General features: G+C 34.9%; 37 protein-coding genes across 37 annotated transcripts in view; 17 read left to right on the plus strand and 20 right to left on the minus strand.

Annotated features, from left to right (window-relative positions):
* Positions 1–10831: 10831 nt before the first annotated feature.
* MONOS_7977 (uncharacterized protein) lies at positions 10832–13108 on the minus strand (the record flags this gene model as incomplete). Its single annotated transcript, XM_067878345.1, has 1 exon — positions 10832–13108. The coding sequence occupies one exon, from the start codon at positions 13106–13108 to the stop codon at positions 10832–10834; it is 2277 nt and encodes a 758-aa protein (XP_067726751.1).
* A 2403-nt stretch (positions 13109–15511) lies between these two features.
* Positions 15512–17334, plus strand: MONOS_17607 (uncharacterized protein; the record flags this gene model as incomplete). The annotated part of the gene is made up of 2 exons (XM_067870542.1): positions 15512–16002; positions 16077–17334. 2 exons carry the CDS (start codon positions 15512–15514, stop codon positions 17332–17334), a joined length of 1749 nt encoding a protein of 582 aa, XP_067726752.1.
* Positions 17335–17391: 57 nt separating this feature from the next.
* Positions 17392–18357, plus strand: MONOS_17608 (uncharacterized protein; the record flags this gene model as incomplete). The annotated part of the gene is made up of 1 exon (XM_067870543.1): positions 17392–18357. The coding sequence occupies one exon, from the start codon at positions 17392–17394 to the stop codon at positions 18355–18357; it is 966 nt and encodes a 321-aa protein (XP_067726753.1).
* Positions 18358–20434: 2077 nt separating this feature from the next.
* MONOS_14384 (uncharacterized protein) lies at positions 20435–21430 on the minus strand (the record flags this gene model as incomplete). Its single annotated transcript, XM_067867182.1, has 2 exons — positions 20435–21001; positions 21374–21430. The coding sequence occupies 2 exons, from the start codon at positions 21428–21430 to the stop codon at positions 20435–20437; spliced, it is 624 nt and encodes a 207-aa protein (XP_067726754.1).
* A 146-nt stretch (positions 21431–21576) lies between these two features.
* MONOS_14385 (uncharacterized protein) lies at positions 21577–23722 on the minus strand (the record flags this gene model as incomplete). The annotated part of the gene is made up of 2 exons (XM_067867183.1): positions 21577–22967; positions 23044–23722. 2 exons carry the CDS (start codon positions 23720–23722, stop codon positions 21577–21579), a joined length of 2070 nt encoding a protein of 689 aa, XP_067726755.1.
* A 1105-nt stretch (positions 23723–24827) lies between these two features.
* MONOS_14386 (uncharacterized protein) lies at positions 24828–25643 on the minus strand (the record flags this gene model as incomplete). Its single annotated transcript, XM_067867184.1, has 1 exon — positions 24828–25643. One exon carries the CDS (start codon positions 25641–25643, stop codon positions 24828–24830), a length of 816 nt encoding a protein of 271 aa, XP_067726756.1.
* Positions 25644–30829: 5186 nt separating this feature from the next.
* Positions 30830–32287, plus strand: MONOS_15428 (uncharacterized protein; the record flags this gene model as incomplete). The annotated part of the gene is made up of 4 exons (XM_067868303.1): positions 30830–30899; positions 30963–31459; positions 31520–31727; positions 31950–32287. 4 exons carry the CDS (start codon positions 30830–30832, stop codon positions 32285–32287), a joined length of 1113 nt encoding a protein of 370 aa, XP_067726757.1.
* A 3274-nt stretch (positions 32288–35561) lies between these two features.
* MONOS_15427 (uncharacterized protein) lies at positions 35562–37009 on the plus strand (the record flags this gene model as incomplete). Its single annotated transcript, XM_067868302.1, has 3 exons — positions 35562–35619; positions 35703–36193; positions 36254–37009. 3 exons carry the CDS (start codon positions 35562–35564, stop codon positions 37007–37009), a joined length of 1305 nt encoding a protein of 434 aa, XP_067726758.1.
* Positions 37010–38291: 1282 nt separating this feature from the next.
* Positions 38292–40834, minus strand: MONOS_15426 (uncharacterized protein; the record flags this gene model as incomplete). Its single annotated transcript, XM_067868301.1, has 2 exons — positions 38292–39318; positions 39795–40834. The coding sequence occupies 2 exons, from the start codon at positions 40832–40834 to the stop codon at positions 38292–38294; spliced, it is 2067 nt and encodes a 688-aa protein (XP_067726759.1).
* Positions 40835–44590: 3756 nt separating this feature from the next.
* On the minus strand, positions 44591–46039 carry MONOS_17609 (uncharacterized protein; the record flags this gene model as incomplete). The annotated part of the gene is made up of 6 exons (XM_067870544.1): positions 44591–44831; positions 45144–45272; positions 45387–45409; positions 45467–45713; positions 45897–45957; positions 46030–46039. 6 exons carry the CDS (start codon positions 46037–46039, stop codon positions 44591–44593), a joined length of 711 nt encoding a protein of 236 aa, XP_067726760.1.
* Positions 46040–49606: 3567 nt separating this feature from the next.
* Positions 49607–56531, minus strand: MONOS_14764 (uncharacterized protein; the record flags this gene model as incomplete). The annotated part of the gene is made up of 3 exons (XM_067867594.1): positions 49607–51201; positions 51297–56252; positions 56450–56531. 3 exons carry the CDS (start codon positions 56529–56531, stop codon positions 49607–49609), a joined length of 6633 nt encoding a protein of 2210 aa, XP_067726761.1.
* An 8114-nt stretch (positions 56532–64645) lies between these two features.
* Positions 64646–65441, minus strand: MONOS_14144 (uncharacterized protein). Its single transcript, XM_067866923.1, has 2 exons — positions 65345–65441; positions 64646–65277 (listed from the first exon to the last, which is right to left on the minus strand). Exons 1-2 carry the CDS (start codon positions 65420–65422, stop codon positions 64879–64881), a joined length of 477 nt encoding a protein of 158 aa, XP_067726762.1. The 5' UTR covers positions 65423–65441; the 3' UTR covers positions 64646–64878.
* A 142-nt stretch (positions 65442–65583) lies between these two features.
* Positions 65584–67671, plus strand: MONOS_14145 (Rab2d; the record flags this gene model as incomplete). The annotated part of the gene is made up of 5 exons (XM_067866924.1): positions 65584–65611; positions 65705–65945; positions 66013–66158; positions 66268–66374; positions 66676–67671. 5 exons carry the CDS (start codon positions 65584–65586, stop codon positions 66745–66747), a joined length of 594 nt encoding a protein of 197 aa, XP_067726763.1. The 3' UTR covers positions 66748–67671.
* A 475-nt stretch (positions 67672–68146) lies between these two features.
* On the plus strand, positions 68147–69866 carry MONOS_14146 (putative Bromodomain containing protein; the record flags this gene model as incomplete). Its single annotated transcript, XM_067866925.1, has 2 exons — positions 68147–68190; positions 68264–69866. The coding sequence occupies 2 exons, from the start codon at positions 68147–68149 to the stop codon at positions 69603–69605; spliced, it is 1386 nt and encodes a 461-aa protein (XP_067726764.1). The 3' UTR covers positions 69606–69866.
* Positions 69867–69957: 91 nt separating this feature from the next.
* Positions 69958–71433, plus strand: MONOS_14147 (putative COPI associated protein). Its single transcript, XM_067866926.1, has 4 exons — positions 69958–70442; positions 70516–70620; positions 70767–70948; positions 71034–71433. The coding sequence occupies exons 1-4, from the start codon at positions 69979–69981 to the stop codon at positions 71105–71107; spliced, it is 825 nt and encodes a 274-aa protein (XP_067726765.1). The 5' UTR covers positions 69958–69978; the 3' UTR covers positions 71108–71433.
* A 423-nt stretch (positions 71434–71856) lies between these two features.
* On the plus strand, positions 71857–84025 carry MONOS_14148 (uncharacterized protein; the record flags this gene model as incomplete). Its single annotated transcript, XM_067866927.1, has 4 exons — positions 71857–71934; positions 71986–73062; positions 73327–77394; positions 77791–84025. The coding sequence occupies 4 exons, from the start codon at positions 71857–71859 to the stop codon at positions 83770–83772; spliced, it is 11205 nt and encodes a 3734-aa protein (XP_067726766.1). The 3' UTR covers positions 83773–84025.
* Positions 84026–85123: 1098 nt separating this feature from the next.
* MONOS_14149 (uncharacterized protein) lies at positions 85124–87040 on the plus strand (the record flags this gene model as incomplete). The annotated part of the gene is made up of 3 exons (XM_067866928.1): positions 85124–85413; positions 85559–86014; positions 86278–87040. The coding sequence occupies 3 exons, from the start codon at positions 85124–85126 to the stop codon at positions 87038–87040; spliced, it is 1509 nt and encodes a 502-aa protein (XP_067726767.1).
* Positions 87041–88383: 1343 nt separating this feature from the next.
* On the minus strand, positions 88384–89862 carry MONOS_8522 (uncharacterized protein; the record flags this gene model as incomplete). Its single annotated transcript, XM_067878940.1, has 1 exon — positions 88384–89862. The coding sequence occupies one exon, from the start codon at positions 89860–89862 to the stop codon at positions 88384–88386; it is 1479 nt and encodes a 492-aa protein (XP_067726768.1).
* A 1654-nt stretch (positions 89863–91516) lies between these two features.
* MONOS_8523 (uncharacterized protein) lies at positions 91517–92435 on the plus strand (the record flags this gene model as incomplete). Its single annotated transcript, XM_067878941.1, has 5 exons — positions 91517–91550; positions 91694–91860; positions 91955–92003; positions 92135–92208; positions 92316–92435. The coding sequence occupies 5 exons, from the start codon at positions 91517–91519 to the stop codon at positions 92433–92435; spliced, it is 444 nt and encodes a 147-aa protein (XP_067726769.1).
* Positions 92436–93904: 1469 nt separating this feature from the next.
* MONOS_8524 (uncharacterized protein) lies at positions 93905–94526 on the plus strand (the record flags this gene model as incomplete). Its single annotated transcript, XM_067878942.1, has 2 exons — positions 93905–94266; positions 94373–94526. The coding sequence occupies 2 exons, from the start codon at positions 93905–93907 to the stop codon at positions 94524–94526; spliced, it is 516 nt and encodes a 171-aa protein (XP_067726770.1).
* A 5919-nt stretch (positions 94527–100445) lies between these two features.
* On the plus strand, positions 100446–101067 carry MONOS_8525 (uncharacterized protein; the record flags this gene model as incomplete). Its single annotated transcript, XM_067878943.1, has 2 exons — positions 100446–100473; positions 100541–101067. The coding sequence occupies 2 exons, from the start codon at positions 100446–100448 to the stop codon at positions 101065–101067; spliced, it is 555 nt and encodes a 184-aa protein (XP_067726771.1).
* A 1689-nt stretch (positions 101068–102756) lies between these two features.
* On the minus strand, positions 102757–104283 carry MONOS_8526 (uncharacterized protein; the record flags this gene model as incomplete). Its single annotated transcript, XM_067878944.1, has 3 exons — positions 102757–103618; positions 103693–104189; positions 104256–104283. The coding sequence occupies 3 exons, from the start codon at positions 104281–104283 to the stop codon at positions 102863–102865; spliced, it is 1281 nt and encodes a 426-aa protein (XP_067726772.1). The 3' UTR covers positions 102757–102862.
* A 2024-nt stretch (positions 104284–106307) lies between these two features.
* MONOS_8527 (uncharacterized protein) lies at positions 106308–107126 on the plus strand (the record flags this gene model as incomplete). Its single annotated transcript, XM_067878945.1, has 2 exons — positions 106308–106586; positions 106632–107126. The coding sequence occupies 2 exons, from the start codon at positions 106308–106310 to the stop codon at positions 107124–107126; spliced, it is 774 nt and encodes a 257-aa protein (XP_067726773.1).
* A 1493-nt stretch (positions 107127–108619) lies between these two features.
* On the plus strand, positions 108620–110384 carry MONOS_8528 (putative acyltransferase). The gene has a single exon (XM_067878946.1). It carries the CDS (start codon positions 108637–108639, stop codon positions 109828–109830), a length of 1194 nt encoding a protein of 397 aa, XP_067726774.1. The 5' UTR covers positions 108620–108636; the 3' UTR covers positions 109831–110384.
* A 1104-nt stretch (positions 110385–111488) lies between these two features.
* On the plus strand, positions 111489–111785 carry MONOS_8529 (uncharacterized protein; the record flags this gene model as incomplete). The annotated part of the gene is made up of 1 exon (XM_067878947.1): positions 111489–111785. One exon carries the CDS (start codon positions 111489–111491, stop codon positions 111783–111785), a length of 297 nt encoding a protein of 98 aa, XP_067726775.1.
* A 361-nt stretch (positions 111786–112146) lies between these two features.
* On the plus strand, positions 112147–112542 carry MONOS_8530 (uncharacterized protein; the record flags this gene model as incomplete). The annotated part of the gene is made up of 1 exon (XM_067878949.1): positions 112147–112542. One exon carries the CDS (start codon positions 112147–112149, stop codon positions 112540–112542), a length of 396 nt encoding a protein of 131 aa, XP_067726776.1.
* A 1096-nt stretch (positions 112543–113638) lies between these two features.
* Positions 113639–113953, minus strand: MONOS_8531 (uncharacterized protein; the record flags this gene model as incomplete). Its single annotated transcript, XM_067878950.1, has 1 exon — positions 113639–113953. The coding sequence occupies one exon, from the start codon at positions 113951–113953 to the stop codon at positions 113639–113641; it is 315 nt and encodes a 104-aa protein (XP_067726777.1).
* Positions 113954–115576: 1623 nt separating this feature from the next.
* Positions 115577–117812, minus strand: MONOS_8532 (uncharacterized protein). Its single transcript, XM_067878951.1, has 4 exons — positions 117704–117812; positions 117472–117626; positions 116914–117404; positions 115577–116852 (listed from the first exon to the last, which is right to left on the minus strand). Exons 2-4 carry the CDS (start codon positions 117584–117586, stop codon positions 116088–116090), a joined length of 1371 nt encoding a protein of 456 aa, XP_067726778.1. The 5' UTR covers positions 117587–117626; positions 117704–117812; the 3' UTR covers positions 115577–116087.
* A 2814-nt stretch (positions 117813–120626) lies between these two features.
* Positions 120627–121463, minus strand: MONOS_8533 (uncharacterized protein; the record flags this gene model as incomplete). Its single annotated transcript, XM_067878952.1, has 1 exon — positions 120627–121463. One exon carries the CDS (start codon positions 121461–121463, stop codon positions 121023–121025), a length of 441 nt encoding a protein of 146 aa, XP_067726779.1. The 3' UTR covers positions 120627–121022.
* Positions 121464–122834: 1371 nt separating this feature from the next.
* MONOS_8534 (uncharacterized protein) lies at positions 122835–124237 on the plus strand (the record flags this gene model as incomplete). The annotated part of the gene is made up of 3 exons (XM_067878953.1): positions 122835–122859; positions 122927–123030; positions 123482–124237. 3 exons carry the CDS (start codon positions 122835–122837, stop codon positions 124235–124237), a joined length of 885 nt encoding a protein of 294 aa, XP_067726780.1.
* Positions 124238–125593: 1356 nt separating this feature from the next.
* MONOS_8535 (putative DDE superfamily endonuclease) lies at positions 125594–126361 on the minus strand (the record flags this gene model as incomplete). The annotated part of the gene is made up of 1 exon (XM_067878954.1): positions 125594–126361. The coding sequence occupies one exon, from the start codon at positions 126359–126361 to the stop codon at positions 125594–125596; it is 768 nt and encodes a 255-aa protein (XP_067726781.1).
* Positions 126362–129152: 2791 nt separating this feature from the next.
* Positions 129153–129680, minus strand: MONOS_8536 (uncharacterized protein; the record flags this gene model as incomplete). Its single annotated transcript, XM_067878955.1, has 1 exon — positions 129153–129680. The coding sequence occupies one exon, from the start codon at positions 129678–129680 to the stop codon at positions 129153–129155; it is 528 nt and encodes a 175-aa protein (XP_067726782.1).
* Positions 129681–129898: 218 nt separating this feature from the next.
* On the minus strand, positions 129899–130454 carry MONOS_8537 (uncharacterized protein; the record flags this gene model as incomplete). The annotated part of the gene is made up of 2 exons (XM_067878956.1): positions 129899–130088; positions 130267–130454. The coding sequence occupies 2 exons, from the start codon at positions 130452–130454 to the stop codon at positions 129899–129901; spliced, it is 378 nt and encodes a 125-aa protein (XP_067726783.1).
* A 283-nt stretch (positions 130455–130737) lies between these two features.
* Positions 130738–131253, minus strand: MONOS_8538 (uncharacterized protein; the record flags this gene model as incomplete). Its single annotated transcript, XM_067878957.1, has 1 exon — positions 130738–131253. One exon carries the CDS (start codon positions 131251–131253, stop codon positions 130738–130740), a length of 516 nt encoding a protein of 171 aa, XP_067726784.1.
* Positions 131254–132676: 1423 nt separating this feature from the next.
* MONOS_8539 (putative Reverse transcriptase (RNA-dependent DNA polymerase)) lies at positions 132677–133564 on the minus strand (the record flags this gene model as incomplete). Its single annotated transcript, XM_067878958.1, has 1 exon — positions 132677–133564. One exon carries the CDS (start codon positions 133562–133564, stop codon positions 132677–132679), a length of 888 nt encoding a protein of 295 aa, XP_067726785.1.
* A 156-nt stretch (positions 133565–133720) lies between these two features.
* Positions 133721–134287, minus strand: MONOS_8540 (uncharacterized protein; the record flags this gene model as incomplete). Its single annotated transcript, XM_067878960.1, has 1 exon — positions 133721–134287. One exon carries the CDS (start codon positions 134285–134287, stop codon positions 133721–133723), a length of 567 nt encoding a protein of 188 aa, XP_067726786.1.
* Positions 134288–136832: 2545 nt separating this feature from the next.
* The window catches only part of MONOS_8541 (uncharacterized protein), a gene marked incomplete at both ends in the record, with an annotated part of 8661 nt that continues 6704 nt past the window's right edge, over positions 136833–138789 (minus strand). The window contains one exon of the mRNA XM_067878961.1: positions 136833–138789. This exon is cut by the window's right edge and continues 6704 nt beyond it. Within this exon, the coding sequence (XP_067726787.1) occupies positions 136833–138789 (1957 nt within the window).

A 138789-nucleotide genomic window follows, 5' to 3' on the forward strand; every position in this document is an offset into this window, starting at 1 on the left:
ATTATTTTTGCGGGGCGGGGAGGGCGCGGTGAGTGGTGTGGCCTGCTGTGCAGGCCACAGGAGCCAGGGAGCTATCAACACAAATTTTGTAATTTTATCGAAAAGAAAAACACTCTATTTGGTGTTGAGTGATATTTCGGGTGAGAGGGCCCTTTCAGAGAGAAAAGACCTTCTCAGCCGAAATAAACACAAAACACACTCAAAACACATGCAGAGTGTGTGTGAATGGGGAGAGAGTGATAGGACAGCGTTGCAAGGCGCTTCCACTCTCTCCGAGCCGGAAGGAACGCTGCGCGCTGCCCTAGGCTCTTTTCAGTCATTTCACTGAAATAACCGAATTTTTCATATTATTTTTGCGGGCGGGGAGGGCGCGGTGAGTGGTGTGGCCTGCTGTGCAGGCCACAGGAGCCAGGAGCTATCAACACAAATTTTGTAATTTTTATCGAAAAGAAACACACTCTATTTGGTGTTGAGTGATATTTCGGGTGAGAGGGCCCTTTCAGAGAGAAAGACCTTCTCAGCCGAAATAAACACAAAACTTACACTCAAAACACATGCAGAGTGTGTGTGAATGGGGAGAGAGTGATAGGACAGCGTTGCAAGGCGCTCCCCACTCTCCGAGCCGGAAGGAACGCGCTGCGCGCTGCCCTAGGCTCTTTTCAGTCATTTCACTGAAATAACCGAATTTTCATATTATTTTTTGCGGGGCGGGGAGGGCGCGGTGAGTGGTGTGGCCTGCTGTGCAGGCCACAGGAGCCAGGAGCTATCAACACAAATTTTGTAATTTTTATCGAAAAGAAAAACACACTCTATTTGGTGTTGAGTGATATTTCGGGTGAGAGGGCCCTTTCAGAGAGAAAAGACCTTCTCAGCCGAAATAAACACAAAACTTACACTCAAAACACATGCAGAGTGTGTGTGAATGGGGAGAGAGTGATAGGACAGCGTTGCAAGGCGCTCCCCACTCTCTCCGAGCCGGAAGGAACGCTGCGCGCTGCCCTAGGCTCTTTTCAGTCATTTCACTGAAATAACCGAATTTTCATATTATTTTTTGCGGGGCGGGGAGGGCGCGGTGAGTGGTGTGGCCTGCTGTGCAGGCCACAGGAGCCAAGGAGCTATCAACACAAATTTTGTAATTTTTATCGAAAAGAAAAACACACTCTATTTGGTGTTGAGTGATATTTCAGGTGAGAGGGCCCTTTCAGAGAGAAAGACCTTCTCAGCCGAAATAAACACAAAACTTACACTCCCAAAACACATGCAGAGTGTGTGTGAATGGGGGAGAGAGTGATAGGACAGCGTTGCAAGGCGCTCCCCACTCTCTCCGAGCCGGAAGAACGCTGCGCGCTGCCCTAGGCTCTTTTCAGTCATTTCACTGAAATAACCGAATTTTTCATATTATTTTTTGCGGGGCGGGGAGGGGCGCGGTGGTGTGGCCTGCTGTGCAGGCCACAGGAGCTCAGGGAGCTATCAACACAAATTTTGTAATTTTTATCGAAAAGAAAAACACACTCTATTTGGTGTTGAGTGATATTTCGGGTGAGAGGGCCCTTTCAGAGAGAAAAGACCTTCTCAGCCGAAATAAACACAAAACTTACACTCAAAACACATGCAGAGTGTGTGTGAATGGGGGAGAGAGTGATAGGACAGCGTTGCAAGGCGCTCCCCACTCTCTCCGAGCCGGAAGGAACGCGCTGCGCTGCCCTAGGCTCTTTCAGTCATTTCACTGAAATAACCGAATTTTTCATATTATTTTTTGCGGGGCGGGGAGGGCGCGGTGAGTGGTGTGGCCTGCTGTGCAGGCCACAGGAGCCAGGAGCTATCAACACAAATTTTGTAATTTTTATCGAAAAGAAAAACACACTCTATTTGGTGTTGAGTGATATTTCGGGTGAGAGGGCCCTTTCAGAGAGAAAAGACCTTCTCAGCCGAAATAAACACAAAACTTACACTCAAAACACATGCAGAGTGTGTGTGAATGGGGAGAGAGTGATAGGACAGCGTTGCAAGGCGCTCCACTCTCTCCGAGCCGGAAGGAACGCGCTGCGCGCTGCCCTAGGCTCTTTTCAGTCATTTCACTGAAATAACCGAATTTTTCATATTATTTTTTGCGGGGCGGGAGGGCGCGGTGAGTGGTGTGGCCTGGCTGTGCAGCCACAGGAGCCAGGGAGCTATCAACACAAATTTTGTAATTTTTATCGAAAAGAAAAACACACTATTTGGTGTTGAGTGATATTTCGGGTGAGAGGGCCCTTTCAGAGAAAAAGACCTTCTCAGCCGAAATAAACACAAACTTACACTCAAAACACATGCAGAGTGTGTGAATGGGGGAGAGTGATAGGACAGCGTTGCAAGGCGCTCCCCACTCTCTCCGAGCCGGAAGGAACGCTGCGCGCTGCCCTAGGCTCTTTTCAGTCATTTCACTGAAATAACCGAATTTTTCATATTATTTTTTTTGCGGGGCGGGGAGGGCGCGGTGAGTGGTGTGGCCTGCTGTGCAGGCCACAGGAGCCAGGGAGCTATCAACACAAATTTTGTAATTTTTATCGAAAAAGAAAAACACACTCTATTTGGTGTTGAGTGATATTTCGGGTGAGGGCCCTTTCAGAGAGAAAAGACCTCTCAGCCGAAATAAACACAAAACTTACACTCAAAAACACATGCAGAGTGTGTGTGAATGGGGGAGAGAGTGATAGGACAGCGTTGCAAGGCGCTCCCCACTCTCCGAGCCGGAAGGAACGCGCGCTGCCCTAGGCTCTTTTCAGTCATTTCACTGAAATAACCGAATTTTTCATATTATTTTTTGCGGGGCGGGGAGGGCGCGGAGTGGTGTGGCCTGCTGTGCAGGCCACAGGAGCCAGGAGCTATCAACACAAATTTTGTAATTTTTATCGAAAAGAAAAACACACTCTATTTGGTGTTGAGTGATATTTCGGGTGAGAGGGCCCTTTCAGAGAGAAAAGACCTTCTCAGCCGAAATAAACACAAAACTTACACTCAAAAACACATGCAGAGTGTGTGTGAATGGGGAGAGAGTGATAGGACAGCGTTGCAAGGCGCTCCCCACTCTCTCCGAGCCGAAGAACGCGCTGCGCCCTAGGCTCTTTCAGTCATTTCACTGAAATAACCGAATTTTTCATATTATTTTTTTTGCGGGGCGGGGAGGGCGCGGTGAGTGGTGTGGCCTGCTGTGCAGGCCACAGGAGCCAGGAGCTATCAACACAAATTTTGTAATTTTTATCGAAAAGAAAAACACACTCTATTTGGTGTTGAGTGATATTTCGGGTGAGAGGGCCCTTTCAGAGAAAAGACCTTCTCAGCCGAAATAAACACAAAACTTACACTCAAAACACATGCAGAGTGTGTGTGAATGGGGAGAGAGTGATAGGACAGCGTTGCAAGGCGCTCCCCACTCTCTCCGAGCCGGAAGGAACGCGCTGCGCTGCCGGCTCTTTCAGTCATTTCACTGAAATAACCGAATTTTTCATATTATTTTTTGCGGGGCGGGGAGGGCGCGGTGAGTGTGGTGTGGCCTGCTGTGCAGGCCACAGGAGCCAGGAGCTATCAACACAAATTTTGTAATTTTTATCGAAAAGAAAAACACACTCTATTTGGTGTTGAGTGATATTTCGGGTGAGAGGGCCCTTTCAGAGAGAAAGACCTTCTCAGCCGAAATAAACACAAAACTTACACTCCAAAACACATGCAGAGTGTGTGTGAATGGGGAGAGAGTGATAGGACAGCGTTGCAAGGCGCTCCCCACTCTCTCCGAGCCGGAAGGAACGCGCTGCGCGCTGCCCTAGGCTCTTTTCAGTCATTTCACTGAAATAACCGAATTTTTCATATTATTTTTTTTGCGGGGCGGGAGGGCGCGGTGAGTGGTGTGGCCTGCTGTGCAGGCCACAGGAGCCAGGGAGCTATCAACACAAATTTTGTAATTTTTATCGAAAAAGAAAAACACACTCTATTTGGTGTTGAGTGATATTTCGGGTGAGAGGGCCCTTTCAGAGAGAAAGACCTTCTCAGCCGAAATAAACACAAAACTTACACCCAAAACACATGCAGAGTGTGTGTGAATGGGGAGAGAGTGATAGGACAGCGTTGCAAGGCGCTCCCCACTCTCTCCGAGCCGGAAGGAACGCGCTGCGCGCTGCCCTAGGCTCTTTTCAGTCATTTCACTGAAATAACCGAATTTTTCATATTATTTTTGCGGGGCGGGGAGGGCGCGGTGAGTGGTGTGGCCTGCTGTGCAGGCCACAGGAGCCAGGGAGCTATCAACACAAATTTTGTAATTTTTATCGAAAAGAAAAACACACTCTATTTGGTGTTGAGTGATATTTCGGGTGAGAGGGCCCTTCAGAGAGAAAAGACCTTCTCAGCCGAAATAAACACAAAACTTACACTCAAAACACATGCAGAGTGTGTGTGAATGGGGGAGAGAGTGATAGGACAGCGTTGCAAGGCGCTCCCCACTCTCTCCGAGCCGGAAGGAACGCGCTGCGCGCTGCCCTAGGCTCAGTCATTTCACTGAAATAACCGAATTTTTCATATTATTTTTTGCGGGGCGGGGAGGGCGGGAGTGGTGTGGCCTGCTGTGCAGGCCACAGGAGCCAGGGAGCTATCAACACAAATTTTGTAATTTTTATCGAAAAGAAAAACACACTCTATTTGGTGTTGAGTGATATTTCGGGTGAGAGGGCCCTTTCAGAGAGAAAAGACCTTCTCAGCCGAAATAAACACAAAACTTACACTCAAAACACATGCAGAGTGTGTGTGAATGGGGGAGAGAGTGATAGGACAGCGTTGCAAGGCGCTCCCCACTCTCTCCGAGCCGGAAGGAACGCGCTGCGCGCTGCCCTAGGCTCTTTTCAGTCATTTCACTGAAATAACCGAATTTTTCATATTATTTTTGCGGGGCGGGGAGGGCGCGGTGAGTGGTGTGGCCTGCTGTGCAGGCCACAGGAGCCAGGGAGCTATCAACACAAATTTTGTAATTTTTATCGAAAAAGAAAAACACACTCTATTTGGTGTTGAGTGATATTTCGGGTGAGAGGGCCCTTTCAGAGAGAAAAGACCTTCTCAGCCGAAATAAACACAAAACTTACACTCAAAACACATGCAGAGTGTGTGTGAATGGGGGAGAGAGTGATAGGACAGCGTTGCAAGGCGCTCCCCACTCTCTCCGAGCCGGAAGGAACGCGCTGCGCGCTGCCCTAGGCTCTTTTCAGTCATTTCACTGAAATAACCGAATTTTTCATATTATTTTTGCGGGGCGGGGAGGGCGCGGTGAGTGGTGTGGCCTGCTGTGCAGGCCACAGGAGCCAGGGAGCTATCAACACAAATTTTGTAATTTTTATCGAAAAAGAAAAACACACTCTATTTGGTGTTGAGTGATATTTCGGGTGAGAGGGCCCTTTCAGAGAGAAAAGACCTTCTCAGCCGAAATAAACACAAAACTTACACTCAAAACACATGCAGAGTGTGTGTGAATGGGGAGAGAGTGATAGGACAGCGTTGCAAGGCGCTCCCCACTCTCTCCGAGCCGGAAGGAACGCGCTGCGCGCTGCCCTAGGCTCTTTTCAGTCATTTCACTGAAATAACCGAATTTTTCATTATTTTTTGCGGGGCGGGGAGGGCGCGGTGAGTGGTGTGGCCTGCTGTGCAGGCCACAGGAGCCAGGGAGCTATCAACACAAATTTTGTAATTTTTATCGAAAAAGAAAAACACACTCTATTTGGTGTTGAGTGATATTTCGGGTGAGAGGCCCTTTCAGAGAGAAAAGACCTTCTCAGCCGAAATAAACACAAAACTTACACTCAAAACACATGCAGAGTGTGTGTGAATGGGGAGAGAGTGATAGGACAGCGTTGCAAGGCGCTCCCCACTCTCTCCGAGCCGGAAGGAACGCGCTGCGCGCTGCCCTAGGCTCTTTTCAGTCATTTCACTGAAATAACCGAATTTTTCATATTATTTTTTGCGGGGCGGGGAGGGCGCGGTGAGTGGTGTGGCCTGCTGTGCAGGCCACAGGAGCCAGGGAGCTATCAACACAAATTTTGTAATTTTTATCGAAAAAGAAAAACACACTCTATTTGGTGTTGAGTGATATTTCGGGTGAGAGGGCCCTTTCAGAGAGAAAAGACCTTCTCAGCCGAAATAAACACAAAACTTACACTCAAAACACATGCAGAGTGTGTGTGAATGGGGGAGAGAGTGATAGGACAGCGTTGCAAGGCGCTCCCACTCTCTCCGAGCCCGAAGGAACGCGCTGCGCGCTGCCCTAGGCTCTTTTCAGTCATTTCACTGAAATAACCGAATTTTTCATATTATTTTTGCGGGGCGGGGAGGGCGCGGTGAGTGGTGTGGCCTGCTGTGCAGGCCACAGGAGCCAGGAGCTATCAACACAAATTTTGTAATTTTTATCGAAAAAGAAAAACACACTCTATTTGGTGTTGAGTGATATTTCGGGTGAGAGGGCCCTTTCAGAGAGAAAAGACCTTCTCAGCCGAAATAAACACAAAACTTACACTCAAAACACATGCAGAGTGTGTGTGAATGGGGGGAGAGAGTGATAGGACAGCGTTGCAAGGCGCTCCCCACTCTCTCCGAGAGCCGAAGGAACGCTGCGCGCTGCCCTAGGCTCTTTTCAGTCATTTCACTGAAATAACCGAATTTTTCATATTATTTTTTGCGGGGCGGGGAGGGCGCGGTGAGTGGTGTGGCCTGCTGTGCAGGCCACAGGAGCCAGGGAGCTATCAACACAAATTTTGTAATTTTTATCGAAAAAGAAAAACACACTCTATTTGGTGTTGAGTGATATTTCGGGTGAGAGGGCCCTTTCAGAGAGAAAAGACCTTCTCAGCCGAAATAAACACAAAACTTACACTCAAAACACATGCAGAGTGTGTGTGAATGGGAGAGAGTGATAGGACAGCGTTGCAAGGCGCTCCCCTACCCTCTCCGAGCCGGAACCCGAACGCTGCGCGCTGCCCTAGGCTCTTTTCAGTCATTTCACTGAAATAACCGAATTTTTCATATTATTTTTTTTTGCGGGGCGGGGAGGGCGCGGTGAGTGGTGTGGCCTGCTGTGCAGGCCACAGGAGCCAGGGAGCTATCAACACAAATTTTGTAATTTTTATCGAAAAAGAAAAACACACTCTATTTGGTGTTGAGTGATATTTCGGGTGAGAGGGCCCTTTCAGAGAGAAAAGACCTTCTCAGCCGAAATAAACACAAAACTTACACTCAAAACACATGCAGAGTGTGTGTGAATGGGGGAGAGAGTGATAGGACAGCGTTGCAAGGCGCTCCCCACTCTCTCCGAGCCGAAGTCACGTCGCTTCGCACAAAATGCTCGCTTCGCTCGCATTTCGTGCTCGCTCCTTAGACTTTTGCTCGTCGAGCTTAGGGGAGCGCTATTAGTTTCAATTTTTAATTTTTTGATTTATATTTTTTTAAATTTTTATTTTTAAAATTATATTTTTTTAAAAATATTTTTTCATAAAAATTATCAAAAATCCCTTAATTGTTTTTTATAATATTTATTGATGTTTTTTTCATTCATTCTTTAGCAAACAATCACACTCATGTGAATATTCATTAAACACAGTCACTATCTTTCACTGAACGTTTGCAACGTTGTAAATAATCGTATGCTTTTCTTCTTTCTCTTTGGATGTCATAATTATTCAAAATCTGTTTAGCTGTTCATTCCGAAATTGTTATGACACAACAGATGAATATTAATGTGCACTAATGTTTAACAATAGACAGCAAACATTGTCCTTTCTGTTTCTTCCTTTCTCCGTCTTCCGTAAATGCTTCTTCTTTTATATTTCCTCGAACAAAATGCCTTTGATCTTCAATGTTTGTTTGCTTTAGCAATTATCATTGCATTTCACAGCTGCATAATTCTTTTCCAAATGAATGTACTTTTTCATTTTGCTTTCATAACTGAAAAATGCTTTAAATACAATTCTATTTTTTTCATACGCTTTTCTTAATTACAATTTTGATCATCAAATTAAAATGAATCAACACTTCGAAACAAATGTTGAATGCAAACCATTCCTAGTCATATTGAAACTATCGGTTCGAGTGACATAAAAATAAAATCAATCATAACAATATTTTCAATGAATTGTTTTCCAATTTGTACAAACTTTTAATTCAAAATAATAATTCCTTAAAATATGGCTAACATTCATTTCGCTCATATGTATAAATTTGCTTATTATAATCAAACATTCAGCTCATCTTTCATTAACATTTTCGATATCATTCAAGGTCCCGTATATGACCAAACAAATTCGAATAAATGGTTCAAAACAAAATAAAATGCTCATTCTTTTAATAAAATTTATTTTTTTTCCAAAATGTTTACCAAATAAAGTGAAATCAATTTCCTTCACAACTTTAATATGTTTTCACATAAAAATTGCGTCATGAAAATAATCACATTTGAAATTAAACAAAAAACTTCAAACCTTTCCTTTATTCTTCAACAGTTTTATCATAGACTTCTTTCTGTTCAATTGCTAAATCCTCTTTGCTGCGAAAAGCTAATCTCCTCCATTTTCATCGAACAATTTTTGAAAATTATTCAACTTTTTCATCACTTAACGAAAAGCTGCAACACGTTCTCCATTTCTTAGATATTTCCATCAATAATCCATCAAAAAAATTGATCTGTTCAAAAGTCAATCTCCGTTTATTAGTTTTAAAGTTTCAGTTTTTTCCTCATTGAAATCATTGCAATTTTATTTCTTCCTTTATTCATGCTTCTTCCAATAAATAAGTTTGATTCATATTGTCTAATTCTTCATTTGTTTAATATGTTATTTCATTCCACAATATCGATGCACATTACATCCTTGTAAAGGATTATTATTGTTGTTTAATAATCAAAGCTTATTTCATTATATGGAAGAAAACAAAATAAAAAATCATCATCATTTATGAAACAACAGAAATAAAATCCATTCAAACTCCTGCTAACAATAAATAAATCTTCTTCTGTTCGACAAAAAATGAATTTCTAATAGCTTTCGATTCATAGAGAAGAAATCATCAAATTGATACAAAGTTCAAAAGAATATTTTCGAATTTGAAAACTAATTAATAAGGAAAATTAGAGATATCAGAATAGATGATATTTTGTTGAGATTTTTTCATTCAAAGATAAAATAGACGTTTTTTTTATGATTTATAAGAAATAAAAACAAAACTTCAATTGAAAGAATTAAGCACACTATTCACTTTCATGATTTGAAACAGCAAACAATTTTCAAGAGGAAATTGTTGTTTAGGATAAAACTTTCTTTCTTCAAGCGATCATATCCATTATTCAACGTTGAATTCAATTATTTCTATCTTGTTGGTTGCCAAAATTTTTCGAGTTCAAAAAGGAACCTCTTCCACTCTGATCAAAAATTAGCATCCATTTTCTCTTTTTCTGTGAATGTTATAAGTGGATCATGAACAAATTCAGGATTTTTCAAATTGTTCGTTTATTTACCAAACAAATAGAGTTCTTCTATTTTACAAAGGAAATAAATGATAGTCAATGAGTGCTTCACCAGCATTTAGATGTTTTATTTTTTTCATTTCACGTTTGGCACTACAAATCGCGGTGTTTAATGATTATGAAGAATTCAATCCTTTCACTTTTCCTTTCAATTTCTATTTGTGAGATTCTGATCATCGTAAGAAAATTGCCACAATGTAATAAGAATAAACAAATGAATGAAAACAATTTATGAAATCTTTTCAATTTGTTGAATCTTTCACAGCTAAAGATTGCCATATGTTTCAATGAATGCGTGGATTTATCATTTGCATCATTGAACCCAAGACTTTCCAATCACCTTTTTTTTGCAAGCTTTGATTGAACATGTCAAATTTCCTTGTTTTCAATGTTATTTATTGAAATTTTGATTCACGTTATCCAATTAAGATAAATATCCATTTATTCCTTTTTATTTGTAATTTTCATGTTGAAGTTATTTCTATATTAATAAAAATAAGGAAATTGACTATGAAATACTATTTTTTCCAAATAAAAAACTCCATTCCTTCTTATATGAACTTTTTCCAATTGCAGAAAATTCCTATAAAAGTTCTTGATTAAATCTGAATTTCTGAGTCATACAAATTTTGGTGATGTTAACAAACATTATGCATCATCGGTCATGCAATGTTCATCGTTGTCAAATTCACTTGAAGGCATATGGCACACGTGTTGTTTTCTTTAATCTGAATTTTTTTCTGAGCGCAATGTTCATTCATCTGATCACTTCATTTTTTCTGTTGCACCTCTTTCGTCATTCACAATCAACCCAGTTTTGTTTTCCTCCATTATTCTTTTCATCATACATTATCATTCGCATTTTTTGCTGTTGAAAGAATCAGTTGGGCAGCTCTGAAGATTTTTCTGTTTTGTAAATGTTTCATAATTCGAATGTGCTTTCAAGGAATTTAAATCTTCATTCGTTTCAAAGAAAAGGTTTGAATGATATCATTTGTTAATTATCTCACAAACAAAGCATTTTTAACCTCTTCATTGTCATTATCAAACGTTTTTCAAATTTGAAACTGACATTTTTAATTGCAATCTTCCAGATTAAATTCATGTTTGAAAAGAACAATTCAAATTTTCAAAAACGTGAGCTGATTGTTGAAGTTTGTGAACTGAGCAACGTAGAAAATTTATGGATTTTTTTCAGTTCGAATGAAATGAGAATCAAGAATCATACTGTGAATTTGCTAGATTATTCAAACGTTTCATTTGATCATGATTGTAATCCCTAACAGTTTGCTTTTTTTTCTTTTTCCTTCAACTTGTTTTCAATGACATATTCTTCATATTTTGACATCTTTTTGTGAAATTGTAATTCGCTTGATTCTTCGTTATATTGATGATTCTATCTCTGCAAGAATTCCACGTTCTGTCTGTCAGTTTCTTGCTTATTTCCTGGAACGGTTTATGTTGCAGGAACATTTTCATCAGTATTTTGTCTTCTTGAACAGTCCATCTGCGTCTGCTTTTGGTTCCCATTACGGCATTGACCGGACGATTCTCCCTCAAAAGCACTTTCCTTTTCGGCTTTTTAAAGATAAGCCTTTTATCACCGTTCAGATAATCTTTTATTCCTTCAATATAAATTTTGACAGCTGAAGTCACATTTTTATCAATCAACAAAGTCTTTAAGATCTCTTCTCTTGAAAGTTTCATTACCGACTCTTTCGAAGAATATTGAACATTTCGTTCATGAAGAAACGCTCTCGCTGCCATTCTGTTTAATCTTGTTACACAACTGTAAGGGTAGTGCTGTTCACTGCAGGCTGCCTTTATTATCTCAAGCACATAAAAATCGAACGAAGAAATGATGGAGCTTTCTGTCCAAGATGGTTCTTTCATTTCAATATTGTGGTAAACTTTGGGATGCGTGAGTGATTCATCGAAATACTCATCTGATTCTAACAATTCCTTTGGAAGAACTAATCTATTGGACACGATAGTTGACTTTTCCACTTCCTTGATGTAATCCCATTGTGATGGTGAACCTGTCATCCAATTGCCCACTAATGCTGTTGCTTCAATCACTGATTCTCTTTGTTTTGTATCTTTCCCTCCTTTCATCAGCGCAGAACACATAAAACCGGACCTGAAGGAATGAAATCCGAATAACCTTTCTGGATATCCCGCCATTGATGCTCTCTTTTGCAATCGTACCCTCATTGCTCCTTTTCTGAGATTCCACAGTTTTTGATATTCCAATTCCTTCAGATCCCATTTATTGAATCGAGTCAATGATAAGCCGTACTCTTCTGTTAAGAATTGCTCCAACCACCAGATTACATTCATGTTGTTTTTTTCCGCAATATTCCCTTCAATCGTCACGCAATGGTCGTCTCCGCTTGCGGTCTTGGTGCATTCCAAATTGAACGTAACCTTTACGAAAGTTGTGTTAGGCATTGAAACAACTCTGATTATATCCTTCAGTTTGATTTGACTGCAAGTCTGTGCTCGAGCGCCAGTAGACATAGCGAATAAAAACAGAGAGGCTTCGCGTGGTTTCTCTATGACCCAATCTGGATAGCAGTCTAATATCCACTGCAAATCCGAAACAATTAAAGGATGCTTCTGCCATTTTGTAACATCATTTTCATGAAGAGATGTGGGAAGTCCTTTCTTTCTTCTTTTCTCCTTGTAAATCAGTATCTCGTTCTCTGCTCTTGAGACCTTCAGTTTGACTTTACTGCTAACAGGTTCACCAGTTCGTGTTTCAGAAATAGCATACAAGGCATACTTAATACTTCCACAAACTGTTTCAAATGAATATCCCACGGCAATTCCAAGTAATTTTATAAAACCGTACATTGCATCTGGCTGCAATGGCCAAGCTTGCTTATGGAAGGATTTGCAATAATCTATATACATACGAAAAGCCCACAAATGAGATTTAATTGTTTCTTCCTTAAATGGCAGACCTTCTTCTGTGTATGGAGTCAATTCTTCTTTTGAAAATGTTCTCAGCACATCAGAGAACAACGTTGGAGAGTCATATACGTATCTGGGAGATGAAAGAGCAGAATTTGAATAAGAAGAAGCTTGTGGAAGAGGAGATAAATCTTTTGTGTTCATTTTGCCATATAAATCGTTTAAGCTTTTGACTATCCGAAAGTTTTCATCAAATGTGTCAATATCCTTGATTGATTCTTTTTTTTGCTCCAACTGCTTTAATTTTTGTTCCACAATAACATGATGCTCTTCATCATCCAATACACATTTTTTACGTAACTTCAATATCCTGCATTGATTGGAAGACACGTTCACCATCTTTGCCTTCACCTTCCTTTTTTTCTGAACATTTGAAACATTCAATTCTTCCTTTTGGCGTTCTGTTGCTTTTGAATCATTTTGCTCCTTCTCCAGATCTTTGCAACTGAAAGAACATGTTGTTTCGGTTTCTGAATCGATGTCACTATGATGAATGTCATCGTTTGTTTGTTCATTTTCTTCTTCGAAAGAAAAGCTATCAGTTTCATCTGCATTCCATTCATCAAGCCTTGAAAGCTTTTCCAAGCAAATTGATTTTGCTTTCCTCATAGTCACAGAACTGTCAAATGATTCCAAACAGCAATTTTTTTGAGATGTTTCTTTGTCATTATTTTTTTCACAGTTATCAATGCAATTATGTGAAGATTGTGTGCAGTCATCGAAGTCATTAGAAAAAATCCTTTCTTCAGAAGATGAACTTGAAGAACTTGCTGAACTTGCAGAGACACTTGCACTTTTCAACCCCTGCCAATTGACTGATTCACAATCCGAAATAACAGAACTTGTTGCTGTTGATTTTCTCCTCCATTTTGTTTTTGATCTTAATCCAATCTTTGGCTTTCTTGACTTTGTTCTTTTGTTTGTTGTGATTTCCTCAATTTGCTCCTCCTCAATATTAGTTGATTCCAAGTAACTTAAACAATTCTCAGTAAGGTTTTCTTTTTTTGAAACATGAAGCGGTCTAGGATATGGAGATTTGTGCGCATAAGAAGTCAAATGATCCAATGATTGTTGAACCGGTAATTCCTTCAGTGTTGAAGAATAAAAATCCAGCTTTGGAATTTCTTCTCCATTCGTCAATTCCAAAAGCCATCTTGTTATTGAAGATTCTTTCACTTCTTCCTCTTCCTCAGCTTCTTTTTTCTTTTTCCTTTGCCACTCGAAACTTCGAAAAGAGGTCGCACGGCCTGTAAAGCATTGGAGCTGATATGACTTCTTTGTAGATCTGCTGGGTTGCCGACTCTCTCAAAGGGCTCATAGGAATGTTGATTGATGTTGTGCGAGAAGGAGAAAATGGAGGAGAAAATGGAGGAGAAAGTGGAGGAGAAAGCGGGGTCGAAGGAGGAGGTGTGAAGAATCCAGGCTGAGAGGGAGATAATATTGCTCCATCGAGTTCATCAGTTTCTTTGTTTCTTTCAAGCGCGCCTTGTTTCCTTTGACAGAGAAGCTCTTAAAATATATAAAACGAATAATAAAAATGCAGATCATATGTTAATGATAACAAACTGTTGAATTTTTTCCCTGTTGTGCTATCATAATCAGAAAAGTTATATTGTTTATTTGATGCATATAACATAGATACACAAACAATTTTCTTCTATGTCTGATAAAGCTTTGCATTCAATTTCGTTTCTATCAAAATGAAACAAGTCTTCGTGTTATTTGCAGATCGAATCACATATTATTCCAATTGTTTCTTCAAAACTATTAGCTTTTGTTCTTCAGTTAAGAAAACTAATTGATTCATAGATATTCAAAAGAGATTCTCAGTTTTTTGTGTTTATATGCATTGTTTATCAGAAAAATCAAATAAACAAAATTGCTTTTCATGAAAGTGATTATCAGTGAAACGAAAATAAAAAGTGTTGATAAATGTTAAAACGTATTGAAATGAAGATATTTGCCGAGGTTAATTTCTCGTTTGCCTTCAAATGATTGAGATTATATCAATACCGTTTTATTGTTACAAAATCAAAATGAAAAAGAAATAAAACAATTTCAAACATAAGTGATCATTATTTTTGGATTCAAACAAATGACGAAAAGGATTGTTGGATTCCATTCTGCAGTTACGAAACACAAAAAGACTTTGTCATTTTTGAGCATATTTGGAAAATTAATTATATTTGGGATCATGAATTGTTCAAAGGAAAAAAAATGAAGTTTTTTTTGAAAATTCAAATGAAAATATTAATTAACAAGAATTATTAAAAATTGTACAGCTATTAAAAAACGGTATTTTCTTGTGGCAAATACTCATCTAACCACACCTATAACCCTAACCTAGTTTGATATCATATGATGTTAATTTCATTAAAAATACTTGCAAAAAAGTGCAAAATCGCCTTGCAGTTGTGTTCTGCCTTGGTTACCCCTAACCCTAACCCTAACCCTAACCCTAACCCTAAGCAAGATGATTAGATGCAGCTAAACGAAAGAAGAGAATTCTGTGAATGGAAATGGAATGGAATCTTGAAATGTTTCTTCTTCTTCTTCTTCTTCTTCCTCATCATCATCATCTTCTTCTTCTTCTTCTTCCGAACAGTCAGAAGTGAATTCTACACAAGAAGGAGCCGAAAAAGAGGAAATAGATAAAATCATTGAAGACTTCAAAAGAAAACATGCGCCGCGTCGCTGCTTCCTGTGATCCTTCCGCCACAAGAAGCAACCCTTCAGAATTCATCTTATGTGCCTCAAAGAGAAAGACAGTGAAAAAGCAATCAAAATTCAACACAAACCTTTTTGACTCATTCAATTGCTGGCATCGGCACAGGAAGAGGAACATCTCCTTCTTCATTGCCCAATGAATCTTTTCTTTCTCTTCCTCAGTCATCTTCTTCTCCCTCTCCTTCTTCTTCCTCTTCCTCTTCCTCCTCTTCATCTTCCTCATCTTCTCCAGCAGTAACTGACTCCTCTCCCCACCCCAAACCACATCATCGCTTTGAGATTGCCATGGCTCGCCGCATAAGAGCTATGCACCCTCTCCTCCGCCGAAGCTATCTCAACCGCTGTGCACAAGTGGCTGCTGTTTCTGGTGCTTCACGTTCTTTTTCCTCTTCCTCTTCCTCCTCCTCGTTGCTTCGCTCTTCTAGAAACAGATTTCTGACAGGAGAAGAGCAGCAGATGAGGAGGATGAGGCAGCAGTTCGGAAGAAGAAGGAAAAGACAATATTTTATTCTCCCTCCCGATGTATTTGAGGCGCTTCCGCTGTTTGCAGAGTTTCGGATGGTGGAGCGGTATACGGAGAATCTGGAGAAGAGGAAGAGAGAAAGAGAGAGAGCGAAGGAAAGAGAGAGAGAAGCAAGGAACGAGAGAAGAGAGGAGAGAAGAATAAGAAAACTGATTAAGATGAGGAAGGCATTGAAATCTGCAAATGATGAAAATAACAATGATGATGAAAACGAAAACGAAATTAAAATTGAGAAAACGACAGTTTTTTACAAGTTTGAAGAGATTATTTGCAGAAAACTATATAAAATGAAGAAAGTGAATGCCTTTCCGACAGCTCCATCATCAGTGATGAAGAAGAGCGAAGAGAGAAGAGACACAAACAGAGAGAGAAACAGAGGCTGATGCGAAGGTATTACCAGGCGCTTGAGCTTCAGCGTGATTCTGTTGTGAATGAAGTGCTTTTAATGGTCAGACCAAACCTGCTGCTTTCTCCGACGCCGATTGATGAATCGATTAAAAGACCTGGAATGAGTGTGCATGCAACTAAAAGTGAGGGGGATGGCAAAGAAGATGAGAAAGAAGAGAAAGAAGCAACGAACTTTAGAAATGGAAATGGAAACAAGGAAGAAGTTGAAGGCGATGAAGATAGCACGAAAGATGAGGAAGAAGAAGAAGATGATGATGATTCGAACAACGACGAAAACGAAGAAGTGATTTTGGAGGATTCAATGAACAATCCCAAATCAGTTGTTTCAAAAGGAAAGAAAATAAAACATTTATCAAAATCCAAAAATAATAATAACAAAATGAAGAATAAGAAGAAAGCAAAAGTTTGCAACTTGACGGGAATAGACGAAGACGAAGAAGACGACATTCGAGAGAAGAGGCTGCGGGAGATTCTGACAGCGTTCCGAAGAAGAGAAGAAGAGTTTGACGACGACGATTGGTGGGGCATAAGCTCAGGGGATGGATGGCTGCATGAAGAGGACAATGCAGACGATGAGAGTATTCTGAAGCTGATGAGCTATGAGAATGTGGTGAATGTTGGGGGAATTCTATCAGATGACGAATCAACTGACAGCTTAGAAAGCGATGTCAGTGAAAAAGAAGGAGCATACTACGATGATGAGAATGATACTGAAATAAAACAAAGCATTTCCATGAAAAAGAAAGGAATAGAAAATAACGAAGCTCAAGAAAGTGTTGAAGATCTTCCTAAGAAAGACAATAAAAAAACAGAAAAGAATTCAAAAACAAAAGAATCTTTTCAAAACAACAAAAAAGACGAAATGCATTTTGATGAGCCAAAGCCAGAGCCTCTTTCATCGCAAGCTCAGCAAAAACAGCAGCAACAACCACAACAACAGAACACAACAGCAAATACCTCTCCAACGCCATCGCCTTCTCCACAGCCTAAGCAATATACTTCAGGAAGAGGCGCCTTTGAAACGATACACCTCACGAGAGGGAAGCGAATGGACGGCGGATGGAGAGGTGTTGGAAGGAGGGAGTTGATTGTGAACACCAAAGATATGTGTATAGGGATTGGAGTGAAAGGTGCATTAACGATATCTCTGTCACCTGCTGTTGGATGTGGAGGATAAGGGGTTGCGTTGGGTGTGATGTGGATGAAGAATTTCTAAAGAGAAGTGACAAGGGCGATGCAAGATGAGTTTCAGAACGAGAAAGGGAAAGTTGACGATGTAGAGGCGAAGATCACATTTAATTCATTGGAGTCTGATGATCAGAGAGAAAAACTGCTTCTGTTGATGAAAAAGCAAGAAATACAGAAGAAGAAAAAGGAGAAGAAAGAAGAGCGAGAGCGCAGGAAAATGGAGAAAATGGCGAAGAAGATAGAGGAAAAAGATAAGAATCTGTTTAGCAGCATCCAAGGAATACTACAGCCACACCTTGAGACAGGCACTCCGGCAAACCAGAAGGAGAACAAAATGGCCAACGAGGCGCAGCAAGAGGTGAAAGAAATCCAAACGCAAATTTTTACACGAGTGCGGAAATTGGACTGCATGCTGAATGACCTCGCTAATTCTGACCTGGAAGATTTGAGTGATGAACTGGATGTGTCTTTCCGTTATGTTCGAATCAAAAGTGAGGAAAACGTGCAATTTGTGTGGAAGATGAGGAAAGTGCCTGTGTATGCAGCAGTATTCACGAGGCAGACGAAAGTGAGACTCGATCTGATAAGTGCGCTGAAGAGCGTACTGAGGCAGAGCCGGGTGGAGCTGCAAAGAGGAAGAGGGATGAAGTGGAGGGGCTGGTGGCCGTACAAAGAGGAAGCAGAAGTGACACACAGAAAGGGAAGGAAAGGAGCAGGGAAAGGATCACCTCTGCTGTTTCAGAAGGAGAAATGGATTAGAACATTCAATCAGAGCAGTGTTCCTGGAAGAAGAGATGCTCTGTCGAAGCTGTTTTCTTCGCTTTCGTTCTCAAAGTTGGCATCTTTCTTCACATCGCAGAATTCAATGGAGATGGATCTGATACAGAAATACCCTGCACTCAATTTGGTTGCGCCTTTTGTTTCAGCTGCTTATTTTTCTCAAATACAAAAAATGTTCTTCATCCTCTTTCTCATTGCGCCTCTTCGCTTGTCAATTCGTCCTTATTTATGAGCATCCAACAACAATCTTCTCCTTTGCTCAGAATCTCTTCATCTCCCTTCCTTTTATCTCAAGCTGTTCATTCATCTACTTCTAATCCTGCTGATCCTGGCTCACTTTCTCCACTTTCACTGCCTGCTCTTTCTTCGTCTACTTCTTTTTCATTCAACTCCCCTCGAATTCGGAGTCAGGCCACATCTTTCATTTTCTTTTCGGAAGCACAGATAATCATTTCTTCTAACATAGAATACCAGCTGAAGTTATATGAAAATGAGAGAACTATATCAAACCAAGAAAAGCTGATTTGAAGGCACGAAATCAACAAGAAAATCGATTCTGACTTTTTCATTTTGAGATTGAAAGAATTTCAGGAAACAGAAAGAACAAGGCGGGAAATTTTTTTTTGAACAAACAGTTGCAGGGATAGTTTTCGAGAGATTTCACAATGAGACAGACTTTTAATGAGTCATCGAAGATGAAACAAAGAGGGAAAGCGATTTATTGGAAAATCGATATTTGAAGGACAATTCAATGAGATAAGAGCTTCTACAGCCAACAGGCAAGCTGGAATCAGTGAAACAAAAGAAATTGAATGTTTTGAAGAGATTGTTGTTATTCTTGAAGAAATGCATTTTGAAGAGAAGAAATAGATGATTCCATAAAGCAACAGCAGAATTTGCATTTGATGAAAAGGAGAAATTGGAAGAAATGAAGAAGGAATATGTTTTACGTGATCCGATGTTAGACTTCTGGAAAAATAAATGACGATATGTACTCCTGTTGAAAAGAAGATTAATATTCATGAATATAAAGTGAAATGAAAAGCTATCAGAATTAAAAGAACTTAGCCATGGGTGCTTAACCCGCCCCCTGGTTCCAAACCCGCACCCTATTCATATTTGAATGAGCTTTCAAAACACAATTCGACGCTTAAATATTGAAAACTATTTTATAGTATGGTGGAAAACCCGAACAGTTGCAAAAACCCTCACATATCATCTTGAATAATTTAAAAGATGATGAAAATTGATCAAATGATGTTTATTTTTGTTAAAACTCAATGTCGATTTCAAAAATTCATTTTTATTCTTGAAAATTAACTATTTTGGTACAATTTTCAGTTGAAGAAAATTTTTGATTCTTCTCATTTTTATTTTGATGTTATCTTTCAATGATTTCATTCTTTTTTGTTTGCAACAAATATCACTCAACTTTTAAAGAATTTTTGTCTTTGACATCTTTTTGTAATGCGAAGTGAAAAAATCATAAAAATTGAAATCTTTTCTCAAATAATAAAGTGACAAAGAATTTACCAAAAACATAAACACATTCTTACAGCAAAACATTGAAAATAACTTCTTTAACATGAAAAAATCGGAAAATATTAACATTTATCTGATTTTCTTATTAAAATGAAAAAAAAAATGAAAAAAGTCAGTAGATGAAATAAATGAGATTCAAAAGAACACCATTATTGCATTATTTCTTTAAATGGAAACGAATTTGCAGATTTATCATAATAACGATCATCACATTGTTTTCTATCAAAATAATTGGTTCCAAACACATTATAAAGTTTTTTCAATCCAACAATGTTTCATAAATTATTCAACTTTGAAGAAATAGTTATACAATTCAATAATTATTAAGTGGTTTGTCCACTAGATATATTATTAGAAAAGAAAAACGATATTCAATTCCTTCTCTTTTATTTGAGATCACGATCAATGGGTCATCGCCCAGGATCAATGTGGTAGTGATGTGAGGGTTTATGCATTTGTTTGAAAAATCAAAACTTTGCGTTTTTAAAAACAAATTAACGCTAAGAAAAGGAATTGTGGAACACAAGACAATGTTAATAACTTATATAAAAAAGGGGTTGGGAGTGAAAACGGTGGTGGGAAAAAGAGAAGGAATTGAATATCGTTTTTCTTTTCTAATAAAAGTGCATAAGCACCTTTATTTTCAAGAAAAACATCCATTCAATTCCTTCTCTTTTATTTGAGATCAAATGTTAGTTGGGAATTTCTGATACCATCATGACTACAGCTTTTGACACTTTCCATTCCTTCTGAATTTCTTCTTTCTTTTATTGAGCTCTTGTTCTGATAATAAACCTTTTGTCATATTCTGTATCCTCTTTTTCATCTTCCTTTGGTTCTTCAATCTTCGAAGGCATTATTGTTTGGGAGTCGTCGAAAGCTTGGATTTTTTCGTTTCTTTTACTCATATTGTTCTGCTTCTTCACAATTGCAACCTTCTTTTCATCATTGTTCTGGCTTTCTTTCCTTCCTTTCTGTTCGTCTTTTTCAGCGCGCTGTGCCTGCTTTGTCGATATTTCTGGTGATGAAGCAATCACCTTGCCCATTGCTGAAGCCAAATCCGCCCTGAAGTAATGTTTAACCAATGTGTTTGTTTGTGTAGAAAGACGAGCAAACTTTGCAATCTGCACTGGAGGAATACCTGCCATTGTCAAAGCCGAAATTGAGGCTGCCTTGATTGAATATGTGGTAAATGTGTCTGGTATCCCGGCGTTGGTCAGTGCTTCCTTGGCAAGCTTGCGAATCCCTCCTGCTGTCAATGGGGCAAAAGTGTTTGTATTAAGAAGCAGACTGTTTGTGTTTGGGTTTGCTTGTTTTACTCTCTCCCACAAGGTCTTAATCGCGAAAGCAGGACAAATAAGTGGCAAGTCTGATAAATACAGAACGGCAATCTCTGTGCGTGTCTCCTAAGTCTTCAGTCTCGTGTCAAGATATATTCCTTCTTCTTTAAACCTCGAATTTCTCATTTCTATTCTCTCAAGCTCTGTAAATCTGCAGGCTGAAAATAACATTGTTAACACAATCACCTTTATTGTCAGTTGCTTAAAGCTCAATGTCTCATTCGGTCCCTGATCTGCGAAATATTTCAACAACGTCTGTGGGTTCCAAATTTCTCTGTTTTCTTTTCTCTTTGATCTGTTTGTTCTTCTGAACGCTCTGAATAGCATCTTAATGAGTGGTATATCACCTAAGCACGTACTGCAAACGAGACTGGAATAAAAAGAAACTGCAGCTCTTGTTATTTGCAGGCACGTGAGCGACATTCCGCCATTTCTAAGGGAAAAAAATACATTAGCGCAATTTTATGCACAATCGAATATATTGTCTGGTATTTCTTTGTGGCAACATTTGTTTTATTTCTTTCCATAATGTGCAAGACCGAAGAGGGATCCTTTCCATGTTGTCTCCGCTATTCCCCTGCGGTACTCTTCTGCAAGATTAGTTGAGAAAGCTTTTTGCTCCATAGCGCGTTTCCACCGTTCTTCTCAGTCATGCCGCCTCCGATGCATCTGTTGTCATCACTGCCTGTGGGACAAACACTGGAATTAGCTTGCGTTGAGGGCGTGATTTCAATATCTTCCTCCATTGCAAAATCTGTTGGATAATGGATGCGTTGATTCTCATCTGTCCGCTCCATCCTTGCAACTCCAATCCTTTTTGTAAGAGACGATACATGGAATGCAGCCGTAGGGAAGTGTCTTGCTGAACGAAACGGATTGCGCTGAGTTTTCCAATGAACGAGGCGAAATCTCTTGTTCTCACCTTCTTGGCTTTCACTGCTTTCACTTTCCATTTGTCCACTTCCTTCATCAATGAAAGTCTTCTGTCTTCCTTCAACTGAACCTCCATTATTTCCGAGTTCCATCTGTATCCGAGGTAAACAAACTCTCTGCTGGCAGATAGGTGGCTTTTTTCCTTGTTTACTAGCAGCCCAAGCGACTCCAAAAACTGCACAATCTCTTCCGTTATTCTTCTTAAATGCATTTGATCTTGATGTAATATTAGCAGGTCGTCCAAATACGCAACAACCCGCACCTGCCATCTTCTTCTTATTTCCTTCGTCACTTTCCTCATCACATGTGTGAATATTCTGGGTGCATCTACGAATCCGAAAGGCATTCCTTTGAATACGTAATCTTTTCCGAGAAGTCTGAAAGCGAGATATGGTTTGAGATTCTCTGAAACTGGGAGAAGATAATATGCCTGATGAAGGTCTATCGTCACTGCCCAATCTTCTTTCAGCAATATTCTCTCCACTGTTCTCTCGTTGTCGCATTTGAAATGCGTTCTGAGGACCGCTGCATTCAAACGACGACAGACTAAGATCTGCCTCCATGTTCCGTTCTTTTTCTTGATCAGGAATTCGTTGTTCCTGTGTTTGACATCTTCCTGATTTATCTCCTCCACTATTCCGGTCCTCGTCTGTTCCTCTAACAAATCCTTGAAGGCTCTTCTGTGCTCCCCGCTTGTTCGCTCGGCTCCATCTCTGTACGACATCTTTGAAAGTTTCTCTCTTTCTCTTCTGCTCTTCCACATCGCTTGGATCCCATTTCGGATCAAATCTCCTCCTCCAATCTCTTCCCATGCCCTTAAGAACAGCACCGTCCTTCCTCCAATGTTCTGATCTGGCTGCGACTCTTTCACTGTTTCTTTCGTTAATTCCTTTGAAGACCCCGACTCCGACTGGACCATCCTGCTGCTCTCGTTCGGCTTCCATAGCTTCTCCTTCCTGAGAAAGAGCGGGGTCTGTGAAGAAAAAACTTCTGACCTGCTCCTCCTTTTGACTGCGCCTGAACTGGGCTGGCTGAACGGAAATCCATTTTTTCCCTCGTTGCCTCAATCATTGTTTCAAAACCTCTGTATTTCCTTCGCGCACTAGCCATATCCGTTTCTAGCTCCGATTCTTTCAGGATCTGTTCCTGTCTCGATGTCAACAGCCCAGCCGCCGCTTCCGCTCTCATTTTTTCCGCAGCTTTAAACACGAACCGCCCTTGAATTCTGGTATTTCTGGCCTCCTGGAACGCTTTTGCCGTGAGGACAAGCGCATCTGAAGCTCTCTGTCGTGCGCTCTCCTTGTTGGAATCCATTTCGGCTAAGCAAAACAAAACGGATTTGAAAGTTTGACATAGGCACATCTCCTGTTTATATCCTGCGTTGTCTAGATCATCGTTGAACCAGTTCTTGGATTTTGCAGCTGGCGGAGGCATTGGAGGCAATAAGGGGCTTAAATCGTGTAATGAATATTCCTGTTGAATTCTTTCCACTGAAAAAGTATGAATCTGAATGTCGAGCAAAGATTTAACGGGATCCTGTGCAAATACTTCTTCAAAAACAGATGCTGCAGCTTCGTACATGCCTTCTTCTTCTTCTCGTTTGCTCTTTTCTCTATCTGACGGCTGTGTTGAAGATCCTGTTGGCTGGTTGATAAAAGGCGGAGAAAGGAGCTGCGGCTGCGATTGGATGTTCATCTGGCTTTGCGCCCCACCTGGCAGTCCGGCTGCTTCGGTCGAAGGCGTAAGTCCAGGAAATGTCGCGAACTGCGAAGATTGCAACATTGATCCGATCGTAGCGATGACCCATTGATCGTGAACTCAAATAAAAGAGAAGGAATTGAATGGATATTTTTCTTGAAAATAAAGGTGCTTATGCACTTTTATTTGAAAGATTTTCACGGAGGATGTTCAATTCTTCATTTTGTTCAATTTCAATTAAAATTTTCGATTTCAAATGATTTGAAAACGCAATGTGTTCCAATTTCCATGAAAGACTTTTTATGAATTCAGGAAACGCAGTTTCTAACTTTTTTTCGTCGGAAAGTATTGTTAATAACTGTTCACAAGTTCGCATTCTTTAAAGAATTACCTTTATGTGGTTTGTTCTTTGTGTTTTATTTTTATTTTGATATCAATAAACCAATATTTTGTTCTTTTCATAGACAATAGCACAACCATTGATAGTATATTTATTCCCACAAGTTTTAAAATGAGAAAAGTTTATTTTTATTTTCGCAGGTTTGTTGATCACTTAATTTCTTTGTCTGGAACTTTGGTGCCTTTTCTATTATGCGATTCATTTTTAAATTTGAAAATGAAATAAATTGTTTTTTTCTTTTGTTTATCTGGGGGAAAATATGGACTTTCAAGCTTTTTATGCACAGAGTTTGAAATAACTGTTTCCCTTATAACATTTTTAAACTTTATCAGATTTTGAAATTAATTTCATTTTCATATCCTGTGTCATGTTTCATTGATGAAATAACAAAATGTTTTGTAACCTTACATGTTTTTCAAAAAATAAACCCATCTGTTTCAAATTTTTTGATCACAAAATGTTCAACTGAGATGCAAAAATTTTCAATGAAAATGCCTGAAGAAAAATATTTTGTCCCATCTTTTTTCAAAAATGTTTTTTTTTTTCTTTTTTCTGAAAATTATTGTTTCTTTTCATTAAAAATGCTTATGCTTGTTTTTTAATAAAAATAGAGTCATCCCGATTCTTTATCAAGAATTGTGAAAAATTGTTGTTGGAAAAAACGCCATTAACAAAATGCTTGACAATCAAATTGAATAGTAATTTCTTGAATAATTAATATTTGATATGAATAGATTAAAAAGGTTTGATATGTTTTTCAACTTTTTTCGATTGTTTATTTCTCACAAATCATTTCTTTGGATTGTTCTCACTTTCATCAGAATCCGTGAAAAGAACATAATGCTCAGATAATCTTTTGGGCAAACATTTTTCCGATCTCATGGAATATTTTTTGGACAATTTTTTTTCATCCGAATCTTCTTCTTCGTTGCTTGATGAAAGATCATCTTCTATGTATTCACTGCTGTCAAGATCTCTTTTTCTCTTTTCTTTCGATTTATTTAATCTGTCGGAATGATAATCAGTCTCTGAAGATTCATCTTCAGAATAATTAGAAGAACTCGATAAATCAGTCACTTGTTTTCGACCATCAGGTTCATCCAAATGATCTGACGGGCACAGAATCAGTCTTTTCTGTTTGTTTTTTCTTCCGAAAACACGAACGACCAAAATATTTTCTTCCCCTTCTTGTGAATCAGTTGGATCTGATTCGAAATCTGTTGAACATGAGATATCGTAAGTGTCAGTATTGTCACCAGTATTCTCATTAGTAGTAAGGTTTGAAAGCTTGGAATCAGAAAAAGTTATTTTTGAAGATGAAGGTCTTTCCTTTTTATTTTTTATCGTTTTTTGCTTCATATTTGTATTATGAATATTCTCAACTCTTTCATCATAATAAATAGACTTTTTCTCTTCAAATGCTTGCCATTCCTTTGGAACTGCGTTTGATGTGATTAGTTTACCAGAGATGGACCATCGGTATGTCTGTCCCGCAGGTTTTACACCGAAAGGCAAGGAATCCAAAGTGCTCCTCAGAACGTGAGATATTCGAGAAGACGTTATTCCAGCTTCGTAAAACCCATGCCATATTACTCTTGGTGCCATTGCATAATAAGAGCAATTTGCGATAGCTTTGACAAAAGGAAAAAATTCTGGTTTCATTTTGCTCGCATTTTGTTCGTTTCGAGCATTTTTCAATTGTTTTTAAAGTGCTTAATTAGGTCCGAGATCAATTGGCTGAAGGATATGGGATGTGTGTGCTGGTTGCACAACGACATCCACGTTTTCTTCAGAAAACTTTTGCCACAGCTGGATATTTTGTCTTTAAGAATGGCTGTCAAGAATAATTAAAGCAGAAGGAAATGAATGGCTTGTTTTTTCTTCAGATGTTTTTTCTTATTGAGTTGTTTCTTTTTTCGTAAAGTTTGCTTTTTGCATCTGAGTGTCATTCTTTATCCACCAATCTCTATTATCATCTTCTTCAATTAGAAACATTCTTTCATCAGAAGAACTTAAATTAGTTTCATCACGAAAGTTAGTAATTTCATCAACGTCAACTTTAGGAAATCCATTTGATTGTATTTGAAAACTCTTTTTGTTTCGAAAAGAATTTTCACACTCTGAAGATTCTTTTGAACGTACAGATGCGGATTGGTGCAGTTGCTGCAACGCTTGAATTCGATCTCCTTCTGAAGACATTGTATCTGAAAGTTCAAGTTTGTCAATACAAATGGATTCCTTGTGACTATTTTCATTATCGCACTGATCTTTGGATCGCTGGGATTTTGTCGGTGAATCTGAGTTATCCATTGGAAATTCTTCTGATCCAGCTGATGAATGCAAAACTATTGATTCATGATCGTCCTCATCTTGAAAAATTTGTTGAGTTGTTTTTTCACTTGTTTCATTCTTTTTCATTTTCTGATCGCATTTTTCTAACCTTCTTTCTTTCGTTTTCAATTCACAAGATTTTTTTGGAATATTTCATATTGATATTGTTGAATTCTTTCAACAACTGTTCTTCGCTTTTGAATGAAAGGAAGAACATGTTCTAACATTATTTTTTCAAATAGCTCTTTTGTCGTCCATCCTTTTTGAGTTGAATGCAATACGAACGATTCGTCATTCCATTGTTCGTTTTTTTCTTTTTCATATTTAAAACTTAAAAGAAGATGAGTGGGGAGATGATATCCATCAGCTCTCACAATAAATAAAAGAGTTAAATGACGAAGAGGAGGAGTTTCCAAACATGGCAAGTATTTGCATTTCTCTTGTGCAATTCTTTTATTATGATGACGACCGTTGGACTGACAACTTGTTTCGTCCAATTGTAATATTAACGAAGGATGATATTTTTTCTTCAGTATCAAAGTTCGCAAATGAGAAAGAAAAGACTGTATATATGCTTTTAACGATGCTCTCAAGCGTGCATGATCAAGTCGAACTGGATTAATCATGCGCAATTGTTTTTACCTTGATAAAAAATCGTAGACCCATCTCAGACTTAGTGTTTCGATATATTCAGTCGAGGCCGGAGATCTTTCGATTCGAATTTGTCTTGCCTTGATTGGAAAATAAGTTTCAAATTTCAAAAAAAAAAAATCATACTTAAAAAGGAATGTCATTAATTGATGGCTGCTTCAAAATGTTGTGCCAATTTAAAATAATTTGAACAAGCTTCTCTTCTTCTTCCTTCGTTAAATATCGTGGCCTTTCATTAAAACCAGATATCTCACCGCGAGATTCCATTCGATTTGCTCTGTTTCTTCGAAAATATTCTTTTCTGGAATTATTAATATTTTCTGTCTTCACTTTTTGCATTTGAATAATTTGAATATCAACAATTGACTGATTTCTGCAATATTTTTGGCTTTTTGAAAATTTAATATGGAATAACTCCCATCATAATAAATGTATTTTTATTCAAATTAAAAATTCATTTATGTTTTGAAGTGTTTATTTAAAAAAACTTTTTCTTAACACCAAAATTATATTATGTTTCCAAAAATCCTAAGAGTGCGGGTTTTTGCAAATGTTCGGGTTTTTGCACACATCATTAAAACAGCTAGTAATGATGTCAATAATCCAAGTTCAGCTTTTGCTCAGTCTCCGTTTATTTTTGTTCTTTCAAAATTAAGCCAGTTTCTTCTTTAATCCGAAGGCAATATTAATCGCAACTTTTTCAAAGCAAGTGAAAATAATAAAACAGTTCAATATTATTTTATTTGTATATCAGATAACGAAATTTGTTAACGTCATCTTTGATTCAAAATAACAACAAAAGAAATTTTGATATGCTTGATCACACCCAATAAAGATGACTGAAAAACTTGAATTATCATCAACTCAGTTGCACAGAGTTCTTGCAACTTAGGAATATCGCTAATTCAAATCCCCCTCGAAAAAGCTTTTCGAGATTCGAAAAAGTTTTAAAGTTAAATATTCAACTGCCATAAAAGCAAAAGTTGTGTCAAAAGATGCATGGAAAAGAGGGATAAGAGCGGAAAGAGCTGGCAGAGAGGCTGGAAGGAATGAGCACCCTCAGGCAATAACGAACGATCAATTGGAAGAAATAGAGAACCTAGTGCTAGTCCTTTTATCAAATCAAACAATTATTCGAATTCGTGATGTACAAAACATAGTTTTTAATTTTTGTTATCACAGTTTTTTAACTTTTTTGAATGTTTTAGTGTGTCGATCTGATTGAAAATGATCCAAAATCAAAGAATGAATTGAAAACGATCAACAAAAAAATGTATCCAAATTAATTCAACGAAGCGAAATATTAAAAGCCGCTATTGCAATGCCAATAGAAGTTGCAAAAATCAAAGCACAGTCACCAGAAAGTATTAGCAGATGGTTTTCAGAACTGTCAGCTTTTATTACAGACTATAACATCACATCATCCGACATATTCAATTTTGATGAATCGTCAATCTCATGTGGGGAATCATTGAACAAACTGGTTGTTTGCCTTAAATGTCAAACTCCTCCACAAGTTCCCGTCGCTCCGAAAGTCCCAAATGCAACTATATGCCTCTGTGTCTGCGCTGACGGATCATCGTTGCCTCGTTTTCTTCTTTTCCCAAAGAAAACTCTCCCGAAAGAGTTTCGTTCTCTTTCATCATTTGATATCAGATATATCAACTCTTCTTCGGGGTGGATTTCGAAGGAAATCTTCAGACACATCATGATTAATTACTGGATTCCATTAATCGTAGAGAAAGTGAAACCTTCAAGTTCTCATCGTGCGCTTTTATTAATGGATAATCAATCAACTCACAATGACGAAACTGTAATTGAAGCTGCTAAAAAAAATTACATCATTCTGAAAAAAAATTTCCACCAAATATGACACATTTGCTTCAGCCGTGTGATTCATGTGTTTTTTATCGACTTTAATCCACTTTGAGTCACAAATTTGTTGTTCCTTCTTCATTCTCCCTCTCTTCTTTTAGAGCCCAACTTGCAGATATTCTCCCCGAAGCCTTGGCCGCAGTTTGTATTCCATCAACAGTAAAGGCAGCGTTCATTAAGACAGGAGTCTGGCCTGTTGCTGCAGCTTCCGTTCTCCCTCGTGCATCTGGAGCACCTGTTGAAGCCTCTCCATTGAAAGAACATCTTCCTTCTTCTTCTCAAAATTGGCGTGAAGAACTTTTTGGAAGCTATTCTCCAATAAAAAAGAAAAGAATCCCAGTTTTATTGAATACATAAGTTTATAATTCTGCAGAAAAAACAAACACAGAAAAATCAACTTTATCAAACATATGGGTGATTCTTTTTGAAAAGTCACAAATGCTTAATTTTCAAATAAATCAAAAATTTCATATCTTGATCAAATTTTGGTTCACGCTCATGTTACTTCACCAAAGTGGAGGATATAATTTGACAATGCTATTTAACACATTTCTGTGAAGTAACATGAGCAGGAACCGAAATTTGATCAAGATATGAAATTTTTGATTTATTTGAAAATTAAGCATTTGCGACTTTTCAAAAATAATTACCCATATAATTAAATATGAACTTTAAACTTAATTTGTGGGTACGAGTAAAGCACCAATGTGAAATGAGAATTGGAAAAATAATATCGCATACAGTGAATTTTGTATCAGCCGTGCTGAAGGTGAGTGTCTTTGTTGGAGTGAAAATGGAGAGGAGAAAAGAGAGGGATGAATTACTGAATGGAGCAATTCATCCAAAATAATACTCCACAGTGGCACATGGGCTTTGCTGTGTTTTGCCACAGGCATAAACATCAGTTCGATATCTGAAATCTATTTTATTCAAAGCGATGAGAAGGAGTCTTCTGTTGTTATCGGATTTATCCAATGTTCCACGATTTTGTTTTTCGTTTGATGAAGCTGTTGAAAGGATGAAAGGAATGGAGATTTGTTGGATGTGCTGAGGTGAAGAAAAAAGGAAAAAAAAACTGTTATTACTCGATAGAATACAACAATTTTAATTTCTTTTCATCTTTACTGTTCTTCTTTATAAATTTTTTTTCAAAAATAAGTTCAGCTTTTCATGTTACGTCACTTTTTTTTCATGCTTTTGCTAAGTTTATTTTTTATTCTTTATTTATTTTGGTGGGTTGGGGCAATATGGGTGATTATTTTTGAGATCATATCTTTTTTCGGGGTGTTGACTTTTCAATGATTGTTGGTTTTTTGAAAGAAAGTTTATTTTCAAAAGAGAAAAAGCATGATAATTGTATTTTGAAACAAATGTTTTTTCCGAATTGAAGATAAAAATGTGTTCAATAAGCCTTTTCACTTTTCAAATTATTTTTCATTGATATTCAAGAAATAAATTTGCACCGAATTTTTTGAATGAAGAAATATGATTTCAAAAATAGTCACACATATTTAAGCAATTATGAAAAAAATAACGATTTGTTCCAAACTTTTTCCACTTTCACATCAAAACAAGTCAAACATTCTCATGCAAAAATGTGTAGAAAAATTAAAAAAAGAGAGAAATTTGTTTGGAAACTCTGAATGGAACAAAATTCATAACAAAAAATATTTCGTCCCATATCGATTTCAATGAAATAAACTATTATTGGCTCGATCAGAAAGAAATAAAACTCTTTTCTATTTAGCTTTATACGACCAATATCTTCGATTTATAAGTGATTTCTCTTTTTTAACAAAGATTATTACAAGTCAAAGGAATTGAGTTTGAAAGTTATATTATTATTTCACAATTATCAACAATGTTTGTTGTTTTTGTTATTTTATTTTAAATATGATGTTTCGCGAAAATTGATCATTCATACAACAAACAGAATGGAAATGTATGATGAAGACAAATCCAATGATGATATCCAGGAGCCGTCTCTTGAAGATAAGTTTTCAAGTTTGTTCATTTTCCTATTTTTTAGGTGTTCAGCGCTTTCCATCATAAATAAATTTCTTGAAGAATTGTTTTATGAACTGGAGCATTGCAATGAAGATGTGCAGAGAAAGATAATTGAAGAAACGAACGGAATTGTGGAGGAAATGAATGAAGAAGAATTCGAATTAGTTTTCACAAAAGATTTGTACGACAAAATGAACAAAATGATTGAAGAAAAGAAAGTGTCAATGGAAAATACAATTTTGCTGCTGAAACATGTAGGATATTGCGATGTGCTGAAAAATGTTTGGAATCCATTCGTTGAAGAATCTTCGCTGAGCAAAAGATTCGAACAGATGATTATTGATAAAAATGAGAAGAAAAAAGAAGGGAAAAACAAAAAGCTTCTTGCTAATCTTAGCGAATGCTATCTTTTGTTGAACAGGTGGGCTTCTTCAGAGGTGATTTTGATATGTATGCATTGCGTTCTTAAAGTTGCGATGAACAAGGAGGAAAGCGAAGAAGCACAAAAAGAAGTGGAAATGGCATTGCTGGCGTTGAGCAATATTGCGATGTGGAAGGTCAGATTTATTTTTTGATATGTTTTTGAATTTTTATTTATTTATTTTTTTTTTAACAAGATAATTGAAGAAAAACTGTTTTTGAAGGAAATCAAAGAAATCATCCAATATCATCAGAAATGTGGCAATCTGACGCGACTTGCGTATCAGTCTGCTTGGAGGTTTTTAGTCTCCAGACTTTGGGATGACAATAGCTTGGAAAAAGTGATTGTGGTTGAGCAACATTTTGCAAGAGAGGCAGCAAGAGAATTGGAAGAGCTGTCAAAAAGTGTGGATTGGAAGAAAAATAAAAAGAGGGGAGAGAGAAAAGAAAAGGAAGAAATGATTACCATATTAAGATGGATGCAAACACTCTCTTTTTTCATTGGGAACTGTTATTTGTGGAATGGAGAATTTGTTGAGCTTTTCAGCAGCATTGTTGGGGTGCTTCGTGCATCAAGAGATAATTCCAAAGAAATTCACTATCAATGCATTTTTTCACTTTATGCAGCCACAGGTAACAAAGCTGTCAAAGTTGAAGACTTGTTGAAAGGAAAGGCAATTGATGTTGCTTTGGAAGAGATTCATAAATCAGCAAAGGATGACGAAATTACAGCCAAAATCTTGAAGTTTTTTTTGAATGTTTCAAGAAGATTAGAAAAAACTGATGATGAAGCTGATGAAGTGGAAAGAAAGGAAACAAAAAGGAAGATATCTGAAAAGATGGAAGAAGAAGGATACGAAGATGCCATCATAAGCTTTTGTGAAATTTTTGATTTTCTGAATGATTTATATTTTTTTTCTGGTAAATTATCGTTGAATGCTTCTGATTATTTTGTGAATGTTTAAGGAAATGAAATGTTTGGATTTTTTTGTTTAGGACTCAAAAGTTGTTCTTCTTTCTTTTTCATCATTTTGCAAAAAAAAAAAAAAAAAAAAAAAAAAAAAAAAAAAAGATTGAAGAATTTTTATTAATGTTTTTATCGCTATTTTCAAATTACAAATATTCAAAAAATCCATTATTTTTTTCCCTATCAATAATTGTTATTGAATGAATATCAGTCTTCCATCTTTTTCAAATAGATTCGTTTTTTTCATGGAAAATGAACTGTTCAGTTATTTCCTCTTGAAGCATCTGGTTAACTCTGATTTTTCTCTTTCTCATCGCATCCTCAATGAATTCGAGAAGAAGAAGAAATGAAATGAAAATTCTTGAGAAGAAAACAAGAGTATCAATAAAGAAATGATTGCTGGGGATACAGATACCAACTTTATAAGTACCATAATTAGCAGTAAGCATGGATGAAAAAGAAGCCAATCCGATGCTCCAATTCAGAATGGGAATGGCACAAAAGGTCAATCAGAATTAATTGCTCTTCATATTCTTCTCATTTTTTGCTCGGTTTTTCATATCTCTTTTTTCTTTTCTTTTCAATTTTGTCTTCCTTCGCTTTTCTCTTCATTCCTTTCCTCTCTTCTTCTTGAATAAGAACACTTGTCTCATTCATTTCATCTCAAAATACAATTCTTCAAAAAGTTAATCAAATTCCATTTCTTTCTCTTCCTTTTTCTTTCATCATTCTGTTTTCTTCTGCCTTTTCCTATTGATGGAGAAAGAGAAGACACCTCACTCACATTCTTTTCAGACAATATCATCCAAAAGTTCTGCTCCAATTGAATTTCCTCTTCAGCTTCTTTGTTGCCACATAAATAAATATTTCTTCATTCATCTATCATTTTTCATCGTCATCCTGTTTCTCTCGCTGATCTTCCTCAATCTCTACTCAAAATTGTTCATTTTCCTTTCTTTCTTCTTCAATTCATGAAATAGTCCAAAAATCCACTCTTCCAAATCCGCTTTTTAATCAAGCCCAACACAAATGCAATGAATTCAAAAAAACATAAAACCTTTCATTTTGGCTTGCTGAGAATGAATTGAAAAGACACAGCGAATGAATTCACAGCTTTGATGCAAATTGTTGATGTGTTCAATGGAAAAGTCTTCCTTTGCCTTTTCCCATTTGTTTTCCAATTTTTCCGTTTTCATAGACGTGCAAAAATCAGAAGAAGACGAGATAGAAGAAATTCTGTTTGAAATTCTCATGCTTTTTTTAAGATAATGCTGATGATGATAGAAGAATAAGAAGAACGAAGAAATATCAGATGTTGAGTGTTTTATGTTTGTTGATAGTTTGTTGTGAAGAATTTGAAACAAAATGAGTTTTTGGAAAATGGTGCGAAGAAGATGAATAATGATGATTTTGGTCGAAAGAGATGAGCTTCAAGAGAGATGAACAATGAACGAGAAATCAGCAGAAACATTGACAGATGGATGAAATGTTGAAGAAGAAATTAGTGAGTGAGTTGATTGAATTGTTAATGAAGAAAAAGACGAAGATTTTGAAGATACAAATGCCATTGGATATTCAATGTCTGCCTTCTGCTTCAAATGTCCCACAAATTGAATTGCGAATAAAATAGTTGTTCTGTCAGAACATGATAATAATTCTCCAAAAAAACACTCAATGAAAAGAAAGTGCCAAATCCATTTCTGTGAAAGTGACTTGTCTCTCTTTTCGGTTGGACTGACTTTCTTGTCTTCTCTGCGTAACTATTTTATTCTTTTGTCATCTTCTCCTTGTTTCATTCATCTGTGTTGATGTGAAGGTCAGAAATGATTTCCAAAAAAGAATCTCCAAAAGCGATGTCTAATCAAGCAATGCTCAAAAGGAATGGATTTTGACGGATTCTATCAATTTTCGCTCATTCCATATCCCGAAGAAGGAAGAAGATGAAGACGAAGCAAAAGAAGAAAGTCAAATATAGCTATCAACAACAAAATATGAAGAAGAAGATGAACAGATATTGTGAATAAAACACCTCTTTTTCTCTCTCTGTCGGAGTGGCTTGTGATGAAGTTGAGCCATATGAGAAGAAGTCAGCTGTATTTCCAGCAGAATATTCGGCAAAACAAGAATAACAAAAATTAACAGTGCTATCAGTAAAATCATTTTGTGTGTTGAATGAAACAATCATTGGCCATCAAAATATCTCCACTGTAACTGGCGCACTATCAGATGGAATGATGTTGATGCATGTAAAATCTTCGACTGATGAATTTCCACAACGTTTTCCTGTCGATTCAGCCGAATATGCAATTTTAATTCGCTTTTTTCATCACTTCGACTTCTCATCCGAGTTGATCAGAGTTCAAAAACTAAAAATGAAAGGACTTCTCAAAAAAGCTGCCATTCGAAATGCAGGCTGAAGTTCTTAGAATTGGTGCATCTTTGTTGCTGTTGCTGCAAATAAAGCTTCTTTTCTCTCATTCTTTCAAGAAGTTTTCCTTTCAACCGACTCATAAATATATTGACTCAACATTTCAAAAGTGCTTCCTCTGATCCTCAAGCAGTCTTATGTTGTTTCAGCCTTTTCCACTGATTTTCCTGAGGTTATTGTTATTTCAGAGAACTGATGAAGAAAAATCAAGACCCAGTGAATAGACAGAGTGTTTGTGAGATGAATGTGAATTGCACAACGAAGATGTTTTCTTTTGGTTAATCGAATGTGATTCTTTCAACATTCCTTCATTTGCAATCATCAAGGATATTATATCAACAGTCAATTCCGATAACCAAGAGAAAATAAGGCTTTGGCGCATGAATTCGAAGATATAACTTTTTGTAAATGAGTTGCAATATTCCACAAAATATTTATATTTTTTTGCATAATTTCATTTGCTTCAATGGCTTGGTTTCGATGGAGAAAACTATCGGTTTTAAAAGCATTTAAAACACAAAAATATCCAATCAAAACAATTAAGAAAACAAATCTTAATGAAGCTTTGACAATTTTCTCAATTGTGAAATTTGCTAAGAGAATCAAAAAATGAGCGATTGCTCGAAAAAGAAAATACCCAATTATTCTAAGAAACAAATATTGATCAAATATTTCCTCTAATCAAAAAATTCAAAAAAAATATTTGTTTTTGAGTGGAATTGCTTTTGGAGAACGAATGCACATGGAAGCTCAGGAGGTATTTTGATTTTTTTATTCGAAAGCATTCCAAACTTCTGTTTTTCTTGCAACACCAACAATTTATTGAAAATTTTATGTGCTAAAAATGTTTTGTTGCGGAAAGAAGGCAACGTGCAAAATGAATCGTGCAGAAAAGTATACAGGTTTGCTTTTTCACTAGCTTCATGATTTATTAATTTTTTTGTTATTCTTTTTTGGAAATTCGTTGTAATTTTTTTGTTTTAAGAAATGCTTTTTCAATTGAGGGATTGCTCGGCTGAGGAGCAAACCCAGAGAGTTGGAGAAATGAATTCATTAATGGATCAAATGGGTGAAGATGAAATGGACAACCATGCGTCGAAAGTTTTTGAAGAATTTTGCAGAATGATTGAAGAAAAGAAAGTTTCATTAGAAAATACAATTAGCCTTATGAAGCGTGTTGGATATGCCAACATAATGAGAAGCATATATGCCATATATTTGTGTGATTTTTCGTTGAAGAAAAAGATTGAGAGCTTGATTTTTGAAGAAGGAAAGAAAAATGATGAAAAGAATGAAAAGCTTTTGATTGAAATGTGTGAGTGTTGTGGATTTATTTACAGGAACATTTCGCCGGAAATTATTCCCGTTTATGTGCCTTGCATGCTGAATGCAGCCTTGAAGAAAGAGGAAAGCGAAGAAACAAGAAAAGAAGTGGAGGATGCATTGTTAGCTTTGAATTACATTGAAGAAGCACATGTTTGTACGAATGTTTTTTATCAATTTGCTTGTTTATTTTATTTTATTTTATTTAATCAGTTTGTGCGTATTGAACTATTTCAGAGCAAAATCAAAGAGATAATAATGTATCATCAGGAGCATCGCAATCTTACACACATGGGATATCGATCAGCTTGGCATTTTTATCTCAACCGGTTGCTTGACTATAGCTTTTTGGGAGATGCAATTGTGAATGAACTGCATTTTGTGAGAGAAGCAGCGAGAGAACTGGAAGAGCTTTCAAGAAGTGTGAGAATGAAAAAGAAAGAAGGGAAAGTGATCAGCCCAGAGTTTAAATACACAGTCAATGGATGGCTGGAAACTGTACTGTATTATCGGCAGAGCGGACCAAGGGCAAAGGAAGATTATGTTCCTTTGGTGCAAAGCATGGTTTGTTTAAGGAAAGCAGCCAGAGGAATAGAAAATGAATTGTTTGGAATTAATTCTCAAACGTATGAATTAATGGCGCTGTATATTGCAGGAGGTGTAGAGGACTTGCTGAAAGGCGGGGTTTTTGAAGCTGTTTTGGAGGAAATGCAGAGGGATTTTATTGAAAATCATAAGATGCATGATTGTTATAAGTTCTTTTTGGCAATTCAGGAACTGAAAATGAGAGCAGAACCAACCGCAAACGAAGCACAAAAGAAAGAAATCAAAATGAAATTGCACGAAAAGCTTGAGGAAGAAGGATTCGAAGACATCCTGATTGGAAATTATGAAGTGAATGGACAAATTAGCAATGTTTATTGTCCAAAAATATCTGTAAATGTTGTTGATTATTTGGTGTATATTTAATCAAATGAAATTAATTTTTTATTTCTTTCTTTATATTTTATTATTGTTTATGTTATTATTTATTTTATTCTTGTAACTCAAAATGTGTGTATTTTCATTCATTGCATCACTCCACAATTCATAAACATTATCTTTTTTGTTTTATTGCTATTAATGTTGTTGTTGTTGTTGTTTATTTTATTTAATTTTCTGCATTATGTTTCTGAATTTGTTTTGAGTTTCTGCAAACAATTCAGTCAAACGAATGAGTTCTTAATTTTTTTGTAATGTTTTTGAGTCATTTTCTTTCTTTCTTTATTATTTCATTGATAAACACATAAATTTTCAATTAACTTTTATTCTGAAAAAGTTAAACGCGTAATTTGTGATAATATTCATATTGCATGTTTTTTTCTGAAGATTGGATTTATTTTCCAATCGAAGTTTTTATGGAGATCAGATGGCGAGTGTTTGTTGGTTGAATTACACATCAATGAACTTGTTGAAAGTATTTTGTTGTTATAAACTTTGATGTAATTTATGGAATGATTCTTTTCGTTGGATTATGAAACACATTAAAAGAGTTTTCCTTTATTTGAATTTCGACAAATGGAAATATGTGGTAAAATATGTGCCATTTAAAGAAAAATCACGATTTATTCAATTCTTGTTACGCTTTTATATCATAATAAGTGAAACATTCACATGAAAAAATTAAAAAAAAAAGATTGGAGAAAAAAAAACAGAGAAAATGTTCCATTCAATGGATTGGCTTGGCTTTAAAAAGCAATCAGTGCATTTTTTATTTTTGCAAGAATGAAAAAAAGGTCAAAGGTTTGTGGGAGTTATTCTTTTATAATGTTAAAAAAATTGTTTTTTTTAAACAAAAATTTTTTGATTCTCTTAAAGTTTAAAATAAACTTCTTTGAACTTAAAAAAAAAAGAACTCAAACATTGGGATTGAAAACAAAATTTGCATGAACCCAAATAAAATAGTCATAATCGTTTTTTAACATTTCAAAATTAACTTGACATTCTCAAAATATTCTCAAATTACAGATTCAAAATTCTTGATGATATCTCTTGAACAATTACATGGAACGAAACATTCCAAATCAAAATAATTTCAAAACCAGTCAAAAAATCATGAAAAATGATTTATTAGTTTTTTATAACATTGCATGAATCAAAAACAACTCTTAATTTTTTCCTTATAAATAGACAGATAATGGAAAAATAAAATTAGATTTATTTTTAAAAAAAATAAACGAAAAACAACACAAATACATACATAAATAAATATTTACTCCTCAAGAAAAGGCTCTTGAATATCTGGAGGGATGTCAATGAGTTTTGTAATTGTTCCGTAATTGCTGATGTTACTCGAATGCTTCCAACTCTCATCTCCCTTCTCCATCCTTCTGGAAATTTCTGAATTTATCGAATTCAGCAGCCCCTGCCCTTCCTCATATTCACCAAGAAATCCCTTCTTCTTCCACTTTCTTCGCACACACAGCAACACAACCCCATATCCCAAGCCTGTTGCCACCACAGCCACAACAGCAATCACAATCAATGTCGCCTTCTCCTCTGCCCCTTCTGATCCCTTTCCTCTTCTCACACACAACGGAATAGTCGTTAATCCTTCTTTAAATGCACGTTCAGGTGAAAACTTCAGTGCAACATAGGAATCTGCCCCATTGGCACAATCAACAGCATTTGCAGGGAAATAAGCAGAAATCGCAATTTCATTGAAACAATTCAGTTTATCAGCCGTTGCAGTCTCGACTAACTCGTTTGTTATCCTTTCTCCAGTCGTCTTGTTCGCAAGCATTTGCATCGTCAAATAGCAGTCATAAAGGAATTTCCCCCTCAAAAGCACTTCATATCCCTCTTCTTCATTCACCATCATCATATTCTTCTTCTTCTTCTTCTTCTTCTTCTTCTCTGTTATCGACACGTTCTCAGGTTGCGGCGTAAACAGACTCGACATCGAATCAGCGGGAAACCCAACAAGAGTGCAGTTATTGCTTTCAATCCAGAAATTGTCTGGAAATTCTTCATTGCTTTCTTCTTTCCTTTGATCATTTTGAGAAAGAAGATTCTGTTTTCCTTTTTTATCATCATGCTTTGGATGACTTGTGCAACTATCGCCTTTAACAAGCTCAATAACCCCTTTCCCTTCCTCTTTCCTTCCTTTCTCTCTTTCACACACAATATTATGAGCCACGCCAGGAAACAACCCAAAACCAGCTGAATTCCCTCTCAGCGATGGAACATCAACAGACAAATAGCCGTCTTTTGTGTAAACAGCCCCCGCAATCTTCGTCCTGAACGTTGTATTTCGCACAAAAACAGAGCATTTTGTGAAACTCACAAAGGAACTTGTCCAATGGCAAATAGAATTTTCTGTATTTTTCTGTGTTTTTTCTTCAAAAGAAAAGGCTCCTCAAGATGACTCCATCAGTAGGTCAAAGAACGGCAAGGCAACTCCTTTGCCCCACAGCGCGAGAAATCTGTGCCAAATGTTGAAGAAACAAATATTGTTGGGCTGATATAAACAGAAAGGAATTCCTTAATGCTGATGCCTTCTCTATAATTAGCATTGTCGAAACACCCAATTTTAGTTCCATCGACTGATTCGTCGATAAAGCAGAATATCGTCTGCAGGTTGATGTCTATCAAAGCACTCTCAAGCAAAGCCATGTTTCAAATTGATCGTTCGTTTGTTTCCAAAAATACCGAATCTGCAACAGCAACATAAATCGCTCCTCCATAATCAGCCTTGCAGCCGGAAAAATCACACTCAGAAACAAGAGCCTGATCTTCAACATCTTTCAGATAAAGTCCACCTCCGCTTCTTTGCGAATAGCATCTCAAAAAGGTACATTGCAAACACACTGGCTCGACTTCTTCGAAGAATTTGTCTGGATCGGAATATAACTTTGTTTGCATTTTTTTGTCGTTGCCTTCAAATGGAAAATTGTTTCTTTCACGAATTTGTGAGTGATAACTTTGTTGCAGAATTGTGCTATTTCCATTCAAGTCAGCTTTTCTTTCAGGAATCTTAGTTGCGCGGTGCTCAAATATAACGCATGCATCCGCTTTCGAATTGCAATTAAAAAATAAGCATTGCCTGATTGCTGGGGAACGAATGCTGATCACATGAATAGCTCCAGTAGTTGTCTCAGCATTTTTATTTTCATTTTCACAGTTTATATCTTGGAAAGAAGAATTTTCTATGGTTACAGCCACATTTCCAGTCACAAAGATAGCTCCTCCCGATCCGATATAGCTTGTGCAGTTTTGAAATTTACAATTAATAACATCAACAGTTAAAACGGTCTGATCTTGTGTTCTTGCAAAGATGCGTTGGCCAAATTCATCGCCTTTAATTCCATTCCAAGTGCATGAGTCAATCGCAAATTCCTTATCAACAAAAGGATCGAGGACAACTCTTTCGAGTGTTTCATTTGAATAACGCTTGTTTGCCCACCGTGTGCATGAGACGTGTGTTGAGTTAAAATTAGCAAGTGAGCTAACGCCAAAAGAGATCGAAGGAATTAGCACGCCATTATACACATCGCACACATGATTGAAAGCACAATTTGAAATTGTTGAAGTGAAAGAGTTAGATCCTTGTTCTTGAATGCTCGCATTTGGCTTTGCACTGATATTGAAAAAAGAAGAATCATGAATCTCCAATGTTGATCCAATTATAGATGAAGCAAAAAACGTTGATGACATTAAAACAAACGAAAATGATGAACTTGACACAGTAACTGAAACAGAAGGATTCCAAATAGGAGAATCACTTTTCATGAACACAAACGAATTCATTTCCATCCAATCTATTCGAGATAAAACTGAAATGTTCTTGAGCTGTTAAACGCTTCCTGTTTTGGCAAATGAGCAGCCTAATTGTTGTTTTCTCGAAAAAACAATGCAATTCACAACAGAAACATTTGAAAAGCCATCTTGCCAAATCGTAGCATCATCACAGCTTGAAATAATACACTCTCTTTCAAGAAATATTGTAGAGTTTTTAATTCTCATTTTCGAAAGAAAACAGCTCATTTCATTCATAACTTGTTTTTCGGTAACTCTGAAAAGTCTCCTGCTTGTGTTTGTAACGCTTCTCATTTGCTGAAGGATATGCAATTCATTTTTTCTTGTTCTTGCAAGATATGACGGAAAGTCCTGTTTAACAACTCTTACACGTAAAATGGTATTTTTATCCAAATGGCTCGATTCAGTCTTAAAATCTGCGCAAAAAATTATAGCAGTTGTCAACAGCAACAGGAAATATCGTATGATAATTAGCAATAAATATCTGGTGAACATAAAGAATCTCAAACAAAAAAAAACACTTTTGAATGTTTGAGAATGATATATAGATATCATAATCCCAATTTTTTTCTTTTAACAGAAAACTTGTTGTTTTTAAAAAATCAATAATAAAAAGCTATGTTTTGTTTTTATTGTGTTCTTTTCGAAAATAAATATAATATCAAGAGTGACAAATCTGGTCCTTTTTTCAAAATGACTTTCTTCTTTATATTTCTGCATTTTAAAAAAAAAATAGAATTGAAAAAAAAATAAATAAAATTAACGAAAGCAATTTATTATATTTTTCTAACAATAGGCTTCATTTTTATTTAGAAAAAGTGAAAATGGTTTATTTTTAACATTAAAAACTTTTCTTAACATTTTTCAATATTGTTGACAAATGTGATTATCTGCGTCTTGATTCAAGCACTTAATTGATTATGTGTCACTTTCAAATCTTTTTTGAAATAAATAAAATTATTTCTTTGCACTTTTGAGATGTTCAAATAGTGAACTTTCTTCTTCATTGTGTTTCAGAACAACTTTTTTCCTCATCCCTTTTTTTCCTTAATATGAAGTTACTGCGCTTGATGATTCAATTGAAGCGATTGCAATACAAAGCTTCACTGGATATATATGGTGCGTGAATTCATTCGAATAAACATTTCATATATGGGGAAAAATATGAATTATTCTGCTTTTTTAGCACAATGAACAAAAATATGACTTCGCTCATAACTTTATTTCGCTTTCTCATATTTTGAAATAAATATGATTTTCATAACCGTAAACAGGAATCATTAAAATCAAAACATTAAGTTTTTTCAACATTTCACGAATGTAGAAAAATGGACTAGTTTTTATTGTGTTATTTGATCAAAAAAAGCCTATGAAAAGTGCAAAATTTTTCAACGAAAATACTTGAAGAAAAATATTTTCCCCCATATATTTTTCGAGAAAATGATATATGATAAGAATCAATTATTGAAGCATTATGTTTCGACAGTTACAAGAAAACTGTTTATGAAAAGCACAAAGTTCATAAGATTTGCTTTTCTCATGCTAACAAAATGTTTGTTTTTGTTAAATCACATGTGAATTACATTCTGACTATATTAATCTATATTCCCCAGGAATGAATGTTCATGTTTTTAATTAAATCGATAAATTAATTATTCATTTTTACCATGCAAATAAATGTGATATATGGTTTTATTACATGATGAAAAAAATAATGTGAACATCAAATTTTTTTCTTGACTTCTTTTTACATTTCATTTGTTAGAAAGATTAATAATTGTTATATTTCGTTTCCTGAAAAAACTAATTTTTTATGTGAGAATTGTTTCATCAATATCAACTGACTAATATTTGCGAACAAATTTGAAAATACATGTTGAGGTTCGAACAAACAATTATCACATCATATATTACGCAACTTTTTGTGATAACAAAAAAAAGCAATTTTTCATTGACACAAAACACAATTTCAAATGAAATTTAATTTTGCAATAACTGGTTCTGGGTCTTTTTTTTTCCATTTTTGATAAATTTTTTGAAAAAACTCATTTTGTTAGGAAGAAATATTTTTCTTTTTTAAATGTGACGTTTTCAAAACATTTCAAAATAAACGAAAACCAGATGATATTGATCAAGGCGCAAATAAAAATAAAAAAAAAAAAAAAAAAAAAAAAAAAAAAAAAAAAAAAAAAAAAAAAATTTTGAAGTTAGCATATGCAATTTTCAAAAACATGTTCAAATGTATTTAACACACTGAATTTATTCATCAAAAAAAAGAAGGGAAAATGTTTGAAAAATGTTCGTTCATTGAAAAATATCACTATAACTAAGAATGGATATTAATAATGTTATTAAAGTGGAAACAGATGAATTTCTTTTGATGATGTGGAGGAAAATATGTGACTTCAAGCTTTTTCAATTTAAATCTCTGCACAGCGTTTGAACTTTTAATTATTTTTTACATGATATATACGGGTTCATTTATTGTGATCCATATCATGTTGCAGAATATCATGAAATGATATTATTTATTCTTGTTGACAGATATGATAATCCAATTGATTTTGAAATCTGAGAAAAATTTATTAAGAAATGAGTTTTCATGATTTGTGCAGAAAAAGCTTAAAAGCCAGTATTTTCCCCCATATGCTTCTGGATGTCAAAGAATAATACTGAACAACAAATATTCGACTAATACCATTTGATCAACAAATTTGAAAGAAGTCAATTCCATATTATTGAAAATTTTGAAATTGTATTTGAATTAGTGTTTCCAAATTGATATAAAAATTTATTTCTTTATTCCAAAGTGATGTGTTTGAATTCATTCGTATAAAAACTTCCTTTTCAAAGGCACATTGGAAAATAATCATAATTATTTTCAATTTGTTCAATTGTGAGATTGAAATTTTCGAGCAATATTTGTTTCGCTATTCAATTTGGTTTCTTAAGACAGAAAATTAATCATTGCTGAAAAACTCTCATTCAAAATCAAAAAATCATAAATCTTTAACATTTCAAAAAAGAATTTCAAAATCAACTAAATATAAAAATTTTTGTAAAAATCTTCGTGATTCTTATTATATATCATTTAAGAGCTATTTTATTTCAAGAAAACTCCATCATGCATTGAAGAATGAAAACTGAACACAAAAATTCAAAGAAAATTGAAAAAGTCTGAATATTTTTTGAAGACTTCTTTGATGTTTATTTGTCAAAGAAATAATTATCTCTTAATTCAAGAGGTTGTTCTTATCCAAGAAATTTTTGTTTATCTATTTTTCCGATTATTCAATAAAAAAACAGCATCTTTATTTGTTCTTCCATTCTCCCTTCATTAATCTTTTCGATTATGGTTCAATGTTCACAATCACAAAGTTCTTCTTGCTTCCGTTTTTGAAATCATTTTTTTATTTAACTGTGAAATGTGATACAAATGGCACTGAATTCGAGAATCCAATCCTTTCATTTTTTCAAAAAAACAAAAAGGAAAAAAAACTTCTACAGAATAATTCTCAAATTGTTATATCTGGAACATTATTTAAAAAAAACACTTCCCAAGAGGGTGTTATAAGACACAAAAAAGATCGTATTGAAATAAGTTTGCTTTTGAATGATATGATCCCTTCAATACGAGGAGAAAATGAACGAAGAACTCTTTTTTGAATTAAAAAAAAAGGAAGTGATATTTTTGGGGATATAAAATGAATTGAACAAAAGTGGATATCCATATCATTTCAAATCACACAAAATTCACTTCGAACTGTTCCAATTTGTTGCAATCATCCAATCTTCTTCTCTGCAAAACATTCCATAAAAGCTGAAACAAATATCTTCGATGCCTTCCTCTTCAATCTTTTCCGCCATTTTCTTCTTCAGCACCATCTTTTTCTTTTTTTCTTCCTCTTCTTCATTTTCCGTTTTTGACCCTCCTTTCAGCCAACTCAGTGCTGAAGATAAAAATTTCAAAACAACATTTTTTGACTCCTTTTTCCTGTTCAGCATTTCAAAAAGAGATATAATATATTATTTGCAACTGTATGTTGTTGAATAATTCAATGTTGGTTGACTCAATTCCTCCAAAACAATCTCACCAAAATCGAAAAAATTATATGTTACTCTTATTTTTCTGTCACATATCATGCTTTCAATAAACTTTATGAATTTTCTTGCAATTTCTATCTCAGCATTCTTCGTAACTCTGCATAAAGTAATAATACCAGCGACAATTCTTTCAATATCTGTTCCTGAATAATCGCTTTACGTACCGAACATTTGCACCGTTTTTAACCACCCATTGATACACCAAATGTTTTTCAATTCTCTTTCTCTCTCTTCCCTTTTACTCCAATCGACTCTTTCGGCCAGCTCCTCCAACTCTCTTGTTGCTTCTCTTGCAAAATGCAGATCATCCGCAATAACATCTTCCAAGCTTCTTTCACTCCAAAGTCGGAAAATCAAAAACTTCCAAGCAGATTGAAACGCAAGTCGTGTAAAATTGTGATGCTGTTGATAACAATTGATGATTTCTATCATCTCCTTCAAATACTGATTTTTTCCATTTTTCTTAATCTAAAAGAAAAGAAAAAAAAAGAGATAATATCAAAAAAGAAACAGAAGAGCCCACACTTCATATTCAATGTTGCTCAATGAAAGAAAAGCCATTTCAACTTCATCCCGAGACTCTTTACTTTCAACTTTATTCAGTACAACTTTCAGAAGACAAGGAACACATATTGAAAGGAATTCAAAAGAAAAGCCATTGCAAAGCGTAAAATGGCATTCATCAAGGTCAATTAAGAGTTTTTCATTCTTTCGTTTTTTCTTTTTAGCTTCATCAATAATCATCTTTTCAAATCTTTTGTGCAACAAAGACCTTTCATATCACAAGTTGAATGAACACTTCAATGTATTACAATATCCCATGCACTTCAAATAAAAAATTGCATTTTCCAGCGTCATTTTCTTTTCATCAATCAGTTTGTCCAATCTGTCGAACAGTTCTGTTGTCATAATGGATTTCAGTTCTTCTTTGTTCATTTTCTCCATTATTCCATACATTTTGAGTATTTTAGGTTTCTGTTCATCTCCGTTGCACTGTTTCAACTCCGAAAATATCTCTTTGAATCAAATTCAAAAAATAATAACAAAACACAGAAAATTTCCACGAAGTCAAAACGATATGAACAAACCCGAAACCATTTTCACAAGAGAATTCTTCTGAATCATTGAAATAGCGTTTTGTACGTCAACAGATCCTGCTTTTTGTTTTGTGGAATCATCGAGGATGATTTATGACAAATACTTAAAAAAATTGCAAAGAAAAACAAAATGCAACATACAAAAGAAAACCGCTTTAACAAGCCTCAGTTTCATGGTTCAATTGATTCATTTGAGCTTTCAGTTTGCAAGAACAAAATCGATTGATCAGTCAAAAAAAGCGATTATGAAATACTTGATCTGGATTGTTTCCGTTTTGATCATTCTGTGGAAACAAGAATATCAACACCGAAAGGCAAATAATAAACATGCTTTTCCATTAACTTTTGAGAGCGAGATTCTTTGAAACATTAAAGGAAAATAGAAAAAATAAAAAAATAAAAATTAAATTAATTGAAAATAATACCAGAAAGAGACACATTTATTTCTGAAACACATATTTTTGTGATCATTATGTTTTTCCAAGCAATTATTGAACAATGGACAAAATAAAGAAAGATTGGAATTTTCGATTCAACAATGAAAATAAGAGAGAAACAACAATTATAAACAAATTATGCATTCAACAAAACAAAACAAAATCCAGTGAGTTCTCAGATCGAGAATGACAAACGAGTATCATTTTTTGTGGAAGGAAAGAATTACCACATTTCTTTATTGTTGCAATCAAGATGATGAAACATGAACAGTATGAATAATGAGTTACAAAGGAAGAGAAATAGAAATGGAAAAGGATGAGACAAAAAAGAAAGAGGAAATTAGAAATCAGACTGCAGTTCTTCAAACAAAACGAAGAGGAGAAATATTTAATTGAAGAATATTCATCACTCTTCGTTTGTCAGATAATAACAAAGAAAAATAAAACAAAAAAACCATTGACGAATCAAAAGATCAGAATTTTCTTTTGAAATGACTTTCAAAAGATGAAAGAAACTGATTAAAATTTGTTGCAGTTGTTCTGATTGATATTTTTGTTTTTCTTTTCGAAGTATTTATTCAACCAAACAAAGCCACGAACAAGCTTCTGCAAAGACAGGAATAATTGCTAAGAAATTGTTCACAATTCTTTTTCATTGTTTTGGAAACCAGTTCCTTTCACACAAACAAGTTTGATGACTTCTTTATTGAAAAATCACTCAAACCACATAATCATCGTGGAATTGCAATCTCCATTTATTTGTGGTGAAGTGATGCCATTTTCATTTCCCCATATTTTCTCTTGTTCCGCCTGCAAATGAATTCTCTCCTTTTCCAAAAAGGATCTTATGCGACTTGATTGAAACGATGAAACATATCTCTTGGTTTTTTTCATCTTCTTCTTTCTTTTTAATTTCTTCATGAATATTAAATTCTCTAAAGCATAAATTTGTGCCTTTCCCCCTCTTCAATCAACTGTTCAACACAATTGACAGATTTTGCTCCTCAAAACTTCATTTTTCCGATTTTCTTCCTTTGCTCATATTTGTTCTCGATTTGATTTATACAAATGATTTTTTCTCTATCAACTAATTCTTTCAAAGCATCATATTCGAATTCAAAAAAAAAAAAATGATCTCTATCCTTTCCTCGATTTGTTCCAATTTCAAAATAAAATATGATAATTGACAAAATGATGAGAGAAACAACCCTTTATTTTTTTGAGGTGAAATATAAGCAATTTCGTTAAATTGCATATAATTTTTTCAAGAATAGAAACAACTGAAACATCGAATGCGATTTTGAAGAAGAAAAATCAAAATTGAAAAGGATGATGTTTCATGCTTCCTAAATAAGAATGACTTTAATAAATCGCTCATTCTCATGTTTGAAGCACTTGAAAATGGCTGGAGGTATTTCAAGATGACATTATTAAAAATGAGCATTATATCAAAAATTATTGCATGAGAACAACAAAAATGTGCCTTTATTCACTGAAGACATTCCAATGATTTTATTCTTTATTCTGCCTCCTCTTGGAAATAACAATTTAAATGGAAACAAATATTTTGAGTTTGGTTTTTTCTTCACTTTCTTTATGTTTCATTTTCATTTTGAGTTATTTTTCTCCTGTTTATTTAAAGCCTGAACAGCTTTCCTGAGCCAATAGCATCAGTCAATGTCAGTGAAAGTATCTTATTCAACAGAATCTGAAGAAAAATTCAGAACGAATGTTTCATATGAGACAGCGAAGTGGAAGACGAAGAAGTAATACATGAATTTTTTTCAAAGGGAAAAAAAATTTATGTCCGTCTTTTAAGGCATTTTTTGAAGAATTGGGAGGTTATTTCGATGAACAGAGATCAATCAGTGGTTCCAACATTTAATTGGTGAAAAAGAAGAAATGAAAATGACTTAAATTCTTGGAAGGTTTTGCATTAATGTTTTAATTGAAATTTGGAACATTCATGAATGTTTTTAATTTACGGAAAACCAAAAAAAGAAGAAATGGGTAACTATCTGGTTCAGATGAATTGATAACATCAAACACATTTCGATAATTGAAGAAAATAGGCATTAGAATTTGAGTGTTTTGCGAACATGAGGAATGAGAATTCTTCTTCTTCAGATTTGCAATCATTCTAAAATTCAAAAGGAAAAATGCTCTGTTATTTTCTCAACAAATCTCAAACGGGTTTGAAGGAAGATCATTCTCATCAGAAATACAGTTACCGAAATCCTTTCAATAAAGGAAAATCATTCATTCACAGAATATTCCAAGAAGATTGATATATAAACAGAAGAATTGACAATTACACATTTTTGCCTAAAGTTATGGAACAACAAAGATAGAAACTTCATTCAACATATCATTCCATCTTTGATCTTCTTCTTCGTTGACTTAACTGATGCTGCGGCTTTAACCGATCTATTCTGATGTGTGTGAGAGAAAGCATTGAGCAAAGACAAAAGAAAGAAAAACTCAAAAAGCGGGAATGAAATACAAAGACAATTGAAAAATGTGTTGAAAGATCAAATTTGAGGAAATAAAGGAAAAAAAGAGGAAACATGAAAAAATAGATTTGTGATAGAGAAAGAAAAGAAGAAGAAAACTATTTAAATGATGGACTCAGAACACTTTTTGAAGATAAGCTGAAAGAGGTGAATAACAGAAGATGAAGAAGAAGAAGAAGAAAGAGATTTGTATTTTCTTGAGCCTCTTTGAAGAAAAAAAAAAAAAGAATCTTGATGAAAAATGTTTTTATTTATCAAAGAGATACTCTGAGGAATATTGATGAAAGAGAACATGATGATGATTTTTCACTTTGCTGTTATTTGAAATGTATGTGAATTGTTTCCTTTCACAGAAAGAATAAAATAACCACAAAAAGATAAAAAAAGATGAATTAACGAAAACTCATTGACATTGAAAATGAAGCATTCCAATAAAGAACATCTCCAACAGCAACATAAATAAGACATCTTCAAAAACAGCGTTAATTCACTCGACAGCAAGAATTATTCAATGATATTCATTGATTAATCGCTCTTTTTCTCCTTCTCCTTCATTTTAATCAAAATTCCTGCTTGGTTTCTTCGATTCTACTTTTTTTTTCTGCAAAAAATCCATCTTTATCTTGAAAACAGTGTGCCACCGTCATCCCCGCTCTCAATTGCGCTTCCATTGGCTTCATCTTCACCTGATTCTTCAAGAGCGATGGCATCAGACATCGTTAGCATCACACATCCCTCGGGAATGCGATGGATGAACTCCCTTTTCAGAGCAGTTAGGGACATCCTCTCAGAAAAATTGTCACTCCAACAGGATCTCACAACCAAGCTCAAATGCGATTGCTCAACTATCCCGAGTTTTGGTCTTTCTCCATTCACAATCTTCTGTCCTGCCACCTCTGCCTCATACTCACCAAACGGGATTTGAAGGGACAGGCACTCCCACAACATCATCCCGATCGAGAATGACACTGACTCCTTTGTTGCCCCCATCTTCTTGTTGATCAGCAGCTCAGGCGCCTTCCACCTCAAGCACTCTTTCCTGAAGTCATCCTCATCCTCAAATGCTGATGATGGAAGGGAGTCCTCATCATCACCACTGGCAGATGTCACAACTGTTGATGATGAGATTGAGGATGAATCAGAATCATCATCAGATGAGAAGTCAGAGTGCATCACGATGCAGATCACCATATGTTCCGAAAACAACACAATGTGAGGACTCAAGTTGGTGAGTGATTGAAGAGGATTTTCCATTTCATCAAATGAGTGTTGAGCGAGATTGGCCACCCAAAACAAGACCTGCGCAGCTGTCTGCTCCCTCTCTTGCAGATTCCCAATCACCATCTCTTTCTTCTCATTTCTTCCATGCAGCAGCATGAACAATGAATCCCTCAAGTCCACAATCAGCTTCTCGTGAGGTGATGAGCATGCCATTGCATCCACCAGATTTGACATCGATGAGGTGGTCGGGCACAGATCTTCCCTTCGAACAAAAGTGGATTCTGTGTCTGAAGTGTCTGTTGTTGAAGTGGATGAAATGGATGGTGAAGGTGCTCTCTTTCTTGTCTCTTCATCTTCTTTTTCATCCACCTTTTCTAACATCCATTGAGGAATCTTGTCTGAGTCTCTTCCAAGGATGTATTCAGTGGAGCCACTCTCAGAAAGAAGATGTTCAGAGGACTCTGAATGTGACAAGCTTTTCTCATACACTCTCTTCTTTATCCTTTCTTCGTTCTTCTTCTCTGCCTCCCTCTCTGCTCTCTTCCACTGTTCCTCTGGAGACATCTCCATTGTTACCATTTCAAAAGCCTTCGGATCCTTTTTAACAGTATCTTCCACAATTATTTCCAATTCTTCAGTCCGTCTTTTTTGCTTTCTCCACCGAACAATAAAAGCAATAGCAACAATTAGAACAATAAAGAATAGAACAACAAATAGAACAGCGATTATAAGAGCCCATGATGGTTTTCCTTCTCTTTCTCCTTCAACGAGTTTTTCATCTCCCTTTGGTTCAGTCTCACTTTTATTCTTCAGGATAAATGAATCAGTGGATGATGGTGAAGCTTTTCTTCCAAACAAAATTTTCACTGACACTTCTGTTCTATCGCCTGCTTTTCTTAAAAGCTCTGTATCAATCACTCCAACAACTGCATTTTCTGATTCAAAGTCTGATTCTTCGAAGTTGAATGTTTCAATCAATTCCTCCTCACCTTCTTTGAACGAACAGAGAATGACAAATTGCAAGGCAGAAAAAGCGATCCTTCAAATTTGAGATTTGTATTTGTTCCATTCTCTTCGCTTTTCACACTCTCCAGCACAGGAATGAAGAATGATGATCCCCTTTCAGAAACAATTCCTCCAAAACCGCACACATCATTCAGCATCCACAATGAGGTATTTCTTTCCCATCCATCTCCTCCTTTCAAACTTGTGATGCTCAGTGATCCTGAATCTGAACAGATAATGTTTCTTCTCACAGATGGGTATTTTGAGAATCTTGGATTGTTGTTTGCGAACAACCCCATTTCAATGACAACGGTTCCGCCACACACAGACAACCCTCCATTTGAGGCATTCGATATGATAGTGTCTTTCACTGCTACTGATGAGTCTTTCGGTTCCACCATTGATCCGTTCCATCGGCAGACTTGATCTTGCCAAGCATTCAGCTCATCCCTTTTGTCGCCAACATCCATTGTCCCATCAAACAAACAGGAATCAAGAGAAATGTTTTGACATGAACTCATTGTCAAAGCACTTCCTTTCTTGTTTGCCACGCTTTTGTGAGTCAGCGATATATTTGCACATCTGACACAACTGGCACATTTTCCAACATGAATCACTGTTGATTGTTCACCAGAAATGCTGATATTTTCGAACTTTGAGAGGAGAAAATCGAAAGATTCTCCAGCCACACAGATATTTCCATCTTCCTTCCCTTCAACAAATACCGCATTCTTCTCGACTTGCACAGCATTCACTCTCAGCTTATCGAGAGACAAATCCCCCCAAAACGAGTGAATGTGAATCAGATAAGGATATTCCACAGAAATGTTTTCAATCAAGAGATCAAGGAATCTCAGTTCTGAACTAACTATTTCCACAAGTGCAAATGAAATGTGTGACTCGTCAATGTTTGCTTTCCCTGAGAATTGACAACTTTCAATTGAGAGGGCTGCATGCTCTGAATAAAAAAATGAGGAGTGAGCTGTTGTTATTTCTGTTGGGAAGTGGAAAGAAATCAACTTAAGAGCAACTGAGCCAGAACAATTAACAATGCAACTCTTTTCAATTTCTGTGATTTCCTTTATTTCTATTGAAGCAGCTGTTTTCTTTCGAGACATCAAGGTCGCGTCACAGAGTTCGATTTCACAGTCGATCACACTCTGCAAGTCGACAAGAAGCCTGCTGTCCACTTTATGGGTGAGATGGATGAGAGAGTAGCCAATGGTGGTGCAAGGAAGTGCAAGAGTTCCACACTGCTGCGTGTCTTTCCCTCCTTTGGTTTGCTCCGAGCTAACAACAATCGTATCTGACTGGAATATGAGAATGAAGTCGAGAAGATTGACAGGCTCGGAAGAAAATTCGTTTCGGTCAATCCCATAGATTGCATTCAGACGAACAAAAACACTCGGATCAAAATCCATTTTGAACATTGTTTCATTTATTTGTGTGTTCAGATTGATGCACTCAACAAACATATCTCGCCCCACCTGGGCTGTGTTTGAATCGAACTTCAATGGCTCGATGTGCATGCTGAGCTTTGTTGTGAGTTCTGTTCTCAAATAAAGTCCACCTCCCCTTCCATTTGTTGTGGAACATCCACACATTTCCACGAGGCATTTTTTCAAGTTGAATAAGCCTCCCTCACACAGCTCAATGAGAATGCATCCTCCTTTTCGTGTTTCTGGTGACTGGCATCCAGAAAAGTTTGAGTACACAAAGAATATATTTGTGTTTGTGGAGTCGATGCAACTCAGAACACGGCTCTCATCATTCTTTCCGTTCACTGAAAGAAAAGAGGAAGAGTTGATTTGAATCTGTTTTTTCTCTTCATTTCTTTCACTTGTTGGAATGGATACAACATCTACAAGACTTCCATCAGTCAGATTCACTGATTGGATTTTCATGTCAATAATTCCAACATTCACCTTGTTGGATGTATCAATCATGCTTCGCCCAATGTTTATCGACTCCACTTCCAAATCTTGAATCATCAAACATCCATTGAGAATTTGTACAAATGCAACGGAAAGGGGATTTGTATGTGGAGCAAGTGAGTAGAACTGGCAACTCATTATTGTAATGTTTCCATTTTGGCCGGCAATGAGAGCATCATTCAGACACACAAAATCTGAGCTTGTGGACATTCGAACATGATTAATTGTCACCTTGCGATTAACGTTCAGCAACACTTTTTCATCAGGAGACACATTCTCAAACATCAAAGTGCTCATTTCAGGCTCATCGATTGTGATTGTAGATGATTCAATTTCCAAATCAGAAATATGAAATTCGTCTCTGATTGAGCACTCTCCTTTCAGCATTATTTTCTTTTCATCAGAATCGGACTTGATTTGTTTCATCCCTTTCCAAAAGGATTTGCAAGGATCTTCATTGCTTCCACATCTCAAAACATCAGCACCATCTTCAGACACAAACACTGTTCCACTCTCATATTTGATGAGGAATCGGAAAAGATCAGTATTCAAAAACTTCGTATCACTTCCATCAAAAAGTGTTTCATCACTGGCCATCTGTCCATATAGAAAGGAAAATTTATCGTTTGTGACAGTGGAATTCAGATCGTTGCACTTCAGAAACATGTTTTTTCCATGTTCTGCTTTGTTGTCTGAGAATGTGGGATCTGCAATTGTGAATGAGGGATTCTCTCCAGACAAATCAAGAAAAAGTGCACCCCCTCTTCCATTCTTTGTGACACCTTGCTGAGCCCAAGGTGCATGGCACGAAGTGAAACTGCATTGTTCGACTGCTAATGAGCTTTGATCTTCTGAACAGACATAAATTGCTCCTCCTCCATTTGATTCTGACTCAACACCACAATTCACAAACTCGCAATTCGAAAGATTGACAGGCACAGTTGCAGAGTCTTCATCACTCGAAATGCAGAGGCAAGCACCATTCTGCTTCTGACGTGTTATTGAATGAAAATCAGTGTTTGTGATATTCATATTTTTTCCATTTTTGCTGAACACGACACTGCAATTGTCCAATGTGCAAGATGAAAACTCTGAGTTTTGGATGGAAATGGATCCTCTTTCCTCTGCAGCAACCAGACCCTCCTTTGAATTACTTGTGGCATTCCTCAGAAACGCTGCATCCAGTGTTCCTTCTGCATTCTCTCCGCTCACACAAATAGCTGAAAAGCTCCCAAAACATGTGTCCACAATTTCGAATTGATCAAGGCACATTGTTCCATTGAGAACACAGCAAAAGCTGTATTCAACAACCACATCACTTTTGGATGGAACGATGCAGCAGTTGTGGAGACTCAACGAATGCGAAGTGCAGCAGAGAAATGGCTTGCTCTGAGGCAACGAGGATGGAAGAGAAAACGAGATATTTGAAATGTCTGTGTCTATTCTTGTTTCAACAAACCCGTTCTCAGGCGACGATGAATCCTCAACAACCTCAATCACTGTTCCCTTCCTTTCAACAGAAATATCATATCCCCAGTCATCAAAAACTGATGGACAATCAAACTTGAAAGGAGGGACAAATTTGATTTTTCTTATGGAAGAGCTGAAATGAGTCCTTACAGCATATTGCAATGTTCTGCAAGGAGAAACAGAAAATCCGCATCTCAGATGATCTGAACCAGCTGATCCGCTCACAGTCACAATCAAAGGAAATGACTTCCAAAACAAAACAAAAGGGATTGCAGCACCTATTTCGCTTTCCTCAAATCCCATCAGCTCATCCAACACATTCTCATCAAGAATAAAGCCAAACTTTGAGCGAGAGCACAACTCTTCAAGCTCTGTAGCAACCACAAACACATTCTTTCCATATACAGCTTTGTTCACTGTGAAGTTGATATTTCCGAATTCAAAAGCCTTCCCTCCAGCTGTGCAGTCAATCATGATTCCTCCTCCAACGCCTCTTTCATTTGCTCCTTTCTCTGCCTTGCATTGTTCGAAGCCACTTCCAAAATCATTTGAGCTTTTATTTCCAATTGCCACTTCGCTTCCATTATTCATCTTCACCATCAATGCGCCCCCATTTCCATCAAGACACGAGCAGTCGCGAATCCTGAAATCCACAAGACTCAATTTCTCACCCTCATCCACAATCACTTCAACCAATGAACCGTTTCCTGACTTTCGCACAATGCCATCAAACACTGATCCTGAGAAGGTAATATCGTTCACAGATTCCATTGAAATCAAGGGAATATTTTCCATACAGATATGCTTGAACAAGCAATTGTTGATGATCGTTGTTGATCTTTCTTTTGCTTCAATCAAAGATCGACTGAATGACTGTGCCTGGCTATCAGATTCGCTTCGAATCTCGCATCCATCCAGACGTGCAGCTCCATTTCCATTCACAGACAAAAGACTGCCACTGGCTGAGGTTGCTGAATCGTGGATGAGTGTGAATGCTGAAATGATCAGATCTCCATTTTCCACTGAAATGAGTGACTTTCCGGAAATCACATCTCTGGAGCGAACAACCGAGTTGTCGCATCTGTGTCCGATGAATTCCATTTTGAACGAATTAATTGAAATACTGTTTTCTTCATAATGCCCGCTGAAAACAACCACATTTTGTGTTGAACGCTTGATTAATGCATGTGCAATGGTTTTGAATGGTCTAGCCCGATATCCACAGCCAGGTTCATCTGCTCCCCTCAGCCAGGAAACAAACAACTGATCAAAGCCATTTAAAGATGTGACAGCATCTGGAAGCCAATTATCCTTGTTGTTTATGCCATCTACGACTCGAGGATGGCTGCTTGTTGAATAACATCCAACAACATCTGAATCAGATATTTTTCCAACCCAAGTTCCGATGAATGAAATATCTGTCCCATTGGTTGAGTTACTTGCCTTATTTCCATTGAAAAAGCAGTATTTGATTGATCCTCCATGTTTTTCTCCAAATGACATTGTATACAGCAATGCACCAAATAGACCAGAAACGCAGTTTTTTATGCAACTATCAGTTACAAACCCCTTTCCATTTGAAGACCAGAAACACATTCCTGCATTTCTTGATGCCTTGCATCCAGAGACAACTACTGAATCAATCAATGCACCATTTGTATTCATGATTAAAATGGCTGCATAGTGAATTGAACGACAATTGAAGAAAAGACAGTTTTTTATAACAACTGATTTGTCATCATTTGATGTGATTCCTCCGCAACAATATGTTGAATTGCAATTTGTGCAATTTGAATCAAAAACATCAACTTTTCTACATGAACTTGAGTACATTGATCCACCGTTGAAGTTTGAGCCTTCTGTTCCACAGGAGCACTCATTGAAATGGCATCTCGAAACAAGACAGATGACATTTTCAGATGAGAAATACAAAGCTCCACCAGCATTTTTTGGAGATGAGCATTTGAAGAAACAATCAATAAATGAAATGTTTCCTTCATTGAAAGACTGTCTCTGATCAAATGACTCGTTTGAGACAATGATAGTATTTTGGCATGAATTGAAAGATGAGTTTTTCACTATGAAAGATATGCAAGATGGGGATACAATTGATCCGTAATAGGGCTGAACGCAGTTTATGAAATCTGAAGAAGAAACCTCTATATAATCTGTTGAATGTTTTTTGTGAAGGATATCTGCTGAATGATGAACAATTGAAATGTTCTGAAAATGACAGTTATGCATCACAACATTTGATGCCTTGCCAGAATACAACACTGTTCCATCCAATTCTGCCAATGCAACATTTTTCATCACTGAGTTGCTAATTGTCAATGAACCGTGCTTTGCTATATGAACAATTGATTGTCTGATTGCTTGTAAACGATCATCCAGCACGATTCTTATTTTTGACATTGTGACTTTGCCTGAAGATGTGATGAACGAACTCAAGGATGAAGACGAAATGAAAAAACTGCAACTCGAGATATTCATCAATGAAAGCGAATCTCCGCTAAGGGAGCATGTTTTTGAATTTGACAACAAGTTCATTTGATTCAAATCCACTGAAGAGTTGACGAGATTAAACAACTGTTGGTGATTCGATGAAGTTAGACATGTTTTTTCTTCCTCGCTTTCCTTATAAAAGAACTGATTTATCAATGAACTCTTATTGACTTGACTGGATTCATGAAGAGAAGGGCTTGATAATGGGATATTTGTCTCATAATTCATCAAAGTCTCAAAATGGCGATTGAAGCAATCATTTGATGCACAAACCTTAAATAACAAGCTTAAATAGAATAGAACTATTAACATCTGTATGTTTCCAAAAAAAACTGTGAGAGACGATTTATTTTTGTCGCGAAAAATGAAATTCTTTTGTTTTTTGATTATTCAAAAAATATAATGGGTCTTATAGAAAAAATTATACATGTGTTTTCATGAAAATTAAGTTGTCTTTTTTGACAAACAAAGATATCAAAAAAGTGATAAAATAATTCAATTTAGCTGTTTGCTTGAATGTGGATCTTCACTCATTTGAGATTTGAAAATGCAAAACTGACAAATAATGATTATGTTCATTTTTTCCAAGTCAAAATCTGATGTGTTATTTCATTTCACACTTATTCGCATGTTGCCGCTGAATATTCAACGTATCATGTAATCTGAATATTTGTTATTTGATTCCAATTTTTTTTCTCAATGAAAAAAATTGTTTTTCACAAATAACAATTGTAAACAGTCATTCTCTGAAGCATTTTTTTTATTTGATAAGGAAAAATAAAGTTCACTGACATGTTGAATAAAAGTGATGATAACAAGGTTGGTTTTTTTGATAAGTTTGAGTTTTCTGTATTTATGAAATATGTTTTTTTTAGAATTATATTTTCTTTGTTCATCGAAATTTTGTTCAAACTTTCCAAAAAATTAATAGTCATTTGGTAACAATTAAAATTATCACACATATGTGGCTCATTGTCATTGTCGTTTGTTCTATTTTCAAGTTTTGTGTTTCTTTTTTCTTTTCTCGATTGGATGTTTGGGTTTTTAAAAGGATATTAATATCAATGGATGGATTTTGTTTTAAACAGAAAAGCAATGTTGTAGTGATGTGTTTTATTGGAGAAAAGGACAAATCCAATTCGGATGATGTGCAGTTACCAATAATCTTCATTTTTGTTGATATTTTTTTGTTTTCTATTTTTTTGACGACATTGTGTTTTGTACGAAAGATTCAGATGGAATAGTCGAAACGGTGAATATTGCTCATTGAACAAAATCCTCATATGAATTCAATACTGCTGTCTTGCTACTGCAGTATTGAGATTATTAGTTGTATTATTTTGCAAAGCAGGTGAATTAAATGTTTATTTTCAAATCCGAATCTTTTTTATTAATAATCTGCGTTTTGAGAAGAACGTATATGTTGATGTGAAGATGACAATAATGAAGTGCCGACTTTTGTGTTTTGTTGTTTTTGACTTTTTTTGTGAATTCAAAATATTGTATTGCTTGTATTGCTGACTCTTGGGGAATATAACAAAGAACATCCAGACAAACTTGACATTGGTTTCACTTAACAATTGATGAAGTCAATCTGAACATGTTTTTCTTATCTGTCCAATTTTCAAGAAATTTCGTCAGAATTGTCTGAAACTACATGTTTGAAGTGTGTGGGCTGGATTATCTTCATGGTGCGAATAAAATTCTAAGGAATTAATATCTTATATATTTGCTTTATTCATTTCTCAAAATTTCTTTGAATTAAGGCAACAAATCTCTTCTTTTCTTTCACTTTGAAAACACTGCCACTTTTCCATTAAAAGTCCTCATTTGTATTTATGTGTGTCTGTTCCTCTGAATGAAGGGACATCAAACCAGGCAACATCATCCTGAACAGTCGCTCATCTACCTGTGAGAAATACGCTTCTGTGCATCATATAGAATTTGAGATTTGCCGGACTTTTCGACTAGAGGAAGATTGCTTCAGACAGATGGCGATGAAAAGAATCGTGTTTGAGTGAAAGACACGAATGAGAGATGGTGTTATTGCTTTCACAAGAAAGTGTTAAAAAAAGGAATAAGAAGTCATTTTAATGGAGATGAATGACGAATGAGGGATTATTGTTTGTTTCAAATAAAAACAAACACATTTTTCTGTTCATATTTTTTCAATCTTTCATTTTTTTTGTTGAACTTTTCAAAAGACCCCTTTGAATCAAGAACCTGAGCAGCTGTGTAACTACAAGTCTTTCAACACCTACGCTGTTTATATCTGGTCAGTGGGTGTTGTGTTCTGTTGGTAACTTAGATTAATGCAAGCTGTTTGGTGGAGTAAGTTCTCCAGGCGATATGATTGCAATCATTCAGCAGAGAAATAATCCTTCTTCTGTTAGAGACATCGATTCATGCGCCGAGGATCTGTTTTGAAAAATTCATGTGATCAGACCAGAAGAATGCGTCACAGCAAAAAATGAAGCCCTCCACCTAAGGTTTTTCAAGGAAAACAAAAATTAATATTGGCGCAAAGACCATCTATCTCATTCTTCTTCTTCATTACAAAATTGAGCACTCAACATTCCTCATTCACTTTTTTCTTCTTCAAGGTTTGGGATATTCCTTTGATGCCAGAGGTGGATAACAGTCACGTGCTCTTTATTCAACTGCACTGAAAGCGAAGACAAAAACAACATCAAATATGATATTGTCAAAATGACTGACTTTTCCAGTGAGTATTCAAGTGAACAGAGGAAATTCACTCAGCCAGAATGAACAAAGTGGAATAAGAAACGAGTGAAAGGAGAGAAAAGGTTCCATTTGAAAGTGAGACGATTCTTCTGAAGGCTTAGCTGAACAGCAGAGATGGAAGTGATCGAAGAGAAATATGAGAGAAAGGAAAAACAGAACAGTTCAGAAGTTAAGACACCTGCCTCAAACACAGCTGACGTCTGACATTTTAACCAATAAACTCAATCAAATTGCAAAGAAAGTGCGATCAGAAGAGCTATCTCAATCGCAATCACACGGTTAGGTCTTAACGAGTATCTCAAACAAATCCCAATTCAAATATTCAACGTCTTTTCATTTGCACACTTTTTCATCCTCTTCTTCTCCCCCTCTTTTTTGTCCAATGAGAACACTTCAGCACTTCATTTCATTATTGCATTAACAATCCTCGGTCGCATTCCCTCACCCACTTTCAACATCTTCTCAAGAAAATGTATTAACTTCATCCACTTTCACTAATGAAGATGAAATTGAATCAGAAACGAATGAAGATTCTGTTTTAGTGATTGGAGGAGAACAAGTTTTTGGTATTCATTTTAAAAGCTAAAGAAAATGAAAGGAGGCGGTTTCTGTGTCTGATGGATGTGTTCTTTTGTCTTTGTGCTTCTTTTGTATCTTCCTGAAGAGCGCATTTAGAAATATGCACATCAACAGTCTCTATTTCCTGCTGTATAACCTGTTGTTTCTCAATGCGCTCAATATGAATAACATGTTCATTGTACTCAATCTGGACAATCAAATCAACTGTCTTATTCAACTAACCCACATCAGCAGTCAAGTCTGTTGTTTATTGAGTGTGCGCTGAATGACTTCAGCTGTGATGCAGATGAGAATGAGGATGTCCTGTCAGAGGAGTGGAATGTGGATCAACAGAGGAAAATAAAAAAGCTGAGTGAAGATTGAGAGATGAAAGAAAAAAAGAAATGTCTTGTGGAAAAAATTGGTGTTTGGTTTGGGAAATGGAGTGAGCAGAGGGGAAAGCAAAGGAGGAATGTTGAAATGGGCAGTTGTTGAAAAAGAAAGAACGAAAAAAGAGAAAGAGCTTGAAGGAAGGAATAGAGTGTGTTTGAGAATGTTCAATCACGTTTGAATTAGAATGAATTTTCATCGGGCATGAAGAAAAAGAGTATGATGAAATGTTCCGTGGAAACAAATTGTTTGTTTGCTTCAAAGAAAGAAAAAATGAATTCGAAGTTGTGTTCGAACAAGATTGAATGAAATTCTTGAACAGTTTTGGGGACTTTCTTTTTGAGATTGCATTGAAAATGGAGAGTGAATGAAAATGTTTGCTTTTGGAAAAGAGAATGTCCTCGTACATTCACGTGTTTGCGGCAATGTGTTCTGAGAGATGTGCATGTAATGATGTGTTTTTGGAGATTTTCGTAAAGATTTTAAATTTATATTTATTGTTTTTATTTATTTATTTATTTATTTTTATTTACCGTATAATTTCATCTTGATCTTTTTTCTTTATCCAGACCTTTTTCTTTTTTTCCCTGAGCTCAGCTTTATGTTTCACTGTGATAAATTAAAAATAACCTGAAATGTTTGAAATGTTCAAATTTGCTTTTTCAGAATAATTTTTCTATATTTCAAGTTTTATATAAAGATCAAAATGAATTTTTATTTTTGTTTTGATCATTGACTTACTTCTTTTCCAGTAAATATTTTTTATCGGAAGTTATGAGTCTCAAAAGCTTTTATCAATATAATTTTAATATGCTTTAGTTGTTCTAAACTTTCCCAACTTGTTTTTTAAACATTTTTTCTCATTTCACACATTTTTTCAAAAAACGCGATTTCTGGGATATGTATTCATTTGTTTAAAAATTAACTGAAATGAATTAAAAAGAAATTTGAAATGAAATGATATCTCAAAAAAAAAACAACAAAATATTTGTATATGACGAACAATTTTCAGATCAAAATTTTTATATGTTCTGCCATTTCGCTTCAAATTCTTGTTCAATTCTTTTTCATTTCAAAATTAAACAAAAGTTTACAATAAATAACACCTTGTTTTTATTTTTTATGTGCTAAAAATTTGCACTAATTCATATTTGTTCCGAAAATCGTGTTTTTAGCAAAAACAATGATATGAGAAAAAAGGTCGAGAATTTAATTGAAAAAGTTAAAAACAAGAAAAAATAATAATATAGGAATGTGGAATGATGATGCTGTGGCTTAAAACGATCGGTATAAAATATTCGCATCATGGCCAGCAAGTCTTTGATCTGAGTACTAAAATAACAAAAAAGATGATTGATTTTTTGAACACGAAAACATCGTAAATTCTCAAATCAGAATGCTGAGAAAAATGTCAATAAAACAGTTCATATATTAATTTATTTGAATAAGAGGGAAAGAAAAAGCAATCATCATCTTTTAAGTGCTAAATTTATCATGCAATATTTCATTCTTTTCTCGAAAATTTTAAAAGTGTCGTTGTTTGCAAAACATTAATTATCAGAACAGTCATTTTTAACGAATGAAATTCATTGAATTAGGGTGGTTTTTTTATCCGGACATTTTTTTTATCCGGACAAAAATTAAAAATTTAAATATCTCAACAAATATTCAATATTAATTTCCAGCAATTTGCACAGTTGTATGTTAGCATATATGACATCGATTCATATACAAAATTTTCATAGCAGTGTTGCATTTTTTTTGAAATAAATAATTTTTATTTTTGAAAATCCGACTTTTGATGAATTTTTCTATTGAAACAAAATGTTTCAATTTATCCCATATGTATAAAACTTATTTTTTCCATGATATTAACAATTCTGGTTATTTTTTATTTTCCACAATTTGCTCTTTCTAACGGAATGAAAATCTATCATTTTTGAAAAATCATTGTCAATGGGACAACTTAAAAATATTTTTTCTTAAATGAAGGAGCATCTAACTGAAACCAACACTTGCATTAATTAATATAATAGTTATATAAAATTACCACAAAGTAATAATTAAAAATGATTCAGAAGGTATTTTATAAGCATCATTTGTTTTCATAATTGATGATTTTTAATATGCAATTTCATTGAAATTAGAATAAAATTTATTTTTTGGAATCTTCACTGAATCATTTTTAATTATTACTTTGTGGTAATTTTATATAACTATTATATTAATTAATGCAAGTGTTGGTTTCAGTTAGATGCTCCTTCATTTAAGAAAAAATATTTTTAAGTTGTCCCATTGACAATGATTTTTCAAAAATGATAGATTTTCATTCCGTTAGAAAGAGCAAATTGTGGAAAATAAAAAATAACCAGAATTGTTAATATCATGGAAAAAATAAGTTTTATACATATGGGATAAATTGAAACATTTTGTTTCAATAGAAAAATTCATCAAAAGTCGGATTTTCAAAAATAAAAATTATTTATTTCAAAAAAAATGCAACACTGCTATGAAAATTTTGTATATGAATCGATGTCATATATGCTAACATACAACTGTGCAAATTGCTGGAAATTAATATTGAATATTTGTTGAGATATTTAAATTTTTAATTTTTGTCCGGATAAAAAAACCACCCTACATAATTTCTAATGTCGATTTATTTATTATCCATCTTATGCATTTCAAAAAAAACTTAGGAATTAAACAACTTATATATTCGTTGTTCTTTTTCGTAAGTTACAAGTGTTTGATACTTGGGTTTTGCCTAATGGGTGATTATTTTTGATGTCTCATTTTTCCTTTCAAAATATTCATAAGAAGTGTTTATCAGAAAAACGTGGAAAATAATTTAATTTAAAAAAATAATTATCAAGAAACACTTCACTTCATTGATTTTGATTTTGATGATTGTTGGATCAACAATTTCATAGAAAAAAACTCATTTATGAAAATACTCTTTTAAGAAACTCAAATGATAAAAATATTTCCAATAAATAATTTTTGTGACCTTAAAAATATTTCGATGACAATGAATATCACGAAGAACAAAAATAAAAAAGTCTTTCTGTTGGCTGTAATTGAACAAGATCCTTCAAAAGATGAGATCATGATTTATTAAGCAATTGACAAAGAGAATGAGAAAGATGATGAAATTGATGATGGTTGTTGAGCAAACTGCTAATCAGATTCTGAAATTTCAAAAAATAAAATGAAATTTCCTAAATAAATACATACATTTTTATTTCTTTTATAATAAAAATTTCTTGATTGTTTTTAAAACTTTAATATGGCTGATCCTTTTTGAAATCATTCTTTCGTTCGAGTTTTGATCAAAAATTTTATCCCAACTGGATTTATGATAAAATTTTGTTTCTGCAATAACATCATCATAAACAATAAGTGTTCCCTATTTCAACGCATTTTCTTCAAAATCCCATTGATAACAAAATTTTGATCAAAACTTAAATGAAAGTTTGATTTCAAAAAGGATCAGCCATATTGACTGTTTTAAATCAGTTTTTATAAAAAAATCGCTGATGTGTAACTTTTTTTCATGATGCCTTAAAAGGTTTAACATTTTTACAAAATATCAAACACAATAATGATTGAATAACGAAAAGATTCAAATTTGTTGAAGGAACAAAAAAAAAAAAAAAAAAAAAAAAAAAAAAAAAAATAAATAAATAAATGAAGATTACTTATTAATTTACATATTAAATTCTTCTCTTTTTTTTCGAGAGAAACATTTTAGACACTTTTGCAAACAGCTATAAAAGTTAAATTCGTTTGTGATAAGAATTTGAACTTGAAGAAATTCATTTAGTCAAAAAGACTATCATTTATGTTCTTATTTCATCAATAAAAAAACATAATCAAAAAACGAAGTGTCAACTTTATTTATATAAACTTGAATTGCAAAAACAAAAACAAAAAATAATACAATTCTTAAAAACTATCAAACTTTTCCATTATATTTTGAAAATATTGCTTATAAAATATAAATTAGTTTCTTTCAGTTTGAAAAATTTTTCTTTTGTACGCAATAAATACCATTCCAGTTCATTTTTTAACAGTTTTTGTGCCAAATGCATTTTTCGTTGATGGTTGAACAGCTGGAATAGGGTCAAGAGCTCCTCTATAATTTGCAGAATAAATTTGACGAGATTGAATAAATTCTGATGCTTTTAATGTCGCATGTTCGTTTAATCTCATTGGATTACCAGCAGAATCGAAAAGATCTAATATTTTTATTTCTTCACACTCGCTTTCATTTTTATTTTGAATTTGTAGTTGTGAAGTCGTTATGGAATTCTGATTTGAAGCCTTCACAGATTTTTCTGTTGTTCCTGACTTTGAAACAGGAAGAAGCTTTCTTGTTGATTGCTCTAATTTTTTTTGTCTAGCCTTTTTTGAAGTATTTGCAATCCACGATTCTATTTCCTCCAAAAGGATTGAAACCTGAAAAAAGCATTATTAAAAATAAATAAGCATTTAGAATTACTTTACCAGAAAAACAAAAATAAACTGTACAATCAGAGTTAAACATTTCCTTTATCTCATCTTCTGTTGTGGAATTAGGAGACAAAACATAAAAAAAACTCATCAGTGATAAAAATAATTATGTAAAGTTTTATATTCGTTTTTTTTTTAACTTTTCTCAATACCAAACACACAAAATAATGAAAAATTTTCTGGGAAGGAAATAAATAATTTAATTAACCCATTTATTGTCTCATAAAAGAATAAAACATTATTTGTTTGGATATGGCCCAAATACCAGTTCTAAAATATAGTGTGCACACATTCCATAAGAAATATATAAATTAAACGATATAAATTGATGTTTATAAATTTTTATTTTAAATTCAACAAAATGAAAATGAAGTTGTTGTGGGTGATATGTCTGTTGGAAAGTCATGTCTCCTTTTGCAATTCCTTGAAAATAGATTTAACCCAGCACATGATATGACAATTGGAGTTGAATTTGGAACAAGAACAGTGGAAGTGAATGGTGATGTTGTAAAAGTGCATATATGGGATACAGCCGGACAAGAATCGTTTCGTTCTATAACTAAATCTTATTATCGCGGAGCCATTGGAGCTTTACTTGTTTATGATATTTCGAGGTGTGCTTAATTTTTTTTTGTAATTCATGTTTTCAATTGAAATAAAAACCACAAAAAATTAATTCAGGAGAGTAACATTTGATCATTTAATCAGATGGATGGACGATTTGCAGAAATATTGCACCAATGACCTTGTAATTGCACTAGTTGGAAATAAGTCTGATCTTGAAATACGCGAAGTTCCTCGTGAGGAAGGCGAGCATTTTGCCCAAGGCTTGAAAGTTATCTTTTTCCGGACAATATTTAATTGCTTCTTAAACGGTTATGATATTTTTAAAATTGTCTTTCTTTTTCTTTTTGTTTTGTTTACCTATTTATTCAGATCATGACATGCTTTTTTATGAAACTTCAGCCAAAACTGCGGAAGGTGTGGAAGAGGCATTTCTCGGCTTGGCGCATCATATCATGGAAAGCGTTCTCGGAAGAAAAGTGTGAAATTTTGCATCAACGTCCTTTATTTATTTATTTTTAAATTTCATTCATTTATTTATTTATTCATGCGTTTTTATTTTTATTTTTATTTTATTTTAATTTTGATTTTAATTTTTATTTTTTGTCTTTTTTCGATTTTTTCTTTTTTCTAATTAATAAATATTTATTTCATTTCCTTACAATTTTTTCTTTTTCTTTTTTCTTTTTTCTATATTTTTCACAACAAAACATCTCATTGACATTTTCCTGTTGAATCATCATTTCATTTTCCAATTTTCATTTTCCGATTTTTCTTCAGGCAATTCCAAAAAAGGAAACAGAAATAATAGAAATCGCAGAAGAGCGCACTCCTCCGCGTAAATGCTGCTAGTTCTCTCTCTCTTTCTCTCTCTTTCTCTTTCTCTCTCTTTCTCTCTTTCTCTCTTTCTCTCTTTCTCTCTTTCTCTCTTTCTCTCTTTCTCTCTTTCTCTCTTTCTCTCTTTCTCTCTTTCTCTCTTTCTCTCTTTCTCTCTTTTGCTTTCTCTCTCTCTCAATCAATCTCTATTTCATTCTTTCTCTCCATCTCCTATTTATTTTCTCTCATTCTTCTTTTCTTCCACTTTCATCTGCTTTTTTTTTCTTTTTTGCGCATTTTTCATAGTTTCTATGAAGCCATTCACTTCGCCCTGAAAACAGGAAAAAAGAATTCTCTCTCTCTCTCTCTCTCTCTCTCTCTCTCTCTTTCTTTCTTTCTTTCTTTCTTTCTTTCTTTCTTTCTTTCTTTCTTTCTTTCTTTATTTCTCTCTCTCTCTCTCTCTCTTTCTCTCTTTCTCTCTCTCTCTCTCTTTCTTTTTCTCTATCTCTCTGCCAATTCAAATCAACCATTTCACATTTATTGCCTTGTAAAGTGCTTAATTTATCAATTGTTTTATTTTATTTAAATATTTATCAATTTATATATTATTTCTTTGCTGTAAATTTTCATTCCATTTTTGCGTATTGTTTTAAACTTCTAATACTTTTTTCTATTCTTTCTTTTTCTTTTTCTTTTCTTTATTTTCTCTTTCTTTTATAAATAGAGTTTTTCTATATTATTTCTGTTTTAATAATTATTCACTTTTTTAAAAGAAAGTGTTAAAAATAGCAAACTTTGGAATTTTTTTAAAATGGAACATTCAAAATTTTTAGCTTCTTCTTCTTCTTCTTTTTGAAACTGTAATGTCATTTCACCTGTAATTCTTATTTTCAAAGAGAGTTTTGAATTAGCTCGATGCTTAACTTTTTTGTTCTTGTAAACACAATGACAGGCATTGAATTAATTAGTATATTTCTTTTTAATTTCAATTATTCTCATGTTTTTTTTCTTGATTTGAAGATTAATCATAAATTAAACTCTTTATGAAAAAGCCTGATGAATAAGGTTTCGAGAAAATTGTTTTAATGAAAAATGAATTTTTATGATATTTAAACAATTTTTATTTATTCATATCATTAAATAAGTGTTATATGAAACATATTTGATAATCTTCTGCCTTAATTTATATTACATAAATTGACTCATTTATAATTTTTATTTATGGATTTTCTGGACAATCAGGATTTATCACACGCAAGAAGAGGGGTTTCAATATTTTTGTTTTCATTCATATTTAGGATTATTTTAACAAACTTACTATTTTTGTTTTTGTATTTTGAAAAATAAATATAACATCTTTTTATGAATTGCACATGATTAATATTTTACATTTCAGCGTTCAACATCATTAGATTTATCAGGGAAATATGGAAAAATGTCTGAGATGGGAGGAATTGTCCAACCTCAAGAGATAATGAAGTATAAATGACATTTGACACCTTATTATTACCGATGCAAAAAATTCCAAAATATTTTGATTTTTATCTTATAGATTTCTTCATAAATTAGTGCAAGATCTTATAAAGCACAAGCACGGATGGCCATTTGCTGCTCCAGTTGATGTTGAAGGGTTGAATATACCTCAGTATAGAGTTATTATCGAACGTCCAATGGACCTTGGAACTATAAAGTCAAATCTCGAATCTGGATACTATGGAGATGAATACCAAGAATGTCTTTCTGATATCAATCTTGTTTGGAATAACTGCTATCAATTTAACCCTCCAGAGACCGATGTTTCGCTGATGGGCAAAGCCCTTCAAACGGTTTACATAAAGCGTCTCGAAAACAGCGGGTATTTCTCCGATGAGATTCTCGCGCAGGCGCGAAATCCGCACCCGTACAAGTACTTCAAGCCAGCCAACCCACAACCAAAAGTGCTTCCACAGAAAAAGGCCAACCGAAGTGGTCTGGCGACAACAGAGCAGAAGAAGAAAGCAGCCGCTCTCCAAAAGAGAGCACAGGAGATCCAACGGCAGAAAGCCGGGGCAGAGAACAAAGCGGGGCTGGCTGGTTTTTCTGAGCAGAAAAGGCGGCAGGCGAAGACGACCGCACAATTAGACGAGCTGCTCATCCCGTTTGAAGGGGATCGAAAGCCTATGGACAGCACAGAGATGGAAGAGCTCTTTGAGAACATTCAGGCGCTGCCGGAGGCCTTTTTGGAGAAAGTGGCGCAGTTCATCCAGCAGGTGACGCCGATGAGCGGGGTGGAGGCGGTGGGGGACGATGTGATTGAGTTCAACCTGGACAGTCTGGATGTGCGTGTGCAGAGGCATCTGCAGAGGTATGTGAACAGCTGCATCCAGGTGATTAAGGAGGCACTGGCGAGTCCTGCAGGGATGATGATGATGGGAACGGCAAATTCAACAACAAATACGACAACAAATACGACAATGATGAAGATGGGCGTGGTGAAGGAGGAGGAGGAGGGGGAGAAGGAGAAGGAGAGGGAAAGGGAGGGAGGAGAGAAGGAGAAGGAGGAAAAGAAAGGGGAAATGAATGAGAAGAATGAAGGAGGGAATGGAGAAGGAGAGAAGAAGGAAGAGAAAGGGGTGATGGCAAACGATGAATTGAAAGGTGAACAAAAAATAATCGAAAATAGAAACGAAAAGAAAGAAAATGAAGGATTATCTGCTGTTTTTTCATCTTTGTCTTCATCATCATCATCATCTTCTTCTTCTGAACCATCTGAACAAATTGCTTCATCTCCCTCATCTTCACTCCATTCTCAATCAACCTCTGTCACATCTCAGATATCTTCAACAGAAGAATTAACTGCTCAACCCACTTCTGAACAGTTCAGCTCACAAAACGGAATTTCTTCTTCGCCTTGAAAGCCAATTGGGTTTAAATGATAATTTATTTTATTTAATTTTGTTTTATTTTTTTGAAAAAAGAAATAGCTAGAATTTTGAAGATGTTAGCATATCGTAATATTTTTTGTGAAATTTGGAATTTTTTTTATATTCAAATTGCAATTTTGTAGAAATTCACTTCATATCTACTTTCAATTTCCTCTTCTTTCAAATACAATTTGTGTTTTGACTATTTTGAATCAAAAAATGAAATTACAAACATGAACAATTCTATGAAAATGAAAATTTGAATAAAAAAATTTGCATTATATGCTCTTCTGTTTTGTTTGACTCTTGGAAAAAAAATTTGAATATTTGGAATAATACCCTTAATACAACAAAGGATAAAAAAATGGATTCTTCCCAACAAGATGTGACACCGTTAGAAAGCATGTCAGCAGAAGTTGAAGATCGCAGTACTGCTGGAACTATTCCGCAAACCGGACAGTCAACAGTAGAAGTACATTTGCGCCCTCCTCCAGATGTTCCTGTTCAAAGTTCTCCAGCAAATCCTTCTCAGCCTCCTCCAATTCCAGTTACTCAACCCCCTGCAAATTTATATACACAACAGCAAGTTCAACAAAATCAAATGCAAGTTTCACAGCGACCGCAGCAACAGCAGAAACAAAACAGCAAAGGATGCTATGATAATTGTAAAAGTTGTTGGACTTCCAAAGCCATGAAAATATTGTCGAAAATTGCTTCTTTCTTTATCGGAATTGTTCTTATTGTTGTGTCTGGACTTTTAAGTTTTATTTTAATGATTGTTACAAAAGCGTACATGTTTCCATATGTAATATTTTCTGTTTATTGCATGTATGAATATTTCGAATTTATTAATTTCCATAACCAAATTTGCTCACAATTTTGCGATATCATGCAATTTTAGTGTCTTCGGAGCTGTCTTGATTTTAGTGGAAACAAGAATCAATATATTTGTTAAGACTTTTCTGTTCATATATTCATACTATCACAGAGCATTCTTTATCATTTTGTATGTTTTATTTGTACTTCATGTTTGTAATGATGATTCATTTCTTTTATTATTTATTTGAAAATTTTTAAAATTTTTAATTCCAATTAACCAACTAATTTGATTTTACTTTAAAATTTGAATGTGCAATTTATTATTTCAAATAGCACTGGCACTTTATCAATGATCTGTTTTCGTTCAATGCAGAAGTACCATTGGTGCGGCTATCTTTCAGGAGCTGTAATTATTGTCCTTGGAGTTGTATATCTTGTGGTCGGATGCTGCGATGATGGGTACAGACTCGAACAACAACGATTATACATGGAAAATGTTGGGATTAAAGCAAATAGTTTGAAATTGCGTTTATTTTTAAGTATTATTTATTGCCTAATTTCAATGCAAAAATCTTTTATTTTCTTTTTCTCAAAAAACAGTTCAAAGCAGCACCTCACAGAACAACGCTGTTCCTATGAGTAATGCCCCTCTTGAAAGTCAATCATCAATGTAAGGATGGTTACAATTAATTAGTTATTTATTTTTAGAAGTTCTGATTCGTGATGATAATATTTTTGTTAATATTTTCAGTTGTTTTGTATTTATGTTTCAAAAGTTAAATATGTATTAATAATTGTTTTTTTGCGAATTTTTGTTGTTTAAGCAATTATGTCAAACATTTTTTATAATATCATATCAATGTTTATAATTTTTTTAAATTTGATTTGAGTTTTCTGATCTTTTATCCATTTCAAATTTCTTGGGAATAAATCTCTTGTGTAAATCTTGAGATTTATCGCCAACTTACAGTAAGCTGGGCATTCTTACCAGCTTTTCAAATTAATTAACTTATTTTTCTGTTGTAAAAGTTGCATAAATGGGGGGAGACAGTTCAAAAGCCCTTCAACAGATGATTGTGAATAGTGGATTTCATTTACCGGCACAACCAGTTCAAGGCATCGAAATTTCTCTTCCCCCGCAATTCTTTTGCAAGAAATATTTTCGACGCTTATTTTGCTTATGGAGTGTGGAAGAATCGCCAGAAAAATGGAAACCTGTTTCTCAAGGATGGTATTTCTTTTTTTTATTTGTAAAGAAAGATAATAATTTTATATCTACTTGGACAGCTGCTATATTCCAACTCTTGCTGATCTAGGGAAGAGAATTCGTGTTGAAATTTCACCACAAAAGTATTTTACCAAAGAAAAAGTTTATCCAAAAGATGCCTCTCAATCGAACAAATCTTACCTTTCAGATTTTTCAATGTCCAAGGCATCATTGCGTTCCATCATTCATGGTGAAGATCGAGACTTTATGGATCGCTTGTTGCTTAATAGTCAGGTTTGCATTAGTTTTTGTGTTCAAATAGTTTGCATTATTTCTTCAAAACAGTCAAGGGCCCCTCAAAACCAGTTCACAAATTTGCGATGCGTGCGCAGCAGGTCTCGTGGAATTATGCTTTTTACTTTTACGACCGAATCCGACATCAAAAAGCGCTGGATGAGTGCGATGCTGAAGGAGAAAGAAAGGATGCTTGAGCACACGAACACGATGATGGGGGGCAAGCTGAGACTGAGAGACGATGTGGATGTTCTGCCTGTGACAGACAAAGTGCTCTATGCGGTGCACGGAAAGCCAGTCTTTGTTGAGGAGAGTGTGGGGGGTGTGATATCAAAGGAGGAAGGGATAAAGCTGATGATCAGAGAATGGGTGATGAAGGGAATTTATAACGAAGCAAGGATTTCTTCAAGGAAAACTAGGAATCTTTCAAACAACCCTCAAGTCATATCAAAATCCAGTGTCCCACAATCTTCGTCTTTGCCGGCAATTCAATCGCTTCCATTATTCGACGTGTTTTTCAAATCGACGCTTTTTGCGCTCGATTCGCTTTTTTCCTTTTCGGCAAGCGACCATCTTTCTGTTCTGTCGTTCAATTTCAATCCAAATCAGATCCCGCCCATTTTTCCTTTTCTTCAAAAAAGTTTGTCCGGAAACGCAGGAAAAGTGAATGATGGATGTTTTAAAGGGTCTTATTTTAGAAGCGAAAAATCAAAGGAAAAAGAAAGAGAAAAGAAAGAAAAGAAAGGAGAAAATGCAGAAAACAGAACTGATGAAGAGAATATTCCATCATATTTGTATTCCCCACAAAATTCTCTTCTTTCTTCTTCTCCATTAACCCTATCAAAACCTTCATCATCATCAATACCATCAACATTATCTTCATCTTCCAATTCTTCTTCTTCTCCTTTTTCTTCCACTTCGCCGCATGTCATTCATCCAAACGATCATTTCACTCGAACTCCTCTTTCATCTCACAAAACACTTCAAAATTCTTCTTCTTCCTCCTCTCTCTTTTCTCAAGCTTCTATCAGAATTCATTCACCTTCTTCCTCTTCTTCTTCTATTTCTCCGACATCTTCTATTTCTCCGATTTCTTCTTCTTCTTCTCGTTCCAATTCTCCTCCTTCTGTTCTGTCAATTTCTTCTTCCTATTCAAATTCTAATTATTCAAACAAAAATAACAATATTAACATTTCATCATCTTTTTCTCCTTTATCTTCTTCTTCTCTCTCTTCTTCCTCTTCCTCTTCTTCTTCTTCATTTATTTCTTCTTCTTCTTCTCCTTCTTCTCTTCCCTTCCCTCTCCCTCTCTCCTGTCTCCCTCTCCCTCTCTTCTCCTCTCTTCTTTCTTCCTTCATCCACTCCCTTTCTCCTTCTCTTGTCTCTCTCCAGAATATTCCGGCAGTCGACGCTTATTCCCTCGCCCGCCTCCTTTTTGAGGAATACGAAGGAGTTTTCTTGCTGGACGGAGGGGTTGATAGAGAAGAGATAAGAAATAATTTTAATAATATTAATGTTTATAACAAATATATAGAAAATATTGAAGAAGATAGAGAAAATATTGAAATGGGGAATTTTCAAAGAAAGAGGAAAAGAATTGATAATGAAATGGGGAATATGAAAGGTGCTTATTTAGGAAGTTCGAAACAAGAAAAGCAACAAAAAAATATAAAAAATGACACAACATTTTCATTTTTAAGCAGAAATGTTAGGAAGAAAGCGAAAGATGGCAAAGAAGCAGGAAGAATTAACCAGAAAGAATATAACAACAGTACTTTCATTGAAGAATCAGAATCAGAAGAAGATTCTTATGATGATTATTTTGGAGAACAAGACAAATTTCTTAAAGAAGAAACAGAAGATGATTTAAGTGAAGATGAAGAAGAAGACATCGACCAAATGGAAAGCCTGCCAAGCGAAGAATCTTCTTCTTCTGACTCATTTTACTCTGAAAATTCATTTGCAGGAAAAAATGGTCTTTCACGCCCATACTCCGCATTTCAGTCGCCAGCAATGCGAATGTCCCAAATTAGGAACACTCAAGCACAGAACATCCGCAGGCAAAAAAGAGACATTACCAGCGACCCATTTTATTTTTCTGCAAAGAAAAGACAATACAAATCCTCCTCCTCCTCTTCATCTTCTTCATCTTCTTCATCTTCTTCTATTTCTTCTCCCTCTTCTTCTTCTCCTTCTATTTCTTCTTCTTTTGGCGTCTCACGTGCTCAGAAAGGCCATCTTATTTTCTTCAAGCGCGAGGCATTCCGCCTTGTGGATGAGCCAATTGCACTCGATTTGTCTGAAATGTGGGTGCCGGAAAACAAAACAGCAGAAAAAGAGAGAGAGAAAGGAGAGAAAGGAGAAAAGGAGAAAGAAAAAGAAAAAGAAAAAGAGAAGGAATCAATTGAAGGAGGAATAAATAACAGCAATGTTTCTGATTCACAGACTTCAAATGTCACATCATCTTCTTCCTCTTCAACTTCTGTTAGATTATTTTCTGGACTTCCAAAAATAAAAGCATTGGGATTGTTTTTACAGCCTTTAATTCCAATTTGCAATTCTTCCTCAAATTCTTCATCTTCTTCATCATCTTCTTCTTCCTCCTCCTCCTCTTCATCTTCCAATCAAGATATCCTTCCATTCATTTCTTCTTCTCCACGTCATCCAAACATCTCCTGCTTTCCTTCTTCTTCCAATTCAAATTCAAATTCTTCTTCTTCTTTCTTCCTTCCTCGCAAATCCCCCTCCTTCGACCCTTCCTCTCTCACCCTCCCATTCATTTTTCCGGCAGATTCTTTATCTGCAATGTTTCTTTTGGGTGTGCTCTATGCGAATGACTTATTAACCCCGCCAATTATGATGAGCCTTTTATTCGGAATGAACGCGCAGGAAAAGAAAGAAGAGCAGAAAAGAACAAGAAGATGGCGAAAACGCTATAAAAGAATGATTCAGAGCGAAAAAAGAAAAATTATTCCGAAAGTCGACTTGCGGAATTATGGGCTTGCCGGCAAAAAAGATGTGCCCATATTTGCAAAGAAGGTTAGAAGAAAAGGAATAAACTATGTGAATCCAACCTTCTTGAAGAGTTATAACTCAAATTTGAGTTCTTTTAATTCTCCTGTTTCTTCTTCTTCTTCTTCTTCTGTTTCTTCCTCTTCCTTCTCCTCTTCTTCTTTAAATGCAACAACTTCTTCTTCCATTTTTAATTCTCAATCAAAACAAAATGAACAACAGCAACAACCAATGGACATCAAGTTGTTTTATAGAAATCTCGAAGAAGACACAAATTTCTGGCAAAAAGACGATTCTGAAATATCTTCATCATCATCTTCTTCTTCTTCCTCTTCTTCTTCTTCTTTATCTACCTCTTCAATTTCATCAAAATCATCATCATCTTCTTCTTCTCCTTCTCGTTCTTCATCCTTTTCACGTTCTTTCGCTTCATTTCATTCACTTTCCTCTTCTCCTTCTTCTCATTCTTCATCAGAAGAAGAAGAGAAAGAAGAGGAAGAAAAATTAACAACATCAAAAATTGATAACAATTTCAATGAAATTTCTTCTTCTTCAACTTTTTCTTCTTCCAAACACGAAATTCATAATAACCCCAATAATAATAATATGATTCTACACAAACATCGTCATCACCATCATAAATATAATAATAAAAATACTTCCTTTTCTTCTTCTCTTTCTTCTTCTTCTCTCTCTCCCTCTTTCCTTCTCTATTCTTCTCTCTCTTCTCTTCGCTTCTTCTCTCCCAAACGCATTCTAACCCTTCTTCCCAACATCATCAACCACATCCCCCTTCTTTCTCCTTCAAAAGAACAAAAAAACAATCAAACAGAAAACATCCTCTCATTCGAATTGAGCGAACGAAAAAAGTTTTTCGAGGCAAAAGAAATGGAATTCATTCAGGAAGAGCGCAAAACACACCAAGTCTTACTCGCCGTCTTCTTCACTGCCCACGAACTTCCTTTGGATGCTGATCCGACCCTTTTATTGGACACAAACCAGGAAATTGTCCGGAAACGCCATCTGCCCATAATTCCCCCGCTCGTCGCTGCCGGTAGCAGTTTTTCCGGCGCCGGCAAAAATTCCGGAAAAATTGCCGGTAAAAGTGCAGGAAACAAGCGCCGGAAAAAAAATTCCGTGTTTCGGGAGGCGGAGGAATATCGGGATGGAGAAGAGGAGAAATACGGGGCGAATTCGAAGGAAGTCAGCAAAAGCAACATTTCGCGGCGTGTTCGGGTGGAATTGACGCCTTCTACTGTTGTTGGGATGATCGACAAGTCGATTATGCCGAAGATGCCGAAGCTGGGGCCTATTTGGGAAGCGCGAAACGCGGAAGCGAGCAGAAATTTGTTTGATGTCCAACAACAAGGATCTAATTCATCATCAACTTCTTCTTCTAATTCAACTCCTCCTCTTTCTCCTTATTCCATTTCTTCTTCCTCTTCTTCTTCTTCTTCTTCTTCCTCTTCTCCCTCTATTTCTCCCCTCTCTTCCTGCTCCACTGCCTCTCAACGTGTCCTCACGCGCTCTCAAAGACATGAGCTAATCATGCAATTCATCATGAATTATGGCCCTTTGAGCAGAAAATTCCGCATCTGCCCGTTTTCCCTCGAAAAGCCCATAAATCCGCTTTCTTTGGGATTTGAGATGGGGAAATTGTGGGAGAAGGAGAAAGGAAAAGTGAATGAGGAGTTTGAGAGATGGAAGATGTTGGATAGAAAGAAAGAGAATGAGAAGAAGAAGAGAAGAGAAAAAAGAAGAGAAGAAAAAGTGAATGAAACATCAAAAGATGTGATTCTTCAAGCAAATTCATCATCATCATCATCATGTTCTTCTCTGTCACCAAAATCCACCCAATTATCACTCAAACAACACTCAATCCATCATCATCATCATCATTCTCATCATCTTCACTCACATAAAACTTCTCCTTCTCCTTCTCATTCTTCTTCTCATTCTTCTTCTATTTCATCATCAAAAACAACAAAATCAACTTTTATTTCTTCTTCTTCTTCTTCTCCATCATCTTCTGCACATTCTTCCTCTTCACATTCCTCATCCTCTTCTTCTTCTTCTTCTTCTTCTTCTTCCTTCTCCTCTCTCCTTTCCTCTCCTTTCCTCTCCTTCTCTTCTCGCCACTCTCTTTTCCTCTCTTCTTTTGCTCTCTCAGAAGCAGTCAAACACCACTTCATCTCTCCCAACAGATACAGAGACAGATTCTCTTCGGTTTTCCCCTTTTATTTTTCTTCTCCTTCTTCTCTTTCTTCTTCTTCTTCTCTTTCTTCTTCTCTTTCTTCTCCTTTTATTTATCCTTCTCCTTCCTTTTCTTCCTCTTCTTCTTCCTCTTCTTCTTCTTCTTTTCTCTCTTCTCTTTCTCTCTCTTCCACTCAAAATTCTGCCATTTCCAGTTCTTTCTCTAAACTCCTCATAGGCTCCTCCCTCGCCCATGTATTTGATCCTAAGCCTTCTCATTCATCATCATCTTCTTCCTCTTCTTCTTCTTCTTCTTCCCCTTCTTCTTCTATTTATTCTTCCTCTTATAATTCTTCTTCTCTTTCTTCTTCTTCTTCTTCTTCTTCTCTTCCTCCTCTTCCTCCTCCTCCTCGCCCCATCCCTTCTCTCCTCTCCTTCGCTTACTCCACAAACAATCCTCCTCCTCCTTTCGCTTCTTCTTCTTCTCTCTCTTCTCTCTCTTCTTCTTCTTCTCTCTCTCCTCTCTCTTCTTCTTCTTCTCTCTCTTCATCATCTTCTTCTCCTCTTCTTCTTCCCACTTGCCCATTGTTCCTTGTTTCTGCACTGTTCTGCGGAAATTCCGAAAGCAGCGAAGACTTCCGTGTTTTGCAGGTGCTTAATTTGGCATCACAAATCAAGAAACAAACAGACCGAAGAACAAACACAGAATTTGAGGAATTTGAAGAAGGATTTGGGAGTTCTAATGGATCTATTTCATCATCTTCTTCTTCCTCTTCTTCCTCTTCTTCCTCTTCTCTTTCTTCCTCCTCCTCCTCCTCTTCTTCTTCTGTTTTGTCTGCTCTTCCTCCTTCTTCTTTGACTTTCTCTCAGAAAACGGCCAAACTCATTCAAAATGCTGTTTTGTGCCACGAAAAGCTGAGCCAAAAGGAAGAAACACACAAAACAGATTTTTACTCGCTTTTGTCTCCAAAAAAGAAGAAGGACAATTCTTTGGCTTATTCTCCATTTCGATCATTGACTTCTTCTTCTTCTTCTTCTTCAATTTCTTCTTCCTCTTCTTCCTCTTCTTCTTCTCTTCCTTCTTCTTATGTTCCCTTTTCATCCCAATTGCCCGTCATTATTTGTGGAGACTTAACTTCTCATCGTTTTCCCTCAAAAACATCACAAAAACTGAAAATTTCTCAAAAAATAAGAAAAAACAAAGGAAATCCAAAAAAGCATAATAATAATAATAATAATAATAATAAATTTGCCTTTGAAAAAACCAATTCTCCATCTTCAAATTCTCCTTCTCTTTTCTCTCCTTACAAATTGAATCCTCAACCTTCTCTTCCTTCTCCTTCTCTTTCTCTTTCATCTTCTTCCCTTTCTTCTCCATTCTCTCCTTCTCCTTCTCCTTCTCTTCCTTCTCCTTCAGACACCATCCTCACCCAAACCGGCCTTGTTCTCACAAGCCATCCGTCTCTCTCTCATTCTGCTCTCCTTCATCGCATCCTGTCTTCCTTCTCTTCCACAAAATCCTCCTTTTCAGAAGCTCATATCCCCCTCTTCGCTTTTGCCACTTCTTCTTCTTCCTCTTCCTCTTCCTCCTCTTCTTCATCCTCCTCCTCATCTTCTTCTTCTTTAAATTCTTCCTCCCCATCTTCAATTAGAAATACTTCTGATAACTCATCCTCTTCTTCTTCTCCTTCCTCTCCTTCTCTTAATCCTTCTTCTTCAATCAATTCTTCATTAAATTCCTCCTCTTCCTCCTCCTCCTCTTCTTCTCCATTCACTTCTGCTGGCTTAGATGCCTCTCTCACAATGTCCCCTGAACCTTTCCTCACAGAAACAATTAAACCAGATGAAATATTCAATATAAACACTCAAAATCTTTCTTCTTCTTCTCTTTCTTCTTCTCGCTTTTCTTCATCTTCTTCTCTTCTCTCCAATGAAATGTCTTTTGATCCGTCCAACTTTGGCTCGCCTTCTTCGCTCATTCCGTGGCTGCGCAGTTGGAACACCCCGCCACTCGAAATGAGAGACATGACAAGAAGAATAAGTGCAAGAAGAAGAAGAAGTAGAAGAAGAAGAATAGATGGTGGAAATGGAATAAAGAAGGTGAATGTAACGAAAAAGAAGGAGACACAGGATGAGGAAAAGAAGGAAAAGAAGGAAAAGAAAGAAGGAAAAGAAGAAGATGATGTTGGAATTGCATTTTCTTCGTTTGCTGAATTGGACAAAAACGGATTTTGGCGAAGAAGATGGTATGACGATTGGATGGAAGTTGATGACATGAGAGAAAGAGAAAAGGAAAGAGAAAAAGAGAGAGAAATGTTATTACAGAATTTGAATGAAAACTCTGTTAATTCTGATGTCTCACACACAAAAGAACAGCAAATAGGACTGAAAAGTTGGAGTTCGCTTGATTCATTCAGAGAATCCGAGCAGAAAAACGGGAAAGAGCACATTTTGCGTGTTGTGGAAGAGAAGCTGAAGGAGAAGAGGAAGAAAGAGAGGGAAAACCAGAACGAGTGGGAGATCGTGGAAAATCGGGTGAAAAACAGAGAGATGAGGATCAAACGGAAGCAGAAGGAGCTGAAAAGGCTGGAGAGGTGTTTGGAGAGGGAGATGAGGCGGAAAGAGAAGGAGGAATTTATGCGGATGCTGAGAGACAAAGAGCCAGTGACGGAAGAGATGAAGGAGCAGATGGAGATCAAGAAGAAGCGGAGGAAGGAGAGAAAGAGGAGAAGGAGGAAGGCAAGGAAGGAGGAAGAAAGGAGAAGAAAAGAGGAGGAAGAAAAGAGGAGGAAGGAGGAGGAAGAAAGAAAGAAATGGAAGAGCTTACAAGGGAATACCCTGCAGCCAGTGAGAAATGGAGAGAAGTTGGAACAGAATGAATATGATTCAGATACATATGCAAAGAACACATCGTTTCCGCTTTCGATGGAATCATTGAGGCATTCGAATGAAGCAAATTTGAATACAAGTATTTTGGATGGAGATGTGAGTTTAATAGGAATATGTGATAAGAAATATAATGAGGGATCAGACAATTATTCAGAAAGTGTAGATAATAACAATATTTTGAGAGAAGACGAAAATGAAGATGAAGAGAGAAGAGAAATGAAAAGGAAGAAAAATTATTTCAAAAAATTGAAAAAGAAAGAGATGAAAGAGAAAGATACAGAAAAAAGTGAGATTGACATTGAACTTATTGAAGAAGAAGACGAAGACGAATTAGATCTGGAAATGGAATTAGAGTTGGAAAGAGAGTTGGAATTAGAAGATGAAGAAGAGGAAGAGGAAGAAGAAGAAGAGGAGGAGGAAGAGGAAGAACAATTCAATATGGAAGGAGAGATTGAAGACTCACTCAAAAGAAGAAGAAACAGTGATAGATGCGAAGAGAAAGAGGAAGTGAGCGATTATTCAAAGCAACATTTGTTGAATTGCAGCAAAAGCGACGAGAAAGAATATGGCTACGATGAAGAAGTTGGAAAAGAAGAAATAGATGAAGAAGAGGAAAAGAAAACCGCAAATTCTAAAATGGAAGAGAATGCTGATCAGAGAGATGAAGAGGATAAAATGGGAAAAATGAAATTCAACGAAGATTGCAGGAATGGAGAGGAAGGAATTAAAGCAATGCATCAATTGAAAGAAGAAGATGATGATGAAGGAATAAAAAGAGAATGCAATGAAGAAAACAGTTCAACAATTTCCACATTCCCAATATCACCTTCTCCTTTAAATGAAGCTTTATCACCATCCACATCGTCTCCCCTGGATTCCGGTTTGCCAAGCGAAGTGAAAGTGAACACAGGCACAAAAAGCAAAGAAACAATGGAAAATGAAATTGCAGAGGATGATTCCACATTTACAAAAGTGCAATCACAGGCACAACCGGTTGGAGCAATATTAACTCAGTCCTCTCCCCACACCCCGCTTTCTGTACGCTCTTCTATTTCCTTTTCTTTGAGGCATTCACCTGCTGCTGTTTCTATGCATTCCTTTGGCTCTCAGCCAGAATCAGCTTTTGCCTCTCCCTTGTCATCGCTTTCTTCCTCCTCTGCTTCCCCATTGACTCAGTCGGATACAAATGTACCGTCATCATCATCGAACTCTTCTGCTTTTTCTTCTGATTCCTCTTCCAGTTCTTCTTCACAGCTTACTCCGCCTTCTCGTTCACCTTTATCACTTTTTTCGGCTTCATCATCCTCAATGTCTTCCTCTTCCAGTTCCTCCCGCAAATTATCCTCGTTTTTCTTCCTTTCTCCATATTCTTCTTCTTCATCACCGCATTCAGAGCTTCGCCCTTTGTATTTCCAACCGTCGTTGCGTGAAAGACGGTCCCGCATTCACAACGAATTTGACAGGTTCAATTTTTGCAGACTGCTTTCTAAATTCAACATGCACCAGATTTGCTGTATATCACACCCGAAATACTTCTGTTTTCCAAATGTGGGAGTCAGTGGAACATGGTTTGGGATTGATGACGAAGTGTTTGTGGGGATTGACTCTGCCTTGAAGAAAGAGGAGCTAACAAAGAAATGCCAAATGGACGAGACAAATAATAGATTCAACAAAGGGATGTGCATTGAAAGCGATAATAATAATGATGAAAATAGCATATGTAACATCAAATGTGTCGAATCAGTTGAAGAAACATCAGAAGTACAAAGTGAGGATAAAGACAAAAAACAACAAATAAATTCTGAAAAAACACAAACAAATGAGTCAGATCATCCCATTTTGCCCTCAATTTCTTCCGCTTTATCTCTTTCTTCAAGCGCATCAAAAGATTGTGATTCAAAATCACCAAGCATTCATCCAATATCTCAGTCAAGGCAACACAAATCTCATTCTTCCAATGAATCGCCTTGCCCAGCAGCTATTTCTTTGCCTCTCAATGTATCCCATGACAAGCTGATTTCTTTTTCACCGTTTTATACCTCTCTCTCGTCTTTCAGGATGCTCTTTTGCTTGCACCAGAATAATGAATTACCAGAACCAACATTTTTCGCTGTTGACAAAAAGAACTCCACTTCTCGCTTTTGCAGTCCATTCACAATTATTCCGCACAAGTTGTTTCGATTATATTTCAGTCATTTTCTTCATCCACCATTTACTCAGTCTATTTTTGCAGTGTTTATTCCACTTCTCTTTCCGCCTCCTCTTTCAAATCTTAATATGAAATGTTCCTCTTTTGGTGCACACAAGCCATTCTCAAGCTCACGCAAAAGCAAATCATCAACTCTTGCTCTTTCTCATTCTCCCTCTCTTTTGTCTTCGTCAAACACGCACCCATTCACGTCTGCCACCTCTGGAATTATTTATTCTCCAACTGGTAGTGCACCATTGAATGCATCACAAATGAAACAATCCTCCGCTTTCACTCATTCTCACTCTTTTTCTAATTCCCTTCCTCCAATTTCTTTTTCCTCATTTGTTAAGCCTTTGACCATGAAAAACAGCACAAAACAGCTTTCACCAACTTCATTTTCATTTTCTCCCTTGTCTTCAATTGAAATGTCATCTCCACATTCTTCTCTTAAAACTAATTCGTCCATCTCATCCAAGCAGTTTGATGAATCTCCCCAAATATTGAATGCCTTTTCTCTTTCACCCTCTCTTTCTGGCTTGCTTTCATCAACTGTTTCTGCTTTGGCATCTTCTTCCTCCTCCTCCTCAAAAGCTACAAAGAGAAACAAATCATCCTCAATCCGTGATTCTCGATTTCCGAATAGAAAGAGAGCAAAATTGTTTTTTTATTCGTCGCAGTTGTTCTCATCATCATCTTCTATTTCAGACTCATTTTTGTGTCAGTCTTCTTCAAGGATCTATTTCCCATCCAGCCCATCTATAATCATCCAATCTCCGATGCAGTTTTGGGATGTTTGGGACTATGTGGGTTCTTCAGCTGCATTAACATCTTGCGCAATGCCATCCAATCTGAGAAGCTCTCAATACCCAGAGAAGAAGCATTCATCAGATGATTGTGCGAAATTGCCAACATTCACAACTTATCCCTCTGCCTTGGATGCATCACTTCTCAAAGCACCAACAAGCAACCAGATATTATGCTCCCATCTTCTACATCCAGTTGCTTATATCCATTCTGAACTTAGTTTACTGCCTGCTTCAAGTGCATGTAAACAGATGAAAGCTGATCCATCAAATGAGTTAAGCTTTATCATTCCTCAATCTGATGCTCAGTTGGACTTTCACAATGAAGGTTCAAATTCGTCAATTCAGAATTTTTCTCATTCGTTCAGCAATTTGCAATCACGCTTGCACTTCAACAGCAATTCTTCTAATTTAAAGGAAGTAATGGTTGAAAATGATAATGAATGTGATTCTGAAACATTATTTAATCCTTTAAAGCTTCTCCAACTGGTACTTCCTTCCTCGATGTATGTATCTTCAAGAACAAACAGCTACGTTTCAACCTGTTCTTCAGAAAAACGAACAAACGATAATATTCATTTACTAAGCTTGTCTTCTCCAGCGATTGCTGTCTTCCATCGCTATTGGGACCAACCATCTCATGCAACATCTCTTCTTTGCGAAGCAGCTGCAGCGAAAGTCGGCTCGATTGAAGAGTCTCAAGCAAAGTTAGCAGAGGAATCTAATGGGTGCATTGTCAAAGAATGCTAAAGGAAGATATCTCCTGCTTTGAGAAAAAAAATAAAGATTGAAAAAATAATATGTTTTATTCTTTCATGTTTGTAAATAATCCAAAATAATGGAGATAAAGTCGAACGAAGTGAAAGTGAGTGAGCGCGTGAAGGAGAAAAAGAGTTGAAATTTATAATAATTTTCAATTGTTAAATGATTGTTTGAAATTTAATTTCTTTCTTTTTTTTTTTAATTTTGGACAAATAGAATAATAACAGATAAAAACATGAAACATTGAATCCCGTTATTGTTTTTATCATATTCTAGGGATGAAAGGGCAAGATTAGATGGAATTGGAATAAGAATATTTTATTGAAATAAAAATAATAATTCAAATAATCAGAGTTTATTCCAGATAACACCAGTACATTCGAATGAAAAAAATTTATTCCAGAAAGACCAAGTTTATTCCAATTAATCCCTCAACAAAAATATTTTATGATCTCTTTTCAGTATTTGATTTTCCACAAAATAAGAATACTTGATGATTAATAAAGTATATTAACTTAACGAAGTCCAATTCTGAAAACTGTTCTCCAGCAGTTATGGTCTCAAATAATTTTTAGAAAATCTTGTTTTCTGAACGAAAGAATTAAAGATAGATGAAATAACAGATTCACAACAAATCACAAAGACTGTATTTTTGAAGATTTGAATATGGCATGTTGATATGATAAAAAATGGGTGAATTTTGACTCAATGAAAGAAGAAGCGTTAAGAAAGCGAGGAAATGGAGAACAATCCAATAATTATTCGGAGTATAAACTGGCAGAATTCTTATTAATTTAACACACAAAGCTGATTATGAAAAAGCTTTTCCTCTCGTAAATTTTCAGATTTTTCAATCTGTATTGGAACAGAAAGTGGGAACGGGGAGAGCGCTTGTGTGTTTGAGTGTTTCTTCACTTCATGTACACTTTCGAGTACTGGAGGAGGAGGGATGTATTGTCACAATGTTCCAGCAGCATTCAAAATGAGGAGCCTCCAATTTATTTCTTGTTCGGCATATTCACATGGCGGAGGATTGGATTTCAGGCCAGTTCAATCAATACCTCCCAGCAACAACATTTATTGCTATTTCTTCTTCTTCCATGATTGTAGTTGCAACGCTTCCACTCCATATGGCCACGATGTGTATTTTCAAGACAATAACAATCTCTTTTCGTCATACAACCCGTTCTACGAATCGTTCACAACGAATACAAATGATAAGAGAGTGTGCTATTTATACAATAGTTATCAACATACAGAAAAGAAGGAATGGTTGAAGGAAGGGATGAAGGATCGGTATGTTGGGGTGAATGGGAATGACGCAAACAATCTGTGTGAGATGAGTGAGGCAGCACCTTGCAAGACAGTGGGACATGCGGTGGAGTCGAGCATGGAGCAGCTGAGCTCGACAATCACAGTGCTGAGTGGGAAGCATGTGAGCGAAGGGGCGACGATCAGTGTTGGGGAAAAGAAGATAATAATAACAGGGAAAGGGAAGACAGTGAGTGTGATTGGGACGAGTGCGTTTTCTATCTCTTCTACAACTCTGTTCAGCATATCTTCTGGTCAACTGGAGGCGGGGCATGAGGGGATCTATCACAACGCCATAAGAAGTTCATCGCCAAATATGTTTGCGATATCACTCTGGAAACAGCAGGAAACATGCAGCAATCGAGCTCAGCTTTTTTGTTCATCTCCAATCTACCATTTTTCTCATTTGTGCAGCATTCTCTCATCTTCTGCTATATGTTTAGAATCCAGATTTCGTGGACAGGACAAGACAGACACTCCTTTCAGCAGCCAAAGATGGAAAATCTGGTTTTACTCAGTCTCCACTGATTTCTCTGTTGTTGTCGAAATCGCACTGTTCCTCCCCCGCCTCCCCGCCTTCTTCTTCCTCTCCTTCCTCTCCTCCTCCTCCTTCTTCTTCTTCTTCTTCTATTTCTTCTTCTGTTTCTTCTTCTTCTTCTTCTCCTTCTTCTGATTCATTAAACACTCAAATTTCACATCATTTCATTCCTATTAGTTCAAAACAACATTCATCATCATCATCTTCTTCTTCTTCTTCTCCTCCTCCTCCTTCTTCTTCTTCTTCTTCTTCTTCTTCTTCTTCAACCTCTACCTCTTTTTCTCCTTCTTCTTTTTCTTCTGCTTCTTCTTCATCTTCTTCCAAGTCTTTGATTTCTTCTTCGTCTTATCATTTCCCACCAACTGTGCCGTCTTCAACTTCGTGGCTATTTTCTTCTTCATCAATTCCTTTTCCAACTTTTTCAATGCCATTATCACTTTCTTTGCATTGGATCGGAATATCGACCTTTTGATTCATTAAGGCTGTTCAATCGGAATCACAGACAAATTGAACCAAAAATTATTTCATTCACTTTTTATTCTCTCAACATCATCATAATCGTTATCGATGCCTTTAATAGTTTCACAAAAAATGCATCAGAACTGCTTTCCTCTTCTGCAGTGACGCATTCCGCTCTGCTTCAGATCTTCGTACAGCTTCAGCGCTCTGGCTGTTCTGAATGTGCTGAAGGGAGTGAATGAGGCGAATGTGCATCGAATGAGAAATGGAAGTGGAAGAGGGAAGGTGCTGTTAGGCTCATTGCGTTCATCTGCTCGCTTTATGACACCACCAAGAAGCGAAGAGAGAGGAGTGCAAATTCAAATGGAAGAAGCAAAGAACGCGGAGCGCAGATGCAAATTGAGCGCAGAGCAGAGCAAAGGGAGACAGAAGGAAGATCCAAATACGAAGACGAAACAGAAAGACGAATTTTGCACATTCAAAATTAAAGCTTTCGACCCAAGGCTTGCACATGCAGCAACAGAAAGGAGGAGGAGGGACAGGGGAAGAGAAGAAGGAGGTGTTGATGAAGATGATCATCAGCAGACATTTTTCTCGTTCAATTGCACATCCTCATCTGCCCAGATGCACACTCAAAACATCACAGCCTCCTCGACAATCGCTTCCTCTTCTTTATCTCGCTTGCACCACATCCAGTCATCTGCCTCTTCTGTTCTTGTTGGAACACCTCCAAAGCCACTCACTCCTTCATCTCCTGCAACAGACACCTCTTCACTCACGCAGAAGTCCTTCGACATGACTAGCCCAAGCTCAGCTTCTTTATCGTCCATGCCTTCATTTTCCTCTCTTTCATTTTCCACCGCAAAGCATTCATTCATTGGGTTCAATCGTTCTCTAAATGCTGCAGTCAACAAAATTGCAAGGAATCTTCTAAAGCCAGTGAGATAGCAGATAGCGGATGATGATGAGAAGTCATTCCCTTGGTGCAAATGGAATGACTCAAAAATAACTGGAACATCATTATCTGTAACTGATAGAGTTTCAAGTTGAGGGGCGAATAACATGAATAATCAGGTATCTGTAACAATTTCATTTAAATATTTTTCCTTTTTCAATTGGATATTGTTTTTGGTTTTTTTTTCCTAATTGATCATAAATGTGAAAAATATTCAGAAAAAATTACAAAAAAGAATTAACAAACATTGCGAAATGATAAATTATATTTTGAAGCTCACTGCAGGTCTATTTTGATTGCTGTTATTATTTGCAAATCGAGGAATATTTTATATCATATTTCATTTTTCAAAACAATACAAAAATTTTAAGGATCGTAAATCATTTTAACAAATCTAGTTAATTAAATGATATTTTACAAATGAATAAATAAATATTTTGAATAAATAAATGCTTTTTAAGAATGTGATTCAAGTGAATTTTTTTGAATACCACAATAAATTTTCTTTGAAAAAAGTTATTCCGAAAAGACAGAGTTTATTCCAATTAATTTTTTTATTCCAATAAAAGTTATTTATTCCGAATAAACTTGTGACGATATTTTTTGCTTTATGAATTTTGTTCCATTCAGAGTTTCCGAATAAATTTCTCATTTTTTTTATTTTTCTAAACATTTTTGTATGAGAATGTTTGAGTTGTTATGATATGAAAGTGGAAAAAGATTGGAACAAATCCTTATTTTTTTCATAAAAGCAAGAATTTTGTCCCACTTTGTTTATTTTAATAAGTTATTTTTTTTCTAATAAAACCTTTCCATTCCCATTAGATGAATTGCACAATTTTTGTGTAATTGTGAAATTTTTGAAAAAATTTGAAATTCGTATATGTTATTGAAATAATCGAGTAATTTTGAAATTTTTCGGAAGAATTGAAAATAAGGCTGTTATTTTAAGTTCCACCAACAAATTTCAAGTTTAATAAAATTGTGGGAAAATCTCAAATTTTTCTCAATTTTTTCCCCTTTTTAATACAACTGAAAAAATGAAAAAAAAATAAGTGTTTTATTAATTCAATTAAAAGAAACATTTATAATTGATTATATTCAACAATTTGTGGATGGAATAATTTTGATTCGTTGCAAAAAAAAGTTCGAAAAATTATCTTGGAAGAGTTTGGAAAAACAGGAAATAACAAGTCACAGACATGTGATGAAAATGTTTAATTTGAGTGTATTTAATGATAACAAAGAAAACCTGACATCACTTCTCATGAATTCAGATGACATGTTAAAAAAGCATTCAAATAAAAACTTTCAGAAAAAGAAACAATTGAGATAATTAAATAGTATTTCTAGGCATTGGAAAACTGTCAGTGATTAAAGAATTTGACATTTTTCTTATCAATTTTCTTTCTGAACTAGCTTTTGAGTTGATCTCCTTTATCAATTTTTTTTCCATCTCTTTTCTGATGGAGTATTCTGTCACTTTTCGATAGAACACTCGATCAGCTGGTTCCAAAGTATTACTGTCAATAACAATGTTGGTTAGCCAACATGCTATTTTTGCATCTGCATCAATATTCTGTTTTCCACCTGTATACTTATCCGACAATCTGAGCCATAACTTTTTAAGTCGGCCAAAAAACCATTCCACTGGGATTCTGAACTTTGCTAGACTTTTATTGAAATTTTCGATTGACTTTTCCATTCTGTCTTGAGATTGACTTTTGTTGCAAGTGGAAGAAGTCACAGAATTACTTGCATTTGAAGAAGGAAGAGGAGTGTGTGATGCGCAGGGATGAATTGTATCGTTGTTTGAGCTTGAAGTTATAAAAGACGTGTCCGTGGAATTCTGTGAACATGAATTCGGAACAGGTGAAAAAGCCAAAGAAAAAGAAGAATTGAGAATTGAAGAAGGGGATCGAGGATTTGAATTTGTTAACGAAGCGAGATGAACTGAAGATGAAGGAGATTGATTTTGATTTGTGAAACTTGATTTCGAGAGAGGCAAGAATGCAGACGATGAATTTGATTTGGAAGATAAAGAAAAAGATTGTGGCATTTCTGACACTGAACATGAGACAGCAGCAGACGATGTGGTAATTTCAGAATTCAAAGAGTTGAACGAAGAATCTGATGAATTAATAATCCCAGCAGATTCAAATGAAGTTGAAGATGAAATATCATCAGAGATAGTTGAAGAAGGAGAAGGAGAGCAAGAGGAAGAAGAAGTTTCTAATGAAAATGACGAAGCCAAAGAAGGAGAGGAAGAAGAAGATGTGGATGGAGAAGATGAGCTTAACGATGAGTTGCATGGAAAAGAATTGGGCGATGAACATGAAATGAATGTTGAAGGTGTCAAACATAATTTTCTTTGACACGAAGATAATTTGCTGTTCGTTGAGTGTTTTTTAATTGGTGTTATGACATCGATATCCGTGAAATGACCCTGATAGCCTTTGTCTGCAACAATTGCCCATCTGTCTGTGTGAAGAGTACAGTAATATTTTTCTTTTTCTTTGTCCGTCATCTTCAAATATTGGACATATCTTTCTTTTCCTTCACAAAACAAAGCCACATCATGAACACCTCCCATTACAGCATTTGACACAAATAAAGCTTTATGAGGATACCACGCGGAAACAGCAACTTCAAATTTCATACTGAAAACTTGATGGTGTCCATCGTATAGTAGCTTTGAATCTTCAAATGGAATTGGAGGAGTAGAAACTTTGATAGTTGTCGCATCAACCAAAAGAGCAACTTGTGGATAGTCTTCATTCAAAGGCGATTGAGGTCTTGGAGGATTGATGAACATCTTTTCCAGTGCATTTAATAAATATGGTCTTATGTTCTTGATAGAATTGCAAGCCATTGATTCTGAAATTCCAAGAGAAAAGGCAATTCTTTTTAACGTTGTTTTGCTTGAAAGCCATTCCAAATAAGCAACAATTTCGTCATGTGTTGTCAATCTTTTCTTTTAACCCTGTTTTGGAATTGCGCTTATTTCCGATTGAACTAAGTTGCCTTACTCAATAAGAAAGTCAATTGTTAGCCGAAGATGTTCATCATCTGGATTATTCAATAGAGAATCAAAAAGAACTCCGTAGATTTCATTATCATCCTCATTTTTTTCGGTGTGAAATTCCATTTTTTTATTTCTTCAAGTTGTAAATCTCTTCTCTCTTTCAATGAGTTGAAATCTGGTAATTTATTTCTTTTTGAAGCAATTTTTCCTTTTTTCTTCTTAGGTTTTGTTTCATTGCTTGAAGCGTTCAACTGTTCGGGCTTGCCACTCTTCTCAGATTTTGCCGCCTTCGATAATTCAGTTGGAGAATTGTCAGAATTGTTAGAAGAGGAATATTGATCTCGCACTTCTGATTCTCTTCTGTTGAAGCAAACCGAACCGGTTTTCCGTTTTGATGGAGTGAAGTCAGAAAGTGAGTTTGAATCTGATTGATCTTTGTCTATTGAAGTGTTTTGCATCACTGTTGCTTCGATATCACTTGTTGAGCAGTCTTCATGACTTACAGTTTTATTTTGGGGAAGAGTTTGTCTGCAAATAATTCTTCAAAAAATTTCCAATGGAATGACTTTCAACAAACCTCAAATCTCTTATTTCGTTGCTTTGTTCCGGCAACCCAAAGAATATTGTTCCAAACAAAGATGAGGGAAGAGCTGTCATGTTGTTATTGTTTGATATAATGAAATTAATGGGAATAAATCATGAAACTTGTTCATTCATCCATGACTATAGAGACATTAAAGATATTATGTAAATGATGAATATTGAAATAAATGTTTGAAGAAACAGTTGGTTTTATTCACTTTTTTATCTTTTCTTTCAATCTTTCTTTTTTTTAAATATTGATTTCAGTAGTGAATAAATATTAGAAAATATTTTGTGACTTTCATTGCCTGTGAAACCATGTATGCAATCATTGAAAGCAATCATTAATAAATCGAAGCAGTGCCTTCAATGAAACAAATGACATTTTAAACCTTTTAATGTTTGAAAAATTGACAAAAACCGATGATTGAAAGGAAAAAAGCGGCGTTGTCGTCCGATTCATAAAGTTTGTTTCCATTAAACCACAACAAATATGATCCGAAAATGAACAGATCATATCCATGGAAATGATTTTCCGCTGGATAAAGAAAAAATTAATCAAATATTCACAAGCGATTTACTGATTTTTTATTAGTTTTTGAATAAATGGATTTCTTCTGCTGTTATATCTCTTCACGTAGCAATCGAATCACTGTGTGTGGATCATATAGTCGTTTGAATAATCTGAGCAAAATGTGAAAATTTGTTCAAAGTCATATAGAACAAAATGTTGATTAAAAAGGAAATACAACTAATTTTTGAACGGTTCTATCAGTAATTAGACACAACATACAGGATTTGGAGCTTTTCACAGACTAGATATAAAATCCAACAATATGAAGTTTTGTTTAACAATTTTTCCATGGAGAACGAGCATACAAACATTTTGCCTTATGGTTTTATTGATATCAACTTTATCCATCACGTTACGAATCCTCCAAAATATAACTTGACATTATTTGAAATTTCATATTTTGCAATATGAAAAGATTCTGAAATGTCTTTCACATCTTTTTTGCTCATGCTGCATACAGATTAGCCTTGACATTCCGAAGGCATAGAAGCGAAGATAAGAAAGTAACTGTGGTGTTTGATCAGCGCATTCCGTTGTTTCCATGTGCGCTGCGGAAATTGTGGGGTGTACGTTGCAGCGCTTTCGGCGACAATTTCAGTTTCGCTGGTGAATCTGCATCATCAACTTGCAACGTTTGTGTGAAAGTTGTTTAGGAGAAAGTGGATCTAAGTATCGAACTACGTGAACGCGTTCCATTTGATCTGCATTCTGTTTAATCCTTTTAAGTTACAACCTTCCACAGCTCAACTGGTGTTCCGATCTGCCCAGTCGAGGAGTGTGACTGTGAAGACAGATGACGAAGTGATAAGATGAGGAGTTGTCGAGAATGAAGTGTGGAAGATTGAGGAGATAGTGGTGAAACTGGCAAGGAAGATTCTGGAGCTGAGGGTGAAACACAATGCAAAGGTGAAGGAGCTGATGGAGCAGCTGGTGGAGATGAAGAAGAACATAGAGCTCAGCTAGGAGGAGTGGTGAGTGTGGTTAGCAAACAGATACTAATTGTTTGGCGATGCATGCTGCCATGCTTTTTTCACTGGCCTCTGCATTGTGCGGGATGGTTTTATCTTTGGCTTTGTTGATTCTGCAGTTGGGGCCGTGTGAAAAGAACCAGGAGAAAATTGCAGTAATTATCAAATATGGAAGTGCTGTGGTCCTTGTGGCACACACAAGTGGAAAAGGAGTTGTTGTGAAGTTGGGTGTTGAGTGAGCTTTGCCGGAGAAGGAAACTGCTGTGGAGGAGAAGATAAAAGGAGGGGAGCAAATCCTGGGATCAGAGAATGATCGGAGAAGAACGACGACGGAGTCAATTGTGGAAGCATTGATGATTCTGGTGGTAGTTGTGAAGGAGGAGTGAATACAACTTTGCGGAAGAAGATAAACGAGAAGGAGAAGGAAATGAAGATTCTGAGGGAGCTATCGAAAGTGTATGAGCGGATGATAATTGAGAAGAAGGCACTGTTAAATGAGGTGATTGTGAATGAGCAAATGATTCTTGTAAGATAGATGCAGCAGCAGTTGTAAATAAAAGCGTCGCATGAAGAGAAGGTGGAGCGGCTTGTTGGGGGGAAATGAGCAGGAGGAGAAGGTGTGGGGAGGGGGAGGGCATTGTTGGAGGTAGAGAATGCGGGACAGATAAGAAAGGGGCGAGAGAGTGGTACAGAACAAAGAGGAAATGGATGAACAGAATAGGAGGCGTAGAAGAGGAAGAAGAGGAAGAAGAGGAAGAAGAGGAAGAAGAGGAAGAAGAGGAAGAAGAGGAAGAAGAGGAAGAAGAGGAAGAAGAGGAAGAAGAGGAAGAAGAAGAAGAGGAAGAAGAGGAAGAAGAGGAAGAAAAGTAAAAAGAGGAAGAAGAGGATGAAGAGGAAGAAGAGGAAGAAGAAGAAGAAGAGGAAGAAGAGGAAGAAGAGGATGAAGAGGAAGAAGAGGAAGAAGAGGAAGAAGAGGAAGAAGAGGAAGAAGAGGAAGAAGAGGAAGAAGAAGAAGAAGAGGAAGAAGAGGAAGAAGAGGAAGAAAAGTAAAAAGAGGAAGAAGAGGATGAAGAGGAAGAAGAAGAAGAAGAGGAAGAAGAGGAAGAAGAGGATGAAGAGGAAGAAGAGGAAGAAAAGTAAAAAGAGGAAGAAGAGGATGAAGAGGAAGAAGAAGAAGAAGAGGAAGAAGAGGAAGAAGAGGATGAAGAGGAAGAAGAGGAAGAAAAGTAAAAAGAGGAAGAAGAGGATGAAGAGGAGGAAGAAGAAGAAGAGGAAGAAGAAAAAGAAGAGGAAGAAGAGGAAGAAGAGGATGAAGAGGAAAAGGAAGAGAAGTGTGAAAAGGCAGAAAAAATAGATGTGAGTGAGCTGAATGTGATTCAGCTGTCGCCGCACCACGATGTGAAGAGAAAGTAGAAGAACTGAATGCTTGCTGCAACTCCAACAGTGGAATAGAAAGAGGCAGGGAAGGCGACTGTTGTTCAGTGGCTGGGAAAAAAGCATGCAGAGCAGAAGAAGGGTGAGACTGTGCGATGGGAGAAGATCCACAGGGAAAAAAAATTCCGGAAGTTTTTTGAGGATGTGTGGCTATCCGGGAGGTTCATGTGCTAGAAGTTCACCGTTGATAAGAAATTATGTTTATTGTTTTTTAACATCGAACTGTTGAAGATGCGTTGGAGAAGAAAATCAAGATGTTTTCTGAGGTGTTAAAATGGTTGAAGTTGGAGAAGGTGAGGACAGAGTCATCTGCATTCTCGAATTTTTACTGAACAACAACCAGACAGAAGCAGAGTTGCTGAAGGATGCGATTAATGCTCTGCATGATTTCATGTTTTGTTTCGATGTGATTTCTTCTTCGTGTTCGTTGTCAGGAGAAGCTTGTGGAAAGATCATGTCTGTTCAAAAGGAATCCCTTCTGCGTTTGTGCAATCCACAGATTTCACAGGCGCTGTTGCTTTGGACCTTCCGAGATGTATCCATGCTGTCTGTGTGCTGTCCGCCTTCATTTGCTTCGGTGCTGGAGACATGCCAGTTCAACGACTTCTTCTTGTTGTGTCTTGGGCTAATTGATATGTGTAATGCAACTCACTGGAGAGTTCCTCTAACGAAGAATGAAAACAGAGTTATTGCGAAGAGTGCGAGCAGTAACTGCAATGCACGATAAGTGTGCTTTCTGTAGCATCTGCGTGAAAATGGATAAGAGCATTGGTTCGGCTAAGGATGTGAAAGGAGACTGCACAGAAGGATATCTCAAAGAAAGAAGGGCAGAGGGCGCTGTACCAAATGGTGCGGCTGCCGGTGGTACTGCTGAGGCTGCAGCTGAGGAGGAATGAGGAAGAAGTGTCGTTTTGCTTTGGGATGCTGCTGTGGGACGGACAGTGAGTGATGAGGTTTCACAAGACGATGATATTGAAGATGGAGAAGGAATTATATCTTGCTAAGATTCATCAGTATCTGCTTCTTCAGAACATCGTTAAGATCTCCTAAAGAACAAAGAATTAATGATAAACAAAATGTTGCGGTCCTTTGAGCCATTATTAGATGTGATTGATCATTTGATTTCTCATCAAAAATTTTCGTCAGTATTGTCATCTTCATCGTTGCATTCTTCTTTTCCTTATTCTTTCCCTTTAATCTCTTGTTTCTTATGGCAGTCATTTTCATTCGAAAAATTGTTCGAATGTAATAAATATATCTCGAATCTTGAGAAAGCATTGTTTTCTTTCATTTGATTTCCTTCAAAAAGGCAGGAAATGTTGAAGAAAAAGAATAAAAAATGAGGAAGAAGAAGAAGAAGAAGAAAAGATGATGACGACTAAAAATGTTTGAAAATTGTTTTTCTGTCGGATTGACTGAAATTTGATTAAGCATTCAGTTTTCCCCAAAAGAGATCAGGAGAAGAGATGGAATCATCAGTTATGGAATAGAAATGGAAGTGAAGACAAATGCTAGAGAAAGCTAGCCCAGATGATGTGAAATTATAAGTATGGTCGTCATCCGAAGTGATTCTATCTGCAACAAATCGCACATTGTTGGCGTTTAACTGGAGAACATGAGCAGATGATAACGGAGCTGTAGCTAATGGAACTTTCATGGAGGGTTCGCAGAAAACTGTAGACTTAGTGAAAAAAGAGTTGTGCAGTATCATGTTCCAACATTATAAGTTCCATTCTTCTCAAATACTCTTAAGTCATTAATATTCACATTGTCTGAGCAATTCACAAGAGCAAGTTCCTGTTGAAACTGAAATGAGAAAAACATTAGCTGCTTCAATTTTTTCCTGGACAGTTGCGCTCACACCACTTTGTCCATATATCACATAAGTATTGTCATCGAAGTCATCACTTCTTATTTCTGTTATTGTTCCTGTAAATATGTGAACTTCATTTGCATAACGTGGAAAAAGTTGATTTATACAACGGCTGATAGAATTACACGGATAGCTTTCATTGATCCCACGTGAAAAAGCACATTTGGAATTTGGTTGTGCCGCAGTTGAAAAAAACAAATCTGGTTCTTCCTCCAGCATCATTAAGCCATTCACTTTTGTCAATGTTTGAACCCGAGTTTGCACTTACTCTGTTTCCTATACCATTCGTGCTTAACCCGCACCCTGGTGCCAAACCCGCACCCAGCAAATTTCTTGAAAATAGAAAAATATATTTTTGCTTTTCAAAGAAGTTCATTGATGGTGAATTTTCTAAAAACTTGTTTTAAAAAATAATGTATTATATTTTTTTTATGAAAAAACTTTCAAAAAAATGAATTTTTGAAATTTTTGTTTTGAAGAGAGCTTTTAAGCTATAAACTGAAAAAGCAAAAAAGTTAAACTTCAGAAAAATCTTAAATGTTGTTCATTAATAGATTTTCAAAGATTTCGTCAGTTTTTGATGATTTGAAGCATTCCCTGAAAATTTTCCACCTTTTTTTCATTTGATCGATCCCATTAGGATGAGAAAAACGAATCGAAAGTTCAGCAGTTACTTTGAAAGGGGTTTGTGAGAGTTGTTTCTTATGTTTTTCAATGAAAACTTCTTTTTATTATTATGGAGACTCGAAATTTCTAAGATTTAATTGTTTGTTTTGATGTTCAAATTAGAAAGTCCTTTATTGTTTTACCCACAACAATTGTTGAAAGTATATTTGTGTATTTAGTTTATGTTTAAATCATACGATTGCACATTCATTGTTGTTCCTTTCAATGAATAGATATGTTTTATTTATATGTTTTGACGAAAATTATATTTTTGTCGTTTATGAATGAATAATCCATCAAATGCTAATCATTATTTTTATTTCAGATACGTGTCAAACTATAACTGTGCATGTTTTATTTACTGGTTTCAAATATTTCATTTCAATAAATTTGAAGCTTTTTGTTTTTATTCAAATTTTTTAAATAAGACTGTTATTTTAAGAGTAACAAATTTTTGAAAATAGTTGTGCTGTTAGACATTTGATATTGTATTTGTTGTTTCTGTTTTTTTAAATAATATTTAAAGTGTAATGTCTTATTCAAAGCAATTCCAACAATGCTTAAAATGTGTTTTCAATTTGGAAAAGTTTCGAAAAGACAAAATATAAAACGGAATGTTTTTAAAACTAAACGTTCATCCATATTATATGCTAATATTACAGAATGGCCTAAATATTGCTCTCATTTTTCTTTCAAAGAATCAACAATTAAACACTTCAATAACATGAAATCCTTGGATTTATTCAAGAACTTGAAAATTGGTTATTTTGTACAGTTATTTCCTTTTTTGATTTTTGAAATTTGAATACGTTCATCGTTCAGTTTTTAAATATGAAAGTGGAATTTTTATTTGAAATGAAATGAAAAAGAAATATTTCTTCAGACAAAACGCACGTTAGATAAAAAAAAACAGAAGGACGATTTTTGTGATGTGTCCATATAAATACCACTTTTTAGCAATTAAGCAAATACTGAAGAAAAATAGAAACAAAAATTCGAAAAAACTACAAATTACAAGAAATAATAAAATGATTGCAAACACAGAACGATGAAAAAATATATATATTAAAAATAGTGTCAACAGTTAATAAATGAATGTTATTTCGAAAAATCAACTAAAATTTAAAAAATGTTGTAATTCTCGCAAAGTTTTTCATTTTCAAATTAAACTCAGAAAACACAAATAATTGCAAATGTCATCCAAAATTCAAAATAATGATATGAAGTGAATTTTGTTTTTACGAACGTCACAGAATATACAACAGTAATATAAACGATTAAAAATAAAAAAAAAATAGAAAACGCTTTATACCCAAACAATTAAACGAACGAATAAATCTAAGAAATTTCGAGTCTCCATAATAATAAAAAGAAGTTTTCATTGAAAAACATAAGAAACAACTCTCACAAACCCCTTTCAAAGTAACTGCTGAACTTTCGATTCGTTTTTCTCATCCTAATGGGATCGATCAAATGAAAAAAAGGTGGAAAATTTTCAGGGAATGCTTCAAATCATCAAAAACTGACGAAATCTTTGAAAATCTATTAATGAACAACATTTAAGATTTTTCTGAAGTTTAACTTTTTTGCTTTTTCAGTTTATAGCTTAAAAGCTCTCTTCAAAACAAAAATTTCAAAAATTCATTTTTTTGAAAGTTTTTTCATAAAAAAAATATAATACATTATTTTTTAAAACAAGTTTTTAGAAAATTCACCATCAATGAACTTCTTTGAAAAGCAAAAATATATTTTTCTATTTTCAAGAAATTTGCTGGGTGCGGGTTTGGCACCAGGGTGCGGGTTAAGCACCAATGGTATATCTGTTTGAACAACAGTTTGGATGAATGTTGTTTAGCGTAAAGTCTTGAAAAGAATGCCATGTCCACATTTCACACATGTGTTATAACGGAAAAAACAATAGAAAAATTAAATTCTTTTATTTTCTGCATTGATTTGTGAGCCAATAGCACATATGCTGTCATCGAAAAGCAGTTGCAAAATAGGCAGTCATTCATTAAGACTTTGTCCATTGAAAGCCAATGCTCAGTTGCACTGCCTCCAGAACCAGATGAGTTAAGCGCACTGCAGTTGAATAAAAAACTAATTAATAACACATTTCTTCTGCCTCTCGTTTCTCTTTGCACGCAGATCAATTGCCCCTCCGTCGTTGCAGAAAGTGTAATTTTGAAAGGAGCAATCATAAACCACTGGCTGTGTATTAACATTTTCGATCTTTATCCCTTCTCCACCTCCCAACTCGGTGGTTCTTTTCGCGGAACGTTGAACAAATGTGGTATGGAGTAAAATACATTCTGCTATCTTCAATGCATCTATTCCTCCACATCCTGTAGAAGAAGCATTACATTTAGCAAAAGACGAATTTTCAATCTAAAGAACGGTTTTTTCACAGTCTTGGAAATAAAGTGTACATCCTTGTTGCGATGTATAACCAATTCATTTCCATAATGAAAAGGACTAAATTTCTGTTGTATCCATTTAGTTTTTAATTTTATTTGAAGATTATTCAATTCTCTTTCACCTTGAGATAAGTATTTTTCATTTGAATTGCTCAAACCAAGATAAACAGTTAAAATGAATGCATAAGTTTTTTTTCAAATCTGAAAAATTTTTCACCGTGATAACTTGTGAAACACATTGTCCCTCATATATCTTGTTCAGAAACTTTCGTGATAAAATGCAACGAATCTTATGTCACCAGAAAACAAATATTCAAATTGATCAAACAATAACATTAAAAATTAATATATCGAACAGGTTTTTTTGGATCCTGATGTTTTTCAAGATATTCTTTCTCACTTGTGAATTTTTGAATATTGATGATTAATAATTGCAACGGAGCGTTTCATAACTTTCTCCAATTAACAAATATTTAGATCCTTTGAGACTTTTTAAAAAAATTTTGACATTTATCATTCATCTGAAAAAAAAATTCAATGAAAACTTTCAAACTGTCATTATAATGTATTTGAAAAGAACAAAATAGAATTCAAAAGCTTATTTCGAAAAATCATTCATTATTTCATTAAAATTTTGTTAAAAGATTATTTCTTTAATAAATAATAATAAAAAACAACAGAATATTTATCGAAAATATGATTTGAAAAACTTCATGTTAATGCATAATACAGATATCGCATAAAATACCGGACATCGCACAAAATACCGGACAAGATCGATATCTCAATAACCACAAGAAGAAAAATTCTGACAATTTTCCTCAAAATATACCCCATCAATACAAACTCATGTGATATACAAGACTTTCAAAACAGCTTCATTTGTGCTCAGAAATATCAATTTTCGAAATATTGGAGAAAGACAAAATCTTATTTTCCGAGATTATAGAAATAATTTTCTCTGAGCATAAATGAAGATATTTTGAAAGTCTTGTATATCACATGAGTTTGTATTGAAGGGGTATATTTTGAGGAAAATTGTCAGAATTTTTCTTCTTGTGGTTATTGAGATATCGATCTTGTCCGGTATTTTGTGCGATGTCCGGTATTTTATGCGATATCTGTACATTTTTTCACAGAAAAAACTTGTCTACCTGAGTTATTGCAAAATTCCCCAAAAATTTCAAAATATCCATAGACAATTTCAAAATTATTGGGTAATTTTGAAATAACCCAATAATTTTGAAATTTTTTTTTATTTCACAATTCATCTAATGTGTCAATTTTATTTTGCACGATATGTCAGAATAGAAATTATACGATTGCAGAAAAAGTTTGGAATGAATCATCGAATTTTTCATAAATGCAAAAAATATGCCCCACATCTGGGGCGAAATTTTTACAACTATGAATAAAACTGAGATTTGTTCCATTCTTTTTCTTCAATCATTTCATTATAACTCAACCTAAACTATGCAAATAATTACAGAAAAATTAAAAAATTGAGAAAAATATTTGTCAGAGAAGAATGGAACAAAATTCATAAAGCAAAATATTTTGTCCCATCTCTAAACTTTCATCAACTAATTTGTTGGTTTGATCAAAAAGAAACAAAAGATTTTCATTTTCTGTCTTCATTCAACCAATACCAGGTTTTTTTTCACTCTCTTTTGCAATTCTTTTTATATAACAAAAATAAAACGGATTGAATTGCTATCATTTTAGGACTGCAAGATAATCAATGTTGTTTGTATTTATCTTTTATTTTGTTATTTACAAGGCTTCACCCCTCTTTTTGAATATTTTTTGCAACAAGCAAAATGAGCTTGTCAAATGATAATTCTGAAAACAGAATACAGATGATCACCAAAACAAAGAAGTTTACAAGTTTGCTCTTTTATTTGGATTGAACCATTCTGAACAAAAATTTTGTCTTTTTGAATTCCCTTTGTAGAATTGTTCGATGAACTTGAGCGTTGCAGAGACGGCGAACAAATGCAGAAAATTGAAGAGATGAATGGATTAATTGATGAAATGAATAAAGAAGAATTAAAATCAATTTTCACAATAGAACTGTTCAATACAATCTACAGAATGATTAAAGAAAGGAGGATTTCGATGGAAAATGTACTTGTGCTGTTGAAGCATGTTGAATATTACAAAGCGATGAAAAAAATTTATTTTTATTCTTTTGATGAATCATTATTGGGCAAAAGAATGAGAGAGATGATAATTGATGAAAATAAAAAGAAAAAGGATGAAAATCTTTTGACTGATCTTTGTGAATGTTTTGCTTGGCTGAATGATGATGATGATATCTCAGATGAATTACGTTCAATAATTGTGCCTTGCCTTCTGAAAGCTGCCTCGAAGAAAGATGAAAACGAGGAGACTCAAAAAGAAGAGGAAGTGGCTTTACAGGCGTTGGACAATATTGTGATGTTGGAGGTCAGATTTATTTTTTCATATATTTTTGAATAGTTTTTATTTTTTAAATTAGTTTATCGAACAAAAACTGTATTTGAATGAGATAACAGAAATTATTAAACATCACCAGGAACATCAAAATCTGACACAGCTTGCCTATCAATCAGCTTGGCAGTTTTTAATTGACAGGTTTTTCAGAGATAAAGACTTGGAAATAGTTATTGTGAATGAACTTCATTTTCCGAGAGAGGCTGCAACAGAACTGGAAGAGCTAGTAAAGAGTATGGATTGGAAGAGAAAAGAAGAGGAAGATGGAATAATAGAAGTATTTCTTCTAAGGAGATGGGTCTATAATATTGATTATTACTTTACCTCGTGCAAATTGTGGAACGAAGAACTTGCTGGACTCATTAACAGCGTTGTTCAACTATTTCGAGATTCAAGAGATAATTATCCAGATACAAGCCATCAAAGCCTCTCTTTATTAAGAAGAGCAGCAGAAAAGAGAAATGTGAAAATTGATGCTTTTGAAAAGAAAGGTGTCATAGTTCTGTTTTTTGATGAAATGAAGCAATCAACTTTGGATGATGATATTTTGTGGAATTGCTTGCTTTTCTTTTTGAATATTTCAGAAAGATTGAAAGAAAAGAAGGATAGAGAAACGGACGAAACTAAACGAAAAGAGTTGAAAAGAAAGATATTTGAAAAGATGGAGGAAGATGGATTTGAAGATGTCATAGCTGGCTTTCACAAAGCATTTGATTTTCTTCACAGAATAATTTATCCAAGAATATCGTTAGATGTGTATGATTATTTTGTTAACGTTTAGTCAAATTCTTTTCAATAAAAATTGTGACTCTAAAATTATATTCTCTTTTCTTTTTTATTCATTTCACAAAATTGGAGGAAAACAAGAATTGAATTGTTATTAAAAATATTTTTCTTTCCTTTTACAAAAAAAAAAAAAAAAAAAAAGAAAAATAGAATTTCTTTTCAATAAGTTCCATCAAGAATCTTCATAAAATGGATCATTTCCATCCATCTTCATCAACAAGATTCATTTTGAGCAATGTGTTCAATTGTTCAGTTATTGCCTCTTGAATCCACTGGTCTCCTTTGCTTTTTCTCTTTCGAACTATATTATCAAACAAGAGAAGGCGAAGAAGAAGAACAAAATGTTTATTTTTAAGAAATATAAAAAGACATCAAAGAAGAAATGCTTGTTAAAGAATCCAGTTATCAACACCTTTTGAGTAAAATAAAATAGAAATAAATCAGACGACGAAGAAGAAGAATGAAAATCTTATTCAAAAACTGCTTGGCTGAAACAAGTCAATCTCAATTGAATTTTATCTCTGTTTCTCTTTCTCTTTTGCTCATAAATCTTCATTTGAAATTCATCCAATTTTTGTCTCATTGCACTTCACTTCCATTCCATCCGTCATCTGAAAGTGACTCAATCCCAATTCATCTGAGTTGTGTGTTGCCTTCTTTGTCGAAACGAATGAAGAAGAAGAAGAAGAAGAAAAGGAAGATCACAAATGTTGAAATGAAGACAGATGCTGTGTGAATGTTTGGATGAGTGAAGGAGGGTGTGTGAGTGAAGTCGAAATGGAAGATGAGAATGAGAAGAATGAATGAAATGAATGAAGAACACACAATTTTTGTTGAATATTCTTCGTGTTCAACTGAAAATGTTGCTTCAGAACAAAATCTTTTCTCTCTTCTCTTTTCTTTTCTCTTCTTTTCATATTTGTTTTTTCACATGCTCATTTTCTTTCATCTTTCTTCTTCATATTTTCTTTTCTGAGATGAGATGAAATGAATGGAGATGCGTAGAATATTCCAATTACAGACACGTTAAATATTCAGAAGCGTTTTTTGGTAATTCATCATAACCATTTTCACTTAGAAAAGAAATCACTCCATAAAGGCTTGTTGTGATATCTTCGTGTCCTTCTTCTTCCATCTTTTCAAATATCTTCCTTTTCAACTCTTTTCGTTTTATTTTGGTAGATTCTCCATCGGTCTTTTCTTTCAGTCTTTCCGAAATTGAAAAACAGAATCTCAAACAATGATATACCATATCGTTATTCAATGTTGATGGGTGAATCTCCTCCAGAATAACTTCAACAGCTCTGCTCTTTAATAAGATATCTTCATGCTCAACTCCGATTCTTGCTGCAATTATTAATACACCAACGCATTCATTGCGTATGATTTGATATCTACCCCTTGCTGCTAGAAACACTTGAACAATGCTGCCGATGAGTCCAGCAAGTTCTTCGTTCCACAATTCGCACGAGGTGAAGTAATTATCAATATTATAGAGCCATCTCCTTAAAATATCCACTTTTATTCTTCCATTTTCTTCTTCATTTCTCTTCCAATCCACATTTCTTTTCAGTTCTTCAATTTCTCTTCTTGCTTCTCTTGCGAAATGCAGTTTATTCGTAATCACTTTTTCCAAGCTTTCGCCGCTGTAATATCTGTTCATCAAAAACAGCCAGGCAGACTGATAAGCAAGTCGCGTCAGATTGTGATGTTCCTGGTTATACAGGATAATCTCTTTGATTTCATCCAAGAAAAGATCTCCTTTAAATATCTTATTAAATATAATAATAACATAATAAATGAACCATAAACAATTCAATAAATCAATCAATAAGAAAGTCACACGTTGCGCAACCCAATATTGCTCAAAGCCAACAAAGCCATTTCCACTTCTTTTTGAGTCTCCTCGTTTCCCTCTTTCTTCGAGGCAGCTTTCAGAAGGCAAGGCACAATTATAAAACGTAAATCATCTGAAATGAAGTAGAAATTCAGCAAAGCAAAACATTCACAAAGATCAACCAAAAGCCTTTCGTTCTTTTCTTCTTTTTTCTCTTCTTCTTTAATGATCATTTTCTGAAATCTATCACTCAATAAAGATGTACTAAATTCATAATCATAAAAGTATTTCAGTTTCTTGCAATATCCTGCATTCTTCAACAGCAAGATTGCATTTCCCCATGATAATGTCCTTTCTTCAATCATTTTGTAAATTTTATTGAACAGTTTCCTTGTGAAAACTGTTTTGATATCTTCTTTATTCATTTCATCAATTAATCCATTCATCTCTTCAATTTTCTGCATTTGTTCGCCTTCTCTGCAACGCTCAAGTTCATCGAACAATTCTTCAAAAAACATTCAAAATACAAAAATTTTGTTCAGAATGGTTCAAACCAAATAAAAGAACAAACTTGAAAACCTCTCAGTTCTGGTTGTCATCTGTATTCTGTTTTCAGAATTATCATTTGACAAATTCATTCTGTTTGTTGCAAAAAATATTCAAAAAGAAAGGCAAAGCGTGATTAGAAACAAAATAAAAGATAAATACACACATCGTTTATTATCTCGCAAAATAAAAAAGATTTCAATACAAACTACTTTGTTTTTTGCTTTATAAAAAGAAGTGTTAAAGATATTGCGAAGAAGTCGCAAGGATTGGCTGTATGAAGAAAGATATGGAAATTTTTTGTTGCTTTTTGATCAAACCAAAAGAAATTCAAGATGGTGAAAACGTTATGATTTTTGAATTTTTTTCGGAAATGAAGCAGTTTTTAACAAATTTCGGAGATGTATCAATCAATAACAGCGGAATGGAATCTCTATCATTTTAAAAAAACTAACGGGCAGATAAGTTTATTGTTAAAGAGAAAATGTTATACATATTTCTGGACTTCAATTCTGACAAGAAAAAGGGCAACTGATGTTTGTATGCTCAAAAAATGCTATCTGTTTTTGACATTTACGCATTACACTTTTGTGTAGATGATTCGTGGAACTTTAGAAGATGAAAGAATTCGACAATCAAAAAGTATTGACAATACAAAAGCATTGTGCAGTTGCTTCAAAAGAAAGCGAACTTGAAACGAACCAACAAGTTGAAAGAAAAAGGTGAAAAAGTATCAACCACAAAAGTGGCCAAAATGATTAGATAATGAACAAAAATGAAAATCATTGTGAAGGCAAGCTCCAACGGCAAAGTTTCATCGTTTCACATATTGGTGCTAAAGCAACAAAAGAAGAATCAGACAATGACTTTTATGTTCTAAATCATTGAACACCTTATACAAAAAGAAAGTCATTTTGTGAGATTGAACGGGAAAGAAAGAAAGAGATGCCAGAAGACTCTAATCCTTGAGAGACATCATTGAATACAGCGAGCGTTTTATGATTTTCTATAACTCTAATAAGATTGATCCGACTTCAACAGAAGGAATTTATCTCATCATATGGATTTTCTTTAACCAAAATATGGAGATTGATAAACACATTGATTCTTGTTCTGGAAACATTGTTTGTTCCGATATTATTCCTTTTGAATAATCCAGAGAATCTTTTTAAATTCATTCTTCGATATTTCAACAGAATACAAAAACTTCAACTTTGCCATCTCCTTAATCTTACGTTTTTTTATAGGAAACACTGAATGGAATGAATGATTGTGATGTTGAACATCTTTAGAATTTTCAGTAATGTGTGCATCCAACAAGCAATTAAAGGAGAAAAGAGAAGAGAAATTAGAAAAAAGGAAAAGTATATTTGAAAAACAATTTTATGAAAAAGGAGAAGAGATGTTTGAGAGACCAGTTTGTTGGAGGAAATCGAGGAAATTTACATTTATGGGGAATTGGAAGATCTGCAGAAATGTGAGGATTTGAGAGAGAAAGAAGAGAGATAGAGAGAGAAAGAAGAAGAAGAGGAGGAAGAAGAGAAAGAAGAATGAGAAGAAAGAGGAAAGTGACAAAGAAAAGTATTTGGTAAAAATGAAAGAGAAGAATGCAAAGTTTGTGCTCTCGTGCTCAACTGCTACGAGATCAAAGAGAAGTTTTTTAAAAATTATTTTCAAAAACTGAATAGGGTAATAATTTTATCTCGACCTTTTTTTTTTATCTTGACCTTTTTTTTTAATTAATCATTAACTTTTCCCACAATTTCATATTTTTAAAGATTTTTAAGTATATATATGAATTCAACAGATAAAAATAAATACATTTTGAAACAAACCCAATTTCGCATGGGGGGGAGATGGGGGGGTTTAGCCCCTTCATTGAACTTCTGTGTGGAATTGGAGGGTTACATGGGGCATAAAACCTTTAGTTTGTTTAAAATGTTATTTTTCGATTTTTTTTCATTTCATTTCAATTAAAAAAATAAAAAATTATTATGATCTTAAAAATATTATTAAAAAAATGAAAATATCAACAGAAATAAAATTAAAAGAAGGTCAGAAAAAATTACAGAGAGCAATGTCTTCGCGCAAGTATCGAAAATACAACAGTCGGCTGGAGCGAATGGCTCACATCGTTGTTGATGGAGTTGTTCGTATAACTGATGCTATCAATTCTAAGGAATTTAGTCGCACTGGAATTAAAAATGCAGTTAGAGCGCTGAGAAAAGGAAGGCTGGTTGGAAAAATTGGCAGACCTGCAGCAGTTGTTGGCGAAAAGGAACAAAGAGTGATGGACATTATTCACATTGAAGCAAAGTCTGGAACATGTTTAACGTTAAAAAAAACAAGAGAATTGGTTTGTTTAATTTTTATTAATATATTTTAATCATTTGTTTTTCAGATAGAAAATGTTATAAACGACAACGATGATGAAGACGCACCATTTACTGAAGTTTCAATGTCTGCTACGTACGGCTTTGTCAAGCGTCATCCGGAGCTGAAGACTGGCACGCCGAAGAATCTGGACATTAACAGACTGGCTGTTTCGTGCAGAAGTGTTTTAAAACCCTGGTATAAAACACTCGACGAGCTTCATGAAAAGTTTCATTATAATCCAGCTTTAATTACAAATATCGAAGAATCTTCAACGCGCGTTCCCACAGACTCAAAACGGCTTGTAGTTCATACAGCAGATACAAAAGCAGGTTTTTCGAAGGAACCACAAAGAATGATAAATTCTACATTCGTGGCAGCTGTTGCAGCGGACGGATATGCCTTTCCTTCTGTCATTTTGTGGCCAAGTGCAAAGCTGCCAGAAGAGCTGAAAAGCCTGTTATTACCAACGCTTGAGATATGGGCAAATGAAAGCAGCTGGATGGACAACGTGTGCCTTTAAAGGTATGCTCTCACCGTTCTTCTTCCTTTTGTCATCGAAAGAAGAAAGCGCATGTCACTTGAAAACGAACACATTCTTCTCCTTCTTGATTCTCATGTATCTCGCGCAGATCCATCGATTTGGCGAGAATTCCAAAAACAACAAGTCTACGTTTTAACCTTCGTGCCACACAGCACACACCTCTGTCAACCGCTGGACAGAGGAGTGTTTGCTGTGTTCAAATCTGAACTGACAAACAGATTTGAAGCTTCACATTCCTCTCCATCTTCTTTAAAACGAGCTGCAATAACAGACGTTCTGTCTCACGCTATCCTCACTGTATTCTCTCCTTCTGTAATTCAGAAAGCTTTTGTCTGTAGTGGTGTTCTGTACAATTCTTCTGGGCCAGTTCTTTTGAAACTGCCCGAATCTTCGATTTTCCCTCTTCCATCTCGCAGAAATAGATTCAACTTTTATGGAAAAGTGATAACCGACGAAAATCTATTAGAGAAATGGGAAAATCATTTGAAAATGAATATTGAAAGGATAAATGAAATGGATGAAAAGGAGAATGATGAAGTGAAGACTGTTGTGGATGAAAAGAAAAAAATAAAAAGAAGATTTCTTCATGTCAAAAACGATGATTCTGATGAAGAAAAGAAAGATAATGCATTAAATCGAGCTGAAGGAAAAAGGAAAGTTATCAGAAGAATTAATTCTGATTTTGTTTTCTTTTAATTATGTTGTTTTTTGAATTTTTTTCACTTCATTTTTTTGGGTCAGAATAAAGAAAAAGGGTCAAGATAAAATAGTAACCCTATTGAAGATTATTATATTGTTTTTCGCGTATTTATTGGTTTTTTTCCATTTCCTTGTTAATATTTCCGCTTTTCTCAATTTAAAGTGGAACATTTGTTCTTTTTTTGGATTAAAAATACTTTGCGCTTCCTTATTGAATTTTATAGCTTTTCAGAGTGGAATTATGTGGTAGAAGATTGATTTGATTGATTAATGATTGAATAATGAATTTCTCCTTCTAATTCAGAACTTGAAGAAGCTGCTTTTTATTTTCTTCATCATCCTCTGAAAAAAGTGTAACTTTATTTAAAGCAGCCAAATAATGAAATCCTTCTTCTTTACAACACATTTCAAAAACGAAATATGCTGCCTTTAGCTTATATGGAGCAATATTCTTGCATTTATGAAAAAAACAACTGCTTGTTTCAAACTTTCTCTTCTTTCATATCATAATTAATCAAGCAATCTTCACTAAAAATTTTTGTTTGAATTGAAAATTGAATGCGAAACCATTCTGAAGTAATTGAGTGGAACAAAATTCATAAACAATAAAATATCATCCCATACATAAGCAATAAACTTTATAAATTCAATTTGAACATATTTGTCAATAATACATATCTTTAGTAACAATCATTTAGTTTTTTATTTAATTTTTTTTTTGAAAAACATACCCTTAATTATATTTGTATTGTCAACGCAAATAATAAAATGCTACTGATCAAAAATCGAAATGGAAAAAAAGGTGTCTGACAAGCCGAAAAGCATCGAACAGCGTAAGCAGCTGTACAGCCTGGATGGGATCCGCGGGTTGTGCGGGATGTGCGTTGTGTTCTACCACCTGGTGGGGACTATATACCATTACCAGCCGTACACAAAGATTGTGAATCACGGATACTTGATTGTGGACTTTTTCTATTTGATCACCGGGTTTGTGTTGGGGTATGCGTACGACAAAAAGAAAACGTCACTGTCAGCCTGGAGCTTCGTGAAGAGGCGTTTTGTGCGACTGCAACCACTGGTATTCCTCACTTCGCTGGTGCCAACGTTTTTCTTGCGGTACTTGAATGCACCTTCAATCGGGTGGGTGAATTACGGGGATGTTCCTGTTTTGAACAGGGTGGTACTGCTGATTTTAGCTACACTTAACATTCCAGCACCGAAAAGTCTTGTGTACTCAGCAAACCCGTCGATGTTTCCTCTGAACCCGCCTCAGTGGTTTTTGGTGTTTGCATACATCGGGAACATTCTGTATATAGCGGTGCTGAGGTATTGTCGAACTTCTGTTCTTTGTATGTGTGCTGCGATATCCGCGATGTGCACTGGATACATTACTTTCACATCTGAGTTTGGGTACGTGAACGGAGGATTCCTTCTAAACGATCGGAAGATGGCGCCGTTTGGGATTGTGAGGCTGATGACACCTCTGCTGATCGGGCAGGTGATAAGCAGGGTTTATCAAAAGCAGGAAATGAAGTTGAAAGAAGAGGAAAAGAAGGGAAAGAAGAGCTCAGGGGGAATTAGATTTGCATTCTGGATTGCGAGTGCTTGCCTGATTTTGATGAGCAAAGTTCCGTATCTACGCAAGGAGGGGGAAAGCGCATACAGAAACGCAGCGTTTGACACAGCAGCAGTGACTATTATTGAACCACTGATATTGATGGTGATCATCAACGGATGCCAGCCGAGCCAATGGGAGTGCGACTTGTTCGTGTGGATGGGAAAGATGTCGTATCCGCTTTTCCTGTGCCATCACATTTTTGTAGACTTTATGTTCTGCTGGGTGGCGAACAACAATCTTACGTTTGACTATGTGTGGATCATGTTTGTGGGGATTATTGTGTTGAGTGTTGCTCTTGCGCATTTCTACGAGATTTACTTCAACGAACCTGTGCAGAAGTGGATATCAACACGTCTTCATGTGTAGAGTAAGGCAAAGCATTTTTGAATGAAGTCAACAAAAATCGGGGAAAAAAATGAAATTGACTTGGAAATTATAGCGGCGATACGAATTCATTTCGAATTTTTATGTATTTATATTTTTGTTTTTTGTTTTTTGTTTTTATTAAAACAAACACATTTCCACGTTAAAGCATGAATCAATGCTTTGACTTGAAAGTGAATTGCAAGCAATGACAAATTTAAAACTCATAAAATTTTTTTCACTTTTATTTTTTTCATAATATCTTGAAACTTTTGGATGGTCGTTGGAAAAATAACTCCTTATTGAAAGCGGAAAGGTTTGATTTCGATTCTAAGATAGGAATGTTTTTCGTGCTGCGATATTTCAAGGAAGGAAAACCATTTCTTCAATAAAATATCTGGAAATACAAAAAGGTTTGATTGCAAAAGAGAAATTGAAATGAAAATTACCCTTTTTGTACTTCTTTTTGCGAGACTCACATAATTAGCTTTTTCGAAACATTGCTACTTAAATACTTGTGATATATTTTAAACTCATCTTTCAAAATAATAAGAAAATTATTTCTCTTGCATTTTAATAAATATTCAAAAAAACAAAAAGAATCCAAATATTCAACATAAAAAAATAAGTTCGTAAACACTCCAAAATCAACGAGGAAGATAAATGAAAAAGCTAAAGTCCTAACTGTCATGATTTGTGAATATAATAATCAAAATAATAAAATCCATCAAAATCAAAACTGATTTAATGAATCCAAATCTCTTTGAAACGAAAGAAAACAGGAACAAAACCTATCAAACCAAAAGAGAGACGAAACATTTATCATTTTCACTAATTCACTTGCGGATTCTGGAATGTCTCGAGAAAATGATTGCAAACGAGTGTCATTGGCCAGTTGCAATCCACCAAATGAAAGAAATTTTCTCAAATTGTTCAATTTAAAGCTATCAGTTTCTTTCTCATTTGACGAACAAGCTTCTGCCACTCTATCTATCTCATTCACACTCATGTGAACTTTTCCATTCTTTTTCTTTCTTCTCAGCTTTCTCTTTGCTTCAAAATCCACATGATTCCGTTTTTGCTGCATAAACATGCTGTTCAAACGCATAACCTTTTTTTCTTCCATTTTTAAAGCCTCAAACACTTTTTTCTTTCTTTTTTCTTCATTTTCATTCTTCTGAAAAGATTAAAGCAACACAAACATGAAAAGCTCAGAGAAAGAAGGGAAAAGAAGATGGTGAAAGAAACTGTGCGAAGAAAATGAAGAAAATGAAGATGATGAAGAAAGACGAGATGAAAAAGAATCCTTCAAAGAATTCTGAGTGAAGGTGAAAGGGGAAGGAGAAGGAGGCAGTTGATGAATGCTGAATGGATACAATGCAGACAGCTTCACAGGAAACTTGTTTGTTTGCAACATCCCCAAACACGATTTGTTAGAAGAGAAGGAAGGAGAAGAAGAAGAATTAGCAGAAAATTGATCGAAACAGCATGAAGAGAAATAATCTTTATGTTGAAAAGCAGAAAATTCACCATTCGACTGACAATGGTTAGTTTTATTGCACATCCCTGAAACCAATTTTGAGGCTATTTCTCTTGCTGAAGAGTCAGAAAGAGAGTGGTTGTGATAGCAACAATGATGATATCGGTGACAAGATGTGTTAATGCTTTGCTCATTAACATTAACATTGGCGATCTGCTTGCTGCTGTTTGATGAAGAGGCAGACAAAGGCAATGAAGAAGACAACGATTGCTGTGGAGAACGAATGAACGGTGAAGAATTGCAAGAAGAGTCAGATTGGAAGAAGCTTCGATATTTCGAAGCAGTTGAAGAAGAAGACAGATTTATCAACAGACTTTTTGAGCGAGCAGAAAGAGCTGAAGAAGCAGCAAGGGCTTTTGAAGAAGGAATGAAAGAAGAAACAGCCGGCAGATTTGAAGAAGCCAATGAAACAGAATAGCGCTTCATTGGCGAATCAACAGCTGAAGAGTTGTTCCTCCTCTTGTTCGCATTGCTGGAATTTTCTGCAACGAAAGAGCGTCTCATTGAACTGCACTCGCTGCAATGGCATCTGATTCCAGAAAGAAAGATGGAAAGCGGATGCGAAAGAGAGGAAAGCGAGGAAAGAGAGAAAGAAGAAGGAGAAGGATGAAGAGAAAGAGGGATTGGAGGAAGATGCAGAGCAGAGGATAGAGAATTGTCGTTCGAAAAAGACGGGGAGAGAGAAGATAGAGAAGAAGAAGAAGAAGAAGAAACTTCTTTCTCTGTTAGACAGATCAGATCATCCAAACGCGGGTGTGGAGGAATGATTCCAAGTTCAGATGCACTTTTGTGATAAGAAGAAGAAGAAGAAGAAGAAGAAGAAGAAGAAGAAGAGGAAGAGGAAGAGGAAGAAGAAGAGGAAGAAGAGGAAGAGGAAGAAGAGGAGGAGGAAGGAAGAGAAGAAAAAGGAAGAGATTTTCTTCTTGGACGTTTCGATATCTGAGAAAGAGGCAAAGAAACAGTGGCAGAAGAAGCAGCAGAGTCGAAAGGAGAAGAAATATTTTGAAGGAGAAGAAGAGAAGGAAGAGGAAGAGGAAGAGGAAGAGGAAGAGGAAGAAGGAGTAGAAAAAGAAGAAGGAGAAGAAGAAGACGAAGACGAAGAAGAAGGAAGTGGAGGAGGAAGTGAAGGAAGAATTCTCCACCAGTCTAAAATTCAGTCTGTGCTGAAAAGGTGAGAATTCCAGAGTACACATAATGAAAATTACATCGTCAGTTTCAATCTGTTGCACTATGAAGAAGAATTTATTAAAATGCCTGGGACAAATAAGAAAATCTGACTTCTGAATGAAGATTAAGCGATAAAACGAAGTTGAAAAACTGCTTCTTCATTGTAGATCCGAAGTTTATATTGTTCGAGGGGAATGTTTTTATCGCAGCTCAAGCAATGGATTCAGATCAAAAGGGTTCCGCAACGAATACACAATGTCAAGCAATTGTTTCTGCGATGAGTTTGAGAAGTTTTGAAACAGAGTTTGACCATTTCCAGTCAGGAACCAAATCATAATGGTGTTGAAAAGAAGTGCAAAGGCAATAACTGCTTTTGAAGAATAGGCTGTTCAAAAGCTTATTCACTCTGAAAAAATGTGCATCGGTAACTTTGCTTATGATGAAGGTTTCATCACGTTTCATTTGCTCCAATATTTCTCCTTTCGTTCCCTTTCTCGCTTTTGCACGAGTTCAAATTGTCATCTTCAAACGCAAAAGAATAGCCAATTTTCAATACGCATATTATCTCTCCTCCATTTTGACCTTTAAATGAAACTTTTTTTCAACTGCCTGTTTTAATGATTATCATATTCTTTGCATCTGTTGTGCAGATAAAACAAGATTGAACCATTCCTTCGAAAAGAGCTGTTGGTGGAAAAAATCACAGTCACTCATATGAAGAAAAGTTTTCTCATCCACTTCAAGGAAACCTGATTGATTGTGAGTTCCAATTTCATTAGTGCAAATGCTTCCAAGTCCCGCTTCTGTGTTGCCACCTGATAATGAGATCAATGGATTTCCACTTAAAGTGATTGACGAAACTGAAAACGAATCAATAGTCATGTTTATGAATTTTCCTAATAAGAATAGTTATGCCAGTTCTGAAGAAGGATCCTAAAGAGTTTAAGTTCATTGACACAAAATTAGTGATGACAAAAATGACGAAATTTAAATGGAGTGAAGAGGAAGGGAAGATGGAAGAGAGAACACAAGTTTTGATAATTCTGTTTCAACGCTCACTGTTATCATTGCTGTGTTGGTTTCAGATGCCACGGCAGAAACAGTTCAACCGCTGAGTTCATCATTTCCTCTGATTTTAAGTATCTGTCCAGCAAAGACCAATTCATCGCTCATCATAATCATTCCACTCACAACAACTTTCTTTGTGCCTGTTTGCCTTGTGAGTGAGTGCTTCATTGTCAAACAAGGAAAATGGACAATTTCGCAGAGTGAATGATCAAATGCCTCGTAATTGCTCGCAAAGATTTTTTCAGGGTTGAGGAGATAGATGCAGAGAGGGGTGGCAGTGCTGGTGTTTCCATTGTCGTATCCTCTCACTCTGTCGACTGAGTACAAAGAGGCTGTTACACACGAGATCATTAAAGGATTTTCGATTGCCTGTTGATTGGGAGAAAAGACGAAGATATAGCTCCCCCAATTGGCTGTATTTGAGTCAAAGGAAAAAGAAATCAGATAATTGGGATTATCGTTCATCAATCGAAGGATTCCTCCGCCAAGACCATCCTTTACAGAGTAAAGGTACTCATCGAAATGTTCTCCTTCAACTTAAACTTCATTTTCTTCTTCTGCACATAGCATTTTATATCCTCCATTGCATGAACTTATACTTCCACACATCAAAAATGTGATTGAAATAACTTCCATACTTTCCTTGATCCTTTAAAAAACAAGATATTTGCTGTTTTTTTACCAATTTTTTACTGAACAATACTATAGCTTCATATACACCAAAAATAATTCAAATTCGAAAAAGAATAATTCAATTTCGTAATTAATAATTCGAAATCGAAAATTTATAATTCGATTTCGGAATTAATATTTCAATTTCGAAAATTTATAATTCGATTTCGGAATTAATATTTCAATTTCGAAAATTAATAATTCGATTTCGGAATTAATATTTCAATTTCGAAAATTTATAATTCGATTTCGGAATTAATATTTCAATTTCGAAAATTAATAATTCAAATTCGGAATTAATAATTCGAAATCGAAAAAGAATGATTCGATTTCGTAATTTATTAATTCGATTTCGAAAAAGAATAATTCAATTTCGAAAATGATTATTTCAATTTCGAAATTCATTATAAACTGAAATTTTAAATTTTTCTCGAGAATGGATTACAGAAAAGTTCAAGTTATTTTTTAACCAATCAAATTTTATTACTCATAGAAAACTGTTTTTTTTATTGCAACAATCAATAAATCAATTTTTTGAACTTTTTTTTTCATTTTCGAAAATCATCGCTCAAATAATAATAATTTAATAAAAATTCATTCTATATAATACCCAATCAAAAATTGCAAATAATCAATCACAATTAATTGAAAAATAAAAAACAAGAATTGTTTTTTACCAATAGAAAAAATACTTTTTCTTTGGAAAATACATTAAAATCATCAATTTTTAATATGAAAATGAATTCATTTTAATTTCAAATTAACTTCAATCAATAAATTTTCAATCAAAATGAAAGATAATTTTAAATGAAAATGCGTCATTTTTCAAATATCGATAAACAAAATTTGCTGATGAGATAAAAATAAAAAAAATTTAAAACACCAAACACAACTTATTCATTCCACAAATCAAAAAATTTTACGTTTCGAAATTGAATTATTCTTTTTCGAAATCGAATTAATAAATTACGAAATCGAATCATTCTTTTTCGATTTCGAATTATTAATTCCTATTTTGAATTATTCTTTTTCGATTTTGAATTATTAATTCCGAAATCGAATTATTTTTTTTCGAAATTGAAATATTAATTCCGAATTCGAATTATAAATTTTTGATTTCGAATTATTAATTACGAAATTGAATTATTCTTTTTCGAATTTGAATTATTTTTTTTCGAATTAGAATTATTTTTGGTGTATATGTTAAAAAATTTTTTTCTTAAATATATGCGCATAAATGAAAATTCAAACATGAATTTGTTCATTTTTCATCTCGAGAAAATATTCGGAGCCAGCCTTTGCTTCAATGGAAGTGATGTTATATTCTGAGTATTGCTTAATTCCATTCAAAGAATAAAATTGAAAAAAAAAATCGAGATATAAAGACTTTTAATCATAAAAAACGAGCAACATTCATTTTGATCAAAAAACAATTTTTAAAACTTTTCTATTTCAATTTTTTATTTCTTATAAAGAAGTTCGCAATAAATAAAAACATTTTCATCTTCAACTGATAAAATATCACACAATTCAATAAAATTTTTCATTTTAAAAAAGCTGCAGATTTCAGTTTGTTGATGAAGGAAATTATCCAAAAAGAAAAATTAAAATTGTGAAAAAATAAAATGTGAAACATTTCATTTCTTCAAACATTAACTGAACAGCTAGTAACAGATAATACATAAAAAATATTTTTGTTTTAAAAACAAAAAACGCTCAAAGTTTTGTTGGATCATTTATCAATTCAAAAAAAAAAAGGAAAGGAAAGGAAAAAACGATTTTTGAGTTTAAAAATCAAATCAAAAGAATTTGGTTAAACGTTAACAAAATAATCAGAAAATTTTAATGATAATTCTTCATAATATTTTTCGTTAATAAAAGAAATCACTCCATTGAGGCTTTCAACATTATCTTCATATCCTTCTTCCTCCATCCTTTCAAATATCTTTCTTTTCATTTCTTTTCTTTCCTCCTCTTCCTTTTCATCATCCTTCTTTTCTTTCAATCGCCTTGAAATATTCAAAAAGAAAAGCAAGCAATTCCACAAAATATCATCAACCAAAGTTGATTGCTTCATTTCATCTGAAAACACAACCATTGTGCCTTCCTTATGCAAAACATCAATTTTCACATTTTTATTTCTTGCTGCATCTTTCAAAGAAACAATGCACACATAGTTTGTATCTGGATAATTATCTCTTGATGCTCGAAACACCTGAACAATGCTGCGGATGAGTCCAGCAAGTTCTTCGTTCCACAATGTGGACCAGGCCAAGTAATAATCAACAATATTGATCCATCTCCAGATCACAATCACTTCTTTCGCTTCTGTTTCTCCATTTTCCTCTTCTTTTTTCTTCCAATCCACATTTCTTTTCAGTTCTTCAATTTCTCTTCTTGCTTCTCTTGCGAAATGCAGATCATTCACAATCACTTCTTCCAAGCTTTTGTCATTGTTAAATCTTTTTATCAAAAACTGCCAAGTTGATTGAGAAGAAAGCCTTGTCAGGTTGTAATTTTCTTGATGATACTCGATGATTTCTACTATCTCATTCAAATACAGTTCTTGTTCAATTTCCTTACAAAAATACAAGAAAAACAAATAAATAACTTCAAAAATGAAAAAGAAGTGAACATACGCAATATTGGCTAATGTGACTAAAAGCTATGAAAGCCATTTCCACTTCTTTTTGCGATTCCTCGTTTTCCTCCTTGTTCAATGCAGCTTTCAGAAGGCAAGGCACAATTATTGAAAGCAATTCATCAGGAACGCATTTATAGTGAAGTAAAAGATAACATTCACAAAGATCAGTCAAAAGCTTTTCATCTTTTTTTTTCTCATTTTCATCAATCATCATCTCTCTTATTCTTTTGCTCAATAATGAATCATCAAAAGAATAACATATTAAGCATTTCAATTCCTTGAAACATCCAGCATTCTTCAACAACAAAATTGTGTGTCCCCATGACAATTTCTCTTTTTCAATCATTTGGTGAATTTTGTCGAATAACTCTTTTATAAATATTGATTCAAATTCTTTTTTTTCCATTTCATCAATTAATTCGATCATTTCGTCAATTTTCTGAATTTGTTCAACTTCTCTGCAACGTTCAATCTCATGGAACAATTCTGCAAAGAATATTCAAAAAAACAAAATTTTTGTTCAAAATTGTTCAATCCAAATAAAAGAACAAACTTGAAAACTGCTCGATTCTGGCCGTTTTCACAACATCGTCTTCAGACGTATATTCTTCAGAATAATAATCTTCAGAATAATCATCTTCAGAAATATCCTCATCTGACAAACACATTCTTTTTGTTGCAAAAAATATTCAAAATGAGGGGTAAAGTCTTGTAAATAACAAAATAAAACACAAATACAAGCATAGTTGATTATCTTGCTGTGTTAAAATGATCACAATACAAACTGTTCTGTTTTTGTTATATAAAAACAAGTGCAAAAGAAATAGCGAATAAGCCACAAAAATTGTTTGAATGAGGCAGGAAATGGAAATCTTTTGTTTATTTTTTGATCGTAACCAACATATTATTAAAAAAAATGTTTAAATAAGAAAAAAAAAAGAATTCTTTTTCATCATGAATAGCATATTTCTAATTCATGAATTGAATTAATCGCAAATGCCTTATCAAAGTGAAAAAGAAATTCAGCAGATTGAATGAGCGAACGGAAGATGTTTTTGTTTTTTTGTGGAGAAGAATGAGTCTGAAAACCAAAAACAGATGGTTGTTGAAGGTTCGACATATTTTGTGGATTGCTGCATTTTGAACTCATTTGTCAAAGATCATTGGGTTGCGAAAGATGAAAAGAAATGAAATTCTGAAAATACTAACAAATCGTCTGAACAAAAGAAAAGAAAAGAAAAGTTCTTGAATAAGGAGAACATTCTTGTTGAGTGGCAGAAGATCAAGGTCCAATGCTTCAATTGCTAAATAATCTTGTGCCATGAAGAAAAGGAATAAATTTCAACTCCAATAGAAAAGACGGAATTCTTTAAGTTTGGTGGGAGTGAAACATCAAAAGGAAATTTATTCATTTGATTGGATACTAAAAACAGATTTGTTCATTCAAGGCCGTTTTCATTTCAGTTGAAAAGAGGTTTGGAGAAGAATGAGGAAGACGACTTTTCCATGAGATACACTCCAGCAAGGTTATTCCCCAACAAATGAAAGGGAGAATGGGGTTTTGGAGGAAAGAAAGAAGTACAATCAAATTTCAGTTTCTTTGGAACGAAGAGAACAGCTTCCTTTTTGAACAATACTCAGATAATTCTTTCGTATGCTGCAATCAACCGTTGGTGAGATTGGATGTTTTCAATTCATCTTCAACGATATCTATCAAACATTGACGCATTGTGAAAACAAATTCAGAATGTCAAACAACGTATCGATTTATCATCTTTCTGGATCAATTCCGACTCAAAAGGAGATTTCATTATCAATTAGAATCAACTCATTTCCAGCAAAAATCTGTTTCTGTAATCCTTCCACTTGCCTCTTATGTTTCAAAGGCTATCGGTTTTACTGAAAAAAAACTCTTTCAAAAATTGAGTTTCTCTTCCTCATCATGGCTGATCTAGCTCTTCTGTTGTGTGCAGGCACAGAATGTTAATTTTTCAATTTCTCAACTGTCAAACATCAATTTTTAATGCATCTGAGAAGAATGCAAGCTCGACTTCTTTTTCTTCTTTCATCTCAAGTGAGCACACGAATTCAACAAAGAGAGACGATTGAAAGGAATAGGCAATAATCAAAAGAGGAAGTTCCACTGATGAAGATATTTGATGAAAAGGCTGAAGAAAAGATGATAGCGAAACAAAGAGAAGAAAATGAAGAAGATATTTCTTTCCAGATGATTTTCAGCCACAACAGTTTCAGAAAAGTTATTGAGAAAGTTGATGAACTTTCATCATTTTTCATGATTTTTGCGAAAAGGAGACGTCGAATGGAATGATTGAAGTGTGTTGAATTTTTCATGCAGCGGAAGACTGAAGAAGATGGTTGAGATAATTATAGGTAGAGAAAGATGGGGAAGATGAAGAAGCTGTACATGACAAAGTTTTCGACGATGATGAAGAAGATGGATGGACTTCATCCAAAAAGAAAGGATTGTTGGTGGAGCAGGGGAATTCTGGTTGTTGCACACAATAAATTGAAATTCACTGTTTGAGAAAGAGATGGAAGCGAAGATGGTGCAGAAGAGAAGGGAGAAGATCACACTTTCTATTTGATTGAATTCAACAGACAAAACAAATATTCTGAAATGGTTTCTGATGAGAAAGAAAAAGAAACAGAAGAGTGAAAGAAATCGTGATTTATACTGAAACTTTCTTTGCTTCAGTCCACATGTGACTGTGCTTTGAACGTCAAACTGAAATCACAATCAGTTTGAATGATAAGTTTCAATGCAGGTTCACAAAAATTAAAAGTCAATTGAATGTTTAGTCAGACATCATTCAATTCTGTCTTTTTTTTGCGCTTTTATGCAACTTAAGGAATTCAAGAGTTCACTGAACAAAACTGTTTTGAAGATATGAAAACAACAATAACAAATGCAAATGTGACACTCATTCATAGGGATTTCAAAGCTTTGCATCAACAGAAATGCAAATTGAAACGGAATAGCTGGTTAAATAGTTGAAAAATAATCTGCTTCTTTATTCATTGGGAGTTGTCAAAAATCTATGTTTGTTGAATGGCTTTATTTTCTTTGAACCTCTTGTTAGCTTCTCAAATGATTAAAGGAAATAGAAGGATAGGATGAAAAACATTACAATTTGATATAAGAATACCTTTGATTTGAATGAGAAGTGTATATAATTGTTGAAATCCAATCTATTCGTATCGGACACAAGACGATGATGAAAATGAAGAGGATAGATGAGTACTATTTGTTTTCTTGAAAATGAGATAATGTTTAAAAAGAACAAAATAGAATGAAAAAGTTGATGCTTGTCAGTGTTAAGCATTCTATTAAGAAATAACTAACAAAATCCTTTTTGCTTTGGAATTTGCGAGTTATTCCTTGATGGAACATTCTGTTTTGATTCCCCAAAGAGTTTCATTCTTGCGAATTATCTTTTGAAGCAAAGTGTATTATAACCTTGAATTAATAAAGTGTGTCCTTCAAGGGAAAAACTCTTTGATCCAACTGTGTGAAAGTCTGATAATTGTTCAATCAATAATTTTGAAGATATTCTTTCCATTTCTTTGCATTTTTAATCAACTCAAAATAAATAAATAAACTTTACTTTATTATCCTTTATGGAAAAAAAAAATAAAAAATAAAAAATAAATCAAAAACAGTATTTTCTATATTTATTTATTTATATATTTATTTATTTTATTTATTATTATTTATTATTCCCCCTTTTTATTTGCACTTCTTCATTTCTTCGAGGCAGAACGGGAAGGCCGCACATAACCAGACGAAGCATAACCAGCAGCTATCGAAGAAGAAGGCGAATTGGATCGGCGAGAAGGGCCAGAAAGAGGACGAGAAGAAGAAGAAAAAAAAACAAAAAAGAGGAGGAGGAAGAAGAAGAAGAAGAAAAAGAAAAAGAAAAGGATATAATGAAAAGACAGATTTTGTACAGATGGCTTTTCATTTCCGATATTGCGAATGACAGTTGAAAAAAGAGGAACAATTGAAATTATTTTCCTTTCAATTTGCTTAGCTGCCGATTGATAAGCATTAACACATTGGAAGGTCTGCTCTCTGATCCGAAGTTAAATGAGAGTTATTATAAAAAGAGGAAGAAGAAGTTGAGAAGAAGACGATGGTGAAGAAGAAGAAGGAGAAGAAGAAGGAGGAGGAGGAGAAGGAGAAGAAGACGAGGATGAGGAAGATGAAGATGAAGATGAAGAGGAGGAGGAGGAGGGAGAAGAAGAAGAAAATTGGGATGAGGAGGAAGAGGAAGAGGAAGAGGTAGAGGAAGAAGAAGTCTTGTCAGTTTTGGGATGATGGTGAAGTGAACGGGAAGAAGGAGAAGGAGAAGGAGAAGGAGAAGAAGAAAGAGGAAGAGGAAGAGGAAGAGGAAGAGGAAGAGGAAGAGGAAGAGGAAGAGGAAGAGGAAGAGGAAGAGGAAGAAGAAGAAGAAGATGATGAAACACGTGCTGAATGATCAGAATGCAACACAATAACAGCATTTGCACACTATATTCATTCATCAGCAGATATGAAGAAATAAAGAAAGAAAGAAAGAGAAGCTGAAAGAGAAATGGAATGAAATGAGTTGGATGGAGCTCTTCTGCAGGAAGTTGAACGACAAATGCGAACAAGACTCATCTGAAGAAAATGAAGGCGCAGTGAACAGTTTTTAATTTCATAACATCCAATAGCGGTAAGAGAAGGAAGATTTATTCTGTGCTGTAACATGAGAATTTGATGGTTATTCAAACATCAAATTCTCAAAAAAAGAAGAAGCCGATCTTTTCATCAGCCAAGTTAATATAATATCGTCAATGAAGAGATCGAAGGAGAAGGAGAAGGAGAAAAAAATGTGTTTTCTTCAAAAATGCTGCTTGAAATGGATTGTCTCTGAGAATAGCGCTCAACATGAAAAAAAAGCTGTTGGTTGAAATAGAAAATAGATATAAAAAGAATATAAAAACAATTCGTTTTGCATTGATTATGAAGATTCCTCAAAAGAACACACCTGCCCTCCGCATCGCAAATGCAGAAGATTGTCCAATCACTGTGCTGTCAATCTCCTTTTCCATTGTTTCACAGTGCTTCTTTCTCCATCTTCCTTTATTTTCCACAAAATTTTCCTGCTTTTGATATTATCATCTTCTTTTTTCCTTTAAAAAATGATCTCCGAATATTTTCTTTCCAAGTGCTTGATTAATGTTTCCATTCTTCTTTTTCGCTCTCAACCAAATGCTTTGAAATCAAATTTGTTTTCTTCTCCTTTCCCAATTGCGTGTTAAACACATGCAATTCTCATCTGCTGATTGTATCTCAGCATCCATCACTCTTCTGATGTTCTCCTCAAAAAAACAAAGGAATGGCCATTTGTATAGTTTATCAGAATCTTGCACTCTGAAAAGGCCACAGATGGAAACGTACTCGCTATAAACAAGACCTTTAAAAAATGAATATATCATAATTTTCACATGTTATTTTGGAAAATGAATATCCTTTAAAGATGCTTTTCATAAAAATCATCTCGCACAATTTAATCATCGATGCCTTGAAGTCGCTGTCTCGTGCAACCACACAAAAATTATATTGCTTATTTAGCAAGATATATTTTCCTTCCAACTCTCAACTTGTTAAATTTCCATTCATGTTCAAAGAAAACAATTCGATCAAAGAATCCATAACAGCAAACCAACAAGGATAAAGTGTTCTTTTTCTTTTTCACACTTTGAAAAAAGTTCTTTCATAAAAAGGATTTTATGAGGAAAGATATTATCCAGATAGTTTTGTAAAATTTATAATTGTCATTTATTCTCTGTCTCGATTATTCTTTATATTTGGATTGATAAAAATGTTGATGTTGTCTGAATGATGTATTTTGCAAAAAGTCGAAGGAAATGAGCATCACCGAAAAGTTCACTGGTTTGCATCCATTGCTGCATTTGAATTTCTGGTAATTGCTTTTCTTTCTTTTTTCATAATTTTGAAGCATTGTTTGATGGACTTGAAGAGTGCGATGAGGAGGAACAAATGCAGAAAATCAAGGAAATGAATGAAATGATCAATGAAATGAATAGAGATGAATTCAAATCAGTTTTCACAGAAGAACTATTCAAAAAAATTCACCAAATGATTGAAAAAAAGACATTATCATGGGGAAACGCAATTTTGTTGTTGAAGCATGTTGGATATCGTCAAATGCTGAAATGCTTTTATGATTATGAATTTAGTGCATCTTTATTGAGTGCTCGATTTCAGAAAATGATAATTGATGAAAACGTGAAAAAAGGAGAAAAGAACGAAAAGTTTTTGAAAGATCTTTGTGAATGCTTCTCTTTGCTATATATCTGCTTCATTTCAGATGATTTGCTTTCAATTTGCGCGCCTTGCCTTCTGAAAGTTGCATTGCCCAAAGGGGAAAGTGAAGAAACAAGAAAAGAAATGAAAATGGCGTTATTGGCTTTGAGCAATATTAGGAGCTATGTTTGAGCATTTCTGTTTCATTTTTGAAGTTATTTATTTGTTTTTCTTGTATTCTTATAAGGAAATTGAACAAAAACTGTACTTGAAGGAAATCAAAGAAATCATCAAATATCATCAGGAACATCAGAATCTGACACGGCTTGCCTATCAGTCTGCTTGGCAGTTTTTGATAAAAAGATTATACAACGACAAAAGCTTGGAAGAAGTGATTGTGAATGATCTGCATTTCGCAAGAGAGGCAGCCAAAGAATTGGAAGATCTGTCAAAGTGTGTGGATTTAAAGAGGAAAGAAGAAAGAGCAAAAGAAGCGAAAGAAGTGATTGTGATCTGGAGATGGATGCTAATAATTTATGAGTTCTTTTTCTCATGCACATTGAGAAATGAAGAACTTGCAAAGCTAACAGCCAGCCTTGTTCGTTTATTTCGAGCAGCAAAGGATAAATACCCAGATATAAGCCGATTGTGCATTTTTTCTTTGAAAGATGCATCAGACAAGAAAAATATGGAAATTGATGTTTTGCAGAAGAAAGGTGTCATAGTTCTGTTTTCAGATGAAATGAAGCAATCAACTTTGGATGATGATATTTTGTGGAATTGCTTGCATTTCTTTTTGAATATTTCAGAAAGATTGAAAGAAAAGAAGGATGATGAAACGGAAGAGGAGGAAAGAAAAGAAATGAAAAGAAAGATATTTGAAAGGATGGAGGAAGAAGGATATGAAGATATTGTTGAAAGCCTTAATGGAGTGATTTCTTATATAAAAGAAAAATTCACTGAATTATCAAAATATATAAAAGATTATTTTGTGAATTCTTAACCATATTCTTTTCAATAAAAACAGAAACTCCAAAATGATATTTATTATTTCTTTTTAATTTATTTACAGTTTGGGGAAAAATTATTTCGATAAATTTGAATATATTTTTTATTTCCTTTATCTAAAAAATAAAATAAAATAAAATAAAATTAAATAAAATAAAATAAAATAAAATAAAATAAATAGAATATATTTTCAATTAGTTCCATGCAGAACCTTCGTTGAATGGATCATTGCACTCCATCTTCTTTTTCAAGATTCATTTTTATTTCAATGTGCTCAATTGTTCAGTTTTTGCCTCTTGAAGCCTCCGAACTTTTGAGCTTGTTCTCTTTCTGATTATATTTTCAATGAACAAGAGAAGGCGAAGGAGTAGAATGAAATGGTAATTCTTGAGAAGAATCCAAAAGATATGAAGAAATGAATGTTTGCTGAAGAAGCCAGTTGAAAATATTGATATAACAAAATTATGCAGAAATCAAAATGATGGAGGAGAAAAAGCATGAAAAACTTTTTCACAAAAATCTTATCTGAAAAAGTCAACCAAAATGGAATTCTTTCCCCTTTTATTCTCCTGATTGTCCATTCTTCCAATCAGTCGCAAAAGCTCTCACAATCTTTTCACTTGTTTTTTTTTCCAGAAAAGAATATCTTCTGATGATTCTCTTCCTTCCCTCAGTTGTCATTTGCAATTCTTCCTTCTTCATTTGAGAATTTCTTCATTCCACTTTCAAAACACAACATTCAAATGTTTTTCAAAAAAAAAAAAAAAAAATTTTTTTTTTTTGTTTCCTCCTTTTTTTGTTGTTGCTTCACTTTATTTTGAATGAGTGGATAAATAAAATATGTATTTTTTCACAAAACCTTCAAATGCCTGCGTTTGTGGTCATTCTGTGTAATGAAAAAATGGAAAAGATGCTATTTTGAAATTTCACAATGGAGTGAATCTCATTTCATCGAACAAGAACAAAATAAACAGCAAATTTTTTGAAAAAATGCAAATGCCTAACAAGTTTGCCAACTAATTGTTATCCAAAATGCTTGAGTGGAGTAACACCATTTCCAGCTTGCACGTTCTATTTTATAAAACCATTTTATCAATTTTGTTGAATAATCCTTCAAAGAATACAGAATCGATTTCTTCTTCTTTTTGTTTTTGACATAAGGTTATTTTTCGATTGACACTTTTCACAATGTTGGCACATAATTTTTATGAAATGAAAAAAAGTGAAAAACACATCAAAAAAATTCAAAACTCGAATCAATTACTTTTCTGACTTTTCTTTTTTACATTTTCACATTCAAAGGAGCAAATTTATCACTTGTTTCATCGTTATCATTCTTTATTTTTCTGAATTAACTTTTCACTTTTTTCTCCAACGGTAATTCTTTTTCTACAATGTCCTTTTCATTTTCAACATTTTCTTCAATTCTCATCTTGTACTTTTCTAAATGTTCATCCCATTCATCAAGAAGCTTTTCTTTTGTTATTTCTTTTCCGAAGAAGTCGAAACAATGGAAATGAGAAGGAATGAAGCATTGAGAAGACTGAGGAAGCTTCATAAGCACTGATCCAGATCCATTGCTGAGGACTCCACTGTTAATGAAGGCTTTTTTGATGACTGATGGGGTGAATGCTGTGTGAAGGGCTTGTGGCAACACATCTGCAACAGCTGTTCTTTTTGAAGATGAGGAGGTGGATGATGGAGAACTGTAATTGTTTGATAGCTCTGACTTCAATACTGCAAATACGCCTCTGTCCAGCGGCTGCGATATGTGCGTGGTGTGTGGAACGAAGGTGACGACGTCAATTTCGGCTTCCTTGAACTGTCTCCATATCGCTGGATCTGCCCGCGATGAATGTGAATCCAGGAGAAGAAGGCAACGATGAGTTTCTTTGAGAATTCGCTTTCTTCTGTCAATGATAGCTGGCAGCAGGACTGTTAAGGTGTATTTTTTGAATGCTGTTTTGTCCATCCAGCCGTTTGTGTTTGGCCAAATGTCAAGCGACGGAGTCAACAGTGTTGTCAGTTCTTTCGGAAAATTTGCGCTCGGCCACAGCACGACAGACGGAAGCGAGAAGCCATCAGCAGCTTCTTCAGCAACGTAAGTGGCATTCGGCATCCTTTCGGCAGTCTTTTTGAATCCAGCTTGCTCTTCTGCAGAATGAACAACAACGCCATGTGAAGAAGTGGGAATTCGAAGCGAAGATCCATCGACGTTGAAGATTAATTCCTCTGGATATTTGTTTTCATCGTGTAATGCTTGTAATTCGGTGTGTCACGCCTTAAGGGCTTTCTGCCAAGATGCTGCAAGTCTGTTGATATCAACTTGCTTTGGAAGCGATGACTTCAGTTCCGAATGGTGCTTTATGAATGCGTGAACAATCTTCAGAGTTCCTGTTTGTTTCTTCTTTTCTTCATTTTCTCCTTCTTCTTCACTATCGTTAATTATATTTTCCATCAAAACACAAATAAATATTCAATTTTAATATCAACCACAAACCAGATTATTCGCTTTTCGTAATGTGAGGCTTGTCCCAGATCGTAATTCAATTGTAACTTCTTCTAAGAATTGCTTTTCTTTTTCGCAACTTATAATTGGAGTGAACACAACTTTTGCAATCAGCCAACCGTTTTTCATTGCATTTCCAGAATGTTCCAATGACCACTTGATGCACTGATATAAGTGTTACAAAATACATCATTCAATATTACGATTTTTTTCATTTCAACAAAATAGAAATAAACAACTGTTCCTGTGAAACGTGATGAAGATTTTGTCTTCACGTATATCAGTGTTGATTTTTCACAACAGTGGTATTTTTTATTTTTATTTATTTTATTTATTTAACTATTTTTTATTTTTTATTTTTATTTTTATTTTTTTTTCGAAATACAGATATCGCACAAAATACCGGACAAGATCGATATCTCAATAACCGCAAGAAGAAAAATTCTGATAATTTTCCTCAAAACATATCTTATCAATATTAACTCAGTTGATATACAAAACTTTCAAAACAGCTTCATTTGTACTCGGAAAATTTTTTTGAAATCAAGGAGAAATAGGATTTTGAGTTTCTCCGAGATTTAAATAATAATTTTCTCTGAGCACAAATGAAGCTATTTTGAAAGTCTTGAATGACATGCAAGTTTGTATTGATGAGATATATATTGAGGAAAATTGTCAGAATTATTCCTCTTGCAGTTATTGTGAAATCGATATTGTCCGGTGTTTTGTGCGATATCTGTAATAATTGATAAAAATTTTTTTATAAAAAAATAATGATTATAATGATGATAATAATGATAATTACCAAATTAAAAAATAATAAAATTTAAATTAAAAAAATAAATGAACAAATGCAGATTGTGCACAAAATATAGGACTGAATAGATTTCTCTATGACTACAAAAGATATAATTCTGATATATTTCCTCAAAAAACATATCTTTACAATACTAACAAATTTTGTCTGTCAAACTTTCATTTTTGAGTCATTTGAATATTTCTCAAATAAAACAGTCAAAACCGGATATAATCACATCAGTTTTTGCACAACTTTTTGTGACTATATCCGATTGTGATTATATCTGATGATGCTTTACACAGAAAAAAATGAAAAATTAATTTATAAAAAAAATTAATTTTGGGTCAAATTTTTAATTTTTAAAAATTCTTCATATAAACGCATTTTTCACTTGCGAAATGGGCATAGGTCTAAATGCGCTACTTTTGCAAATTGCGTTTTTCAACCCTCAAATTATAATGAATTGATAGATAATAATTATTAAAAAACTTTTTATGGACCGATTTTTAAAAAAAATTTTTTCTTGTTGAAAAAAATGATTTTTGAAAAATGACCCATAAAAACATGAATTTCATTGAAAAAAATTCAAATTTTAAAAAGAAAACGTGATTTTTTGACATCCAATGCGTTTTTATTATAATATAAATTTATTTTATATGTAAGTTTTCATCACCGAAATATAGATTGTAAATAAAAAATTTAATTAAATATCTTTGATCTAACCCACAATAAATTTATTTATTATATGAAAAGTAAAATATGCTTTTTGAGCAGAAATCGAACTCAAAAGTTTGTGATTCGTTCACTTTTATATGTAAATATAAGTATATTATTATATGCGCACTAGTGTTAATTGAAAACAGCTCCTTTTTTCAAACAGATAATCATATTTTATTTCGCTTGAATGTTTTGAAGCTGCAAAATTTAAATTTCAAATTAGGTTGAAATAGCTCGAAAAATATTAGCAAAACTTCATGACGAATAAAAATTGATATATATATTTAATTCTTTGAAAAACTGACATATATTAACATTTTTATTACTATTAATTCAGAATTCATCTTTTTAAATGCATTGAAACAAGAAATTATTTGGTTTTATAAATTTAAAAAGGTTTCCAAATCATTTTGAATTGAGAATAATTGAGAACTTGTTTGAAATAAGTCATTTTTTTATTCTTTTCATATTTTCGTTGATAATTACATGTTACAGATTTAAATAGAAAAGTTTTTATTTAAAACAATGAAAAGCGAGTTTAGGTGTTTTTTTTATTTTTAATTTTGATATTGTTTTTGAAATAATTCTAAAATGTTTTTTTCATATATATAAAAATCATTTCTTTCTCAAAATTGAAAATAAAACAAAAATCGAAAATGAATGAAATATTTAAAAACATGCAGCTCTTTCAAAACTATTAAAAACATCAACAACATTGTATTTTGCAACAAAAAAATAAGTTTATTGCAGTTTTTGCAAAGTGAAGAAGTCTCAATAAATAATGTTAAATGTTTTCTGTTTCAATTCTAATTCTTTCTCCACTTATTGTTATTCCACCTTCTGGCAATTAATAGATTGTTGTGTCTTTCCTCAAAACAGAACTCTTCACAGCATCAACAAGAGATCCACCCATCTGCACATCTCTTCTTCCTCATTCGTTTTCCAATTGATTTTCTTTTCTCCACCTTCACCTCTTTCTCCATCAAACAAGCATGCCTCAAGCTGCACTTTTCTGCATCCTTTCATCTCCATCGCGCTTCCTTTCCCATTCATATTCACACATTTCGTAAACGAGCAATTAGCCACTCGTATCTCTTCTTCTGCTTCATTAATCACTGTCACACATCCATACGTCAACAGCGAAATATTCTCAAAGCTCATTTCTTTCATCTCAAACTCTGCTTTCCCTCCAACAACAATAGCTGCATCTCCTTCGCACATCACATTCCATATGTTTGTTTCTCTCATCAACACTTTCGACTCTTCACACAATACAATCAATGGCGCTCTCAGATGCAAACAGCTGAATTCCATTTCCCGCATTTTCAATTCTCCGCTTTCCACACTCACAATCGTGTTGTCCAACTTCAGCTCAACAGCAGATGAAATAAACTCACAACTTCGCATCTCCATTGAGCCATTTTTCACTTTCAAAAGAACTTGTGACTTGCCTCAAACATCTCTCCAAACTCAAATTAGTATCTTTCCACTGCACTCTCATTCACAAACTTCATGATGCTGTCCTCCTCAGACGTTTTTTCTATTTTCCCCTCAAAATGCACTGTCGCCTTCACCATCCGCATCGACACCATCCTCACATCCCCAATCATACATTCCCTTCCCATTATTCCTTATCCATCAATCCACAGCACATTCATCATTGTAGGTTGAATGTATTGCACAGCATTTCCAATGTTCTCACACGGACTGGTCTGTGCTACACACTGCCTGTTGCCACCACCATTCACACACACACACACACACACACACACACACACACACACACACACACACACACACACACACACACACACACCTGTGCTGAATTAAAGAATGTGATCAGAGGGATCAGATCAACATTAACTTTCCCTTCTCCATTGCTCCCACATATCGAGTTCTCCCCTTCAGCGCCTCCTGGCTGAAGTCCAATCCAAACAGTCTTTCATTCAACTGTAACTCAATCGAGTCACATCAGATGAACACATCCTTCACCACAAACACATAATTCATCATGAATCGGATGTACTCCAATCTCAGCCCAAGTGGTGGCATTTCCGTGTTAATGTGCTCCACATTCGGATCAAGTGCATCAATCATCATCCCTCCTCCCTTTCCATTGGCTGTTGAGCACACACTGATCCCAAACGAACACCCACTCACTTTCACCTCCGAATCTCCTCTCTTCATCAGAATCTTCATCCCTATGCGTTTTGTGCTTCTCACGCTCACACACTTCGTCAACACACACACTTCCATCACAAATCCATCAACAATCAGTTCTCCCCCCTCAATGTTTATCACATTATATGATCTTTCCACTGATCAATGCCCCACTTTTAAATGAAACTGAACAGTTCATCACACTGAGTGTTGATGTTGAATGGATGAATGCACTTCTCCTTGAATTCAAGTGACCTTTCACAACAAATGAAAGTCTCCTCATTATCAGCGAACTCGAACATCCAACAAGTCATTCTTGTGTGAATGATTTTTCATCATTCACTTCCACATTGCCTCCAATCGCATCCACAAACACACAATCAAATCCATTGTTCACTTTTGCTTCTGAATGGAATGCACATCCACTTATCACCAAATCTCCACCTTTGTTGGAAATAATTGTTTTTGCTGAATTGTCAAATCCAGATGTCAGTTGCAATTGGGTATTCCTCAATTCAAGGTGAATATCATTTTCCATGAAATATTCCAGTTGGCCTCCAACTGCCTTTTCAAAATTCAATATTGCTTTTGTATCTTCCTCTCCCATCTTCACACCCTTTTTGATCTGATAATTGGACACATTGAAAGAATCTCGAATTGTTGTTGATCCTTCAATTTGAATTGTTTTCATTCCAGTCCCAATTTCCATGTTTTCCATCCCTTTCCACATTGTTTTGCATGGCTCTTCCTCACTTCCACATCTTGCAACATCAAATCCACTCGATGAGATAAATATTTCAATTGAGCTAAATGTAATCAGAAACATGAACAAATCCTTGTCCGTATGAAAGTTATCACTCCCCACAAACAAATTGCAATCATTTGTCATTGAGGAATAATCAAACTTGAATGAGTCATTTGTCACAGAAGAATTAAAATCCTTACCCAAAATAAACATATTCTTTCCAATGGCTGCTTTGTTGTTTGCAAACGAGACGTTTTCTAAAAGAAATGGCTTCTCATTCAAACAATTTTCACAATCCAAATACAGAAATCCTCCTTTTCCATTGCTCGATGAAAGTGAACACGATGATGCATTTGATGATTTTATCACTAAATCTTTATTCCCTTGCAATGTCACTCTTACAACTCCTCCCTCAAAACTTCCTGTGTTCACAACGTTTGAAAAGTTGCTGTTTTCAAAAAAAGCAGAAGCTAATACCAATGGAGATTTGATGAATGATAGCCCTGCAAAACTTCATCTTTTGATTGTGAAACTTCAACTGGTTGTTGTTATTCATGAAATTTGAACAATATTCTTTGTTAATTTAGCATTAAATGTGTATTATATACATTGAAGATGTTCACTTGATAAGATCAAGGATTTAATGATTAGAACATATTGATTTGGGATGTGATGTTGATGCAATTAATGTAAATATCGTTTCTCACTTTTGCTGTGTTTGCATTGAACTTCATTTCAACAAATCCAGATTCGAATCTCCTCTTTTTTGCTGACAAATACACTTCTCCTCCATTTCTTGTGAAGTAGTTGTTGCTTCAATAAATATCTTCTTGCATTTAACATTCTACATTGATTCAGTAAAAAATAATTAAAAAAATAATGAAAATCGTTAAAATATTCTGTAAATACGTTAATTTATATGAAATTCATACTTTCATAAGTATCAACAAAGCTTTTTTATTCATTGGCACCAAAGCTTAATAATAAAATCCTTGTACTGCATGCAAATAATCTTCCTTAAAATCATAAACAAAATTCATAAAAATTAAAACCATATATTGATAACAATTCATCGCACACTTTTATAATATTTCTAAACATTTGATTTGTCTTATGTGCGCAAGCGGAGGTTCAATTCACGACGAAAGAAACTAATTTCTTATTTTTTGGATATTAAAAATTTAATTGTGGGATGGATCAAAATATTTAAATTTTTTAATTTATTTTTTTTTAAGTTTTATTTCTCAATATTTTATTATTAAAATAGGACAATATAATAATAAATAACATTTCATCTACTTTTTATTTCATAATTATCTTATTTTATTTATTTTTTGAAAAATTACTCATATTTATGGGTCATTTTTAATAATAGTTTTTTTGCGAGAAACATAAAGTTTTGCGAAAAATCGGTACATACAAAAGTTTTTAAATAATTTTTACTTTTTTAACATCAAAAAATTAATGTTTAAAAACAAGAATTGCAAAAGGGACGCAGTTACACCTATGCCTTCAGATTGTAAACTGCTGTTGTGTTGTCTGATCGAACAAGCAGATTTCTTATTCCTTGATTTCGAATGGAATTTGAGAAATGCGCGATGGCTTGATTTATTGCAAATAACTCTCTGTAGTTTGAACTTTGGTTTCTAACTGGATATGGAAGAGGTTTGTGAAAGTCCAGCATTTGGTTGTTGACTTTTAGTGTTGCGCCTATGGCAAACCCTGATGCATCTGTCGTAAGAATTGCTTCTGGTCGAAACACTGGATTCAATTTCCTTGGTTGGTTCACTTTCAGCCTTTCGCTCCACTTCCTGAGGCAAATTGTTATCGATGCATTCACGTGCATTTTTCCTTGCCATCCAATCAGACTCAAAGCTTTGTTTAGGAGTTTGTACAGTTGTGACAAATTCAGGGAGGCTTCTTGATACACGAATCTGGTTGCATTCAGTTTCCCTATCAACGAGGCAAACTTCTTTATCGAAACAATTCTGTTGTTCTGGGAAATCCTCCTCCATTTCTTGCACTCTTTCATCAGCTCAGTTTTCTTCGATTCCTCTATCTGTACCACAAACTGATTGGTATCCCATTGGAAGCCCAAAAATTTGAACTGCTGACTTGGAACTAAATGGCATTTTTCTGAATTGACCAATGGTCCCAATTTGTTGAACATCGAAAGAGTTTTCTTCACAATAATATTGAGTTCCTGTGGGTCTTGATGAAGAAGAACGATATCATCAAGGAATGCAATGGCTCTCACGTTCCATTCCTCCCTCATGAACTTCAGAACTTTCCTCATCACTTTTGTGCACGTTCGATGCACATCTTTGTGTCCGAAAGGCATTCCGTGGAAAGCGTAGTATTTTCCTTTGAAAACGAACGAAAGGAATGGCATTAATTCTTCGCTGACTTTTATAAGATAATAAGCTTGGCTCAAGTCCAATGTGACTGCGTAATCCTTTTCTTGAATAATTTTCTCCACAGTTCTGTGGTCTTCTTGCTTGTAATTAATCGTCTTGATTGCATTGTTGAGTCTTCGGCAATCCACGATTTACCTCCAGCCACCATCTTTCTTTCTGATTACAAACACTGGATTCAAATGCTTCACATCCTTCTCCTGAATCGGCTTGATGATATTTGTTTCGAGTTGCTTCTTGATCATCTCTGAAAAGGCTTGTTGGGCTTCTTGACTCTGGTGCTCCAAAGGGTTGAATACTCCTGTTTTCTTGAGTGATTCCTTCGCAGCTTTGCTCCTCCAAACAGTGATTTCTCCTTTCCCAATAATTCGTGCTCCTCCAATTTTTTCCCATTCTTCTCGAAATAAACAAGTTCTTCCTCCAACCATTGCCTCTTGTCGGACTTCTGTGGGCTGCAGAATGCTGTTCGTTTCTTCTATTGGAATTTTCGCTCCCCTGATTGTCTTCTTGAAGCGAAACCTGAAGTTTTTGATCGCAGTCGGATTTGGTTTTGTTGTCTTGACAACCGGGGAGCTGCTTGAAAAAATCTGTGGCTTACTGATCTTCTTGTTGGAATAGTTCTGGATCTTATCGAACTTCTTCTCATTGGCCAACTCGTTGTTTGCAGCTTGAATTGTTGACTCTTTTCTGTTTTTCTCCATTCTTCCAGAACTTCTGATTGCCTTTGAGTAAAAAGACTTGTAGCTGAGCTCTCCTTCATCTGTGCAGCTGCCCTAAAGCCTAATCTTCCTAAAATTCTTACAAATCTTGCTTTTTTCAGCGCTTTTGAAACTAACAAAATTGCATCTGCAATTGATCCTTTTTCGTCATCTTTTCCTTTTAATTTCGCATGTGTGTAAAGCAGATTTTTAATGGCCGGATATAGAAAAGCTAGAGTTCGCTGGCCTGCCTTATCCAATGCGTCGTTCATCCAATTATCTGTTCTCGAAGCTGCAGGAGGGGCCTTTGGCAGTAATGGACTTAAATCATCTTCCTTCAGGTCAATAAAAAGATCTTCCAAATATCTTTCTGGAAAATCCATATCATATAAGCTGCAATCCGGATCTCTGAGAAATATTGTTTTTAAACTATTTTCCAGAAGCAAACTATCCTCGCCATGGCTTTCTTTGGCTTCTGGAGCTCCCGGGATCTGTTGGAAAAATTCAGAACAAGAATAAGAAATCATACTCGAAAACGTCTCTCCCGGAGGTCCATCTGACATCATTGATGTGGCAGAATTCAACGCGGGTCCAGTGCTGAGTGGAGAGCTAGGGAGCATTCTTTTTTTTCAGATTCGCCGTGACTGACCGTTAAGTGATACTCTCAGATCGAAGAGAAGAAAGTGAATGAATGTTTTCTTGTAAATCAAAATGCTCGCGTTTCGATTCATGTTAGAATTCATTAATATTTCAAAACGATTCATTTTTCAATACATAGAATAATGATCACAATATTTTGAAACACTTCATAAAAATGCTTTAAAAACGAAATACACAACACAATGTTTAATGTTGACGTGTTTTTGATTTAAACCTTCAAAACATTGTTTTATGATAAAAGCAAGACTTTCAGGCCACAATTAAAAAACTTTGGTTTTTCTAAAAAACCCTGCCTTTAATTTAAAATTTCTGGGGAATCTTGAAATAAACTGTTTATTTTGATATAAATTTTTATTTCACATTTTATCTTCTGATGCCCTATTTTTTGAGTTAGTGTTGTTGCAGCTATCGAGGAAAATTTGCTGGAGGTGGATAGTGTGAATCCCACTCTGCTCAGAGGTCTTCTGATATTCTGAAATACATAATTCAGGTACGACTCGAGTCCAGACTGAAGAATGCTCAAGTTAATAATTATTGATCGGCTGAGCCCATAAAATGGAGCTCTGTTTCTAATAGAAAGAAGAGTTGTATTTTTATTATTTCTCGAAAATAAGGAAGATAAAGCTTTTAAATCAAAAGATAAAGAAAGAAAAATAGATAAAGAAATATATCATTTCAAACAAAAAGACAAAACGATTCTTTTGTCGTTCCTCACTTTTGAAATAATATGAACATCATAATTAAATCAGAATAACTTTCGGATAAACATTATTTTAATAATTATTCAAGAAAATCAATCTGAATAGAAAATCTGAATGAAAATGATAACATCCATTTCTTAATACTCATTTCATAGATTTTGTCACATTTTCTTACAGATGTGTGCATTCATTGGGCTGAATTGTTCTTGAAGATTATGTTGACCAATTTCCTTTTCATGATAAGAATAAAAAGAAAAGCTATTGTGGTTATTCTTCTTATCTCCATCAATTTTCAACACTTATCTGAAGCTTCCAAAACAAGATTCTTTATCCAAGGTGATATTATTTACTGTTTATTTTTAGAGTTTATTCTTATAACTTCACAAAACATTTTAAAAACAAGAAATATCTCATTTTTATTTTATAGACTTTTCCAGAATGTTATGCAAAGAAAAACTGTTCAAAATTGATTGGAAAGAATATGGTGGAAGAATGATGATATTTTTGAAATACAAAAAAGAAAAGATGATGATGATGATAAAAAGAAAGATTGAATAAAAAACTCTTTCAATCAAAGTGAAATAATAGTGATGATGAAAATTGTTAAAAAAATGAATAATAGTGAAACAATGAATGAATTTCTTTAATCATTCATTGTTGAACATTTCAAGAAAGAAATTTGAAAATTAACTTGATTTGTTAATAAAACACAGAAAATGTCCACTTCCTTCTCATTGAAGAATATTCAACAAACAACAACAATAAAAGACGAGAATGGATTTGTTCACACAAGGCTTTTTAACTGAAGAACATTGAACGAAATGAAATGAAAGGAAAGGAAAAAAAAGAATCAAAAGATGAGATGAAAATGGAAACACAACGAATTTTAAAAATGAAGTGTTATGATAGGAGTTACATCTGTATGGAATAGAAAGTGAATATAAACCTGAATAATATCAAAAGTGAAATATAAATATATAATTATGATATTCATGCAACCAAAGAGATCGATGGCAGCTATTTTCCAATGCCTCATCGAATATTTTTGAAATATCAATCGCACAATTTGACCAAATTGCACCAATTGCACCAAGATTCAGCAAGCTTCATTTTTTTGATCGAAAATCGAAGGACGAAATGTTAATTTTTTATTTCGCACATTTTGATGAGATATTTTTCTCTCAGTTTCATCCTGCTTTTATAATTCTCTTCATCCATTTCTTCACTTTCGCCAAACTCGGTCTGTCATTTGGCTCATCTCCCCACATCTTCTCCATCAGCTCAACCAATTCTTCCCCTTCGATTCCTTCTGTTAGCGGTCTCACTCCATCCCTCATCATCTCCTGCGCTTCCTCTGTATCACACTCGCTCAACGGCTCTTCCCCTGTTGTCATTTCATGCAGAATCAGTCCAAGTGCGAAAACAACAGCTTTTCCAATTCCCTCATCTTCATTTCCCACTTCTGGTGCACTCCATCGCTTTGCTTCTTCCTTCTCCTTTTCATCCTCCAATTCCTCTGTCAAAACAAATATTTCATTATTTCCTTCTTCAACAAAGATCGTATATGGACACAATTGTTTCCCCATCATTTCCACCCTTTCGTCTTCAACTGAAATCAAATGCTCAAACAGCTCTGCCACGGCCAACACCACCTCCTTCCCATCAACAACATCCATAGCTCTTGTGCCCAGTGTGAAATCCCCCTCAACCGAATGAATCACTGAATGCAACGTTTTCAGGTTCTTTTTCTCTTTTTCTCGGAATGGCTTCTTTGCCGATATAACTTTCAATGAATGTTGTTGTAACACCCCTGAAACTGAAACATCCTCAGATCTTGGAGGTGGAAACCCAAAAACAGACAAATCATTTTCATTCAGGATCTCATCATCATCATTATCATCATTATCGTAATTGCTTGTTGTTGGAGATTCAGATGAGTATTCTTCATCCTCGATCAATAACGGAATTTGGCTCGTCATCCCTTCCAGCAAAGTCGATGGCATCTCGATCATCTCAAAACTTTCTCCGCTCTTCTCTCGCTTATTTATCGTTGTTCCTTCTTTATATCCCATTTTCTCTATTTTCTCAACAACTTCATTCAATTTCTTTCGATGAATCACAACTGACACAACAAATACAAATACAAATATCAAAAACAGTGCTGCCATTACAACAATAACAATCACACTCCATTCATTGCTTTTTCCTGCTTTGTTGATATTGTCATCTCCTTTTTCAGTGTTACGCCCTCCTTTTTCTATTTCACGCTCTCTCTCTTCTATGTCACGCTCTCTCTCTTCTATTTCACGCTCTCTCTCTTCTATTTCACGCTCTCTCTCTTCTATTTCATGCTCTCCTTTTGATTGCGATTCACTCTTGTTCACCACCACAATTCCATTCGAACAAGATGTTTTTCCTTTTCCAAACACAATGCACACACTCACTTCTGTTTTCTTCTCCATCACTTTCAACACTTCAGATGAGATAACCGAATGCACCTCATTCTCCGATATATACCCATCTTCTGCAATGTTGTTTGTGTGAGAAAGCTCAACATCTCCATCCTTCATGCTTATCTTCACTGACAGATTGCATGGAAGAAGCAGCTTCCCATGAATGATCAGTTCCATTTCTCCTGTTGGCTGTGTTGTGTTCTTCACTTCTTCCAAGATAGGGATGAAAAAGGATGATGTTCTTTCACTCGCTATCCCTCCCAATTCGCATCCTTCGTCCAATATCCACAATGATGTGTTTTTCTCAATTCCATCTCCCCCTTTCACACTCACAACATCCAACTCCCCATTCCCTTCACAAATCACATTCCTTCGAGCTGATGGATATCCTTCAATAGATGGGTTGTTGTTCTCAAATTCTCCTTTTTCGATCTTCACACTCCCTCCATTCACCCACAGCCCACCTGCCTTGCTATTTCTGATTGTTGTTTCCCTCATCTCCACATTGCTCTTCTCAATATCAACCAATGACCCATTCCACTTGCATAATCCCTCTTTTATCTTGTTTCCTTCATTGATTGCCTCTGTTTCTTTTTCTCCATCAAACACACATATCTTAATCCTCACATTCTTGGAATTCCTGATCTGCATCATGCTTCCCTTATCAACCGAATTCCCACATTTCCCAAAT

This window comes from Monocercomonoides exilis (assembly GCF_001643675.1).
Source record: "Monocercomonoides exilis strain PA203 chromosome Unknown scaffold24-1337568, whole genome shotgun sequence".
In the NCBI taxonomy this organism is placed as follows: Eukaryota; Preaxostyla; order Oxymonadida; family Polymastigidae; genus Monocercomonoides; species Monocercomonoides exilis.

Excerpts from the sequence above, each read along its gene's own strand:
- MONOS_14144 (XM_067866923.1), bottom strand. The coding sequence starts at position 65,422 with ATGAGTTTTTTTTATGTTTTGTCTCCTAATTCCACAACAGAAGATGAG. Across the intron at positions 65,278-65,344 it reads TGTTTAACTCTGATTGTACA|GTTTCAATCCTTTTGGAGGA; the intron begins GTTTATTTTTGT and ends TGCTTTTTTCAG.
- MONOS_14147 (XM_067866926.1), top strand. The coding sequence starts at position 69,979 with ATGGATTCTTCCCAACAAGATGTGACACCGTTAGAAAGCATGTCAGCA. Across the intron at positions 70,443-70,515 it reads ATATTTTCTGTTTATTGCAT|TGTCTTCGGAGCTGTCTTGA; the intron begins GTATGAATATTT and ends ATGCAATTTTAG. Across the intron at positions 70,621-70,766 it reads AGAGCATTCTTTATCATTTT|CACTGGCACTTTATCAATGA; the intron begins GTATGTTTTATT and ends TATTTCAAATAG.
- MONOS_8528 (XM_067878946.1), top strand. The coding sequence starts at position 108,637 with ATGGAAAAAAAGGTGTCTGACAAGCCGAAAAGCATCGAACAGCGTAAG.
- MONOS_8532 (XM_067878951.1), bottom strand. The coding sequence starts at position 117,586 with ATGTGTTTGTCAGATGAGGATATTTCTGAAGATGATTATTCTGAAGAT. Across the intron at positions 117,405-117,471 it reads CAGAATCGAGCAGTTTTCAA|AATTGTTCCATGAGATTGAA; the intron begins GTTTGTTCTTTT and ends TATTCTTTGCAG. Across the intron at positions 116,853-116,913 it reads GTCACATTAGCCAATATTGC|GAAATTGAACAAGAACTGTA; the intron begins GTATGTTCACTT and ends TATTTTTGTAAG.